The 144,179-nt window shown below is 43.8% G+C and overlaps 2 protein-coding genes and 1 long non-coding RNA gene across 4 annotated transcripts; all 3 read left to right on the top strand.

Annotated features, from left to right (window-relative positions):
* Nucleotides 1-25,916: 25,916 nt before the first annotated feature.
* slco3a1a (solute carrier organic anion transporter family member 3A1a) lies at nt 25,917-87,367 on the top strand. The gene is made up of 10 exons (XM_064312224.1): nt 25,917-26,617; nt 37,735-38,194; nt 75,595-75,693; nt 77,160-77,438; nt 78,988-79,152; nt 79,506-79,704; nt 79,952-80,087; nt 81,391-81,560; nt 83,058-83,122; nt 83,720-87,367. The coding sequence occupies exons 1-10, from the start codon at nt 26,462-26,464 to the stop codon at nt 84,094-84,096; spliced, it is 2,106 nt and encodes a 701-aa protein (XP_064168294.1). The 5' UTR covers nt 25,917-26,461; the 3' UTR covers nt 84,097-87,367.
* Nucleotides 87,368-101,384: 14,017 nt separating this feature from the next.
* Nucleotides 101,385-125,737, top strand: st8sia2 (ST8 alpha-N-acetyl-neuraminide alpha-2,8-sialyltransferase 2). Of its 2 annotated transcripts, none has more exons than XM_064312945.1 (7): nt 101,385-101,566; nt 108,498-108,554; nt 108,756-108,830; nt 110,134-110,271; nt 111,222-111,479; nt 113,259-113,552; nt 124,803-125,737. In XM_064312945.1, the coding sequence occupies exons 1-7, from the start codon at nt 101,544-101,546 to the stop codon at nt 125,086-125,088; spliced, it is 1,131 nt and encodes a 376-aa protein (XP_064169015.1). In that variant the 5' UTR covers nt 101,385-101,543; the 3' UTR covers nt 125,089-125,737. The 2 variants fall into 2 exon arrangements, with proteins under 2 accessions (XP_064169015.1, XP_064169014.1); XM_064312944.1 differs by lacking the exon at nt 101,385-101,566 and adding an exon at nt 101,573-101,995.
* Nucleotides 125,738-128,888: 3,151 nt separating this feature from the next.
* On the top strand, nt 128,889-132,462 carry LOC135241629 (uncharacterized). Its single transcript, XR_010326058.1, has 2 exons — nt 128,889-130,154; nt 132,243-132,462. It is a non-coding gene; the product is annotated as an uncharacterized LOC135241629 (long non-coding RNA).
* The last annotated feature ends 11,717 nt before the right edge of the window (nt 132,463-144,179 follow it).

Below are 144,179 nucleotides of genomic sequence, written 5' to 3'. Positions count from 1 at the left end.
AACCCGCAGCGATGCCATCCCAGAAATTTCGCGGCGGGCGGCCTTTAAGACGCGGCAGCGTCACACCAGCACGTGGGCCTTGGGGGGGAGGAGAGGGGGAGGGGAGAGGGGGGGGGAGACGCAGTGTGACTTCATCCGTGCCCCGTAATTACATTTACTGCAAATTAGGCCTTTCTGCTGCCTGGCAGAAAACAAGCTCTCTCTTGGCCCCCTACGTCGCATCAATTCCCCGGTTAGACGGCCGCGCTCCGTAACGAAGCCGACTCCATCGCAGGACCCACGGCGCGGCCCTCTCAGAAAGCATGAAGCATCTCTGCCTTCCCAGCACCTCCGCAAATCACTATGCTAATTGGTAACAAAGAAACCCGTTTCATAAAAAGCCTTTAAAGGCAGCTAATATTACGCCACGGTAATTTGTTGTAGGATGTGTCAGAAGTCACGGTTTCCTGTTTCAAAGGGTATTAAACTGAGTCGATGCTAACGGGAAATGATGGTCGGCATTTACGCGATGAAAATGGGAAATGATGTACTTGATGTAAATGGGAGATGATTCATAGTAGATCAGGTGCCCCCAAACTTATTTTAAGGGCTTCTAAAATGAACACCCTGTTTTTATGGACCCCCCCCCCCCCACCCACCATGAACTGGTTACCTTTTGACATGTTAATTAAAGTACATTAAGACTTAGGCATGCTTCACTGTACTGCTACAGTATGTTAAATGGAGGCTTCAGTATAATTATGTTGGATCTATGTAAACAATGTTGCTATCTAGTACAATATTAGTATAATGTAAATATGTAATAATATAATAATAATATGTAATAATATGTGATAATGCATTTATAGAATATGGACCCATAACCCATAAATATTTTTTTCCCCTAACAACAATCCCACCCCCCTTTCCTTTGGGGGACACCTTTGTTGTGACACAATGTATATTTAATTACAAGAGCATATGTACAGTACACGGGCATCCATCTATGTACAAACCCCCGTCCAAACTCCCTCCCCAAACCCCCTCCTGTCCCAATTTCCTCAAGTTTCCTTATCCAGCATACCCGTCCTCACCCTCCGTGTCTCGACCCTCCCTCTCACATCCCCATTCCAGACCCCCCCTTCCCCGAAGCCTACTTTACTTATCCAGGATACCCACCCTCGCCCTCCCTCTCTCCAATGGATTTAGTTTCGATTGGGAATTGTTGGCTGAAGTCCCCCTTTCCATGTCTCAGGAGTTTGGGGAACTCTGCAATAGGCATCACAGAAAGGCCATCTATCTCTAGTAGAAAACAACAAACAAACGTTATACTTCTGTGATGCTTGTTTATCTGTGGCCTGTATTCTAAAAGAATTAAACATGTTAAAAAAAAGAGCGGATTCTGCAGTATCAGGCAGTGCGGTGGTGCAGTGGTAGCACTGTTGCCTCATAGCAAGAAGGTCCTTGGTTCAAATCAAATTTGAATGTAGAGTTTTCATGTTCTCTCCGTGTCCGTGTGGGTTTCCTCCAGGTACTCCGGTTTCCAAAGACAAACAGGTTAGGCTAATTGGAGAGCCCCTAGGTATGCGCATGTGAGTGAACGGTGTGTGTGCCCTGCTATGTATTCCTGCCTCTCGCCCAATGCATGCTTGGATAGGCTCCAGCACCTCCCAGGACCCTGACCAGGAATAAGCAGGTATAGATAATGGATGGATGGAAGGATGATGCATTATTAAATTATGTCCGCAGAGGGATTTCACGTACCGCGTTGGCATTTTGCTAATGTGGGCGCGTTCATTGATGCTTCTACTGACACCACGCTTTGGTGTTGAACCACCGTCATTACGGCTGAGAGGTACGTTCTCCTTTTGATGCCGTGTTGGAAGAGACGGGCGCCGTCTCCTTCGATATGCACGCTGGTGTGTATTGCGTTAGCGCGGCATTAGCATATTATGTAAACGCTGTGCTGCCGTTTGAGGGCGTGTTCGCAGTAATTGGAACAGAACGTTCCGCTGATAGCCTGATCCTTTCCATTTAGTCTATAATTGTGAGAACCATCGTTGCTCATCTTTTCCCCGTTATTAACATTGGCTGCACCCAGTAAAGGGGAAGACCACCATCGTGCTGCACAGCTTGCATGCTAATTGGGTCTCTTCAAGTGCAACTGTCTCCAATTACCTACACAGTGAAATGTCCGGCGTTAATTCAACTCTAACAGAGTACATTTGCACATACAAATTCACTCTGTTAGAGTTGATTTAACATTGAATATTTTACTGTGAAGGAGTCTTTTTTTCTCTCAGAGAAATTGCTTTTTGTACTCCGTCTGAATTTATATTACAATGAAATAATTCATTTAAAGTGAATCAAAATTGAAAACAATGCAAAAAAAAAGTGCAGTCAGTGTTAAAAGCCAAGTTGCCTTAATTGATGACAAAAGTTAAAAATGTTTTAGAGTCCGATAAATCTGCTCCTTGAGAGCTGAAAACCTGAATGGCCGTCCTCTTTATTGAATAAAAATAAGTAAAACTGCTGTTCACCTGCAAAAGCTTTGATGAACTGACAAACCCGCAGGTTTGGTAATTGATGTTTTTGGGAAGAGAGTGTGTTGGACCGCGCTGACTGAAATACTGCAGGACCTGTAACTGAAGCAGCATATTTAAAGGAAGTGCCAGCTCAGGATTGGAGAGAAGCGGCTCGTCTTTGCCATGTTATTCTAAAGCTGTCATTATCATTACACGGGTGCTGCTTCGTGAAGAGTTAGGGCCTCCGTCTCCGTGTCACATGGCTCCCCCTCCCCGTCCGGCTCACTCGACCCCGCCTCCGTCCTGCACGCACTGCACGGCTCGCACACCCTGCCCCGCTGAGCGCGGTGTTGAGCTCTGCCGTCCCGCTGCCTGCCTCCTCCTCCCCCCCCTTCCCCCCCGCAAACCATGTTTATCCCTTCACCTGTCCAGCCTCCTCTTCCAGTTCCGCCTTATGTTTGTATGCATACGTGTGTATTTCTGTGTGCATGCCGCGTGTGTGTGTCTGCTGTGTGTTTGGTTACGTGTGCTTTTCAGCATATGTACACGTGTATGCTTATGAGTGTGTGTGTGTGTGAGAGAGAGAGATACAGAGACAGAGACATCAGAAGCTTGCATAAATTCTCATGCATTTTTCATGCATTTGTGTGTTTATATGCACACACAGTACATGCGCATAAACAGTAAACAGTATGCGTGTTTGTACACAGAGGTCAGCTTCAGGTCTCTGTCTGCAGATAGTAATTTAAAGGCAGTCTTATGCACGGTGTTATCTTACATTGGTTCGTGTCATCTGAGTGATGCCTTTCTATATTCAGTGTCTAATAGATCTGAGCTGTCAGAAGAATTGAGCACACAGCAAATCCACCTGGGCAATCAAAGCACTTTAGTATGTCCTTCCTGTGACTCCTTTCTGTGACTCCAATCCAGCTGAATCGTCCATAAGAAATAAAATCAGGAAAGCACTTGACAGTAAGAGGAACGTGATTGGACATAGCAAGCAAGCAAAGCACAGTTTTAAAACCCGTAAGATAATTAAACCTGTAAGAGGGGCAAATGTGTGTCCTTTGTGTACAAATGTATTTTGAAGAAACGGTTGAATATTTGTGCTGTTTTCTTGTCTCCAGTGGAGAGTTTGTGATCATGAATCCCAGGGTCTTCACAGCTGCCATGTCCGCTGGGCTAGGCCGCTTAGCTCGAATTCCCTCGCTAAACCATGCAGCTGCATAAATGGATAATGTGTAATAAGGTAAGCAATACAAATTATCCTAAACGCGGGTTGTCTGCCAAGCAAATGAATGTGCGGTAATTATGGCTTTTCCTCAAATGGCGAGGCTCGGCGCGAGCTGGACGAGCGCGTCGAAACGTCTTTCCGCCGCTCTGTTTTTTCTCCTCGAGCGTCGGCATTCTGCGGCACCGTCTTTTGTGACCGACGAGTGGCCCCGGCTGGCTCATTACGCAGCTGCGGGGGACAGGAAGGTGCCACGCCCGCTTTGAGATGATCGGGAAGGGGCCTCTTGGGCTTTCCTTCAGATTATAGGGTAGGGAGGAAGCGCAGGGGCACTCTGCTGTGTGCTGTGTGTTAACAGACAGTGGTTCGCGAGCAGGTGGAACCCAGATCCACTGGCGCCTACGTCATCTGGATGGACAGCTGTTGATGTCGATGACTGGATTGATCCATTGGTGTATTATGCAGTTCTAGTGCATTGGAGTTCATGACCGAGGTGGTGTCTGTGAAGGAGTCCCGGGGCTTTACACGTGCAGCTGGAAGTTACCCGTGATGCTTCCTGAAGTGGGCGGAGTCTAATAGTTCATACTTCCATGACTTGAAGCCAGTGTTCCTCTGTGCAAGATTTCAAAACCGACACTTTTGGAATTAAGTCGATGTGCCAACTTTTAACATTTATAGAATTTGTACCCTGATCCGGAGCATGAAATCCATTTTACAGGACATTTTTATTGTATTCCATTCAGTTACAATAATTGCCAAATTTGAACATACTGTACTACATGAATGGAAATGGTGAATTGCTATTTTTTATTTTTATTACTGGCAGATATGATTTATCTCATTGTCTCTACTGTTGAGACAGGCTTCAAGCCCAAAATGGCTGGTGATGTCACTGGCTCTCTGATCTGAGCAAATCGTGGATTCTTGCTGTTGAGAAATAAGGCTTTTTGATTGGATTGGTTCTTCAATCTAAACACAGGCTCTGTGATTCATCATCAAATAATGAAGTTAGAGATAATCAAGAAATGTATCACTTCAGTGGTATGAAAATATTTACAAGTTACATGGAAATATAAGGAAACCCTTGCTATTATTTTATGTGAACAGACGTAATGTCCCTGTTAGAATAGATTCATAGCACAGCAACACAGTAATGGTGAGTGGCAACATCATTTGTATTTTATATCAATTTGTTTGCCTTTTGACCCCCCCCCCCACACAAATTAAAACGAGATGCCCATTCCTAAAAGGAAATTGTTCTCACAAAGTTGAAATTCAGCTGTGAAAAAACTCCAGGCACCAAAAGGTGTGCATTTGTAGCACTATGTGAGTATACCCGTTATTATACAATGTCAGGTGGGCTCCTTAACCAGAAATTGCCATTGAGGCTGTTCTGGGCTTTGAATGTTGTTCTCAAAGCCGTTGCTAGGAAGCGTTCGTGACGTACTGGGTTTTTATGCACTTGCTCCAGCCTTCGAGAGCGGCTCGCATGCTTGGGAAAATGCAGGGGATTAATAATTCATACTGTAAATACGGTTAAGTGCTTTTTATTGGTCCCTAAATGTTCATCCACAAACAATACAGGCAATGAGCCCCTCGCTCCTCCCCTCCCCTCCCCTCCCCTCCCCTCCCTGTACTGTTCCTCACTCTGTTTTTATATTTTATGTGGTTATTTTGTGGAGGTAGGAGCAGCTACCCTTCCTTCCACATCCTTTGAGTGGTGCTAGGCCCTGGAGCCCCTCTCTGTATTATTATGATTTTACCCCCTTTCCCCCCCAGTCAAACTTATCCCACAGTACTGGGGCAGTGTCTGCAGGCTCCATGCATACTCCATTAGGACTGTGGCTCCCAAACTGAAGGTCACACCAGACGTTGAGGAGGATCAAGAAACAGCAGATGAAAAGCGTACGTGTAATGCTTTCCATTGATATTAAACAGTGCACCTGTTACTTTGAGTGCTTTAGTTACAGTGTACATGCAGTTAATTAGATTTGTTGTTTGAACATTTGTCAAGGTACATATGGTACATATTTGGGGGGGGGGAGGCTACGGCTGCGTCGCGAGCGGTCTGCGCATGTACTCCACTGGCATCTGCAGCAGGAGGATGTGAACCCCTCTCATCCCGAGTGCATTAGTAAAACCCAGCTATTAACATCAAAGGATAATTCGGCTAATGCTGAATTCCACAGCCCCTAGATCTGAGACCTCTCCTGTTCACACCGGGCAGCTTTTCAACTTGAGCTTCCAATAATGGCTGCAATTATGGGCAGTTATTTGGTGTGTTTCGTTAATTTAAGCTCCATGTGTTTTCCTGTAATATTGATGAATGCTAAGAGCAGTGTTTCTAGTTTTCATGCACTTTACCATTTAATCGCATTCCTTTGTGTCGTGGTCGAGACTGATCGCCCTTGTGCGGTTCACAGTGTTATATTCTATCTTCAGTATTAGTGTCCTCTGTTTAAGTGATTGTAACTAGCCTTGTTATTTGCACTTGGTGTTTACCATTAATGTACCATTCTCATTGGGTTCTTGTTTGTGGAATATAGACAATACTGTCTACAACCACTTATCTGCTCCATTTTCATAAACACACAGGATATTGGTATTGCTGGAATGCGTTGCATGGTTACTGAAGTACAGAAAATAAATAAGTGCAGTTTGTTTTTTTAACAGATCCTGTAGTGTGAAAGTGGTGAAACGGTTTCAGACACTGTATCTTCATCTTCCTGGAAGCGTTTGTTTTTCTTTATTTTGGTTACAGCAAGTTGGTATAAAATGGGGATAAAAAAGAAATAGCTTTATTAACATTTTTTATGAAAAATTGAAAATTCATGAAAACAATTATTGAAAGTATATGAATGCTGAAACAGAATTAGATTTTAGCAGCTGTGTGAAGCGGTGTCACATAATTAAAGAGTGAGCTTGTGAACCAGAAGGTTCTAAAACCACTTATTTTCTGATGGTTCAATGTGTACTATAGAATAAGTCACCCTGAACAAGAGTATCTAATAAATATTAACAAAACAATTGTGAATAATAATCACCTGAAGGGGAAAACGCCATTGTCTTGCATTTTGCACAGACGTGTGTGCTCACAAACAGAAATTATGCAGAGCTCAGCATGAAAATGAAAGCTGTTTTTTTTTTCTTCCCGGAGATAGTCTTTAAACTGCACATCAGTGAAAATGAGGATCTGTCAGGCAGTAAATATCAGACGCTCCTCGCTCTCCATGGTGCTTCCTCGTTTGTTTGAATAATTTCATTCAAATGGGTTTTCAGTCGACCTGACATAGATGGCAGTCATCTCCTCCTCTCTCTCTCTCTCTCTCTTTCATGTGTTCAATCTCTCTCGCTCTCTGTACTGGAACCATGAGCTCACTATTAAAGCACTAGTGTGGATTTGCAGAGAGATATTTTTCGTTTTCTGAGAAAGCACGAGAGCACAAGCTATACAAAATATCATTTCTCTTGTGATTAGCTCTCTTTTGTTCAGCTTGAGGCTTCTAAAAGCTAGATAGCAGGAATACCCTGGATGACAGGGAACTTCATCCAAACTGATTTATTTCACAGGCCCGTACTGATTTAGTTCACAGGTCCAATGTGAAAGCCAAAAGGTTCACATCCAAATTGAAAACTTGCTAGCAAGGCCAGCTGGTTATACCAGCTGTGCAACAGAAACTCTTTTTAAATCGCCGGCAGTACACAATAGCAAGCTGGCGGCGGTACATAATGCCATACAGGAACAGCAATGTGTAGGGGAGTGCAGAGATGGGAGTTCGCACATGAACCCCTATATAATGTGCCGTTGCCCCTGGAGAAGCCGTGGGAGCGTTATTATCGCCCTTGATTGGTGTGGTTTATAGCTCAGCGGGCTAATCATATCTCTTGTTGTGTGGAGTGACCAGCTGGGGCCGTGGTTTGAAACCGGTGGCAGGGCTACGCAGTTACAAATGCGACAGACCCAAACGTGTTAAGGTGGACAAAGGCTTGTCTCTTCGGAGGTCCTCGTCACCTCTAAGCTGAGGCAGCTCTCTTCGTGCGTCCTTACTGAGCCGAAGAAGGCAGGGAATCTTAGCCATGTTGCTGTATTTTCCTGCCAGAATCTTCGCCCCTCTGGAGTAAACAAGTTGTGCGACGGGTAACCTCTTCCCTGCGGCCTCTGTGAGCCGCTGATCATCCAGCTGGAGTAATCAGAGCCGCTTAGAAAGTACTGAGCCTTTCCAACACGTCTGAGTTATATATTCCCCCATGTACATGAGAACACATGCCCCGCTCTTATTTAAAAATGGAAACCGGGGAAAAAGTGTTTGGCTGGACACACTTTTAAATGCCATTCTAAAAGCCATTTACTGCACCTTCTAAAAGCCATTTACTGCAGAGGTATGTGTATTATCAAATGCCTATTGATTTTTTTCCCCCCCAGAGAACATCAAAAATTAATTTCAAGCTCCAGTCAGATAAGCATATACTGTAGAGAGGTAACTGTAAGCTAAACAGTTTTAATTTTGGAAGGCTTTAAAAATGATCGATGCGTTTACACAGGCTCGTTTTAATACAGGAGAGTCTGGGCTTCGCATTGCATCTTTCGGTTTCTGCCTTGCTACAGGGATGAAAAATATGCTGAAACTTTAATAGGTGTAATACATGGACATCCTACGCATGGATATAACAAACGTATTAATGAGGATTACCAGGAGATGAGGGACTTTACTTCCTGGTTCTGACTAAAGCCATATTTGACAACTTGGTGGCTTGGACAAGCTAAAAAGTGATAAAATATTCCTAACAGATTTTCATTTCATACATTTATGTGCATACATATATTTACATTTCAATTGGAATTCACCAGAAAAAAGATGGAGCCTGATGTTGCACAAAAAAAAAAAAAAATGAAAAAAAAAAAAAATCCAACTCTGTGCCCCAGAAATTCTGCTGCCTCCAGTGCGCTGTCTTTGTTAATATAAGTACCCTTGCCCCACGACTGCCTCTTGGACCGTGCACAGAGCGTGAAATCTCTCATCAGCACGGTGATTCAGAAGTGGACAGATAGACCTTGGGTCTTTCCAGCTCTCTAATGCTTGCACATTTCATTTATTAGGCTTTTGCCTCCTGGTTGCCAGTTCCAACAGTGCCAGTGTTTGATTAAAAAGATTTGGCCCACTGAAATTAAAAACTTGGGGCGAATGTCCAAGATTCCTCTTGCAGGAGTTCACGTGATAAAAGCCTAATGCTCTCTCTGCTTTATGTTTTTCTTCTCAAAGCCATACTCTTATGATTTTCTTTTCAGTGAAAAGAATATTTTGCTTCATCCAACAATCCATTACAAATGTAACACATTTAGCATTTTAGAAACCTGTCAGTTTAGGTAATTTATTTCAACTGATCCTAATTTTTACTTAGATCTCGATAGCTACACGTGGTAAAGGAAATTCACAAATGCATCCAACTGAATGCAAAGGTCTATACGACGCAATGCCAGTGTGGGGTATTCTCTGAATGGCCCAAACATTATAATCCAAACATTACAGTGCATGTTAATGAGCTTAATGAGACTGTATGGTTATCTCAGGCAAACAAATGACGCAGTTTATTATTAAATCAAATTGTAGTGCAGTTTGTCCTCAAGCAATCTGCCGTGCGTTACATTAATAAAACTTGTGGCAGAAACTTGTACTGTGATAAAGAAATCAAGACAAATCACAATGCACTTAGATTGAATCTTTCAAAACAAAATTATTTTCTGTTCCCCACACTGAATGGGTAGCAGAAAGAGAAGCACAACCTGAATCCACTGCCCTGCTGCCTTCACTTTTTAAAAGTGCTTTATTAGATTTTCAGGCACATTACATGTTACAAAATTTCACAAAGACATTAAAGACAACATAATGTTACAAGATCCACATCACCATTAAGATATTTACAAATTCATAAGAGTCCATGGGGTTTTTATGTTACACACAGAGTCCATAGTTCATTGTCTTAAATCCACGTTCTCAGAGGTCGATGGTCTCCCGTCCTGCTCGTTCTCAGAGGTTGACGGTCTCCTGTCCTGCTCCTTCTCAGAGGTCAATGGTCTCCCGTCCTGCTCCTTCTCAGAGGTCAGAGGTCGACGGTCTCTGTCCTGCTCCTTCTCAGAGGTCAGAGGTTGACGGTCTCTGTCCTACTTGTTCTCAGAGGTCAGAGGTCGACGATCTCCCATCCTGATCGTTCTCAGAGGTCGATGGTCTCCCGTCCTGCTCGTTCTCAGAGGTCGATGGTCTCCTGTCCTGCTCCTTCTCAGAGGTCGATGGTCTCCTGTCCTGCTCCTTCTCAGAGGTCGATGGTCTCCTGTCCTGCTCCTTCTCAGAGGTCGACGGTCTCCTGTCCTGCTCCTTCTCAGAGGTCGATGGTCTCCTGTCCTGCTCCTTCTCAGAGGTCGATGGTCTCCTGTCCTGCTCGTTCTCAGAGGTCAGAGGTCAACGGTCTCCTGTCCTGCTTGTTCTCAGAGGTCAGAGGTCAACGGTCTCCTGTCCTGCTTGTTCTCAGAGGTCAGAGGTCGACGATCTCCCATCCTGCTCGTTCTCAGAGGTCGATGGTCTCCCGTCCTGCTCGTTCTCGGAGGTCAGAGGTCGATGGTCTCCCGTCCTGCTCGTTCTCAGAGGTCAGAGGTCAATGGTCTCCTGTCCTGCTCGTTCTCAGAGGTCGATGGTCCCCCGCGAGGCTCTTTAACTCAACCGTGCATCACTGGCGGCCCTTTCAGCATGTCCGGCCGATCACACACAGGTATTATTTAGAAGCTCTCACTGTGACGGTGCTGTCAGGGCCCCTGGCCCCCCGGGCCCCAGGCTCAGCCTGGGCCTCTGTGCCTGATTATCGGACTGCATGACCTCCACCTGCTCCGGGGCCCACAGACCACAGGCTACTGACCTCGGCTCTGCTCCTCTGTCATAGCAGGAACCTTGTCTTTAAACCAGGCTGGCCACTGGAAGACGCACCCCCCCCCCACACCAAACCCGGGTACCCGAGATTTCATCCCATTGGGGAGTTTTTCTCGCCATCATTTGAGGGTGTTTCTTCCCACTGGTGAGTTTTTCTGTATTTGTTTATTTTTTTACCTCATTTCCATGCTATTTGGGGGTTCAGACCTGGTTTTTGCTCTTTTTCTGATACTCTGTAAAGCGTCTTTGTGACAGTTTTCTGTAAAAAGTGCTATATAAATAAACCTGAGATTGATTGTCTGCATGCTAGCTTTGGCTGCACAAGCTAGTGCTATTGCTTTCATGTGCAGCACAGTGGACAAGTGGTTAGCTGCTATGAGCTTGTAAAGGTTGCAGGGTCAAATCCCATATGGAACAGTTCTGCGATGCCCCTCTTGAGACCAAATTGCTTTCTGTATATTTACGGTGATGACATTTGAATTGGGGTATGCCTTAATCAGTTCTGAATAGAAAAAAACAAATGATCACAAATAATGTGTTTATGTAAATGAGCTTACTGCAAAGATGCTATAGGCATCAAAATGACAGGTTAAATATGACATATTTTCCCTCTGAACTAAACTGAATAAATTAAAAGGCTTCCGTGAAATTTGCATGCTGAAGGTGTGGCATCAGTGTGTTCACTGTGGAAAATAGGAGCAAACTGGCATCCAGCTAATATTTCTGCCCCGTTTTTTTTAAATATTGCATCAATCTCATGGTATTGTAGCAACAAATGCCTCTACTGTCGTGTTCGAAGTCAAGTGAGACTCGCGTTAAAAATAAAAACAGCTGGAGTTGATAGAAGAGTAACAGCAGGCCCTTCTGAACCCTGCAGCTAAATTTAGAAAGGAACTGGACTTCAGTCCCGCATCCCACAGCTTTTGTCTCCCCCCCCCCCCCCCACAGGAAATATATCAAGAGCGTTTCTCTCCGCTTGTGCGGAGCAGCACGGAACAAATGGTCTCCCGCCAGTGCTGTCTGCAGGGCTGGAGAGCGTTCTCTAACTGCCGAGTGAAGCTGATATGGGTGGTTTAAAATAGAACGCACAGGCTCCGTGCGCTCCGCTCTGTACATGGACCAGACACGGGGCGCTATTTTTAGACCAGCCACAATCGCTGTACAAAAAAAGAGAGCCTCCTGACATTTCAAAAATAACGCCGCCAAGCCTGTAACTCCACTCGACCATCCCGGAAAATCATATTCCACTCTAATTTCCCATAGGAATAGCTTTGTCACAAAAAAAAGGAAAAGAGAAAGAAATCACTGCATATCCTGTACTGTAGTGAACGCCGGGAATTTCATAATTTCGACGCGAGGGCGGTATCGATCTGAATTCTAATAGAAGTCTACCGGCTGTCATTGTCCTGTAGTGTGGTTTATTTTCGGTGGGTGTGTTTCAGACCGTCTCCCTGTCTGGACGCTGAACGAAAGCTCGCTGCTGACAGTAGCCTGGCTCTGCGAGTGCGCGAGGGAATGAATGATTGTATGTGCCTTTAATAGCAGAGCATAAATTATACTTTAGCATACGTTATAACATTAATGTCTGGCGAAGACGCTAGCTTACGCATGGATGACCACACACCTGGGCCTGATAACACTATGATAGCAAGTAACATGATTTCTGAAAACACCGAGGAGCACGTACTACCCGCAGACGCACGTGGTATTAACAAATGGCTCGAGGTGTGCACAGGGGATGTGCAGAAACACGATTTTGCTGGAGGCAGGAAACGAACACTTTTATATAATATTAAAAGCATTCTACGTGCTCTTGCATTTATGAAGGGGGGAGGGGGGCTTAAAGCACGGTTACTGCTCTGGTTTCATGCATGCAGCCCGCAGGGACCTGGTCCCCAGAGAGCCTGAGCATATTGGCAGATTCTGCCCTTGGGTGAAATAATCCCTATCAAGCTTCATGGTGATGATGGCACTGGCGCCAGAAGCATGATTCTGCCTACAGGAAACTGCTTCTGTGGGTTCAGTCCTGTCCTTCTGAGAGCGCAGCACAGCACTGCAGTCACACTAAGGCCGAACCTACAGCAGAGTTGATCTGCTTGTTCAATGCCAAGTGCAAGGACTTTGATAAATGCTTACATCATTTTTAATTAACCCTATAAAGGACTATTGTCTCATTTCTGCTTTTGACAACAGAATAAAGACCACCGGGATCTTAACCTTTATTGTATCTAATAAATTAAGCTCATTCTGTATCCCTGGTTAATTTTCAAATAGGCTACTGATTGAACTACATATTTAAATGCACTTCCGTCTAATTAGACACACATCTTAAAGCTGGGGTATCCAAAGTCTTAAGTTTAATGGACCACACCAGAAACTCAGCGATGACTTGCTGGAAAAAATATTAAAGTTCCCAAAAGGTTAGTATATTGTGTAAGTTCCAATGCTTACGTGAACAATAAGACACCACACACCTAAAAGTAAAAGAAGTTAGCCTACTTAGACTAGGTATATTTACTTTATATATCGTACATCACTTCATTTATGTTTTAATTGTGACTAATAGGGCTTACTTATCATTTGACAGCCCTTTCACATTCACATGGCTACAATAAAGGTTAAGTCACGTGGCTTTTTAAAGTACGGCCTGGTATTAGTTTAATGACCACCCCTTTTGTAGGCCAAACCAATGGCTTTTTTAGTAGGCCAAGTTTGGCCCACATGCCATACTTTTGCTGTCCCTGGCTAAAATGGTGCTTGCTATGTTACCATTTGATTTTACTGACAGCTGATGTAACATTTTCTTTCACTTTTTAAATAAAAAAAAAAAAAATATCCACTCAGTACGGTCGATTTGAAACCGTTTGAAATCCCATTTCCTGCTCATTCATTGCGATGTTCAGTTAAACTGAAGTGCAGAGAAAGCGTCGGTTGGCGAAGGAATTTCGGCAGATCAGCCGTGTCATCTTTTTTAAATCCTCCCTTCAGCTGCTCTGCTGGTCCCCGTTGAGTTAGGGACTCACATGCTCTGCGATTATTTGATAAAATGTCTCGCTGTTACAGCATGATTAATTCATCGCGCACGTGGCCATGGCACAATCCTCAAGCACGTGATCATTAGTGGAGACGTCTGCTTAATTTACTTCACTAAATGAATAATAATGCCCTTTCTTTTTCGGAGGGGTCCGTGGTCGCCCACTTGAATAAATGCTGTGCAGAATCCCTGGAAGATTAAAAACAGCCAGACTATAATGTTGGCTACGGGTATTTTGTTCATTTTTTTCATCTTATCAGCAGAGGCGATTTTGCACAGCCTACACACATTTTTAAAAAACTATTACTAATTTATAGAGCTGGATGATTACAATTCAGATTAATAATAATTGTGCTCATAAGTGCACTGAGAATCCCCCATTTGGGAATGTTTTATCACTCTTTTGTGCCAGTTTTATGCATTTAACCTCTGCATGACCTTTTTATTTTTTACTTTAAAGCTTCCAAATAACTGTCAGAAATGTCCGTGTTTGATAATATTCTCCATCTCAGCATTCTCCTCCCATTCTATGGAGTCAATAATTTGATGATTGCTTCTCTAGCCTGAGGTTATGTTGTGGATTTAATTTAGTATGTTTATTATCGGGTGATAGTAATCTCAGCAATCTCAGAACCTATTTTGGGACTCAGTCCGGGATCCAATCTGCACTTGTCCTGAACATTGACTTACAGTTAAAAAAAAACAAAAAAACAACAACAACTTTGCGAGTCAACATTAAAAATTGAGGTTGACTGAATCCCAAGACGTAACATTTCTGGAACCGCAAGCTCCGTGTGACAGGTAACAGTGCATTCCGTTCCTGTTCAGCATTATGACTTTGAGACTAAAGAGTCCGTGTCGGCGAATGCAAAGCCTTGCCCTGCACCCGGGCTACCTCCTGGAATGAGCACCGTGGCGAGCGAGGACCTTGGCCCCGTGCGGAGACGGATTAGCGCGCTTTCCGCTAGCTGGTGTGAAAGCTCTCATTAGAGTAAACCCTGAGTGCAGGCACTGACACTGCAGCCGGATCAAGATAACTTATTCATGAGCTCCTTCAGAAAACAGGGGGGGGAAAAAAAGCTGACTGCTCCTGCATTCACGAGGGCGAGCGATAGAATCCGCTGCCCGACGTGCTTGAGTCTGGAGTATTTGCAGCTGTCAGATTGTTTGGGGTGGTGAGTGGAAAAGAGCCATTGGCACTCAGAGGGACCCCATTAACCAAAGTCCTTCCCCTGCCCGCCTCAGTCTTCACCACAGTGGGAACAAGGAAGCTTCTATGAATGACAGGGCATCTGTTCCCATAGACAGGCTATGAGACATCCAACCTGGATGCACTGGGTCTCTCTCTCTCTCTCTCTCTCTCTCTGAAAGTTACCAAAAAAGTTACCATTTATGTGGCATTAAGTCTTCTGTATAAATGTAGGTACTGCATCCAAATTGAAACTCGAGGATGGATTTTTTCTTTTTTTTATGAATAATTACCTAGAAAAATTAATTAATTTTTTGTTTCCCATTTTGTGCCTTAATTCAGAATGCCCTGGCATAATTTTTGGCCTGCCCTATCTCTGCAACAATTGCCTCACCTAGATGCACTACTGGGAAGATCATAACCTGGAAGTGTCTGAGCATGCTGTGAGCAGGCAATAAATTAAGCCATCTGTGAGTGGAGAAAATCTAAATCAGTGTTGCCATTTTCACTGGAATAGATTGTGTTAGGCGTTTTATTTTACACCCCTCCCCCCCTCAAGAGGTTGCTGCCATAGTAATGAGGAACCAGCTTTTGATAGACACCTGGGCTCCAGCTCCTTCCTCTGGGATAACGTGGCAACCATCCCCTAGTTATTCATTGAAATCCAGGTTAGATTCAAGCAACATTTACAAAATATTCAAAACCTTTGTCTACATGTTTAGAACATTGGATGTTTGTGTTTATTATTGTGCCCGCCTATTGGGTTTGCTATCAGATGCCTACAGTATGTATCCTGTGTATTCTACAGAGGGGATGTGTTTTAATATCCTTCCAGTCATTGAGGAAAATCTGCCATTCCACTAGAGCTGGCCCTTATGCAACTGTGCACCCCATGTGCTGGTATTAAATCCCGACCATGCCAACCGAAATTAGCTTTGCCCAGGGAAGGGGGGTTTCAGTCTGTCAGATTTTCTTTGTCTTAATAGCGACTCCTCCGCTCAGTTAGACACCTGCTGTGCAAGATGCGCTGTCTCCCGGTTCAGCTGCAGTGCGGTTTAATTTGTGGGCTTCAAAGAGAAATGAAGCAGTCCCTGTCTACTGAGCATTTGATAAGATGTGCGGCCGTGACAGCGTGTGTCACGGCGATGGGACAGACTTGCAATTGTGATGGGGGGGTGTTGCTCGTTGGGTAATGAAAGGAAGAAGTGGGCGATAAAGCCGCTAAGAAAAGATTAACGTGCAAAAAATTGTCATAAAAGAGTTATCTGCAGATGCGCGTATTAACATATCTGTCCCACACCCCCCCCCCGTTTCAGCGCACAGGTCACTGAGAGTAATGCATCATACTCCTCTCATACATCATCGCTGCAGTCAGCAAGTCAGGCTCTGTGAGTTAGATCATTTAAATATTTATCACCTTCTGCATTTTGTTTTTTTCCCCCCATAACATTTACTTTGTAAAACTATAACTAACCTGGAGTTGCGAAATGCGATTTTGAGCATTGCTCCGTAATAGCCAGGGGAGGGGCGATGGAATACTGTGGCCCGAATTTGAGGTCAGTGGCATCTCTTTTGGCACGTGGGAAAGATGGATGCCCTAAATGGCCCTGTCGCAGCCTGCGATGGCTCCACCGGGGCCGGCTGAAAGCATCGTTCTCTGCCTTTTTCCGCGACGGCTTCACCCTGAACCCAAATGCCCTCTGTCCTCAGCATCACTGGAGAGTCTCCAACCCGGGGCCCCTTTAGCTATGTTTGGATGCTTGAGAGGAGGTCTGCTCTTTTTGGCACATAAAGACAGGCTTGCTGTGTGAGGCCAAAATAATTAGGCCTGGATTTAATAAACATTTTGTACTTAAATATAACTCACTTATGTGCAACTTTCAGCGTGTAAAGGGGCTGTGAAGAATAGTTCTGGATTGTTTGTCCCTAACATCGATTAATAAGTATTTCTTTTCACAGTTTCACACTGCTGTTTGGTGAGTGACTTTTTTGTCAATACCAAACTCACCAGACTGTGGCTAAAGAAAAAGACTATCCCTTGCATTTATTTGTAAATCAGTGATAAGAACAAATGTTAATAGTACCGAGGCTGTGGTCTTTGAGCAGGTAAAAACGGCTTTGTCTGCCTCTTATATGGGTGAGAGGTGGTGGGTTTGAATCCCTGGTGAGGCACTACCAGCTGTATCCTTGAGCAAGGTACTTAACGTAATTGCTTAAGTATCCAACTGCATAAATAGATTTTATGTAAAAACGTTAGCTGTGTAAGTTGCTCTTTACAAGAGTGTCTGCTAATTGTCACTGATTTAAGTATGAAGACCCCTGTAGGTCTAACTCCAGGGTTATTATAAAAAAAATGGTGTAAATCATACCAATGAAGAAATTTAACATACACTCCAAAAAAGGAATATTTAAAATTTCCTCATCCTGCTATTCCTCTGTGGTGCCAGTGTGTTGTGTCAGTGATTCCTCTGGGTCTACACCAGCTGTTTCAGGACAGAACAACTGCTGTTATGTACGGCACTCTCGTCTTCTTGTTACTAGGCCTAGGCGTGTGGCCAAAAGCAACGTATTTGGATGCCTGTAATGCATTTAGCGACCAAATAGACGCTTCGTAATCCTCTCCTGGTCTGTCACTAAAAAGTCCAGCAGCACCATCCACCTACCCTCCCACCCAACCTGCACCCCCCACCCCACCAAAAGCTTGAGCTTCTTACCACAGCCGTTGCCATGGAGACAGTTTTGCAAGTAAGCAGACAGTTACATAGAGGGATTTTTGAGCATCAGCTGAGCTCCCTCTCTCTCTCTCTCTCTTTCTGTATGTAATCGAGCTAGTTCTGTCTTTGTGGGGGGTAGGGGAATTAGTAACATCCTCTCTGACTGTCCTTTCTCCTGTTAAGGTTATTAACTGATGTAATTTCTGTCTGTATACTCCTCACTTCCTTAATATGGGCCTCTTCCTGCCTCATTGTCACTGTGCAACCTTCTGGCTGTGCGTGTGTGTCTCTCTTAATATTGTTTTTTTTCAGCAAACAAAGAGTGTCCTGGTTGCCATCCACTCATCCAGAGAATGTACCTTCTTAATGTTATCCTGATATCGACATGGCAACATGATGCCAGATTTTATAAATATTGTACATAAAAGTATTCAAGTAAAGTACTTTTAAAGAAAATACAAAAAAAAACCAGACCTTAACATGTTGCACTCTAATACATGCCATTTATAAAATTATTTGATCTATTGTCTTTAAGATATTCCATTAATTATATTATTTGTGAGTTTTGTCACTTGCCAGTGGGGGGGCGGGCAGCATTAGAGCAGGCAAATAAAAACTTATTGAAATGGAAATTGATGTAGTGAAATTTACATATATTGGAAGGAAAGTGGAATGAAAAACAAATTAACAAACAAACAGAAAACTGGATCTGAGGCTATGACTGAGACCCCAGGAGATTGAAAGCAATTTGTCATCGCTCTGACAGCGGTTTGTCACGTCCCCGGTGAGTCAAGCATAAAGAATGCATGGGCCATACGAAGCCTCATCAAACAGCTGATGTGGGGATCGTAAAACGCCCGTAATATTTTAAATCCTGCTGATGCTTCTGATTCCCGCTCTCGGATGGCGGAGAGAGCGATCGTTTTTACCGCGTTAAAAAGCCGTAGCCCGAAGGTGTTTGTCTGCTTAATTACGTCGCGATACGTTCGTTCGTTCGTTCGAAAAACCGCGTCGCGTAAAGGCCGCGATTTCATTGCGAAACGCTGCGCTCTCATCCGCGGTTTGGGCGGCGAACACATTAGCTCCTGCACGGCCTGCGTAATGGCTGTACTTTACACCCTGTAATGCCATCGCTTTGATATGAAAAACACTTCAAACAACGGAATTCTGAGCAACCAATCAGCCTAATTTTACAATACGGCGTGTTCAGAATTTAAAAAAAAATTTTTTTTCAATAATAGGAATATTGTCTCCTGAAAAAAGGAATAATCGGAGCATATGGGCGGACATGTTTTGCTGCAGTTTCCTTTTCTTTGTTCTGTTATCTTTAAGGGTTGTTGTTTTCATGCTTTTTTTCTTTATGAAGGGGTTCGGTTATTTGACACGGGGCAGGGCCCCTTATTTCTATGTCATGCTGCCCATAAGATAAAGTCAGACAAATTGCTTATTTGGCGATTTTGATTCTGATTATCTTTCTGGCAGACTTCCATGGCATGCAAACTTTTTTTCATGAGAGTAAGAGAAAAGAGCAATAATGTGTGGTGTGCCCCCCCCCCCCCCCAATTGTACTCAGGTCTTCAGATTTCTCCCACAGTTCCCCTGCACATCGTGGTATCGTTAAAAAGCTGCATTTAAATTGCTCATTTACTTCACAGACATGCTTATCCAAAAGGGACTTTCGAGGTTGGTAGGGCACAATGCATTAAATACAGTATCTAGGACACGAGCGTAGCTGACAAATTTACAACAAAAGCCATTGAGGTGAAAAATGAAACCGTTTAGTTGGAAACATGATGGGCTGTTGGGTAGCTCATCCAGTAAAGGCCCTGTTGTAGAGCAGGTATGGGCCTCAATTTGATATTTTTCTGTCATTCTGATTAAAGAAGAGAATGCATATAGCTTTACATAATGATGACCTTTCCAGTGTAATCGTGATGTATTTTTGGTCAGAATATGATGCACAGTAGTGGTCAAGGATCTGTGCTTTTGACCGGATGATTGGTTTGGTTCCCAGTTGGGGAAATGTCACTACTCTTGATTAGGCAGTTAGCGGGACTTCAGCTGAATGAACACAAATTAATGGAAGGTAGGTAAAATGAATGGAAGAACACTGCCAAGCAGATAAATAACAAGAAAGTCATATGTGTGAATTTTATCGGGTTGCAGTATGTGTGTGTGTTTGGGTGCACGTGCGCGCATGCGTGTGTGTGCATTTACCTTTCTCTTGTCTGTTTCTCCTATTGTTTCCTATTGGGTCCAGGCAGAAGAGCCAGCCTGCTCTTGGCAGGCAGCCTTCCTTCAAATCCTGGAAATAACATCCATTCCGCTCAAATCCTTCTCCATTCATGCAGTCCCCGAACCAGCCAAGTCCGCCCACACCCCCGCTCCGAGCCTGACTCACTCTCTGGCGAGGTGAGTGGAACAGGAGACGCTCACCTGTCGCACGCATTACACGCAGAAGCACACTTACACTCACATGCACACAGACAGACACACACACAGTCGCACAAATATAGATATGCGCATATGCAAAGTAGCAGTGTCACAGCCTATGTAAATCAGTGTTTCTGATGGAGCATGTTTTCAATCACAGCAGTGTTCTAACATCCCCGCCCCCCATTCCCTAATCTATTCCCTGCACTTTAGTATGTGAATGTATAGCATATTCACATGGCATTCAGTTCCTCAACAGATTGCCTCACGCATTAACTTTACTGTTTTAAACTGTCCATTCTTATGGTATTTTTGCAGATTGTATCACATCAGTAAATAAAAAGTGGCTGGCGCTTCATGCAAAAATGCAAATAGGTCCAAATTTAAAAAATGGAACGCAGCCCAGCTACTCAGTGTAGCCCAGGCTAGTTTGCAGAATACTGATGCTCTTCAGTATCGGTTTGGAGTGGCTCACTCCTGGCTTTGACCCATTTTCATTTTGCATGCATTTGTCCTGCCAGTGTGCGGAAACTTTCCATATTTGTGTGTTTTATAAGTGAAGGGCTCTTGCAGAATTATTTACCATGGCAACGGTAGGGTATTACAACAGCACTGCGTCGCTGATAACGCTTTCAGCGCGAGGAGTGGCAACGCGGCGATAGCGATCGCAGCCGCGCTCCTGGAGGACTTATTACCTTTCTCGGTGTGAGATGGTGTTTGCCAATTTCACACTTTACCCACTCGCTGTCCAATCCCCCTTCTGGAATCGCTCGCGCGGCCGGCGAATCGGGCACCACGTGAAATCGGCTGTAGTAATCCAAGTTATGGACGTAAAACGCGAAGGAAAAATAAACAGACGATGCAAATGATTGGCGAGAGACCTTGTGAAGGGACAGCCAAATGGATTTCCACACCATTGCCTTAATGGACAGTCTATATTTCCTCTAATGTTTAGATAGGATATTTTTATTATTGGTATTATTTTTAACATGAAGAGGCAAAGGCCTCGATGATGAAACCACCTGCATTGAGGAGCATTTGTCTCGTTTTAGTTGCTGCTTTGTGGGCATTTAGTTGCTCCTAGGGTATCAGAATGTCACTAATTATGAGCAATTTATGTTCACTGCATTTGATTTTATGTCTTCTGGTAAGTGTTCCATTGCGCTTCAGGTTTGTTTAAACCACTCCCACAGCTATTCCAGGAATGAGAAGCTGTTACATGTCTCAGCTTGCTCCTTTACCTCTATTTCTGAAAGAAGTCGCAGACTGTTTCCAAGAGCAGCCACCTTGTTGGGTGTCTTATGTCTTGCACATTAGTATTGCCCTTGAGATGTGAGAGTTCTGTTCGACCTCTGCTACATATCAATCAGTCTTGCCTGTCAGAATATGTTCGTAAATGAGCATTGCAGTTTGGGTGATGTCATGGTCATGTATTCATTTTTTCTTCTGCCCACATTGGAATGAACAGTTCTGAAAGACTTCTCCCACACGGCACCCAGTAATGTGCAGGGGCATGTTTAGCCCCCTTTCCCCTTCGGCCTGTTTAAAATTATTATTATTAGGCCCTCGCGGGGTATGCAAGCTTAAACACTGCCATTATATTTGTGGAATCTATATTCTGCAAAAGGCATATACCACAAGATTCCCTCTTTGAACATCTCTCTGTTTACACAGATCACATTACAGCAGGTCTCAGTGCTGATTCAGAGAACTGTCGTTACTAATATGCTATGTGATATTGATATGATATTGTGATTTTCACAACATGAATATATTGTATATTGATGAATTAGGTTCTAATTTTTTTTTTAAAGGGATTAGTTTTCTTAAAAAGTGAGTTGTATTTTCATTAATCTGCAGCTTTATTTGAACTTGTAAATGTAGACTACTCTTCATTCTCTGTGCCCAGGATGGAACTATATTGATGATGTATGGACCTGCCCATCATGGGAAAACACTGAGGTTTACTTGCTAGCTTTAAGAGTAATGTAATGTACAGAAAATGGAAGGATTCGCCTCTTAAGTGTAGCCTATAGACTTGATTAAATCGATAGTACTGAAATAAACTGCCTTTGTCTTTTGGCCAGGAGAAAACTTTGGGATGACTTGCCAATGCATTACTTAGATAAGTGACAAGCTTGTTAATCAAACAAAATGTTGTTACGTGTCCCTTGGTGATCATGTCCTCGCTGTGCGCACGCATGTGTAGCCAAAGTAGCATGGAATGTTTTGTCATTAAACATACCTCTGAGCTGCATTTGATCACGGTGTAAGGAGAAGAGTTTCACCAGAATATGCCTTTCTCTGATGCTAGATAAGAGAGAAAAAGCAAGTTTCATAAATACATCTAAACTATGATATAAAGAAGGCCTTGAATTCCTTTAGGTGGAGGAGGGAATATTATCCATGGGATTTAAACTGGGGGCCCTTCCTCATTCCAGCCCAGTACAACTGCAGTCCCCTCACTTTTTTGGGGGGGACCGCTCACTAGCACGCGCATCCTCAAAAATACGCACAATTAGCCAACAGCATCTTTTCACCAGATACAGTAAGTTGCAGTTAAGGATGCATTTTGACTGCATCCAGGCTGTTGACTCTTATGTTGCCTAGAGGGGCACAATTTTTGCCTGTTTGTGCTCCTTTGTTGTGATTTGTTGGTGATGATGATGATGATGATGGGGGAGGGGGGAGAGAGAGACTTCATACATCACAGAGGAATTTTGTCTTTTGCGAAATAAAATGAGCGGGGCTGCAGTGTGATAAGCTGCCCTGACTGAAGAGTCAGCCACACCCTGTGGCAGGTGTGGTCGCATTCCTCTTCTGTGCACTTTCTCATTTTTTTTCTTGTTCTGCTGGCGGGGCACAAAGAGCGGCGTGGAGTTCCCGCTGAAGCGCTGCGCAGCGAGCCAAGGCGAGTTGCGCGTTTCCAGGGGTGACGTATGCGGTTTGACAGGGTTGCTTTGGCCCTGAGGTTTGTCACATACGTGTCTTAAAGATGACGAGGTGACAAAAACAAACTGCATGCATACGTGGCAGGATGTGGCAGTGCAAGCAGGGATATCTGTGTTTCTATTGTTATTTTTAATGTCTTTCTTATGCTTTGGAATGCCCAGTCCCATGCATATAGGCCACCTGCATCATTCACATACTTCCTCAGCTTGGGAGAGCACATATAAGTTTCTAGTGTACTTTTTTCCCTCCCACTAGTTCTTTTCACTCTGCTGTCCACTGGCTGATCGGTACAGTTGACCTGTCGTTGGTTTCATGCACAGCTGGGGTAAGGCAGAGGCTTCAGACAGTTGATTGACCACAGGTGTCTCTCCTGAGTGATTAGATGAGGGCGGCCCTAACAACCGTCGCCCTCCCTCACCTGGGCAACACCGTGGCCAATTACAAGCTGCCCTGCTGGGAATTTGATGCCAGACCATGGGGTTCATCACTACCCTGGAACAGACTGCTTCAGCAAGTCAGTGCACTAGACAGCCAATCATTTAAAAAAAAAACGATTTATCCAGAGATTGAATAGCACAAGGCTCTGACTGTTTCCATGACACCGCTACCCACTTTATCAAATACAGATCAATATTATTTATGTAATTTTAACAAATAAGAAAATGATGTGACCCACCAGTATTTTGAACACAAAATGATTACCGCTCACAGAGAACTTTGATGACAGATCTATGTAAAGCCCTGTAGACCTTAAATATGTCTGTAAAATGACCGCTTAATTCACTGGCAAATGCTTGTGAAACGGCGAGGCTACAGGTGTAGTCATTCCATGGCTGGGCGTAATTCACTGAGCTTACACGTTCGCCAAATGTGTGACACACTTAGATGGGATGGCTTTTATCAGAACGTCTGCAATTATAGTCTTCTCAGATGGACATCCTTCCGAACAGTTTTAAAAAAAATGTATATCTCTGTTGCGTAAATACTGGTGAAAAGTACAAAGTCTTAAATCTGGCTGATTTACTTTCTTTTTCCAGGCTTGGAAATTCCAGAGAAGGGAGAAACTTGCCCGGTCACATTAGGGATGGTGTAGATCACAATGGAATGCAACCTTTCTTGAAACCACAGGGAAAATGGCTCACTGATGTGGAAGGTGTCTGGGAGGTCTCACAAGTTACATTGAACTATAGGACTCAGGAATTGCATGCTGAAAATCGGATGCAATTCATCTCTTAATTTATGTGAGACAGAAGCAGGGTGGTGCAGGGAATTTTGACTTTGTGCAGTTTTTCCCCACACATGACAGCTAGATCTGTGTCATTTTAAACTGCTTGGCTGTTGTTTGACACACTTAGACAGTATAGCTTTGTATCTGAATGTCTAGTCTGCATTAGTCTTCTCAGATGGACATCCTTCCGAAGTTTCTTCTAGTACCATACCCTATCCAGTACCATATTAAAGTTGCTGCTTTATAGGCCTAGTGTAACAGAATGTTGTGAATTATAATCAACTTATGTTCAATGCATTTATATTTTATTTCTACTGGCACCTCTTCCTCTTCTGTTTTAGTTTGAACGCAAGTTGTTAAGACGATGTTATGCAAATTAACTGCTTTTGCTGTGCAAATCTCTTGCAAGTCAGGCTATGAGTTATGCAATGCTGGGAAAAAAATTTCAATATCAGCAGTTACCTCCACCCAACCACACCCACTTCACCTATATGTGTTTGTCTGCACATGTGAATTTGTGTGTGTTTTATAAGCATTGCCTGAATGTAGCCAAACTATATATATGACCCCCAAATGCTGTAGAAATCTTACAAGGAATGTAAAATGGGAAGCTGAGAGTATACATTACACCCTTTGCCCTTATATGATAACGGTTGCTGTGCAGGTCTTGCTGAGAGCAGTGACTCAGTTCCCCACAATGAACATTCAAACGGTGTAAAGACAAAACGAAAACGAAAGCTTGACCTGAACAGGTCAGCAACACAATCAAATCATAATACTGAAAACGCACTTCATTAGCCAAAACAGAAATGAAAAGATCGATGAATTCACAGAAGCCACATGCATTTTAAATGCACCGCAGTGAAAATGTGTAGTTTGTCGTACTGGGCACCCCACTTGTAAATGACCCATGAAATTTCTTGATGGTGACTTCTACATGTACAGAATTGTTCACACCAACCAGTCCTGTAATTCGACCATTAATTACGCTGACTTAACCACATTGATTCAGATATTTTTAGTAATCAGTGTATTTCATTTACTCAGAATTGCAATTTGCTTTTGAATACTTTGTGTCTTATGGTCAGATTAATGTTCTGTTTGAGTAATCATGTGGCCTCCCTTTAACTGTTTAAATTAATTCTCAGTGTAATTCTTCTTAATCAATCAATCAATCAAGTAATCAATCAATCAACTGGTCTATTGATTCGACAATCAATTATATAAAATAATTCTAAAATATAGCCCCCTTTACAGCCAACACCCAGCAGGACTGCGTTGTGAAAGCTGTGTGCAAGTGAACCGCTTATCGGGGACATTTGGCACATTACACGGGGAAAAAGCAACAGTGAAACAGCAACAGTGTCCAGACAGGCGGTCTCGGATACCACTCCGCTACCGTGAGAGTCATTATTTAGGCACGGCTACTGTTGGAGAACACAAGGCCAATTGCCTGATGAGCACTGTACAGCATAAAGGATTTTCATAATTCCAACGCATTTAAAATGGCTAAGACGTTAAGAATTGTCTCCTCGAATGGTCAATGATTTGACAGTTACGTTTCACTAGCTATTTGAATGTTGAATATGTACTCAATGTTCGTCTCGTAGGTTTACATATTTTTAGATCCAAGGGGGGTGGAGAGAGAGAGAGAGAGAGAGAGAGTCATGTCTGTTGGCTTTACTGTATTGGTGCAGGCTCTACAGCGCCGCTGCAGATTCCACGTAGTAGTGAGGAAGCGGTGACGAGAGGCGGTTCATGCACACGCATCCGTCATACAGACCCTATGAACACGGACGCAGCGGCGAGCTGCGTGTAGATCTTAATCTCCAAGGATACTCGAAAAATAGTAAGGGTCGGGAACAATGTCATTAGTAAGAAAATTAGCTGGCGCCATACGTTCTCGTGTATCCAAGAGAAGCCCGCTGGGGGAGTTCATATGTTTCTGCGCGTCTTCCTCTTCATCGTCGAAGTGGCAATGTGTAGGACCCGTCGAAGGGCAGCGCGTTGGAGGCTCTCTGTAGATTTACAGTCGTTGTGAGTAGATATAGCTATACGTACTGTGGACGTAGCAGAGTGAGAAAACGGTGCGAGACACAGAGCCAGACAGTGGCATAGACACGCTTCGTAGAGCACCGGAGCTGGGGTCTTTTATGTTTACCCCCGAGCTGTTTTTCCTCTCTGTTCTCTCTATGTTCTGTCTGTCTTTCGTTTAACGCCGAAATACCAAGTGACCGGCGCTAAGCACGTTATACAAGCATGCAGGTGAAAAAGCAGAGATGTTCGGATGGGCGCACCGAAGACGGCCAGCGGGATGACAACCAGAAAAAGTCTTCATGCTTCTCAAATATTAAGATATTCTTAGTATCGGAATGTGCCCTGATGTTGGCTCAGGGGACTGTTGGAGCCTACCTGGTGAGTGAGAATTTTCTTTGTCTGTATGTTGTGCGCAAAATGCGTCTTTCCACTTTGGAGACGCATTTTGTTCTACATTTTTGTCATGCAGCAGTACGTTACCGCGCGTTGTGGCAAGACGAAACGCAAACTTGTTAAGTGTGCATTTTGTCAGCATAGGTCTAAAAGATTGTGTAGACGCAATACAGGCTGCAGCTTACTGTGAGAGCTGACGAAATGTATTGTGTCATGAAACATAAACATATCGCATATTCTACCCGAGAGAACATTTACAAAATAATTGTAACACTGGCGTTTAATGTGTTGGTACAATCAGTGCTTTTCATTAGATGAGGGTAAGCGTCATGCCAAAACGACATGCCTTACATACTGGGGAGGCTATCAGTTTAACCTTGTCAGCTTCAAGAAGGCTGCGCAAATGTGCCCTCTGTCAGTAAAACAAGTGCGTATAAACGAAACGTGACTGGTTAGTACATGAATAAAGCTAAGCTAAGTTATCAATAGCAGCAACATTCAAATATACAGTGTAAAGCAAAACGCCAGTCTCTGCGAGTGCGGAGGATGCGGAGAACAAACAGGTGACTTTCTGGTCTATGCGGCAACTGTATTTAAAAGCCCTCACCAGGCTACATGTTTGTATAAACAAATAAAATAAAACCGGTAGCCTATTTAAAACAAATAATTATATATAAAAGGACATCTATTTGTTTAATTATGTAAGCTTTTTATTGACAATCATTAAGTTACTTAAATAAAGACTTATATTTAAAAAAACATCAAAAAATTATTGCGACTTAATATTAAAGTTGGCCAGCCTGCTCATGACGCCGTTTCAGGCAACCCAATACAGAAATACACACGTGCGCATGTTTAGTAACTGGGAGGCCCAGTCCTGGTAACTTCTGATGGGTTTATTTTCCGGTAGCATTTGTGACTGTTATTATCTACCCACACTACAGTATGTGTGCCGGCATGACGTACATCTTTTGACATATGGGTGACCTATGAATGACTATTGGGTTTCAGGCTTCACGTGACCTATGCCATCGGGTCTCTGAAGGCACCAGCTCATTTGGAAGACTGTAGACTCTAGCAGAGAGCATCCAAATGCGATATATGTTTAGCATAACCATCAGATTACCGTCCTGGCTATCCTCATGTATGCTACTGGTGATTCTTCAGCACTGATTTACTGGGCCGCGTACTTATATTGTCGATTGTCCAGCATATCCGCGGCCAAAATAATTAAAACGATTCCACGTTTGCTTTTACGAGTTGGAATTGATCAGCTATGAACGAAGAGTTTCGTTTATTTGACTAGTGAAATGATGAATCTCCGTGTGCTCCGTCTCTTCCTTACAAAGTCTGTCAGGCCCCTTTCTGTGCTCCCAGTGTCTAGGAAATCCGTGATCTGAGCCTAACTCCCAACAGCCATATTTGGTATGGAAAGCAGAGTCTCTTCTGTGCGTTTTACCACAGGACTCATGAACCTTGGGAGTATCCCTTTAACGGCACAGCGGGTCTGTGTTCATCTATTCCATGACGGTTAGCCACGAATGGCGTGTCTTGCTGGCCATTTAGCATGTTTGAAATATTATCCATTGAGGTGTCGTCACTGATGGGACTCCATCCCTTTTTTGATGATGGAAGACTCTAAGGTTACTGTTCCTAAATATATTCTGACTAAATGTAAATAATCCGGCGAATAACAATAATTATCCTTACAACATTGTATGTCATCAGGGAGGAGGGAAGACACTCATGTGGAAAGAGTGGGTTTAGAATAGTGTAGGAACTTCCTCCCTCTATTTGTATCTAAAGAATAAAGGTGAGCAGAAGCTCAGGTAAGTCTCGTCTGAATTGTCAGGTCCAAGAGAAGTACACCTTGCAGGTCTGATGTCTCCAGAACTCAGCGCCTATGATGAAGACATCCCAAATTTTTTGCAGGCATTAAATACTCCTTTTTTTAATCACTTGGGATTGCATTAGATGACCATGGGAAAGGGTTGGGATATGTGAAGTGGAACATTCCCTCCGGGCCCTACCAGTTCACTGCACAGACAGATGGTTCTTATATTATCCGTGATCTATTGGTTTAATTTTTGTTTCCATGACAGGGTGGAAAGGAGGGCAGAGTGTTTTCTCACAGATGGGCTCTGTGTTTGTTTGAGCGGCCTTTCTGAAGAGAGGGCAAGGCCAGAGCAGATGAGGGCCGGCCGTAGTCGGTCAGACGACGGGTTGAGAAATTCTCCCCTGGCACATGGGCTCAGTCGAGGGGTTGAAGTCATTTGGAGCCTATGAGTGCTGACAGGAGGGCTTTGGAGGCCTTTTACTTGCGCCGTTAGAATGCCGGCATTTCGACGTCTGGCGACTTCGCCGTGAATGGCTCTGGTTTGCTTTATTTTCACATGAGTTCTGCCGTCTCCATTCTTAGCGTGAGCGAATGAGCAGCGTTCGCATGCTGTTGGGTGCACGAGAAATAGCTCTTAGTCATCAGCAACCGCCAATATCTGAGCCAGCCACAGAACAGAAGGGTGTAGCTTGTGGACCATTCGAGTGTACGTGTGAAGTAAACATCACAGCAGCAACTGCACTGGCAGAACTTTTGCCATTCGTCATTTAGAAATGAAGGAAAAGAGCCTGGTCTAAAAATCAGATGATTATGTCTCTCATGTAGATGCTCAAATGTGGTCAGGCCCTTTTTCTAAATGATACAGTCAAACTAGCTTCTATTACAGCTTCAATTCTGAAAAGAATACCAGAGAGCCGCTTTGCCTTCCCTGCCACCAGTGTCACTGTGGATGTGTGTGTGGTGTGGGTGGGCCAAGTTGGACCCAAACTTGTTTATTTTCCTGGAAATGTGGAAATTAGAGGGAAAAGGCTATTTATAGTCTTCCTCAGTGGTGATTTTATCTTTTGCCACAAGGGTGCAGGGAGGATTCTGGAAATCTGTGGTTTCAACCGGTCTCATCTCATGTGCTTTAACTTGCATTTTAATAGAATTGTAATTAGTCCCTGTGAATCACTGATTCTGTTATTACTAAATGACATTTTAACCAGGTTGGTCACATGAGAAATCAATTCTTAATTTATGTGGTAGTAATATTTTCTAGCATGCTTTATAATAAGTTAATTAAATAATATTATTAATAATCTGAAACTTATTATTCCAACATATGCTATATGACCAAAAGTGTCTGGACACCCCTTGGTCTGGTGCTGTTTTTCTTGGTTTGGCCCCTTAGTTCCACTGAAGGCAAATCTTAATGCTACTGCATATAATCACATTCTAGACGAGTCTGGGCTTCCCCAACAGTTTGGGGAAGGCCCCTTTCTGTTTCAGCATGACAGTGCCCCTGGGCACTCAGTGAGCTCCATGTAGAAATGGTTATGTTGAGAACATTGTGGAAGAACGGGCCTGCACAGAGCCCTGACGTCAACCCCATCTAAGACTTTTGGGATCAATTGGAAAGCCAAATGCGAGCCAGGCCTAGTCACCCTATCAGTGCCTGACCTCACCAATGCTCTTCTGGCTGAATGGGAGCAAATCCCTACGACATCTAGTATAAAGCCTTCCCAGAAGAGTGGAGGTTGTTATAGCAGCAAAGGATGGACCAACTCCATATTTATGCCCATAATTTTAGATGAGATGTTGGATGTCTGGTGTCCACATACCTCTGGCCATGTAGTGGTATGACTGATATCACAGTTGGTCTAACTGATATCTGTGGTCATGTTTTAAATACAATATTATTAAACATAATAATGGTAGAAATATTGCTACCATATGTATGTATAGCCAGCTATTTGCTGTGTCCATATGCCTTTATAATCATGTACAGCAGGGTTAGGACTGCATTGTTTAACACAGACACCTTTATTGCTTCTAGCTTTTGACATATTTCTCAGTCAACAGAGCGGCCCAGTTCAACTAATTCCTCTCCCTCCTGTTCTTCTCCCCTCAATTAAAGTTTACAAGGTTGGAACATTTAACTTTTTGGACCGCAGCTCTGGTTTCTTGGGAATAGCACCAGGACCTTTGAGTTAACACCCCCCCCCGCCCCCCCCACTCTTTGGGAAAGCACCATGCGGTCTTTAATGACCGTAGAAAGTCAGGACCTTGTTTTGTATTTTATCTAAAGGACAGCATGTTTTTTGGCACTATTGCCCCTGTCCTTGTGCTGGGGCAAATAGTTTGTATGAGGTCTGTAGGGAAGAGTGCCCCCTACTGGCCGTCCAGCATTATTTCCAGCAGTAATGTTGTTGTCACAGGTTTGCTCAATGGAAGAAATCACTCTGTATGGAAGTATTCTGTGTGCAATAGGGTTTAAAAAAATAAAAACAAAAAAAAGAATTGTGAATGTTTTAGTTGTTGCAGCAGTATTGCCAGAGGACATCATGGTTTTTTTTTATGCTTGTCCTCTTCCTTTCTCCAAATGTTTTGGAAATGCTGCGCAGATCTATGGATATAGATCTGCTTCAACCACTCCAGTTTGTCAGACCCTTCAGCCATTGTAGCTGATATTGTGTCAAGCAACACTGTAAGACTGTCATCAATATCCCTCTGTTGTAACCAGATTCAGTTTGCAGCAAGTGATCAGTGTTAACCTAGGTGGCCTGCAGGTGGGTTATAGCCAGTTGAGTGATAAAAATTTTCATTGTTAAAAGGCACAGATTTCCAAACGGTAGACTGGGACCCAAGATGCACATAGAAATTTAACAATTTTAACGTTTCCATCCACAGACATTTGAACATAGTGAACTGAACACTGCATGGGCCTTGATGTTATCATGAAATGCATTTGCATTCCTATGACCTCATGATAGATACATTTGCATTAGAGGTGCGCCACAGAAAGTGTTCACTCATTAAATGTGTCTCAGACTTGGATTGTTGAACTCTTAGTCCGGACTGCAGAAGGCCAGCTGTCTTGTTTTGGCAGACTTTAGCTTGTTCCTGTGTTGGTTGAGGTGTGGTTTGCAAATTTCTGCTGGCATCGCTTTCCCTAACCAAATTGCACTGTCTGCCCCATCTGCATGCCTTGGGGCCAGCTTTGGGTATCAGGCTTTGCAGCACGGTCACACAGTAGCTGGTCTTTCTCCACTCACCTGAAATCAGGCACCTGCTGCCTGCTGTGGCCCTACCCTAACTCCCAGTGGTCCGGACCTGCAGCCCAGGGGGCAGCGGAAATGAAACCACAGCCCAGAAGGACATATGCTTGAATCCCGTGAAGGTGAAAGTGTGGGTCTGGGAACTGTGGCCGTGCCGATTTAGCGTGGCACTTGACCTCAATCGTATTGAGCGTTCAGCGGTGTTCGCCTACTGGGTAAATATTTAAATGTAAGGCGCCGATAAGGTTCCTCGATAAACAAATAAATAATGTAAATGCGAACTGCTGAGCTGCTTTGTCAGTGGGTGCACATGTGCCGCTGTGCGCATTAACCTGTGTGCTTATTTTTTATTCTTTATTTAACCTTTATTTAACCAGGAAAGAGCCCATTGAGATCGAAATCTCTTTTGCAAAGGGGACCTGACATAAAACACAAATCTCTGCTTAAATCTCCCAAGCTTACAGATTGGCTAATAATTGCTTACAGTGCTTCTCCCAAGCTCTACCAAGGACTCTGGAGACACCTTAACTTCTTTTCATATTTATCCATAGATTAAAAAAAAAAAAAAAAGAATAAAAAAAAACCGAATTTAAATAGAGGTAATAAGGTCATTCAAGCCATCCAATTGTTATACACTCAACATATTAAAGGCACTTTGAATGGTAATTATTTTCTCAGGTTTGAGTTTGAGGGCGATAGGCTTTTGTGTGAAGGATCAGTTGAAGGGTCGTTTGATCCGACTGGCAGCAGTATCTCACAAGGGCCTTTTGTAAGACGCTATCAGAAATTCCCCCTTGTCTGCTTCGTTTTTGCTGACGTGGCCCAGCGTCCTTCAGAAAATTAAATTTGCAGAGACGAATCGTTGCAGTTACGCCACGTGTAAGAGATAGATCTGCGGGGAGTTGTGGGCGGGCGTGGTCGGGGATAGACGGTGGGGTACGTCAGACACCTCCTCCCCCGCTTCCTGTTGTGCTCTTCTCGGGCGGCGCGTTCCACGCCGCAGCTCATTGGCCGGCACGTCTCCACGCTCCTTTTGTCACGTACGCTTCCTGCGGAGAGACGCTCACCTTACAGCCCAATATCTCTGTCTGAAAGCATATTTTTAACTCAAAATATATACCGGGAGCTTGCAAGGCTGCGTGTGAGTCATGTGCTCCGGAGTACCTGCTCTTGGTCTATTTCGGCTCCGCTGTTTAAAGGCGTTAGCTTCGCCGTCCCCCGTGTGCAGTCACAGAAGTAGGCTAGTGTTCCAGGCCTGCCCGTGAAGGCCTCCCTCCTCTTTCGGGATTGGCGTGGGAGATCTGTGGGCCTCTCGCCCGCCGACTGGGGCCGACCCGCATCGCCCCTGCGTGGGCCGTCGGAGTCTAGACCGAGCCTGCGGGGAGGAGGAGAGACGGAGACCGCGGTTGAAGCTGCGGTTCTCCCTCTTAAAGGAGGGCTCCGAGGCGCCCGTTCCTCACAGGTGACGGTGCCCGGTGAGGCGAGGCGGACCGCGAGCGTGGATGAATGCTTCCAGACGGGCCCAGCCGGGGAGCGGCCCCGTAAAAGAGCACGCGGCTGAACCGGATTGTTTACCGTCAGATTTATTAGAACATCAGAATGATGGAAATTTTAACAGCGGGGGGAAAGGGCCACTCAGTCGCCCTAATGGGCTTCCGGTTTTTCCCATAATTTGTCGGCTTTGAAACGGAGCCAAGCCATCCATTCGAGGTGGCGTGAGATGCATCTACTTGGAGGGCTTTGCTGTGGACGTTATGGCTTAATGTGGCCGTGGTTTCCTCGGTCTGAATGCGTTAAGCGGTTTGGCGCATCAGGGGAGGCTGGCTTGGTCGCGGTGGGCCCGCGGTGGGCCCGTGCCGGCTGCGCGTGGGCGGCGCCTTCGCACGGACAGGAAGAGCGAGCTGGAATGGCACCCCAGCACGGAGCATCTCCGCCAGGCTGTCAACAGGTTGCAGTTCCTGGCATGGGGTCTGAGCACAGAGGCAGATGGCCCTGTTTCTACAGCCTGCTTTCATTTCCCTTTTCAACGGCCTCTGTGGGCAACCGCATCTCTCCCTCTCTCTCTCTCACACACACACACACACACACACTCACTCAGTACACACAGACACACACTGACACACACACATACACACACGCAGACCCAGACTCACACACACACATGAACATGTATATGTGCAGATGTACACATAAACGCACGTACACACGGACCCACATGACTTTCAGGAAAACCACACGTGCAGGTGCACATGCACACATACACACACACCCAGACACACACACACACTCCCACACACACACGCAGACACACACACACACACACACATGCACACACACATACACACATCATGCATACACACACACACACTCCCACACACACACGCAGACACATATACACACACACACATGCACACATCATGCATACACATGCGTGCGAATGTGAAAGGGGGCGGCCGCCTGGCGTGTGGCAACGGGTTGAGGGCCCCGAGGGGTCATTTTGCCTGCAGACCCCTTTCTCTGGTTATCACGGATATCCAGCATGCTCAGCCGCTTCCTGCAGTCACCAGCTGGCACGGCTCAGCTTGTAACGATATCAGCCTGCTCCCAATGGCAGGAAAAAAAGTTCAGAACACGATCATTTCTAGCCACCACAGTCTGGAGAGTAATTCAATTGGAACTCTTTTCAATGATTCTAGGACTGTTTGTAAAAAACAGAGCCTGTGTGTAGACAAATACTAATGTCATAGAGCGCAGATTTAACTGCTCTGAAAGACTGCTTCGGTAACACCTGAGTAATGAACAAGACTATCAACTGAGACTCATTTTTCTGTGGCGGCAGGGAGGGCTGAATTACTAGGAATTGCCAGAGACTGTACCAGTGCACAAGTAGATTTTTCAGTGACAATTTTTCAGATTAAAGGTTAAGCTTATTTGTTTTGAAATGTGTTCATGTTTTTTTTCAAAATTTCCTAAATCTGTATTCATGAAATCACTTAATTAGGAATATACAAACTATTTATGATAAATGTACTGAAAAGTAATTATCACATATTACGGTATTATTAAACACATTTAGATAAATATAGCTATCAGCTTACTATTTCAGCAAATATTATTGAAATGTTCTATTATATAGTTTTATTTGTGTTATGTCTCTCCACAGACCTGTTGTTCTTTTTTGCACTGCCCCCCCCCCCACCCCAATCCTATTTCTGTATGTACAGTTTGCCTTTTCATGTCTCTTCATCTCTTCAGAGTGTGACCTTTAGGCAGAGTCAGGGGGTCAGGGGGCGGAGCTCTTCCGGTTCTGGCGTTTCCCCTTTAACATGCTACTATCCCTCGGTAGAAGGCCCAATCCAGACCGCTCTGGGAATCGGGCAGAAACATGCCTGCGCATTATCGTGCGCTCCTCCGGAGTAGCTGGGCGAGTATCGTCCGCGGAGAACGAAAACGGCCAGGCGGGCGACGGCTCCTCAGCTGGTTCCTAGACGTTGAAAACCGAAGATATTTTTATCTTTGGCTGAGTCCCTGTGAACCTTTCCTGACCGTCTCGTAAAAATAACAGAGGTACAAGGAAAATGGTGGGAGGCCCGTCGGTGGAGTTTTGGTGGGGAAATGTGACACTCGCCAGACAGCACAACGCCTTCAGAAGAGAAGGAACAGAGCTCAAGAAGGTGCTGCTGGGTCACTAGAACAGCTTTGAAATCCTACGTCTTGCCAAACAAGTATTTCGTGACTATTTTACCCCCACGTACTTTGGAATGGGTACGTGCATGTTTTTGTACGTGTCTTTTTTGTGTGTGTGTACACACGTTGCGTTTATGTATGTGTGTATGTATAAAATAGTATTATGTACGCACATTACTATTTAAAAAAAATTTGAAGCAGTATTGCAGTTTTCTGCTAGTGCAGTAGGATGCTGTGCTGTTGTGTTGAGCTTGCGTTTCACCCGCGTCTCTGGGCCAGAGAATCAGGATGGAGCGGGGAGGGGGGGGGGGGAGCTGGACTGGTATCAGAACCCCCTCCACCACAAAGACGATCGCTGACACAGCAGAACCACCCCGCAGCCCAGCCCAGCCCGGCCCGGCCCGGCCCGCAGCGGGTCTCATTATCAGACTCACAGGCTACGCCATTCTCTCTTAACAGTGGACCCTGTCCTCGCCTTGGGTGCGAGATAAAGCCGTGTGATAAACCGTGATGGCCGTACGTGGCCACACGCTTCTTCCCGTGCGCTTGTACGGGATGATGCCATACGTAGATCCCTTTAGGTGGCTGGGAGGCGTCCAACCTGAACTAGAGCCAGCGCGTTTTAAACTATGACTGCAACGTTCCTGTGGCGCAGGATTCCGTAGCATTCAGAAGTGCATTTGGCAACATCGGGGACAGCTGAGGACAGAAAGAGAAGCTAAATGTTTTAGGCCGAGCTGGATTTTGTGGACTTTTCCCTTTGACATTGCGGGGTGCTTTTATCACTTTGACCTTAAATGCTGCGCCATTAACTCAGAGCGGGAGAAGTAGCTTCCAAGAAAGCTATGTAAGTGAGAGTTAGCGGAGCGTGGCTAAACTAAATGACCTTGGCAGAGAAGCTGATCTCTGACAGAGGCGGAGGATCTCTGTGTCAGTGTACATCAGGTGGAAAAAGAGGACTGCAGCGAGCAGGGCCTCTACACTCTAGCTGGCTAAATCATTCCTCCATCTTGCATCTCTCTGTGAGTTTAAGTATTGGCCCAACTTAAGTCCTTTGTAACACGAATCTATGAATTCTGTTATGAACCCCGAAACGTAATTCCTGCTTCTGTGACCTGTCAACTTCCATTTTAAATGCAGGCCCTTTTTAAATTCAGTCTTATCCTAAATCTTTTTTTCAGTTCAAATTCAGGCCCTTCTTAAACTCCTCACACTCTCAATTCTCATTCTCAGTTCTCTTGTGATTCAGCCCAATCTCAGTGCTTTCTGTGAGTTTAAATTCCGGACCTAGTTAAACCATCTCTAATGTCCCAGATGTCTTGGTGAGCTTGGTCCCAGAAACGCATCATCGTTATTAGGTCATGATTTGAATTTTCAGGGTTCCCTCACTTTTTTCCCACATTCTGCAGGGACACGTCGATTAAGTTTGTTTCCTCCGCTGGGAACGTCTCCTTGATTTAGTCCGTACTTGAGCCAGCTCAAGTTTTTCTCTGCGTAGTTCCTAGGCTGACCTCCTTTCCTCTAAGTCTTTCAGTTTATCAACATATGCAGAGTTCCTGTAGGATTTTACACAAATCTCCCCTGGAATTAGTTTGTTTTGCTGTTCTACTTGCTCATAGAATGTGCATCAATAAAGATGTTTATTATTTTATTAAAGCCATTTAGCAGATGCTCTTATTCGTAGCGTCTTACACAGATTACATTCTTTTACATACATTCTCTACATGCAATGCATTTATACAGCTGGATAATTACTGAAGTAATTTAGGTTTAGTATCTTGTACAAGGATACAACCGCAGTGTGAAACCTGACAATCGAAAGCACAACCTTGAAGTTGTGATATCAGTAATTAAACTTCTTCTTATATTATTATTATTATTATTATATTGATATTAGGTAACTATTAAAATCTAAGACATTATAAATAAAATATTAACAAATCATATGTGCAAATGTATTTATTGTTTTCTGAACATGTATATATCATGTAAATGATGTCATACTTTGAAAATGTAATAGAAAGTTTGAAATATAATATTGACCGCTCTTCCGCCGTCCCTGTTTGACCACTCTTCCTCCGCCCCTGTTTGACCGCTCTACCACCGTCCCTGTTTGACCGCTCTACCACCGTCCCTGTTTGACCGCTCTTCCTCCGTCCCTGTTTGACCGCTCTTCCTCTGTCCCTGTTTGACCGCTCTTCCACCATCCCTGTTTGACCGCTCTTCCTCCGTCCCTGTTTGACCGCTCTTCCTCTGTCCCTGTTTGACCGCTCTTCCACCGTCCCTGTTTGACCGCTCTTCCTCCGTCCCTGTTCCAGGTGAGCGTCCTGACCACGCTGGAGCGGCGCTTCAACCTGCAGAGCGCGGACGTGGGCGTGATCGCCAGCAGCTTCGAGATCGGGAACCTGGCCCTCATCCTGTTCGTCAGCTACTTCGGGGCCAAGGCCCACCGGCCGCGCCTGATTGGCTGCGGCGGCATCGTCATGGCGCTGGGCGCGCTGCTCTCCGCCCTGCCGGAGTTCCTGGCCCACCAGTACGAGTTCGAGGCCGGGGAGACGTGGCGGGCAGAGGAGGGGCGCGACGTGTGCTCCAACAGCTCCCGGACTGACGGGCGGGACCCGGGCTTCCTGTGCGGGAACCGGGCCAACACCAACATGATGTACCTGCTGCTGATCGGGGCCCAGGTGCTGCTGGGGATCGGGGCCACGCCCGTCCAGCCCCTGGGGGTATCCTACATCGACGATCATGTGCGGAGGAAAGACTCTTCTCTTTACATAGGTGAGTGGATCAAAGGTACTGATTCCAGTTGGGCCTCTTCTACCCCATCTCAATCCTGCACCTATTTCCACCAACGGATATGGTGAACAAGCTTGGTTCCAGCTCTACAGTGGGAAAGGGGTATAATGAGCCAGCCTGGTTCCAGCTCTACAGTGGGAAAGGGGTATAATAAGCAGGTTGGGTTTAATCCCTACAGATACCAGCTGCATTGATCAGCCAGCCTTTTCAGCTTTGACTGTGCCCTCCCCGCAAGTAAGTCATATTGCTTGCTATGTGTTTGCATAAGATATTGAGTGTACGGTGACCCCTCGCTGCAGCGGTACGCAGCGAAAGGGAAATTTGTATTCATAAGAGGAAATGGATGATTGCCTGGTGAGCACTATTGACTGGTCCGAATGTTACACGGTAGTTGATAATTGCGCGCATTAAGCAGCTCGATAGCCCGAGTGCTTATTAATGCAGCGTGAAGTATCGACTCCGGCCGGCCGGCTTTCTTAAGGCCACGCCAGGCGAGGTCTTCACCTTCGCTTCACTTTCACACGTTCGCTTTTGTTTAACGAGACGCAGGAGATCGGGCAGGAGTGGCTGTTTGAAACAATGTGTGGGAACCGTGATTTTGCTTGTGCTTCAAATCAAATTAAAAATGTTTTTTTTCTTTGACGCAGCGCTAGCTGCTGCTGACCTTTTTATTTGTTTCCTGTTCGTGCCCGTCTCTTCAGAATGTACACGGTGTTCTCTAGCTTAAGACAGGACTACGGTGCAGCGCGAAGACGAGAAATGTTTGACATTTATTTTGCTTTTTAAAGGTCGGCCCTATGTTAGGAAGCGTAGGTTAACGTCAGGTGGAGTAGCTGAAAAACGTAAAGATATTGGTAGAGAAACCGACGCCCCGGCATTAAGCCCCTGTGTGGGGTGGTGTTCCGGCCGATGTTTACGCAGACCGTGGTTCACCCGCGGCATAAGCACCGGCCACATCGGGACGCGTTGTCCCGGTAACCTCACGCCCGTCAAATTTCGGAAGGCCACGGCAACACCGTGGAACACAGAGGACACCTTTTTATCATTCGTGAGTGCAGACGCAGCCATGGCTTTGATTCAAACGCAGTTATTGCAATGCATGATTTGCTTTCCTTATGCAATTTCTCAGAGTGCTGTTACAACCAATTGGACAAGAGGACGAGGGGGCGGGAGGGTGATTTCTGCTCTGGAGGTGGAGCCTAGCAGTGGTGCAAATCAGCGGGCTCCATTTTCCTTCTCCGTTTTTACACGCACAGCAGGACTCAGTGGGAAGAAATGCAATCACAGGCCCAGCCCATCGCTAAGCTGCAGCCCTAGTGCTCTCTTTAGCGGGCTGTAAGCGGTGAATAAGCTGTGAGGCTAAGCGTTTAGCTGAGCGTTTGATCCTTTTCACACGTGTGTGTACGTGTGTCTTTCTTCTGGCTACGCCTTTTGAGTGACCTGTCTTTTTCTAACACCCGTCCCAACAATGTTGTCACAATGTAACAAGCCTGCTGTGTTGCTCCATCACATTTTTTGCAATGTTTGTGTAATGCCGCCATAACCAAATGCGACAACCCGCACTAAATTGGCTACATTTTGTTATAGCAGTATTATATATGTTATTACATATCAAGATGGATTTAAATGCACTGTATTTTGTCATTGTTGCATATATAACAGTGTGTACAACATTGTACTCAGTGTTACACTGTTACGACTGCATCGTACGTAGTGTTACATGTTGTTATGGCAACATTGTTCACAGTGTTACGTGTTGTTATGACAGCATTGTGCGCACAGTGTTGCATGTTGTTATGGCAACATTGTACTCAGTGTTACACGTTGTTATGGCAACATTATCCACGGTCTAATATGATATTATGGCAGAATTGTACAGAGTGGTACATGTTGCTATGGTTGCACTATGCAAATACTGTTACATGTCATCATTGCTGTCTTTTACACCGCCTCTCTGTCATCGCCTGTGACCTTTTCCGCTCCGCAGGGTTTCGCAGCTCGGTGACATTTCTGTTGTGTCACTGGCGGGTTTCTGGCTCAGCCAGAGTGTCCCTGCACATGAACACCGTTATTCTGCCGTTCAGGGACCAGGCCACGGTCGCTGTCACACGGCTATTGTGTGAATTTCCGCAGGTGAACTTCATATTGTGTGCTGTGTGCATGTGTGTGTCCCTGTGTGTCATAGAGAGAGAGAGAGAGAGACAAAGAGAGGAAGGGAGACAGAGAGTAAGAGAGTTGTTATGGGAAGGAGATGGAAGGGAGGGCAATAGGGTGAATGAGAGAGATGGTGAAAGCAGGAGAGAGGGAGGTATCAGGCGCCAGTGTGTGACTGGGGATTGAAAGCATCGGCAAACAGCAGCTCTGTTGACAGCTGAATTTGGGACAAAGAAGACAGCGATCGAGTGTGAGCAGCTGGCCATCGCTGCCAGGACCGAGCCCTGCCTAACACGTAACACAGCAATACCCAGTCCTGCTCCTACCAAACACATAACACAGCAATACACAGTCCTGCTCCTACCAAACACAAAACACAGCATTACACAGTCCTGCTCCTACCAAACACATAACACAGCATTACACAGTCCTGTTCCTGCCAAACACAAAACACAGCATTACACAGCCCTGCTCCTACCAAACACAAAACACAGCATTACACAGTCCTGCTCCTACCAAACATGTAACACAGCATTACACAGTCCTGCTCCTACCAAACATGTAACACAGCATTACACAGTCCTGCTCCTACCAAACACAAAACACAGCATTACACAGTCCTGCTCCTACCAAACACAAAACACAGCATTACACAGCCCTGCTCCTACCAAACACAAAACACAGCATTACACAGCCCTGTTCCTGCCAAACACAAAACACAGCATTACACAGTCCTGCTCCTACTAACAAAACACAGCATTACACGCTGCTCCTACCAAACACAAACAAGCATTACACAGCCCTGCTCCTACCAAACACAAACACAGCATTACCGCCTGCTCCTACCAAACACAAAACACAGCATTACACAGCCTGCTCCTACCAAACACAAAACACAGCATTACACAGTCCTGCTCCTACCAAACCAAACACAGCATACACAGCCTGCTCCTACCAAACACAAAACACAGCATTACACAGCCCTGCTCCTACCAAACACAAAACACAGCATTACACAGTCCTGCTCCTACCAAACATGAAACACAGCATTACACAGTCCTGCTCCTACCAAACACAAAACACAGCATTACACAGTCCTGCTCCTACCAAACACAAAACACAGCATTACACAGTCCTGCTCCTACCAAACACAAAACACAGCATTACACAGCCCTGCTCCTACCAAACACAAAACACAGCATTACACAGCCCTGCTCCTACCAAACACAAAACACAGCATTACACAGCCCTGCTCCTACCAAACACAAAACACAGCATTACACAGCCCTGCTCCTACCAAACACAAAACACAGCATTACACAGTCCTGCTCCTACCAAACACAAAACACAGCATTACACAGCCCTGCTCCTACCAAACAACACAGCATTACACGCCTGCACTACAACCGAAGTCCCTGCTCCTACCAAACACAAAACACAGCATTACACAGCCTGCTCCTACCAAACACAAAACACAGCATTACACAGCCTGCTCCTCCCAAACCAAACACAGCATTACACAGCCCTGCTCCTACCAACACAAAACACAGCATTACACAGCCTGCTCCTACCAAACACAAAACACAGCATTACACAGTCCTGACTCCTACCAAACACAAAACACAGCATTACACAGCCCTGCTCCTACCAAACAAACACAAAAACGCGAATTACACAGTCCTGCTCCTACCAAACACAAAACACAGCATTACACAGCCTGCTCCTAACCAAAACCCTGTACAAAACAACAGCATTACACAGCCTGCTCCTACCAAACACAAAACACGCATTACACAGTCCTGCTCCTACCAAACACAAAACACAGCATTACACAGTCCTGCTCCTACCAAACACAAAACACAGCATTACACAGCCTGCTCCTACCAAACACAAAACACAGCATTACACAGCTCCGCTCCTACCAAACACAAAACACAGCATTACACAGCCCTGCTCCTACCAAACACAAAACACAGCATTACACAGCCCTGCTCCTACCAAACACAAAACACAGCATTACACAGCCCTGCTCCTTATAAACACAAAACACAGCATTACACAGCCCTGCTCCTACCAAACACAAAACACAGCATTACACAGCCCTGCTCCTACCAAACACAAAACACAGCATTACACAGCCCTGCTCCTACCAAACACAAAACACAGCATTACACAGCCCTGCTCCTACCAAACACAAAACACAGCATTACACAGCCCTGCTCCTACCAAACACAAAACACAGCATTACACAGTCCTGTTCCTGCCAAACACATAACACAGCATTACATGGTCTGCAACACGGCATTACACAGCCTGGATCATGCTTTGCTTCACAGAACCTGCTGTGCTGTTACATGAGATACAGACAATGGAAAAATATCCAATATAAACGAGTGAAGTCCACCTAATTCAGCAGAATATATGTGTGTGCACGTACGTGTGCACGCATGAGAGAGTAAAAGAAGCATTTAGAGAGGCATGAACAGAGAGAGAGAGAGAGAGAGAGAGAGATGCAGTGTAAATTAGTGGTGTAATGCTCTGACCCTTCAGTTTAGAACTGTCTCATTGTTCATTTTGGCAAAATAATGTGAAGTTGACCAATAAAAATCTTTAATTCATTGTTTAAAACAAACACAGTCATCTTCTATGGGGATAATTGCCCTTTTTATTCTTTGTTCTAGCAATGGCAAAATTAGCAGCTTTTCAAGGTGGCGGCGGTGTCGTTGGGATTGATTACAGCCCTGGCTGGCCTTTACAGAAATAAAACTAGTGATCTTAATGATGTAATGATGGCATTCACGCGTGTCATTATAATCAACAATACTTGTGCTAATGACAGTTACATTAATTAGTCATTCACTGTGACGGCCTGTCCTTTCCAACCGGATGTAGTGGCTGCCAGGGCCACTTGTGTGTCTGCAGAGCTTGTGTTGGGTGACTGGACGTCTGCTCTCTCCTTTGCTCCTGCCTTGTGATGGCAGAGCTTTTATTTGCCTGGATTCAGCTGGCAACCTTTATCAAAGGCGCTGGGTTAGCGGCCGCACGTGTAATGAATGCCGCTTTGAAGAGGCTGCGCGCTGGGTGGCAGGGCCTTCTGTCCTCTAATCTAATCTGCACCCAGGAGCATTTGATTGCTATTTTCTGTGCCGGGCCCTGTGCGCAGGTCGACTTTGATGGCTTACCGGCAGCCAGGGGAGGCGAGGCCTGTTCTGTCTGCGTTGCTGTTGGTAACTGATCAGCTGATTGTTATTATTGGCTAAGCAGATGCCTGTATCCATGGTGACTCAGGTGACCTATTTGAACAGCTGGACGTGCAAAGCCTGTTCTAAAGAGCAAAAACAGCTTTATCTCATCCAGATTCAAACCTGTAGTGTGTCTGCGTGACATCTCCGTGTACCTGACGTCTGACTGAAATATGCTGTAAAATGCATGAGTGAATTGCACAATATTTGTTCTGCACATGTACACGGAACGGGGTGAAATATTGAACAAGGTTCAAAAATTGGATAGTATACATGAAAAAAACCCTAATGTGCAACCTGCAAACATTATACAAAATTCAAGCTAAATCTTAAATAGTTTTTGAGTTAATTGCGTTTTCACACTTTACGGTAACATGCTGTTTGTACAGCTTGCATGTTACATTTTTCTGTGCAGTGTCTAATTTTTCGGAAACCAAACCTTTTCCACACTGTCGATGTGCTCCCAGTTTTCAGGACCCAGTCCCCGTTGGGCTGGGCAGGAGGAGCCTGAGAGGTTTCACCGCCGGTGTCGCTTGGCTCTGACTCCGTCATGCATTTCCACAAACGTCTCTGCACGTGTTTTTTAATGAAACTGGTTCAAGTTTCATTAATAGCAATTCACCTTGAGTTTGTCACACAGTCTTCATCATACTGTTGCGATGTGCAATTTTTAGTATTAAATAAAAGTTGCGTTTAAGTAGTAAATTACCATTTGCAACGGTGTTGCCTACCCTTGCGTGAATTCATACCTGTATACCTTAAAATAAAATACACTGCCCCGTGTGTGTGTCTGTGTACGTATGTGTATATGCTCTGTACGCTCCCTCGATATGACCTGACCTTTATGTGCCTCCGCAGCCTAAAGGCCACAGAGTGCTGGGCATTATCGGCTCCATGTGTGAGGCGTGTCAGGCGCGTCAGACAGTCTCAGGCTCCCAGAAAAAGCCTGGGAATAGCAGCCCGGGCCCCCAGAGGCCCGGTCTAATCTGCCTAATCAGGGGGCCAAAGGCCGCTACTGTACGTCATCGCCCCATTTGTGAGGTTTAAGTTTATTTTGTTATTTTCCTCAGAACCCATTGTGCGCACCGTGCGAATGTACGCGGGAAAGGAAGTCTGCCCCGCCCCGCGAACGATCAAACGACACGGCCGGCGCCCCTCCCAAACTCCCCGGTACCCCTGTTGTTATGTGACGGGCCCTTGGCGCCATTCCACAACCCAAAGCCCCGTCGGCTTCGCCGGCGACCGTCCCGGGGCTCTTAAAAAGGGCGGGATGCGGGGCCGGCGTCCGCGACGATGGCGCGGCCCGGCGGGCCCGGCGGGGAAGGCGACGGCGGCGTCAGCGGCGGTGGGGATTTGGCGCGGCGCTCGCCCGGGCGAGGGGGCGGGTGCGCGCATCGCGGCCCGGGCGGAGAACAATGGCGTATTGAGCGAGGCATGTGTTCAGCTGATGCCCCAAATCCCCACGCCGTCCCGCTGCCGGGTCAGGCGCCGCGGGCCGCCCTGAATGGCTGAGATTGTTTACGGTCCGCACAGATTTTCTTTTCAGACTCTTATTGTGAAATGTATGCAAACCGCCGACTCCAGTTGCTGTGCACACTGTAAGCGCACGCAAAGAACGCTTTTCTCTCCCATTAAATCGTGCACATCTCCTCACCCTGCTTTATTAGACGCTGAAGCTCTGGTCTATGCATGGCAGACAGGCTTAACACATCTGTGTGTGACATTGCAATTAATGTCTTAGTACATTTATTTTCATATTAGCATTATTATTGATACCGTGGGTTTATATTGTGTGTTTAGATGCTTGACATCCCTCCCTTTGGTTGGCCATTAGCTCATTGGGCTTATCCGTGATTGTGTGGGGTGGCCAGCGGGGGGGGTCATGGTCCAAACCCCTTAGCAGACCTACCCCTGTGACATCATCACCGTTGATGTACACCAATTAACGTCCCACATTTCACTGGCACTGCACACACTGTCACCCCCAGCCTTAGGGTCTGTGGTCACTGCTCTGTCGATATCCTGTTTCAGTTGTGCATCTGAGGTTTCTGTGGTTAGCTAGGCATAGCATAGATAGATAGCAATGTTTTGTTTGTCATATCACAAGGTTTATTTATTTTACATTGTGATTGCAGCCTCAGGAGACTGGCTCCTGTTCACATTAGAAGTTTAACCTGGTTTAACCTGGTTTAAACTGGAAAATGGGCAGTTTACTGTGTCAATGGGTAACCTTGGCTCAATTTGCAGAATTATCAGAGTTAGCGGAGTCCCGTTTCTTATAAAAAGGATCATGTACTGTACACCTAAATAGACTTAAATGGCCTCCTTCTCGTTTGATAAATCTTTAAGGTTTTGTATCCTCTTGTTTTTTTTGACACAGTGTTCATGTTGTGTGTAAAATCGTGAACCGAAGGCAGGTCCAATGAAAAGCTTGCTATTTTTGTACAGTTACAGTATTTCTGGCTCGCCTTTGTTTCCAGGCCTCGTGTTTAATTCTCGGAAACGGACCGAGCGCGCCGCGTTTAATGTAATTGTCCATTGTTTTGGGCCCGCACCGTTCAGGAATCCAAGGCTGTTTGTAGCTGGAGCGCGTAGCTCTCTGGAGCGAACAGGCCCTTCCCTTCCTCTTCGGGCGGTTGACTGGGTTGTGGATCCCGTGGCTGTGGAATGGAGGGCATGTTATTGTACTCGGCCGTGGCGGGCAGCGTCCTGCCGCAGCGCCCGTCGCTTCGCGTGGGCTGTTTACTGAGAAAATAGAATTACGAGCGTTTCCCCCGTAAAGTCGAGCACGACGGTGCTCTCTCTTTGTCTATCGCAGACCGGGATCTCATAAACAGAGGATTAAATCTGGTCTCATTTTCGAACGTGTTATCTGAGCGTACCGCTGTACTAGCTAATGAGAGAGGGAGAGAAAGACAGAGAGCGGCAGTGGGGGGAAAAGATGGGTAGCATGCAGAGAGAATGCGAGAAGCGGGGGGGGATAAGGACACAGAAAGACAAGGAGGGAGAGAGAGGGAGGAGAGAGAGAGAGAGAGAGAGGGGGAGGGAGAGAGAGAGAAGCAGAGTAAACCTATGCTCCCATGGGAAATGAGGAAACATGTCATATATTAACATGTTCCATTATACAAAGCCCGGGAGCGGCGTGCGGGAGTGGTGTGCGGGACTGTCGTGGCTCTGTTCTCTCCGCGGGACGCGTGGGGTTAATACCACCGAACAGCGTGTCAGGTCCGCAAACATTCACCCAGGGCAGCGGTTAATGGAACCGCCCAAATAAATCCATGCCATTCCACTTCCTCGGTTACAACCCCACGCCCTCACACACCCCTCCGATCTTCCAAAAGGCGGGCGGGACAAGCGCGGAAGAACTGAGGAAACTGGAGCGGGGATCGAGCGTGCGGATCAACTTCGGTTCTAAATGTAATCTGCGAGGCTGCAGTCTGGGGCTGCTCAGACGGTTTCGCCTGCAGAAGACGCGCACTGCAGATCTAAGGGAGGAGCAGCACACGCAGCACTGCTCCCGCTGAGAGACTGATGCATTTTAGATGCTAACGGCTATGGGGGGAAAGGAATGACTGAGCAGAGTGTCGATTGGTCCGTTTTTTGCCCGTTCCGCCCGATGTGCGGTTCGAGCGCCACCCTGTTCCCGCCCTGTCGGCCGCGCGCAACGTGCCGTTAATGATGACGACGACGATGATGGCGGCGGCGCCGAGGATGATGATGTCGGCGGCGACGAAGGCGGCTCGGAGCCTCGGCGTAATTACCGCGTGACGCAGGAAGCGGCCCTCCTGCCGACAGTGACGGATGATGTCGTTACCTCCCCGCGGAGCGAGCGGGGAGAACGGGAAGCGCGGCTCAGTCTGGCGCTGTAGCCGCCAGAAAGCAGTACGCGGTAAAGCGGGGCTGTGTGTGCGCTGCTGTAGGTGTGCTGTAGCGACCCTGCTCTTCCTGCGAACCGCACGGCCCTGTGCAACAACAAAACGGAGTCATCACTGACTGACAGGAAGAGAGGGGCCTCACAAGCCCTTCATCTCTGCTTCCTCTCTGGAGCCACATGCAGTGTTAGAGAAACCCATCTCAGGCTATTCGTGCTTCAGGGTCTCTTTCAGTCACACCGTATGCTGTGCACAAACAAATGATCTAAAATTGGTATTTAAAATGTAAATAATACCCTATATCTATTGGATTTTACAGAAAAAAATGAATAAGCAGTTTATATGGGCCAGCCAAAATGTTTCATTGTATGTATGTATGTATGTACCATTTATTGTAAAGCGTCTTTTGAGTCCATGAAAAGCACTATATAAAATAAATGTATTATTATTATTATTATTATTATTATTATTATTAATAAACCAGGCTAAAACCAAGTCAGCTTACCTGGCTGGATTCATAAATTGACTTATTAAGGCTTGATTAGTTTGTAACTGAACACTGTTTTAAAATGGTATGTTTTTTTATCACAGGAAACCGCTAGGTTAGTTTATTTCTTTAAAAGCGCCACAAACATATTCTATTGTGTGCGTGATGCAGTAGTGTGTAAAGCGGTTGGCATTTGTCGGGCCAATGCTAACAAAACAGAGTTTCGTTCCCCGCACTCGGTTCCCAGTGACCTTTGACCCCTGACCTCTCGGCATCCACTACTAATTCAGGAGAGTCACACCTGCCTGAGCTCTCCAGTGCTGGACTGTACAGGCCTCTTGATGCATAAATGCACTGCGCATAGTCAAGTAATGCAGCGAGGGAGGGGGTGGGGGGGTGAGAAGGGGCTTGGGGGTCATGCAGTGACGCATTAGCCTCAGAGGTAGCCAGCGTGTCAGAGGGGATTCAGAAACTGGGATGTGTGCCACGAGAGGCCGCGGACTCGATCAGATTAGCTAGGCCACATTTCTCCGCAGTTTTTAGTTATTTAGCAGCAGCAATGGCAGCTTTGTCCCGGTTTAATAATGTATTTTCCCCCTTAAGAAGCAGCCTGGTGCCGCGTAAGGCTGAGTCGAGGAAACGTGTTGCACAATGGTGCACATTAGCATCACAATCGGCGAGCGCTGTTTATCTTTTCGGTGGACATTTCCTTTAAAATCGGATTAAGTTTCAAGGCCCCGGCGCCCAGGAGCTTCCGTCCGGATGGAGCCGTAAAACCCCGCGCCGATGTGAACGCGGATGCAAATGTGACCGCGCGATCGCAGCGCCCGCTGAAATTCCAGACGCGCTTAACCGCCACCGGGAAAGATAAGAGAATTACCAAATGGAATTCAAAAGAATTCCCTCCCCCTCAGATCTTACCGGAAAATCGAGCAAGCCTTTGAAAACGCGGGGCTCCGTGTGAAGCATCGGGGTAATGGCCCGACCCCGGCTTCAGCAGCGGCGGGAAGCGCCCTGAGCTCTTTAGAGGAACAAAGGACTGGAAAAAAACAGAGGGGAGGTATGAGAGATAGCAGACGGAGGAGCTGCTGGTTCCTCTTTTCTCTCTGCGGGTCGGGGTCAGGTGAGCGATGCGCATGTCTCTCTCGCAGCGTAAACGCTGCCTCGCTGCTGCACCGCAAACCCAAACGCACGCGTCAACACTGATTCCACTCACCTTCACACCTCTGCCTTGCGCTGAACGTCCTTGTTTGCACCCTTGATCATTTCATGTGCTTTGAACCGTGTGTTTGTGCATTTGTGCAACAAAAGTGGACATGTAACAGGCAGACGAAAATAAGTGTGGTTAAAATGGGACCTCCTGCGCTCTGTGGAGTAAAATAGAATATGAGCCTACCATTCGTTATATCCTGTGTGGTTAGAAGGGGCTGACTATTTTTAATTGAATGAATAATGCGCCTCAGCCTGGTGTTTCTGAGGACGGGTGAATGCTGGCTGTTCAGCAGGAGAGGCCTGGGGCAGTCTTTCTCTGAGGCGAGTCCCTGGTCCTGCTGGAATACTGCAGCTCGAACCCGTTACCTTGCCCTTCAGTCCTTCATCACCTGAAGCAGCACCAGCGCCATTTCCGTCAGCAGCCAGCTGCTATACTGACAGCTGCTGCTATCGGCTGCATTCTTAGATGTGATTGGTTGGAGAAGAGGGGACATTTAGCCAATGAGCACTTCAGGTGGCTAATATGTTAAAGCCAAGTGCTCGTATCCCCGAACAACACTTTCTGTTAATTTTGTCGACTGCCACTGACATTTAAGGATGTAAAAAAAAAATCCTCCTTAAACACATCAAATCAAAGTGTAAAAACAGCGCGGTGGTTGAAAATTGAACGGCATTCCAGTGTGAAAGCTCGTCCCTTTCCCTCACAGTATAGATTTTAAGATTTTTAAGTGCAGAAAGCCTCCCCCAACCTCCCCTCCCTCCACACCGAGGAGGGAGCACAAATCATGGACTCCTGCACCGTAAGCAGTGATGTCACTCCAGCATCGGCCATTCCGGTGACAAACAGCAGAACTGGCTCGCTGGGTCCAAAACGATCATCAGTCTTCTCAGAATCTCACGGCATTAAGGCAAAGCTCTTTCTACAGGGGGGAGAATACGGTCAGATTAAGGAAGCCGCTAATGCAGTGTACGTTCATTCCTTTCCTGCTCTGCAGGTGTAAGCACACAGAGCTTTGTATAAAGACACCAGAGGGGCCTCTGTAGCATGTCATGCTATGCTAATGTCCAGGTTCAGTGCATATTCCAGGGCCGGGTACTGGATCCTGGCACTGCCATGCCAGGGCTGGGTGCCCTGTAATTGGCCCCGGTGGGACCCGGAGAGTGCAGGTTTGGGTCGGCGCTGACGCCCGTTGTCTCCTCCCACACCCGGACGCATCCTGTCCGCAGGGCACCTGGGGGGGTGAAGTGCACCCCGGAGTGACTCAGCTGGGGGAGGGGGGGGCTGCAGCGTTTTAGGAAGCATGCACTGCGGAGGAGGGCTCTCGCTCGTCCGCGCTCCGCTAAATCAGGGGAGCCGCTCGCGGCTAGGGCTACGAGCAGGCCTCACAAAAACGCTTTACTGTCCAAAAGCAGGAAAAAGTAACATCTTGAATAAATAATGAGTTTTCAAAGGGCAGACTAATGAGGTTGAGAGCGGTGTCGCTTTGGGGTTTGGCATCGTGCTTCGTTAGCGGAAGGTTACGGGTTCAAATCCCTCGGGGGGTCACTGCCGAGTTCTTCTGCACCGGGCTGAATTGCTGCAGCCGACACCCGGCTGATTACATGCCCTGGATAAAGGTGTCCGTTAAACACGTAGTATTTGTAATATGTTTATCAGGGGTTGTGGAAGTCATAATTATTTGCTCGTAATTAATTATCCCTAGTATTATAAATTAGCTCTCAAATTTTCTACCTGAATGGGGTTTTAAGATGGCTTAATTATGTGAGTCTAGACTGCAGACAAGCCCTACTTGTGCAGTGCTATCAGTGGACATTTGTTGAACTGCTTAAGATGGTATTTGGTAATGAATACCCTCTTTTTGTTAAGGATGAGTATTGAGTGTCCTGAATTGCTTTTGCCCTGGGCACTCTAATGGCGTGCTACTGTATGCTATTATACCATCGTTCTATGCACTGTGGTCTACCAGGCCTTTTATTTCTTCGAGGGTATCGCAGTGTAAAATACCAGCGTAATTTTTTTAAAAGTCTTCTATTCCAGCAAGACCATTCCCCCCACCCCCCTCCCTCTTCGCAGTTCAGGCTTTGTGGAGCCTGGTTTTCACACCAGAACAGAGGCCTGTTTTCCTTGGCGGGGATCCACAGGGCGCGTTACCAGGGTTACGCCGAAAGCAAATCTCAGATGTTGCCCCCGACCCGCCACGCTGTGGGGGCTCCGCCCCGCCCTCGCCCCTCTCCTCCCGCCCCCCGGAACGGACTAGAAGGCCGAGCCGTGGCGAGGCGAGGCGAGGCGGGGTGGGGTGGGGTGGTGCTGGGCTCAGGCCGACAGGGGAACGATGCCCGTTAAACGCTCCAGCGCTCGGCCGTGACGCCGGTGTCTCCTGGCCCGAGACTCGAGGACGGGCCGTGGATAAATGACACGCGAGAGCAGGGGAGGGGAGCGGTGACAGGCGTGTCACAGGAGCCGAGGCCTCTGAGGGAGAAACCTTGGCTCCGGATGAGAGAGCGGGACCTGAAGGCGCTCGTTTCTCTCTGTCCCCGTAGCTGTGTGAAACAAAGTTTTCTTTCTTCCTTTCTTTTTTTTTTTTTTACACCGACATCAGGATACTGTCCAAACATTTTAACATAGCTCAAAACCAGTGACCTGAATTACTGAAGTAGTTCATCAACTATTTTAGTAGTACCATTTTATGGAAAAAATGGAACAAGCAAATAAACAGATTTAGGCTGCACTCATTACTGTAGGCTATGCTGATAATCTACTGCAAGAAAAAAAAATGTAGCAAATTAGCTTGTGATTTAAAATGTTGTTATTCATCTTTGAAATATGCTCGCAGTTTACAGCTTGAAAGGCGTTCTCAGGCATGAGCAATTTCTTTCCGAGCACTCATTTCCTGTTTCCTAAGTTTAACACTAACACAGACGGGCGTGGATCGCAAAGAGAAAACACACATGTGGCCCCTGGGGTGGAGGGGGTGGAGGGTGACAGGGCTTGCCACAATGAATGTCAGGCATTTCCATGTACTTTCATCTCCCTACAACATGTTGGATGGTGGCATGCTGTATGTCATTGCTCAGCCCACTGACTTCACATATGACTGATATATGCATGCTCTGGTTATATTCATAACATTACAACTATCCTGAATATATGTAGTTATGTGAAGTTGGTGCAGTTTTAATGGGACAGCCAGCTACGCATTGAACAGAATTCTACTATGCAGCATGCAGTTGTAGAGAGCTGAATATCTTATTTAAAAGAACTTCTCATAGCCATGTTATATGCATATATTAAGGGTGAGTCAGATAGTCAAATTTTCAGACTGTTCAGTGCAGATATAGGATATGACTGGTGTCCGACCACTGCAGACTAATATTTGTAGTTGGAGAGACACATTGCTTATTTTAGCCGAAAGGAAGTGATCTAAAAGCTACTGTCATTATAGGCTGGAAACCAAGGACCCTCCCCTTAGTCCTCTCTGTGGATACCATTGCTCGCATTTCAAACTTGTCTGCCAGGTCTCGCCAGAAGCCAGTGTCTTGCTGTATAGCTAGCCAGCTAATTAATTAGGAATAACGATCAGTTAAGCAAAATCCAAAAGGCACGAGCTGAAGCGAATATGGTAGGCTACTTACGTGCTGGTGTGATGGAGCAGCGCATTGTCCGTCTGCTTTGTGTTTAACTCCCTCCCTCCGGTGCTGCTAAGCGCTTACAGAACAGTGAATTCATTGTTTCCTCTTCTTCACTCTGCATTTATAACAATGTTCGCGCGCCATTTTGTGACAAAACAACACCAAAACAAAACAACAGTCAGCCACACAGAGAGGCCTGTGCTCCAATTTTATTTTTTTATTTTTTCCCCGGACTACGACTGCTGGGGCTCGGCGTCGGGATACGGCTCTGAGGCCGGCCGTGACGCGGTCGGCTCAGGCCTACATATTGCGACTGAGTGCGTCAAGTCGCATCCGTCAGTTGACTGTATGTTAATCTGCCTTCAGCCTGATAAGTGGGTCAGGTTGCGCAGTTCTTGGGCCCGGGTTGGGTCTTGGGCCATGGTGCTGTGTTCATATGAAAGAGGGTTCGCACTCATTTAACAATCTCTCTGCAGAGAGGGAGCAGCTCGACAGGTCACATAAAATAATCCCATTCTAATCCAACCGTCATCTTATTTTAGCTGAAAAACTGCATTTAACCTAGCCTCTTCGCCCTTATGACCTCATCACCGAGCGCCACTGAAACCTGGGTGACAGTGCCTGTCTCTCCAGAGCCGGCCCTTTCTCCACCGCAATCTCTGGGCCAGACATTTCCAGGTAGGCTCATCCGCGATCACGTGGAACTGGTGGACATAAACAAGGGGTATGTCTTTTGCTGGTCCTGGCCAAACCAGTGATGTCCAAATCGATGTCGGGTGTAAGACAGATCTTTTCAAGTGCAGTCAGAGACAAGTTGGATTACCATTTAGTTGATTGCACCCTACCCAGAAATCTCTCTGTGTTCCGCATGCAATCAAGGCGATGTGGTTCTTCATTAGAGAGAGAGGGAGCTTTAAGCCGCTCAGTCTTTGGTCTGTTGTGTCTGTGTTGGTGTGAAATGTTACGTCGCTTTCTTGGCGGTCCCTGAATATGCAGGCCTGGGTTAGTTATCTGAATGTGTGTGTGTGTGTGTGTGTGCGTGTGTGTGCGTGTGTGTGTGTGTGTGTGTGTGTGTGTGTTTGCCTGTGGTGTCAGCGCAAGTGCTTAATGCAATCTCCACTTCAGATGCACTCTTAATGAACTGCCTGCGTGATCAATCAGCATTGTTCTGCTATTAGAGTAATAGGATTTTCAAACTCAAGCAGATGCAGTTGGGTGTGGTATAAGTTATTAGGGTTAAGCCTCCGCACACACACACACACAAACACACGTACACTCGCGCACACACATTCCTAACCATCAGGAAAAAATATCTGGGCGCTTCGAGCTGCCCACTCTACTCAGAGAGAGACCCCCTGGAACCACGAGCCATCAAACACCGGTTTGGCGGCAATCTCCGAATTCAGAAGAAACGAAACCGTGAAATAAGCCGTAGCAAATGAGAATTTATTCCCTGTCACAGCGTTCTGTCTGAGCTCAGGCGGGAAAGGATCTCAGAAAATACACAGACCTTAGCAAAGCACGCGTCCCCTGTGCACCTCCCAGGGCCTCGCCGTCCGGACAGGCTGTCAGGAAAAGAGCTGCCCCACCTGGTGTCACGCCTCTGTGGAAACCCTGGCCTGGAAACTGAGGGCACTTCCTGCTGTTCCTCTCTAAATATAACCCTTTAATGGACACGTGCTTCTCCCCCTGTTCACAGCTGAGATCCACAGCTCTACCATTTACACCGCTGCCAGGCTGCGAGAAAATGCATAATCTGATAGAGAGGAACCCGAGACAGCAGCACTGCTGCTAAACTTGTATTTAATATTCTATCAATATTATATTATTAATGTTATTTGATTGCAAAATGAATACATCATAATTATACATTATCATTGTCATGTATTTAGTTTTACTCTGGTAGTGGAAAGGTGTTTTTATATATCTGTCTTGTATGGTACTGTATAAATACCTTCATGGTAGGTAAAGGTAGATTGAGTTCTCAAGTCTGTGTACACACCCCTGTTTGGTGCTGGGCCCACAACTGTGATTGGGCATTCTGTGTTGAGAGCTTCCATTTTCAGCTGTTTGGCTGCACCTGCGCTAGGGAAAAGAATGGTGCAAAATTGTATAATTGAAAGCGAGCAACAAAGCCATCAATAAAGCGTCTCACAATTATTAGCGAAACGATCGAGCGTCCCGTGGGATCTAATGTTCCGAGTGAACAGCCTCTCTGTTTCCGTCTGACTCCCAGATGCACTGTCTGCTCTGTAGCGTGGGAGGTGCGACTGCGCTCGCAGGCACCATGATGTCATACTGTACGTGTTTCCGTGAAGTCTCAGGAATGCGGTGCAAAAAAAAAAAAATGTGGGAATGAAAAGGACTCACAGCGTTAATGATATAGCTCATTTTCTGTTGTCTCCTCTTCTCTTACTGTACCTCCTGACCGGTAGTTTTGTGAGCTCTGTCATGCAGTGTCACTTGATAATTAATTATTTCAAAAATCAAAATGGTACGAAGCTTCGTTGTGATTGTGAATTACGATTGAATGAGCAAACTAAATGCTTTGTCGCCGTAGACGAACTGGCCAATCTTTAGCACTTGAAACAGGTCGACTAATCAAATAGTTTTGTTTTGGTCTTGAAGTGCCCACCCATTCAGCAGCCTGCGAGGGCGTTTGTTGGTTCATATTTTCTCAAAGAATGCAGCCAGAATTGGGGATCAGACTGGCTGCCAAGCCTGCCTTTGCATGAATAAGACTGACTTTCGGCGGTGAATGTGAGCTATTTCCCCCACCCCCCGTCCTCCGGATATAACGCAATTAAGGCTTAATTGCAGTAGGGCTTTGTCCGAGCAAATCTGTGTTATTTTTGTCTTTTAAAAAAAAAATAAAGCTTGGTTTTGCTTGAATGGGTCCAGGAAGGCTGTGGAGCTCTGGCCGCCATTGGCGTCTCTTCCCTGGTAATCAGACGAGGCCACCTGCAGTTGCGTGTGCAGCAGCTGCAGTCACACTGTCCTCTGCACTCATACCCCCCCCCCCCCCCTCGCAACTTCCTCTTTTCCCTCTGGGTGCGGCTGCTACACACCGTCAAGTTTGGGGTGGGGGGATGAAAGACTCCCCACACTGTAGTATACACCCACCCCCCCCCATCCCAACTGAAAATAGGCCTCAGGCTCCCAGGGCCTGGGAAGAACCAGGAGGGAACCTGCCTCCTCATCTAGCATTCTTGTTGGCTGCCAGGGTTCTCTTCCCTCCCCCTCTGGTCTTTCCAGGTGGGATGGGCGTCCTCATTGAGCTGTTTACTGGCCAGGTAGTGCACCTCTACACACCTGAGGCTGAAATATCTGATGAATATTCATGAGGGTTGTTGCCAGGGACACAAGAATCAGTAGATATAAATATCACCGGAATCTCCTTTGAACAGATCACAGCACCTTAGCCGGGAACAGAATGAGTGCAGTCTCCTGTTAAACAGTTTCTGCTGTGAGAGTTCTCTGGTATTTGCAGAGGGGGTATGCTTCCTGATTATTTGTTCGAATGCTCTCCCCTCCCTCTCTGACCCCGGGAGCAGGAGGCCTCAGAGAATGCCTCACGCTCTACCTCAGCACTCACCACGTCTCCAAACATTTCCTCCGCCTGTTTATGCTCGAGCACAATGGAGGAAAGACTATCATTATCTTTTAAAGGGGTGTGAACCAACACTGGAGAAATAATTGCTAATTGCTAGTCATGTAAAAGAGGAATATTTTTCTGTTTTATGTGGACCTGCTTTGGTGCCCTTCGCCTCTCTGAAGTAAAGATAGCAAATCAGTATAGATACTTAATATGACACGTTTCATGGTGTGCGACTCCTTTTTACTGCCATGCTTCAAAGAGCTAGGTCTTTCTAAATGAAGTGTGTGTAATTGAATGGAAAGTGTGTAATGAAACACCAGGACTCTGATGAAATAATTAGATGACTGTTTACCCCATCCCACCCCACACATACTGTACATGCACACATTTAATATCAGAGATTGACAGTAATTAAACAACACAGCCTCCTCTCAAAAGAGTAATCTGGGAGACTTCAGCCAAAGACACGTACTGTACACACACTCTCCTCCATGCTCACGCTCTCTCTTACACACACGCTCTCAGTCTCACGCACAAGCTCTCTTGCACTCTCTCGCACAGAAGATAAATTTAAACAGGTATCACCACATGATACCTACGTAATAGGCTCACGGCTCAGAGGTAATAGCAGCTGAAATTTTCTAGAAGAAATGATTGCCAAAGCTCTTGAACAAAGCAGAAAACAGCCCATTCTAAGCTTGTTGATGAGATCATACTGGAGCCACTTTTCATTAACTTCATCAATCATAATTTATTAAAATTGTATTAGTAAAAACCCCAACTCAGCCCAGTAATAATGTAAGCAAAGTCTCTGAATCCTGGTTGCAGGGCTTCTAAGGCGTAGAGGGAGGGGACAGAGGGGTGTGTCTGGTGCAGTGGCCTGTGGGTGTCCTGCTGTCTGCCGATGAGGGGTCTGCAGGTGACACCAAGAGGCGGCAGCCTGTCCGTCTGTCCGCCTGCATTTAGCCCTTATCGATCCCTGTGACTCCTGAAGGGAACAGGTCTTGCTAGGCTCTGTGATATTGTAGCTCCCTTCCACAGATTGTCTATTGTGTTACCATGGTAACAATGGGTTTATCCACATTACAGAAACTCGTCCTGTGTCCATGGCTATCAGGCAAATTTTGTTTAGCCTACATTTAATCCTAATTATGTCACAGTTAAGGCCTCTTGTTCCAGACTAAAGCTGTGTTGGTAGTCTTAATGTTTACTCATAATTATTCAAACCAATTATGTTTTATAAAGCTGAGAGACTCAATTACTGTTTTTTTTCAATTGGTTTATATTGTTGTGTATTGGAAAAAATTGTGATTTTTAAAGATCCTGCATTTTCGAAATCATATATTTTTAAGGCTTGCAATATAAATAAAGAACAAAAGAAATTTCTCTGATAAGCACTTGTGGATCTGTTGAGAGTTTGAATGAGGTTTTCTTATTCTGAAAGCAAAGATGTTCTTGCACTGCTCGCTGCTGAATGATTTGTTATTTGTCTTCGAGGAGCTTCTTTCTGGCGTCATCAACAAGGCAATTTACATAAAATGTTCTTTCACCAGTCAGTTCTGATGGAGAACTGGCTCGCTGTATGAATACGTTAATATGCCTGCTTCATGCATTACCGGTGCTGTCTGTACCATAGTGACAGTATGGGCATAATGGCCTGTTTTGTAAGTGGCTGCATGGGCCTGTAAAAATGTAAGAGTAATTAGAAGTACAACATATCTGTGCAGGGAGGAGCACATTATTATTGGATGGAATAACTGGTTAAGTTAGCTGCCTGACACTATGCTGTGTCGATACAAGGCGAGCCAAAAGATTGCATGGAATGACAAGATGGCTACACACCTGGGTTTTTGACCCCGGAAACGTGGTAGGAGGCTTGATGACGAATCGACTGAGTTGCCAGGTATCAAAAGCTTGCTAGCCTAGATAGCTGACTACGACAATGACAAACAACAGCTTCCGATCCCGCTGCGGAGGTGGAGGTGGATGTTCCTTTCACCAGGATTGATTAGTATTGGCTCGCATATGCAAAGCTGAATCACTTTCGTCTTAGAGCTGATTCAGTTGGTTTGTGAATGCAGTCTTTTGAGTCTTTGAAAATACAGGGCTGTTTTTTTTTTCTTCTTCTTCTTCATTCCCCCCCCCCCCTTCCATTTTCTCACGTTGCAGGGACAGGATAGCCAAGCACACACTTATTTTCACACCACAGCCCACATGCTAAGCTTGGACAAACATGAGTCAGAGAAAGATACTTTGCGTGCAGCTTTAGCAAACAGACCGCAGACGCCCGATCGAACAGCGAAGGGTTGCTAGAGAGTGACGAGGTGTGGATCCCGGCCGAGTGAACTTTCCCTAACCCGGGCGTGACGCTAACGCCAGTTACGCGCTCTCCTGCGGGGCTACCGGCCACAGCCTGCTTTGGCGTGGCTGGCGGGATTCGATCCTAGACCCATCTGCACACCAGAGCTGTAACTGAATTACTTTTTGGCACAGCCTCTGCTGGCCCAGGTGTAAATGAGCTAATTCCTGAAGGAAGAGTGAGTCAAAGCACAGGACCTTCTTCTTCCTGTACTCTCACAGTATGTCCTGATCACATGATCCGATGGAGGTCAGGATGGGGTCAAGCTGCCTGGGTTACACTCGCATCATACACTTTACCCCCCGCAGAGCTCAGCCTCCATATCGTGTGATGCTGTGAAACCCGCCCGAATGACGGGTAAGATGTTGGGGTTTCACCGAGCTTCCGGTGCGGCTGGGGAAAATGCTTGGCTGGCAGCAGGGCCAGGCCGGGCTGGGCCGGGCCGGGGAGCAGTGGTCAATAATGGAAACGGTTCCAACTTTGATGGAGAAGCTCTTTAGCTAAAAGCCTGTTGCGCGGAGGCAAATTTAATTAAATAAATCTCTGTCGTCTGCTGTTTCATTTGTCTTCTGTTGTGCTCTGTTTATCTTATCTCTTTCTTTCGATCTGCTCCAAGCCCTGACGTGGATGCAGTCTGTTGATTTGCTGAAAGGATACATGGGAATCGGTGATCTGTATGTGTCCGCAGGAGTGCAAGTCATGGGTCTGCAGTGCCTCAACACTGGTGGTTTGGCTGTTGGGTCAGTTTTAGAAGTGACAGCTGAGTCCTGAATAAGTGAACAATTATGGGGCCATAATACATAATATAATGTATAATCTGTAGTGTTTATTTTATGCTGAACTGTGAAGTACTGTATAACAGGCTTTTTTTGTTTACTGAACGTTGCTGTTTTTTTTAATGGGAGAAGTGAGACATCTGGGTAACGTAGTTCTAAGACCCTTAGCAATAAACAAAGAGGAAAATTAGTAAAATTCCACCATTTGTTTGTATGGAGAAATAGACAAGGTGAAGAGGTGTTGTGTTGCATTTGCAAAAAACCTTTTTATTTGAGACCAAGTAAAGCTACAGAGCCAGAGAGGAGAGAGAAGCAGCTGGAGGTAATTAAAAGGGCATAATGCAGACTAGAGCATACCAGTGCCATAGTCGGCCTCAGTTAATGTTTGCTAGGTTATATATACTTTTCCTGGCTGTCAAGCTAGACATTCTGTAAGATATTGTGAACAGAAAAAAATGTTTGCTATGTAAGCAGTAAGCTAACAAGTTGGCTAATTTCATGCTGGATCACTGAGATGAATGACAAATTTGGACCAGTGGAACTAGACCATATATATGAAAATGCAGAATTAGCACACAGTCTGCAGACGTCTGAGGACATAGACTGTGATGAAACTAAGACTTGGTGGCAGTGCATGTACATAAGGGGGAATGCATGGACACTGAAGGTGAATTTTACACTAACAAATTCACACAGAGCTGTACATGCTGTACATGGAACAGCCTGCCTGGGCATAATAGTAGATGCCTAGACCCTTGGGGCCTTAAGGACCAGGCTTGACGCAAGCCTTCCTGGACAGTAGCTGAAATAACAAGCTAACTTAGATGGGCCGAATTGCCTGCTGTCCTAATTAAACTACTGTGCTGTCATGCTTCTTCTCTGACTGACAGATAGCAGATAGTCAGGTGGCGTGACCTCAAAGTTCTCCTGAAAGATGGTAGCCTGCTGTGGGGGTTACTGATTGAGTGATGAGATGTTTGAACAGCGCTCAGCTCAGCTACATGCAGACTGGGTGTTCTTACTGGTACCATACCTGTACTTGTTGTGTGAACGTCTACTACTGAAGGTTAAGGAACATGGAGCTTTAATGAGAGTTTGATTATTTTCTCTCTCTCCCTGGGCATAAACTACCATGTTGAGCTTCTGACCAGTCATTGCTGACTAGGTCAGAGTTAATACCAGTTTTTGGGGTATGTTGCTATCCTGAAAACCTGTAGACACTCACCTGAGTAAAGGTGAAAAGCTTTTTGAGTCATGCTCAGTTGCTGCAGTGGATTGTGGGTTGTGCCATCATCGCTCTCTCACAGTGGGTGAGCTGTCACTTCAGCCGCTACGGTCGAGGTGTTCTTGACATCCCGTTTGCATGTTTGACACTTGCAGGCAGCAGTGGTTCGCCTTCAGTGCTGTCTGCAGACATGTCTAAAAGGGGCTATGAAGTAGTCTCATGCACCTCCACACCTGACTCACTCTCACTCTCAAGAATTCCGACCCTGACTTAGCCTGTCACTCCCAATACACGTGAATATCTTTTTTGTTCGATAGTCTCCTTCCTGAATTTGAGTGGTACTGCCGAATTTCTCTTCCCTGGTGTAACAGAACGCATCCACTGCGCCCCCGGTCAAAATTCACTCACCGTATCCTTGTTTAAAAAACACTGTGTTTCCCACCTTCCTCTCCTGCCACAAAAACATCTCTAAATCTCCCAGACTGCACTTCACCAGCCCTGAGATTCAGGCAGCTGTGTGAGCTGCCATGGCCCTGTGAATGCGTCGGGCGAGGGCTCGAGCGCATCGCCCTCTCCAACGGTGCCCTCGGCCTCCGGCGGCGAGGACGCTTACAGGACGCGACCCCCTGTGTGCGTGTGCGGGTGCCACTGCTGGGGCTGCTGGCTCCGCCCACCCTTCCCGCAGCTAAGCAACACTTCACATGAAATGCGTCTCTCAGCAGCGAGTGAAACATGGGGTGAATTCAGCAGAACTGCATGGCTTCCTGTGCCAGTGCTATGCTAACAGTCCTAACAGCATTCAGATCGATACATTAGCACATCGCTGCTGTGGAGGCTTTATGAAACAGAGCTAATTAACAAGTGATCGCTAGTAGTGTGATGAAATAGCCTTGCACTTGCCCATTTTATTTGTGTCTTAGAAATAACAAAAAGAAAAGCTATACATACTTTTTTTTTTTTTTTCTTGCACTTTCCTGATCTTTTTTTGCAGTCTCTTTTGAAATGCTCCTTAGGGTAAGGATCCTTACCACGTGCAACAAACAAAAACAGATTTGTATATCTCTTTGGGGATTTGTTTTTGTGAAAGGGCTGAAATAAATTTAATATAATGGTCAGTTTTTAAGCCAGCATGGCATCTCAAATGACCAGCTGTGTTGGATCTTTTTTTAATTATTGGATCAAAATATTCTGGAACTCAATGTAGCCCCTCCCCATATGATACAGTATGACCACAATGGCAAGTTTGGGCCTGGAAAGGCTGTTGTTTACACAGTGGGAAGTGTGTGTTACTCTGCCACGCCTTGCAGATTGTTGAATAAACAAAAGTAGTCCATGATAAAAGAAAATGTCATGCCTGATGCCATGTTAGCAGAGAGCGGATGTTCGCTGATCCTGGCCTGTGATATTAGCATTGTGTGTTGGCAGAGAGCTCTATTATATCTGGTGTGACTAGCTACACAGCAAGCCGCAAAGATTACGTTGACAGAGCACATGCCATTTATAGGGGGGGGTTTCACCCTGGCAGGGGTACCAATACTAATCATACTAACCCTATGTATGCTGTAGTCTACTATGACGAACGGTGAGTGTGGGCTGTTGCATTATATATGAGTGCTCTCGCTCCTATTTAGATCCACAGGTATATAGAAGGTGCCAGGCACCACCATGCTATGGCCTTGTGTTGTGTCCTCTGAAGATAAATATGTCCAAGGACGTAAAAGCCAGCGAGTGTCTCCAGCTCGCAGCTGTGGGCTTAGCTGCTGAGTGAGAGGCAGTATTAATTGGGCTCCGTGCTACTTTGAGGTCGGCTTCTCCAGGGAACAGGCAGGCGGATCCGCGCTCTCTTCCATCCACTACGCTACGGAGGGCTTCCGCCGTCGTTCGGAATGTCGCTCTGGAGCGCTCTCTGGCAGCTTGAGCTGCTCACCCGGGCTATATCGGTCTCCCGCCTCCTGTGGCTTCTAATTTGAGCAGCTCGCGACGCAGTCGACGGTGCACGTGTCTGCGGTCTTCACCACGGCTTACTTCAGCCGTACGCGTCCTACGTCTTTGTGTATCTACTGCACCGGTTGTATATTTAGCCGTTGCGGGATGAGTTATTAAGAAACCGGCGCCCTGCGGTTTATCGATTTACGCGACCGGTGGACGTCTTACTTTGCAGCACACCGAAACGGAACAGGAGCCTCGGTTGGAATTAAATGAGTGCTGGATAATTTTTCATAGCTGTTTCAGAAGCCTCCCCGTATGCAAGCGGCACCGTCTCAGATTTCTCGTGGCAAATTTCTGGAGTCCCCCTGGTCGGCGCGCCGGCTGTTAAATGCGTACCGGGAGGATTCTCTGCGCTCCTTTGCGTAAGCGGGAATCGGCACAAGGTCGGGGCGCGGCGATTTGTTGATTTAAAAGCACTCTGTGGGGGTTAGGGTGTGTGTGTAGTGGGGGGAGGGGCTGTGGAATCGATTCCGTGATGCGCTGATCCGCCTGCTCATCAGCCGTTGGCGTACTTAACGCTCAGCCCATGCCGGTCACTGGGTCACTCCGGTTGTACCCTGCCCTAATATAGCCTACTAACCCTGCTGTGCTGGATTAGTAGGCTATATTAGGGCTGGACGTGCCAGTGTTCATCATGGCTCAGACCGTCTCATCATTAAAGCAGTTTTAAAACCCGCCCCCTCTTTGACCAACATCAACAACTGAACATTTGAAAATTCCATAACGTGAAAACAGTAACAGGTTTTTTCTAAGTGATAGCTGCCCAGTGTTTGACTATCCTTTCAGGATCATATGTAAAACAAGGCTCAAGTTCAAAAGGATAATATTAGCTAAGCATGTATTACATAACAGCTTGTAGCCATGTGCTTTTGTTTGCTACTCTATTACATTTCAGGAGCCAGAGTCTTGTTTCTTCACTCGAAAGCAGGATTTAGAAAGAGAACAGCCGTTATATGTATGAAAATTTGCGGAGATCCTTTCTGCACAGCTGGAAAACTGTTCATTAATAATCTAAATTAAATGGAAAACTTCAGGATGCTTCCTGGTGACTTCCATTTCATTTGGCAAATATTGTACAGCTGACAGGACCTGATTCAATTGCCATTTTTCAACAAATAAATGCTTGTTACTGTATTTGCCAAAATGTTTGCGCAGAAACAAAATTAGCATTTTTTACATTTTGATCAGACTTAGGACAAATGTTGATCGAATTTTGGCTGTATGCCATTATCCCATTTTCAGGCAACTGGAGTCAAGACTGAATTGTTTGAATTGTTTTTTTTAATGTTTCTGAATTATTAAATTGTCCCTGTATTGACTCAAAAAAAAAGTTAATTGTTTTTTATTGCTTTTGTATGGCCAAAACATTTTTTGCTTCCATTAGCTCTTGAACAGGAAGTTGCAATCGTATCTTTGTTTGCATAGGGTGTGTGTTTTATGTTTAAAATCCAGACTGCTTTGTTCTTTCTGCTCTGCGACTATTTGCAGTTGGGAATAACAGACGTTTGATAACACTGTTACGCTACTGTTGACAAGACCTCGTCCTCAGTACCAATAGCCTACTTTTTGTCAACAAGCCCACTCACTTTCTCTCAAATTCCATTTCCTCCTCGTCAGACTCAAGACAGCGTGGAGGTTACAGCAGATCACTGCTCCATGTACTTAAAAGGAGAACAGGGTCGTTCCATGCCGGGAAGCCATTTTGAGGACTGTCGTTAGTAGATTAGAAAGGAACGCACGGTAATGGCCGAAACTGCTCGTTGTCGGCGACGTTAGCGGTTCTGCTTCCCTGCTAGCACGCTGGCGCGTCGCTGACCCGCTCCTGCGCGGGTGCGCCGGCCCTGCGCGGCTGCGACTCCAGTGCGCTGCGACGCTGTCAGGCCCATTTCAGAAACCGTCACTTCAGATGTGACGCGCCGGGACTGCGGGAGCGGGGCCACGCCCGCTGTGATTTTCCCTCCCGGTTAGCGCCTCAAGCCCCTGACACACTCGTGCAGGTCTCTCAGGATTTAAAGTCGAGACTCTGCTTCACAGGGCTGAGATCAATCTGACCCCACAGTGCGCATTTTGCTAAACTGCTATTGGCTGGGCAGGTGCTGAAGTGGGCTGGTGCAAGAAAAATGAAGAATATTGAAAAAAACCCCATTCAGTGTAGTTGTGTGTTATCTCAGAGGACAGGAGTGCATCACTGTTTGGTCTGTGCCAGAGTGAGAAGTGCACTGGTCATTGAAATATAGAAGAATTTTCCTTGACAAACATGATGTCATATGTCTGTGGCTAAGAAAATAATTTTTTTTACATTTTACATTACATTTTTTTTTTTCTGAAATTGAGTTCTGTGGAGCATAGAGAAAGCCAGAGTACCCTCTCTATCTCTCGCTGTATAAACATTATAGACCTCACTGTGTGTGTGTGTGTGTGCGTGTGTATATATATAAATGTTCATTATTCATATCCAGGTTTTTGAGGTAGTGCAGTGTTCTATGCATTACATAAAGGGCTGTCGTGCTGCTTTTGCTGAAAATGAGAGTCATCTATTTAAAGCATTCAGAAACACACTGCAAGGTCACTCAAGGTCTCTCGTGAGCTGTGCTGCACTTCATTCCCTGTCTCACCATCAGCTGGCGTGGCCTACTTTTGCATTTGTATTGTTAGAGAAAACCTTCTGAGGGAGATGAGAGAGAGGTCTATTAACTCAAAGCCCCTGTAACAGAGACCAAAATCAGTTGTTTTTTCTCAGGGCATATTAGCTAAGGGAAAGGGCAGGCCAGTGGCCAAAGCAGTCTTATATTATCACCACACTTAACATCCTAGTATTTACCTTACACTGCAGAGACTACAAATCTTTTTGCTTGTGTAAAAAAGCAGCACACCGACAGAAATGCAGAGCTCATTACAGAAGGACGGTAATGGTTGACTTGCACGAAACTAAATGAACAGTAATATACTGTAAAAGAAAGTCGTAGTCTCTCTCTGGCAAATATAATCATTTCAATCTGTAAGGATGTCACTGGAATCTCGGCTACAGCCAAGGAAGAAGATAAATGCTTTACTCATGCAGCCAATCTGGGACCTACATGTGAGATGGAGTCTGTGTGATAGGGAGAGTCAGCATTCCACACAGTTAAGTTCGCTTTCCACAGAGCCTCGGGTAGGAACAGCTGAGGCCAGGTTCAGGGCCCTTAGACCACAGCTCACAATTAAAGGGCCCGTGTACTTCCTGAAGTTGCAGAATATTGTGAAGTATCCTTCAGTGCCCACAGAAACAGTCTGGGCCGGTCTAAAACCTACATTAAAAGTGGAATAATATTTTGAAAACTGCAGGAAATGAACCGTCCCTTTAAGCACAGCGTTCAGAGTTAGCCTAATTATAATTTTGCATGAGCGCAGCAGCTAAAAGTGGCACTCAGTGACAGGGGCGGGAGTTGTGATACATTTTGCTTCTCGGATTTATGTGAATAATGAACAAAATGGTAATAATGTTAACAGTTTGGCCACTCAGTTAGCAGCACAAACAGCTGTGACGTGCGACTGAATCGAAGGGAGATATGATACTGTTGAGACAGCTTGTCTCCTTTTGTCTGTAATGGGGCTTCTGTGGGCCTCTGGGTTAATTTGTGTAGGTCTAATTAATGTAATTTAGGGGATGTGCAGCTACTAGCCAGAGGGCCCTGTTCTGCCGGTCCCTAAACCAATTAGGAGCTGCAGACAAAGACAACAAAGCACAGATGTATTACTGAGCTGCAGCTGATATTCTCGACAGAGCAGCTCCATTCACTGGATACACGAGTGAGGTTTTGTAAGCCAATCTGCCAATCACCAACTGCCGTGAAACGGTCAGTCATCCCTGAGAGATAGAGGTGTCCGTGGATGTGGGGGTTGGCGATATTGAACTATGGTCAGCCCACCCCCTTTGTCTCTTCAGGGGAGCAAGAAGGCAGGCACAAAGGCAAAAGAACATATATATATATATTAAGTTTTTGGTAAAAATAGATTGTGTATTTCGTAATGAACAAACAAGTGAGCCAAAGAAAAAGTCTTTTGAAGGAGCAGAACCAATAGCTTTGACTCTCCAAAATGAACAGAAGTTACCATCACTACTTCCAAGCTTTTGGCCATGTTGTTACCTAGTATTTGAGTTTGTACACACACACAGTCTCGTAGACTGTTGCCCTAGCGCAAATGGGCCATTTTTCCTGCCTACAGTTAAAACACAGTAGTGTACAAGGCCCAGATCACCACAAGGCACAAAGATTGAAGATGAAATAACATTACTGTGTATAGTGTGTATCTTTCCTATTGATTTTTTTTTTGCCCTTTTACACAATACTCACCTGGCAAAAAAAATGCCTGATGCTTTTGTCCTTGCACAGTCCAAGAAGCAAACTGTGACCAGGGGTAAATCGTTCTCCACATGTCACAGACATTTTTATAATGCCCCCCCACCACCACCACCGCTTTGGAATGGCCGATCGTTATTACAGGCCCCTCCCATCACTACAGTGCCCTCCTCTGGTTGGAGAGGGCCAGCACTGCCAGGCAAGTCCCCCAGGATGCATTCACTCAACAGGCGCTGCTTCTTCTCATTCCGCAGACCTACTATTGGAGGTCTGCACTGCTGATGCGAGAAGATTTAATTTGCCGTTGGCCAATGGGGTGCTGGAACCCTTCTCACCGGACAACGCCCTGACCAATCATGTGATTCGACGTGGCCTGTGGTCCAGTTCTTTGGCTGGACCACAGGCCACGTCGACACTGAATCAGAGACAAGGTTTGGACTCTATGCTCAAGAGTCCCTGCAAATTGAACCTTGCCGTAGAAACTACTGTTTCACCCAATGCATTATACAATTTGTGTACAACGTCCTACCCAGAATTTGAATTCCAACCAGATTAACTTTGTCAAAGTGCATTAAGACTGTGTGGTTTTGAAATGTATTTATTTGGACACTTTTGATGGTAATGTCTGAGAAGGTACAGAGCGGTTTAGCAGAAAAGCGGCATTGCAGTGCACACCTTCCCGGTACGGCGATTGCACGATCTGTGTTCTTCCTTTTTGAGGTTTTCCTGTGGTAACAAAGATTTAGCCTGTTGTCACTAGGAGACAGTAAACAGTGCCGTCTCTAAGGCAACGCCCAAAACGTACTGAACAAATTTGGCCTGCATTTAGCTGCCTCGCGAACGACGGAAAGATTGTGTGTTTTCTTTGGAATCTCACTCAGACCGCATAAACGGGATTGCTGGTATTGATGTGCCAACCGCCAACGGTTCTTTCTCAGGGCTTACTATTTCAGGGACGTTTTCTCAAGCGCAGTATGTGTCATCGCTTTGAAAAACTGAGGGGGTTTACCCAGTGGTGTTTGTGTTCAGGCAGACATTATGGTTATTCATTATGTCCAAGCAGTCCCGATTGTTGACCAATGACGCACTCCCGTGGCCATTTGGACTGTTCTGGACATCGTCTTGGATGCGGGCACCAGGCTGTTCTCGCTCTAGGAACAAAATAATTTATAGGTCCCTCCGACAGGTCCTAGTTCTCTCTGCGGAAGCCAACCTGACGATACGAGGACAAGCACGTTTAAGTGAGTTTAGTTAGTGCACAACACACGGAAATGCAGAATACTCAGCACCCAGACAGCAGGGAAGGCCTTGTTAGCATTGTAAATGGCTTTAAAACTTTAAGCGTACGCTGTTTTTTTTATTTATTTAAAGACCGAGTGCCCTGCTGTGGCAAGACAAATGGAGAACACTCCCGCGCCTGTGCTGTAGCTCCCTGCTCAAACAGACAGCCACTGTGGGCCTGACATCAAACAGCCCCATCCACCCGTGATCCGCCGTCAGCCTCCAGATTACCCGAGGAGATAAAGGCAGCGTTGTTTTTCTCAGCATGCGAAAGAGACGAGGAATGCCCATATGTGGGTGGAGGGATTAGATGAATTACCAGGCTAAAATAACCTTTAATTCAGATTTTCACTGTAACGATTTCACCTTGTTTTACTTTGTAAAGCCTCCCTAATGTGCTGTAGAAATATTGGATAGATGACTGGCTTTGTGTCCCCAGTGCTTGGCAGCAAGTCTCAGCGTCCATGTGAGGAGTTGTCATTTGGTGAACAGGCCTGAGCAGCTATAGGCAGACGAACATCATGTGACACAAGTGTGGGCAGCCACACCCTCACCCCATCCAGTGCCAGGTTGATGCTAATGCTTCACTAATAATGCTGTGTTTCTGGAACACGCTGGAGTAAAAGTTCTGAAAGCATTTTTTTTTTCTTGTGTGCCCCCTTGAAATTCAGCCCTGGAAGAGGTTCCAGCACGGTCTGCACAGAGAGTGAGATATAATTTTCATATGTTTGATTCAATACTGGGGGACTCATAGGTGTCACTGTACTTGGTTCTTTCGGACGACTTCAGTTCACGTGCTATCCCCACCGTGTGTGTTCCTTGAACCTGCTTTTTGGAAGACTCAGTCCGAACAGCACCCCCTTGGGTTGCGAGGGCCCGCGTGTTTGGGCTGTAACCATGGCCGTCACCATGGTAAATCCCTGTCGTCTGGATAAAAACCCATCGCTGACTGCTGGCCCTCTCGCTGCAAAAGTGTAAACATCTGTTGTTTGCTGTTGCGAGCTCACAAAAGTACCACTGCAATTTAACACAGCCTGACTGTCCCATTGGCTTAGAGGGAGAGACTCAGGAGCACCCTGCATCTTGGAGAGACACTAACAGAAAAATCAAGTGGATGCAGGCAGCAGGAGGTTGAAGTAATGAAGAGTAGATATTTCAGAACAGAACATCAGTGTCAGATCAAAACCAATCAAAATGGTGTTTATTTAGGGTATTTTACAGATTTATCACAGTACGCTTCACAGCATATCAATCAGTCAGTCAAAATGTATTTCTATAGCACACATCATACGCAGAGGCAACCCAGTGTGCTTTACATAAATAAAAGCAAAAGGAACAAAGAAAGTACAAAGTACATAAAATAGAATAAAAACAAAATATAAATAAATAAATAAATAAATTTATTTAAACCCGCACTGGTTTGGTCAGCTGACATATTAAGAATTAGGTTAACTCTGAGAGAGTTTTAAGCAGTCCAAAAGGTACAAAGGAAAACTACTACTAATGGTAATTCAAAATGCAGTAGTATTTCAGTTTTGGTATATTTTTGATTGGCCCAGACATTTTTTTTTTTTTTGTGCGATGAAGGATATTTTAGATATTTGCAGAACTTTCTGAGGATCTGTGTTCTTTGCAGTAGCTGCTTTAGGGACATTCACTAGTTTGTGCTTTAAAGCAGGAAATTACACTTCAACTTCAGAGCAGCTTTCGCAGCGACATTGTGACTCCAGAGGATGTATGTGTGTATCATACCTGATTTTGTAAATGAAAATTATTATATTGATTCTTATTTTTGGCTGGAATTTCCTGTTGCACCTACAGCCTGACTGCTGTGTTCAATGAAAGAAGTACCAGCAATGATATATGTAAAAACAGACATTAATGCATATAATTGTGAATGAACACTATAAAATTCATGTCTTCATGTGTATAGCCTCTGGAAAAACATAACATTACTGCACAAGGTGCTTTATGCCTACTTGAAGTGTATTTTCTCACTCTCAAAAAGTCTAAATTACTAATTCTGTCAGAAAAATATATTATTTCTTTTACAAAGGGAGACTTTTTAAACACAGACTGTGTCGAAAGTAATACAAAGTGTTGTACTCAGCTAGGCATTCAGGTGCATTAACAAATGACACATTATGTGTTGTTTTTAACACATCTGTTTTGAGAGTGCTTGCTTTAAGCTGCAAACTGGCGAAAGTTGCTTTAACATGGGACATTTAGTGCATGAGAGTTTGAAAGAGGGATGCTGTTAACATTTCTTTTTCGGAATGAAAGGGTGCTCTCAGGCGACAGCATAAAAGGCTAAAAAGGGTTTTAAAAAAAAAGGAAAGAAAATGAGTGTAGAACAGAAGTAGGTGTGTAATAAAATTTCCACTGGGCTCCATAAAGTCCCTGGCTTAGTCTTTTCCTGCCACACCCCCGGCTTGTTGCTACGGACTTGCGACGCCGTCTCTGCTTATGTAGATTGTTTCGTCTCATCACTGTGGGTCTGTTATGATGTCTGAATGCCTGCCCGCTTGTTTGTTTGTTTGTTCCAGGAGAATTGGAGCATTGTTCCAGAAAATAACAGGATGGTTTGCACGTGTAGCGTAGGTGACAGCTTTGTCAGTAGTTGCTATTTCAGTTAGCATCCACAATTTCACATTTCATGGCAGACGGTGACTACCCCTTACCTTTCCTGTTTGAAACTGAAGGATGCCGAAATAAATGGCGTACTGCATAATGTGAATTTAGGAGTGTGCAGGAGTCAATAATGCCATTCAGAGAATCACGAAGGTGAATGGGTTGTTTCCTCTTCTCATATTTCCTTTAAAATGGCATATCTGCTTACAGTGTTTATGCCACTGACGTTTTTTAGATCGCTCTGCCAATTTTCACATCAGAATTAGATGTCCATGTTTTTAGATACTAGCCAGTTTTACTCTGCGGTTATGCTTTACTTCTCATTTTCCCATATTCAATTATCCTTCTTTCTCACACAACTCCTCTTTCAACTGCTGGTTCTCTTTCAGTGACACTTCCTCTTATTTCAATTTTGTCTTGTACCCTGCACCTGTGTGCACTTTCTTTAGCTTACATTAATTTCTCACCATACTCTCGTTCACTCTTTCTCTGTTACGTTCTCCCGCTCTAACAGTCAGTCTCTTTCATACACACAGATTCAGGGATGTCAGCAGGGTTACTGTAAATAGCATTAGGGGGGGGAGTTAGGGTTAGGGTTGGGGGGGGGGGGGTTACCCAGTGTTGCCAGAGCATTTTTAGTGGTTGTTTTGTGAAGCAACAGATTCTACAGTCTTTCCACACTATCTGTCTGCAACTGAGTTCTGATGCAACTCTAAGCATAGTTTGGGCTTCCTCTGACAGTACTGGTGTGTAGTTTTGGGATTCGTCCAACTGTACTTGTGTGCAGTTTTGGGATTCGTCTGACCGTGTTTGCTTTTAAGGTTTTGGGGTTACTCTGACCATGTTGGAGTGCGTTGTTTTTCCCCTCTGGCTGCTGGCTTGTTCTGCACTGCACGCCAGGGTGCGTAACCCAGCTACCCAGTTGCGCGTCCCGCGTATTAGGGCTGACGTAATCAGGCCCATCTTTCCAGAGCCGCCATTAGCGCTGCTTCCTACCACACATCTCCACAGCTCTGCAAACAGGTCAGTCACGTGACTGAAGCGCTCCCATTGACGATCACCGCGGACACCGGCTCTGTATGGGACTGGATCAATAATCAGTGAGGGCGAAGCTATGTCGTGTCATCTGGGCAACACAGTGCATAGACAGTACTGTCCATTCAGATTTATGATGAAGGAAATGCAGAGTCTCTGTGACGCGTGCTTGATGTTCTAATGAAATTTACGGCAAGGTACTTCCAGCCATCTCACGTTGACCTTCAGGCCACTGGCTTTCTGCATCTAGAGAGGAAGTGGTATCACTTGAGTTTCCTCTTTATGTTGTGTGTGAAATAGTAATCCCTTCACAGTGACAGGTGGAATGCGCTTTTAATCCAGTGATTTTCTCAATAATTGACTGCCCCTTTTTGTATTTTTAATGAGGGATGAGTGCTTTTTGCTGCTTGCTGAGAAAGCTGAGAATTTTTACTGGGCCGACTGCTCCCCTGTGTGGATGAAATGTGCCACTGCTCGCATTTTAATGCTGAGCACTGAGTGACCAAGCCGCTGAAAATACATATTCCGTATTTATTTGTGTTGTTTTTTAAACAACTTGCTTGAGGCTGGCTCATCTGGCATTACACAAGAGACTCAACAGTAGATTACTTATAATTTCCAGACCACCCGATAAAATCACCTTTTTCTTTTGTTAATCACATCCGTAGCATCACCCTTTTTAAAACAAGCCTGCAAATGACCCACAATACCCCAAATAAAATGGCTACTATTCTTGAACCCTTTTACTACAGGCATAAACCTGGTCTCTCCTGAAAAGATAACCATTAGGAGTTTGAATTACTGAAACAAAATAACAGAAGCTCAAACACACAGTTTTTCTCTCCAAAGTTTTTTTTTCTTTTTTTGAGTGGATACAGATGCTTTTGGTTATACTTGGTGGGCTTGGAAACACAATGTAGCCACAGCTACAACACTGGACAATCCTGATTAAAATTTGATGACCACCAAAAATGAGCATTCTGCATGGTTTTCTAAGTGATATCTGATCAGGTTTCCAAAAAAGACATTTGGAGACTTTAGAAGGACACTTGGTAACCAAATGATACTATGAGTCTTTAAAGGTGTAAAATACTATATACTGTATATATGTACCATATCTTTGTGAAGGAAGTGTGCTGAAATTAGCTTGCTTTCCCTTTGCCTGTTTAGATGCATTTAGATGCTCACTGATATAAAATGGGGTATAAAACATCCTTCATTGAACATGCCCTCTGCTGTGGAGTCAAAGCTTTTTTCACTGCCCTCCTCAGAAATATTCACTCACGCAGTCTTCTGTTTAGACTTAGTCATTGCAAAATACATTTTTGTTGTATAACAACCTTTTTATGCATAGTCTTTCCATGAACTTTTTTGCAATTACTTTCTCAGTGTGCGTACTGAAAGAGTTATAGTTTATTTATGCAGGAGAAACAATTTGTGCCCTTTTACGCAAGCCTAACAACCTATACCCCATTATACACATAATGTAATTGGCTAAAAGGATTATCAGTCATCACTATAATAGCTTGCCACTGGCTGGCTGTGTGCAGGGCAGGCATGATACTGTCCATGACTAATGGTGGGTCCCATTGGCTATACTGAGGGACTGCTTTGCCAATGCTGGTCAGAGAACCTTCTAGTGGGGCTTATATTGTTCCAGAGAGTCTCTACAAACCAGTGATAATAACATTCCACAGTATTGTCAGCGTGTATGCAACAGCGAAACTGATTACAATGATAATTCCTCAGGAGAACTGCTGAGTAAACAATGGACATTCTATTGATGTTTCTCAGAGTTAGCCCATTTTTGGGACTTAAAAACTACCATGTATTTTGTTCAGTGGACCCTTGCCATGATAAGGATAATGACTTTACTGCGATTCGTGCCAGATTTCCAAAATGCGTAGAAGGTGAGGGACCCCCCAAACTTAGTTTGGCTCCCCAAGTAAATAAGGAACAGTTGCTGCTAGAACATTGGCATGATAAAATTGTTAATAGAGATGAGATCCTGAGGTGTAACACTTTCAAATGGTATATTGTATAACCAGACTGATTGAAAATTTCACCATTAAAAATGTAATCATGAAAATAAACCCACTCCGTGTGACTTAAGGGGTTGAAGAAGAATTTATATTGAGTGCTATGTAGATGTTGTGCTGCATGTGTGTTTTTCTATTTCATAAAACTGTTGCATATCATCTACAGTCATTTAGGTGGGTCATCAAACATAAATATGGTTATGTATGTAACATACATTTTCTAGCCATTAGTGTAGGGAGATATAAATGCTCTTGCTTATCACCAGTAGAGGGCAGCAGAGGCTCACATCTGACAGAATCCTGCCTGTCGCATTCAGTATCACACACTTCCCTTGCAGCAGCTTCAGGTCTGGTTGATAATTAAACCCCATGATAGTACTTATAAAACTGATAAATGTCATTATACATTTTGGGCTGCTTCATAATCCAGGATAGGGAGTATGCATTCCCCAGAGAGTGATGGTGAGGAACAAACTAACTCCCACAATTCCTTGCAGCACGTGTGAACTCCTTAGTGACTGCATATTGGGTTTTCGCTGAAAGGAATTTAACTGCTCCACTCTTCCCACAATTATCTGAGGCCAGTGAAAGAATTAACAGCTTTGTCTTCTCTTGTTTTGTTTTTTTCCTAATTTAAAGTGTTTGCATTCTTATGGAAGTAATCGCTTAGTGACCACAGAGATAGTTCTGAGGGAACTGTGTTGCTATCATTCGGCGAAAAGAGAGCCTAATGTGGAATTCTAAACCAGGTATTTCGTCCTGTTTCACCTTTTTAAATCTGACTTTTAACTCCAACATACCTTTGTGATTCAATCTATCCCTACAGACAAGCATGTGATCTATCCCACAGTCCTCCATTTCTTTACTGTTTCCCGCAGCTTCTTAAATCTACAGGACTGCTTCCCTGCTCCTGGTTTAGCCAGGTTCCCTCAGTGATTTTGAAGAAAAAGAAACTTGCCTTTTCAAAGCAGTTTATAAGAGGTCCTATGCTGTTATTACCTTACTGTTAAAATTATTACTGTTGAGTCACTTTTGATGTAGCAGGTTGGTTCTTTCTTTGTTTGTTGGTTCTTTGTTTGTGCTTTGACGTGAGAGCTAATTATAAATTAAACACATCAATATTATTGTTACAATTAATGCCATTGTTCTATGAATGTTCTGTAAAATGTTATTATTATTATTATTATTATTATTATTATTATTATTAGACTTTTAAAAATATTTTTCTTTTGTATATTCTTCAAGGCTATGGATATTAATAAACTGCTTGAAAGTGTGTTGTGTTGCACAGAAGTCCGGTTCTTCCATGTCGAATGTACTGACAAGTGCCATATACAGGAAGCCCTGTACAGGAGATCTGTTTCGTTCTCGTAGAGTGTGTGCAGACACCGTTTCATTTGTAATGTGTTTCACTGCTGGCTGACTCGTGTCTCTATTATAGGAAACGGGAATGATCTAAAGGTGTGAACATCCTCTCCTCCTGACAGAGTATTCTTTGCTTTTCTGCGGCAGGTATCCTGTTCTCCACCCTGGTGTTTGGTCCTGCCTGTGGCTTCATCCTGGGCTCTCTCTGCACTAAAATCTATGTGGATGCAGCCTTCATCGACACCAGTGAGTTCTCCGTGGATCAGTGGTTGACGTTAATCTGCATAGCCCTCGTTAATCGGCATACGCTCTTAGAACACTGTGGTCACACACTATGGGAGAAGAAAAGAATGTTATTGTGAACGACAGCACTTGATGAAAATGCAAGTGTAAACTTTTATAACACTGTGGTAAGACGCCAGTGTAAACTTTTACAATGATGTCAGTGGTCGCGCCAGTCCATGGAATTCTGCGTCTTTCGAACACAGGACATTTAAACATTTGCATTTTACACATTCACTTGTGTTCTGATAAAAAATAGCTGTTATTAAATATTAACCATAAATATGCCAACTTCCAATAAATATATGTTACGATACGATCAGTGAACAACACAAATGTCAAACACTGAAAGATGATTCGCTAAAAGAAACAGTAGTAATTATTTTGCTGTAGTTCAAGTCTGGGTCATCACCTGTTGTAATCTTTAAAAAAAAGACCTCAGAATGTGTTTACAAAATGTGTTAACGGTAAAATACCAGAGTAACTAATGGCCAATATGGCACTTTTTAAACATCCGCCTGCCCAGAGCAACTAGATGTTTACTAAAGCAATGCAGACAGGTCACAGTCTTGCTCAAGAGCACAATAGCTGTGTCTCAGCAAAGATTTGAACCCAGAACCTCTTCAGGTGTTGACGTTGCATCTCTTCTCATTGGATTGCTAGCAGATCTCTTATCCAGAGTGATTCACAGTGTACTGTAAGAGAGTTTGTGGGCGTCTACTTGAATAGTAGGGCCAGCAGTGTCAGACCAGGCAAAAAAATTTCCTAGAACAGGGAGTTTTATCTGCAACATCACTAAAGCAAGAAAAAAATACATATAACAATGTGCATAAAAATCAAAGTAGACCAATGGTATGTTGCTGCTATGCCTTATATATTTTATCCATGCCATTATATTGACTGTAGTCTATTGATCTTTCCGAAAGGTCATTTCGATGGATGGAGAACTGGTGCTACCTTAATCAGACAGTATTCACACGTCTGCGCAGCGTTTCGCTATTATACAGTGTTATTTTAATGGTTTTATGGCTGTGTTTGAGGTAACTGATAGTTGGTTGTATATGAATTTTAAATGTATCACTATATTAATTGTAAGTATTTGATTCTGTGTTTATTTTTGGATAAAATGCACTGCATGGAAATGGGAATTGCACTAAACAAGTACAAATTATTATTATTATTATTATTATTATAAAAGCTACACAAGCAAACAAAACCATAAAAATGCCATGATAACTGGAATTAATGATATAATATAAGAATTCTAAGGTGCTGAGATGGGAGGGGAGCGAAGATGCAGTTTGAATAGCTGGGTATAGGTTCCATGGATTCCATTGATTCTGTTGCGCTGACCTTCACATGAACTTCATCCCATCCCTGAGAGGCCATCTTTGCTCACCTGTCTGTGTGTTGCGTGTCGCTGTGGACAGGTAAGCTGGACCTGACCCCGGACGACCCGCGCTGGATCGGCGCCTGGTGGGGGGGCTTCCTCCTGTGTGGGGCCCTGCTCTTCTTCTCCGCCCTCTTCATGTTCGGCTTCCCGCAGTCCCTGACCAACCTGGACGAAGAGGACGCCGGGCCCGAGAGCGAGCAGGCCATGCTGCCCCCCGACCCCCTGGACCAGGACTACGAGGGCGCCAAGCCCAGCAACGGGGTCCTGCCCCACCTCGAGCCCGAAAACGGCCTGTCCTGCTGCCAGCAGCTTCGAGGTGAGGGGGGCGTACCACCAGAACCTTATTGGGTCGCAACCAAGACCTCTCCCTCACAGACACAGCGCCCAGAATTAACTGGGGCCACTGCTAAAACCGGAACTTCGTATGGTCACTACCAGAATATAGATACATGGGTCTGATGAAGGACATATCACACAGATATGCGTTTGTTGATATTAAGATAATTACTACACACAGAAGTCAGTTTGTATGGTACAGGGAAACAGTTTGAGTGATGCAAGTGCTTTGATCGTTGGGAGTAACACTCTGCTCGTGTTCCGTCATTAAAACTGATCAGCCTGATCAGCCTCCATCTGCCATCTGTTCGATTGAGAGCACAAACAGGAAGTGCACATCATGACCCTGCTACGCCTCCTTAGCTTCACCCCTCAGTCATCGCCCCCACCCCCCAACAGCGCGCAGAACTGCCCTGTAACTGAATTAAAATGCAAAGCGGAGCAGCAGCGGGGGCCAGCGCCAGATGCTCGTTTCACTTTCTGCATCCCGCGCTCTCATTAATTTTCCCGGAATCACAAAAATAGCTGGGTGGCGTGGGGAGCGAGGGCGTCGGGATGTGTGTCTTATTAGAGTCATTATTGCCTCCTCACCCCTGGAATAATTATAGCTGTCAATCAAACGATACGGCTCATTATCAGATAACAGATAACACCTTTTTTTTATTCAGGCAGAGGTTGGGAGCGGGGAGATGTCAGTTACACGTCAAAGGAAAAGCGTATTTTAGACGAGTACGTGGAGCACGGAGGAAGCGAGAACACAAAAGATGGTTTAACGTTGCTTTCTTGGACAAAGCAGCGATGCGCACGCAGCTCACGCTGACGAATCTGTATAAAAACGCGAGTGAAAATTGTGACGACCATCTGGATCCTGTAAGATCTCCAATTTTCAAATGTTTGACTTGGGAGACACTCGTGAATGCGTGGATTATTCTCTCTAGCAGCTCCAAGAAGTCTGTCTAATATTGTGCAGCCATAAAAAGGAATCGGGACGCGGTGTATGGTGTTAGCTTTCGCTGCCGCCTGTGTTTAATCTCATCGCGAGATCGGCTAAACTGCAGGCTGAAAGAGAGCAAACAGAGCACCGAATCCCTTATCACGCAAACTTCCCTCGTTTAACTAGAAGCCACATCCAATTACAGTCTGATGAAAAAGCTCACTCCCCGGGTGTGCTGTAGGATGCTAGATATTGATGAATCCTGAGCATTGCGAAAACTGTGTGGCTGGCTTCGTTAGATCGTATTTAGAAACCTTTCTTTTTAGCAAGCTGCCTGCTGCATTTAATGTTGAGATTAGTCACGCAAATGTCCCATGGGTTTATAGGGATGCAATAAACTGTTCCTGTAATGCAAAACTACCTCGCCTGTATCTCTGAATGCCGTGGCCAATACTGCCAACATATGTGCATGTAACAGTAAATACCACAACATATTTATAAAAAAGTTTGTAATTAACAGCTAGCAATTGAAAGTAATTTAAGTAATCTCCCTTCTTCCTCTTTCCCTACCTGTGTTCCTCCCGTGCATCCCCAGTGATCCCCAAAGTGACCAAACACCTTCTCTCAAACCCGGTGTTCACCTGTATAACCCTGGCGGCCTGTATGGAGATCGCTGTGGTTGCCGGCTTTGCTGCGTTCCTGGGGAAGTACTTGGAGCAGCAGTTCAACCTCACCACCTCCTCAGCCAATCAGCTACTGGGTGAGTAACACTTTTGACATGTAATGGGGGAGGGGCCAGCTCTACAGCCATTTAGCTTCCTTCTGGGTAGGTCATCCATACATCTTGTGACAGGAGATTAATGGTGACTGATAAAATCTGCGTCTCTCTTTGTTTTTTAATCACTCAGATTGTGCACATATTCACTGAGCTTGAGATCATCTGGATGGCTCCTGCTATCCACTATGCTCATTAACTGTCCGTCCATGTACTATAAAGATCATTGAGCCTTTACCAGTCCATCCGTGGTTTGCAAAGTGTGTTACAAAATGCTGCTGAAATAATGAGAATAACTAAGAAGAAAATGGCTGCTGTTGGGGGCTTGTTATTTTCAGGCATGACGGCCATCCCGTGCGCATGTCTGGGGATATTCCTGGGGGGCCTGCTGGTGAAGAAGCTCAACCTTTCGGCCCTGGGGGCCGTGCGCATGGCCATGCTGGTCAACCTGGTTTCCACAGCCTGCTACGTCTCCTTCCTGTTTCTGGGCTGTGACACGGGGCCTGTTGCCGGGGTGACCGTCGCCTACAACAACGAGTAAGAACCCACCCCCACATTGCGGTTCTCGTGGTGCTGCTGGTGTTCTTTCATTAGCCTCTCTCTCCTGGCCCACCGAATGAGCCAGTCCATTATCTATGACCCTCCCCTGAACTATTAGGCTATTCTGTCATCATATTAAGTGTTAGGTTATAATTAAATACATACCAACTTTTTATGTTTAATCCCATGTATTCATTGCAGCTTGTTATTGTCAGGCGTAAATGTTGAACCCATGTCTCTCTAGGACCCTGAGGGTGGGGCAGAAGCCGGTGGCCGCCTGCATGAGCCACTGTAACTGCCTCACCGCTTCTGTCAGTCCCGTTTGTGGCTCGGATGGAGTCACCTACCTGTCTGCCTGCTTCGCCGGCTGCACTCGAGCGGTGAGTCCCGGGGTCTCCACCTCCATGCCACACCCTTTTCAGAAAATTTTTTTTTAAATTATTTTCTTTATTATTAGTAATAATAATAATAATAAAATTAAATAAATCGATTTATATAGCACATTTCTTACAAAAACTTGCAGCTCAAGGTTCTTAAAGGTTCTTTAAATATAACGTAAGCATGAAATGAGAACATGCAGCTGTGTAATTGAATTATGCAGAGTTAAAGTGAACCGCGTGACTCAGCCTGGATTGGGCCGTTTGCTACAGTAGTCAGTAAAAAATGGATGCCGTGCGATGGAATCGATATGGCCTGCTCTGAAAGCTTCCCTCAGCAGAGATAAGCGCGGGCCTACCGAGTCGCAGTCAGACTGCACGGGTGAGGTGAATCGTGGGTAATGTGGCCCCGTTGTCGCCTGCTCTCTCAGGAACGACCTTTCACTGTTCAGATTTCACGGCTTTTTATTAGCAGCGTGCGCGGGGCTGCCATTAGGGGTGAATAATGTTTTTAATACAGTCGCTGTGTATGAGACATTTCCCAGATGTCACATCACAGCTCTCCCCGAGACGTACGGCCATATTGTTAAAGAGACAGAGTCTCTGTGCTGGCTTTGGAGCACGGCCTCCTTCCCAGCAGACTACTGATGATGGAGCATCGCCTTCATGGTCATGCTGCTCTAACGCTAATGTACAATATATACAGTGCGCAGATGAGAATGTCCTTCATGACCTGTACTATTTATTCCTCAGGGACTTTTATATGTGTTTTATCCACCCTTATAAACAAATTAACTAACACTTCAATGACCGCGTTGCTAAACACAGACCTGGATTCAATCAACATTTGTTCCTTCATAATTACACACAAATAAACATACCAATCTATGTTTGTGAGTAAAGCATTTGCATTTTACAACTAAAAGTTAAAGATAAATGATAAATGCATTCAGGCTTTCATTTTTTAAGTAGACTGGTTGAATTGATAATAGGTTATATATCTTACATTATTGTTAAGTGGATAGTGAAGTTCCCCCAGCCAGGATTGGAACTTGTCCCCTAGCTATGAAGCCAGTTCTGTAACTGCCCCAGTAGAGTCACCTACTCTAATTGATTTAAAGTGCCCCCTGCTTGTTCCAATCCCCCACTGATTCAGAGCTGCCTGAAAGTGTCATTTTGTTTGATTACCTTCAAAATATGTTTAAAAATCCACCAAAGTGAAGCGCATTTCAAAATGGTAATATTTAGAAATAATAGGAAACAGAAGGATTGTGGGTAGATGGGGTGAATGTCCGTGTCTCCTCAGAATCTGACGGGGTGCGCCTGCATCCCCGGGGACGGGGACGCCAAGGCTATCCCGGGGAAGTGCCCGAGCCCGGGCTGCCAGAGGGCCTTCCTCATCTTCCTCTGCGTCATCTGCGCCTGCAGCATGATCGGAGCCATGGCCCAGACGCCGTCCGTCATCATCCTCATCAGGTATCCCACAATGCCCATCAGGCCGTCTCCCATTATCCGGGAAGGGAAACCTTGTTATGTATGACAGCAGCGCCTCTAAGGCTGCTCACTCTTCTGGGAATCTGACATCTGTGCTTTTCAAACAGCTTGCTCCTCTGACAATCTAAACAGCAGCGTCTAGAAACCTGCTCACCTGTCAGGTATCTAAAGTTATAACATTGCTTATTGTTCGCCTATCTAATGGTACAAACATGCTCACTTTTCAGATATCTACAGTAATGTTATAAACCTTTGCGCTTTTATGATTCCTAACATTAGAAACCTGCTCACTGTTCAGATATCCAACACTGAAAACCTGTTCACTTTTCGGATGTCTAATGCTAGGATCCTGCTCACTTTTCAGATATTTGAACACTAGAAACCTGTTCACGTTTTAGATATCTGAATACTAGAATCTAGGGTTACACAAACTTAAATATTCTGGGGTGGAAACCATATAAAACATAAACCATTGACCTTATCATAGGCAGACATAATTATAAAACCTACAAATAAACATAAAAAATCTACAGTCAAGTTTTGACTTTACTTTTTACATGGGATTCTTTCACTGAACAACCAAAAAACAGGAATGCTGAATAATGAATTGCCTCTGATGGTAATTCTGTTTGCAGAGGTTTACATTTCTACTGGATTCCCATTAAGTGAAATGCTGGCAATCTGTGCATGTGATGCAAGAGTGCACTGCACATGAGATGCAAAGTGCAGGGTTGTGATTCAATGAATTTCCATTTAATGGGGTTATTTAACCAGAACATGCCACACTATCTAGTATTACCTTTTTGAGTGTATTTCCCCCCAGAAATTATTCACTATTATCAGCTTACATTTTATATTGAAATTGGGCAAAATGTCAAAAATTCCAGAGCTTAGCTTTTTCCAGGACGTTTCCAGGAATTTACCCGAAATTTCCCAACCCTTTGCAACCCTACTAGAGACCTGCTGACTTTCAGTTACCTAACACTAGAAACCTGCGCAGTTCCCCGTGAAAATGTGAGGCTAAAAAAAAAAAAAAAAGCCATTTTGGCACTGCTGATCTTTCACTTGGAGCGATTCACCCAGACATGGAAAGGGACCTCCGGTTCCAGCCTGCGGGGAGGCTGATGAGCTTTCGGGGGGGCGGGGGAGGGGGGGTTGGGAATGGAATGGGGAAACAGACGCTGCTCTGCGGAAGGCTGCGGAATGCAGTTATGCATCATCCCCGCCGCAAACACCGCCGCCGGCTCTCCTCGCGGTGAAATCTCATTCCGTCTGCTTCCTCTTTTCTGCCCGCGGTAATAACCTCTGCGCCGGAGACGGGCCGGCCCCTCAGCCGCGAGCAGCCAAATGACTTTGTGTGTGGAGAGAGTCCCGCCGTCAGGAGGAAAGTGAAAGGGGGGGAAAAAACCGCAGTTTCAGCCTTCAAATCAGTCTTTTTTTTTCTTTTCCCTCTCTTTTTCTCGCTGGGCTGATTCGCAGGACCGTGACTCCGGAGCTGAAGTCCTACGCGCTCGGAGTTCTGTTCCTGCTGCTGCGACTTCTCGGTGAGAGATCGCCGCCGGCCGCGAGTCGCTGCGAGATTATTCGCGGCTGCCCTTCCTCCCTTGACTAGGTTTGATGGGTCTTATGAGCGGAAACTGTAAAGGAGTTAATCCGTCAAGCTGCACACCGCACAGTGAGGAGGCACCCTATGTATGTGGAGATATAAGGATTACAGTCTCCATGTCGTTATATGGTGCCAGGCTATATAGAACATATATAGTGCCAAATGTTTTCTGAGCTAATCGCTGTCAATTGATTCCTCTGCTGAAAACTTGACCAGGTTCACTTGGGGGACGCAAAAACCTCTGTGTTTTAAAGAGGCTTTTAATGGATTGCCTTTAGTTCTGTTGTTTAGCTTTTAACCGTTGGGCTTTTAAATCACGACTTTTATTTTAGCTTTCAGCTTTGGTTTTAGGCGTCTTGTTTTTTTGTTTTGCTTTAAAAGGTTTTTCCGGCTTTTAGTGAGGTTTGTGTTTGTTTGATTACTTTAGTGCAAGGTTTATTCTGAACAGCTCTTTAAATCTGAAAAGTAATGCATTATCATCATTACTCTGTGTCCTCTTTGAGTCCTGCCTGCTTGATCATTATCTCCGCCGTAGGTTTCATCCCCCCTCCCTTGATCTTTGGCGCGGGGATCGACTCGACCTGCCTGTTCTGGAGCACGGTGTGCGGGGACAGGGGGGCCTGCATGCTCTACGACAACGTGGCCTACCGCCACCTGTACGTCAGCATCGCCATCGTCCTGAAGGCCGTGGCCTTCCTGCTGTACGCCACCACCTGGCAGTGCCTGCGCAAGAACTACAAGAAGTACATCAAGAACCACGAGGGATACCTGACCCCCACCGAACTCTTCGCCTCCAACCTCACGCTGGACAACGTGGGCAAGGAGCTCGGCCAGAACCCGGCTAACAGGACAAAATTTATATACAGCCTGGAGGATCACGAGTGGTGCGAGAACATGGAGTCTGTTTTATAGTGGAAACACTGACGGGACTACCTGCTGTATGCACACACGCGCGCACATACCCACACGCATACACGCGCACACACACACACGCGTACGCACGTGCTCACACACGCACGCACACGCAGACACACACACACGCACACGCACACACATGCTCATGCTCGCACGCGCTCGCACACACACACAAACGCGCACGCACACACACACACACATGCTCATGCACGCACGCGCGCGCACACACGCACGCGAACACACACACTAACGCACACATACGCACGCCCATGCACACACATATACATATATAGCGAGTGTGAGTAAATTATAAAAAATTCTCTTGAAGGATCTTCGTGTTTCTTTGTTCTTTTTTTAAAGGATGTAACTTTTTTTGATGTCCTGTTCAGGCCCTAGAAGACTGTTAATGTGTCTTGATCCAAATCCAAGGAGATTTTATTAGGGTCCATTTAGTTTTTTTCTTTTTGTTATTTTAAACATCGAATACTGTATCTGCGAGGATGGTGAGCAGGGTCAGTGGTTTTTTTGCTGTGTCTGACAGCAGCTATTGGTTATCTTTGTCCCACCCCAGTGGGATTGGTTCCGTTGAATCACATAAGGTTGATTCAGCTGTTGATCTGTTCCCTCTTATTTAAACAGTTGCTTTGTTATTTAAACAGTTTGTCTGATACCATTAAAGCTGCCAAGAAATGTCAAAATAGATTTTTTAAAAATTATTATTTATGCTGTTTCATTTTTTCTTTGTGTGTTTGCATACGGATGGCTTTTTATGTACAGTACTAGAATATGGATTCTGACCGAATATCAGCCTATTTCTGAAAAGAGTTATATCAGCAGATATTGCACAGGAAGTGTCTTGGGAAGTTGGTTCTTTCTACTGTTTTTGAATGTACTGTCAGTATCATATTTTTCAGTCATTTCAAATGTAATAATGTCATAACCATTTCTATATTTTCAGCATATGTTTAAAGTGTTCATACAGTGCAGTCCATAAGTATTTGGACAGTGACACAATCTTTGTTGTTTTGGCACTATGCTCCAGCACGTTGGATTTGAAAAGAAACAATGGATATGATGTTAAAGTGCGGACTCTCAAGATATTTACATCCATATTGGATGATCTGTGTAGGAATTTCAGCTGTTTACACACACAGTTCCTCTATTTTCAGGGACAAAATATAATTGTACAAATCAACATGTTTCAGTACTTGCTTGAAATCCTTTGTATTCAGTGACTACCTGAAGTCTGTGACCCATAGACATCACCAGACCAGCTGATGCTCTGGTAATCCCAGGTGATGCCCTGTCAGGACTGTACTGCAGCCATCTTCAGATCTTGTTTGATTTTGGGGCTTTTTTTTTTACTTCAGTCTTGTCTTCAGCAGTGAAACGCATGTTCATTTGGATACGGGTCGGGTGATTGACTTGGCCTGTCAAGAACCATCACAGTCACATCATCAGTAATGACAAGTGAGCCAGTTCCAGTACCAGCCTTACATGCCCAAGCCATAACACTACCTCCACCATGTTTCACAGTTGAGGGTTTGGATCATGAGCAGGTCATTTCTTTCTCCATACTTTCCCCTTTCTGTCACTTGGATACATGTTAATACTCATCTAATTTGCCCGTAAGATCGTCCCAGAACTCTACAGTTTTTAATGTACTTATTAGCGAACCGTGACCTGGCTGTTCTGTACTTGAGGCTTACCAGTGGTTTGCATTTTGCGGTGAACCCTCTGTGATTAGGCTGGTGTAGTTTTACGGTAGTCTTCGATACATCTATGCCTACATCCTGGAAAGTGTTCTTGATTTATTTGACAGTTGAAAAGGGAAAAGTTTTTCTTCACAATGAAAGTATTCTTTGGTCATCCACTACAGTGGTCTTCCATGGTCTAGTAGGTTGTCTGGTATTGCTGAGCTCACCAGAGCATTCTTGCTTCTTAACAATGTACAAAACAGTTTATTTTGATACACCCAATATTTTGACTATATCTCTAATGAACTTGTTCAGATTGTTCAGGCTCACGATGGCCTGCATTACTGGCATTAACACATCTTTGGTCCTCAGGTTGAGAGACACCAGCAGCAGAATACAGATGCGAATGCCACTCCTAGAATGATTTTTAGACTTTTTGTGAGCTCTCGTGTGCATGACGTAATGATGTGACGAAGCACCGCTGGCTGTCCAAAGCGAAGCAGCTGAGCACCCAATTGTTCAATTCATTTAGGTGCCCTAAAATTTATAGAAGGGGCTGTAATTTTTACATGGTTCACCCGATATGGATGGCAGTACCCTTGAACTTGAGCGTCTGCCCTTTATCCGCATATTCACCATTTCAAATCCAATGTGCTTCTGAGTACAGAGTCAAAACAACAAAAAACGTGTCACTGCCCCAATGCTTAAGGACTGACTATACTGTATATTTTATTTCTTCATCACATGGACATGGCTTTGAGTATTTTATACACTTTAAAGACCTTTCTTTTTCTTTCTTTAAGGGTGCAGTAAAGCTTTGAGAAATATTGCGGTTCTTTTTTGTTAATTTTGTTCACATGCTTTATTAATCCCTTACATGTCTTAATTTTGTTTTTTGTTTTATTCATGGGAATAGGATATTTATATACCTTGCAATTTATTTCTACTTTGGCACCAGAGAGTGAAAAACAGACATTGCTCAGAGCTGTTCCAGTTTACGTCAATGAAGTGGCCGATAGGGAAGAAATATGTCAGAAAATTATTTTTTTCAGTAATTCCTCAAGCAAAATAATGCAGAATGAAATGTATATATATTTTTTTATTCATCAGCTTAAGAAAAATGTTTTAAGAAAACGTTCTACTCTTGGATAATAATGTATGGCAGTAATACTAAATAAACTATATAATGCATAAATTGTAACGGACATCACGTAGAATACAGAACCATAAAATCCGCTATCTTTCATAGGAAAAAACGAGGGGCACTTTTCAATGGCTGAGAAGATTAAAGTGTTGCTCTTAAACAATGAATAAAGACAGATTATCACTTAAAAGCCTGCAGAATCTGCATGTCAGGAACCTAAAAAGAAGCAAAGAGTGTTGTTTTACAGAGGTTATTATTTTACACAAGGTTCATTCATGAATATCAGAGTTAGGCTCGGTAATGCGCTGTGTCGGATTGAGAGAGGTGTGTCTTCAGTAAACTCTGTGTCCTTGTTCTCATACTTTTTGTATCGCAAAAGACAGACATTTATACTACTCTGCAAATAAATTATTTTTCAGAAAATCCATCACAGACTCGAAAAGCTCTTTTTTTTTTTTTAGCCCTTACCACTTGAAGGCAGCTTTTCCATCTAATACAATGAGACAATTATTGAAGGTTTTTTTTATCATCTATTTGCATGGAGTGGCTTTAAAAGATGGATACCTTAGAAACCAGCATGTGAACCAAACAGAATCCACATCAAATGAAGTAAATCTTTGATGTTTTTGTGTTTGGAATGGCATCTAGATATTAAATGCGGTAGATTTGTTCCAAGAATATTCTCACATGCCAGACAGGTCAAGGTTTGATGTCTTAGACTTGTGTGTGAAGAACTGTCCATTTACATTCTAGTCTCTAAGATCTGGCAGCTTTCTGTAGCAACAGTTTATTGAGGTACATAGGGTGAGAGACTGGCCTAAGTATAGATATTATAAGACTGTCACTCACTCTCGCTGGCTGTGTTTGCATATGTTAGAGTCATAATGGGTTTTTCTTTAGCCACTACTCGTTTCCAGGGAGCAAAGGCTCTTGGGAGACCTTGAGAAACTTGAAAGTGCTCAATTTTCAGTGCGGAGAATTTTGAAGATGGAGAGTTGTGAAAGCGATTTTCAAGTGCTTGAATATGCTTGCTTTCTTATTGCTTATTTCATTTTACAGAACTCCTTTTTTCACAGCTGAACACCTTCCTTGTAATTGCATTCCTTGCATTTCTAACTGTTGTGGATCCAGAGGTGCAGGTGTTTGAGAAAGTGGACAATCATCTGTAAGTAAATAATTATGTTGAGTATAAGATTTTTCAAAAAATATCAGTCTTTTTACTAAAGAATATTGTAAGAACATTCATTTAGTAAAAAGGGTCTTTACATTTAAATACTTTGTCCAAGAAGTTGATGGTCAACTGAATGAATTACTACTACTGTGCCTGCAAATCTGAAATGATGATATCACATTCTACACAACTACAATGCGTTCACTACAATTTACAACTATACTTTCACCAGTATGTTTCACTGAATTGAAACAAGCCATATTCCAAAACAGTGCTATTTTTACTACATTTGTACAAGTAACTTGTTTGCAACGTAACACACAGCCATGGTCATTAGGCAGAGAACATCAAGCTTCTGGTGAAGGCAGGTGCATTTACAGCGGTTGGAGTGATAATGGTCGAAAGTTTACAGTGGAAAAAATAAATACAAATAAGAAAAAGTTTAAGAAAAAAAAAAACATTGGAAAAACAATTAACCATCAGTTTGAAGCTACACAGGATTAGATGCTCTTTTGTACCAAAATATTTTATCGCCATGAAAATTACACTGTATCCTAACCAACCTTACTGGAAAAGCTTTATTTATAGAATGTTCAAACCCCAGATACAGGGAGATGTGTGAGGAGGTCGTGCACTTGTGCTTCCAACCTAACAGCCTGTTAACAGTGCATCCTAAACAGTGCAGGATGCGTCGCTTAAAGCTTCATTACATTCGAACAGACCCCCACTGTTCAGCTTTTACCCATAATAACCAATGAAATAGTCAGAGACCAAACTAATTTGAATGCATATGATAATTATTTCTCCCATAATCTGTCAGCCAAGTCTTTTGTGATGTAATAAAGATACAGCCAAATGTATCTTTATTACATTTCCTCAACACAAAATGGCAAATATAACATCATGCATAAAGTTTGACACCAGACAGTGGATTTTCTCTGTCAGTAAAGGAAATGGATCCAGTGGATGCAGCACCAGACCCGCCGCTACGAGGGGGCGGCCCCACACATTCAGAATGCTGAGTTTAGATGAAAGAGTAGATGGAAAGATGAATTAAAACAGGGCCAAGTTACTTGATAAGTATACCTACAGTAAGAGTCCTCTTCGATTGTCACAAAGGCTACCATATTTTTGTAGAACATAAAATAAAAACCATACAAGCTTCAACTGTTAGTTTTCTATGCAGCCCGAATCAATACATCCTGCATCAAATTTGATCGAAATAATAATAATGATAATAATAATAATAATGGCTTTGTAAACTGCATACACAATTGTATAGAAAAGTAGATATGGTGAGAGGTGTCCCTTCAGTACAGTACAGAGTCTCAAGAGTCTGTTGTTAATGCCATTTTGTAAACATGGCAGCCTGCATCATATGTTTTGTAAACAGAAATGGATGATTGGTGTGACAAAATGATAATATTTGAAGGAAATTGTATTCCTAACCACAAAAGAGAACAATGCACAACAGCATTTTAAGAGAGAGAGAGAGGGAGATTCACCAACTCTGGGCAATTTCTTTGGGCGTTTAGGATGACAATCCCTTATCCTGCATGTTTGATTTGCACTGCTTTAAAAGCCACAGACGAATATCACAATACATTTCATATTATTTAAGGTTTCACTTTTCTCAAAATGACAAAATATTTTGTCCATTCGTTTGCAGGAGTCTTCTCAGACGATTGTGATCTGGAAAGCCGGAGTGGAGTCGCTATCGGTGGAATACAAGCAGCCAGCCAACACGGGGGGCCGTCAAACCATCATTTTGGCTGAGGAACAGATCTTCACCTGCCGGGGAGTCAGCCTCAAAGCATCTGAAATCTGGGCTTTTACAGAGTAGAACGACTCCTTATCGGAACGTGCCGCCGACGGAGACCTTGGGGAACCGCAAGACGGCGAACGGCTGCCAAAATGGCAAATTAAATGCGCCAAGAACAAGGGTTTCCACCTCTTACCTCAAGGTAATTATGTTTTATTGGTGGTCTAAAAGACGGATCTGTAGCTGGCAGGACACACGCGTGCGAACACTAGGCCCTGATCACGCAAATCGCGCATCTACTTTTTCCCCCCAGTATAAAATGAGTCAATAAATTGTTTTCAAATAAAGTGCGTGCTTAATTGTAATCAATTCGCCTGCTAAGTGCTTTTATTCCTGCCGAGCTACAGATTGTCCCTAGTGGACACATATTACTGTAGAAAATGTGATTTAAAGCAGCTTTTAATTCAGGGGAGCTTTATGAGAAACAATAATAATGGAGGTAATGCTTTCAATAATTACGAAATAAAAAGTGATTGAAAACAACTGAATCATTATTTAGCCATTTCCTGCATTGCAGAGATTTGCATTTCCTTCTTCTGTATTTACAACAGAGACAAGATTGTAAAGAACAAGTGTTTTTCCTTCTAAATCAGACCAACTTGGCAAAAAGGGGGAAAGGTCTTGTCTCAGAACACAAAAGCAAGCAACCATTGCCGACTGCTTGGAGTTTCAAACACCCCAATTAGTGTTATATACAGTACCTGCAGTCTGGCAGCCATTGTTTTGTATGTAAGAAAAATTCTAAAAATACAATTCCACAGTTAGCTGCAAAATAAATGTGTGCGACTGTCTGTGATGTCAGTACTTACTTGCACGGTTCTGTGTGTTTTTGCACTTTGCAAATACAGTAATTGGTTTTGAGTAACTGTAAAGAGGCGCTAGCAGAGTGGAATAAACAGACCAGCACAGAAGCCTCTTCATACCGTATGTACTGAAACCCTGCTGTGTTCCACATAGCACCTCATTTCAGTAACGAGTTACAGTCTCTGGTCTCAGCCCTCAGGTTGGTATGGGGGAGTGGCCAAGCAGGAGTTTTAATGTCAGTCATGTGCTTGTCCCACTGAAGTAATTCCTGGTAGTCTATATACAATTGAGTGTATATATAATGGGCTTTGAATTCACAAATACAATGACTTATGAGAATCACTGACTGTGTGAGTATAAATGAGGATTTTAGTTATTCAAAACAGACAGGTATCTTCCCACACAATCGCTGTGGGTCCCCTGCTGATTCTGCTCACAGGAGAGTAAGAAATGGAACTCAGCAGTACATGGATTGGTATTAAAAATAAATGCAGTGCTATCCTTTCATTTCAAACGGGCAGACAAAGACGGATGCAATTACCACTAATCAACTCCAGCTAAGCATTGCGTCGGCATTTCCTTTGATTAAACTTATTTTATATTCCTTGCATATCTTTTCCTACCCCTTCTTCACATTCGTTTTATTCACCAAAAAAATATAAATGGGCGTCGCAGTGCAAAATATACTACAAAATATAAAGGAAACAAATAAGATTTTAGGGTGAACACAACCCTAGGTCACCTTTATCTTTATCATTCTTTATTATAAGTAATGTAGAAAAACATAACTTGGGGGGAAAGTTGTTAGGTAATATGTTTTGCTAAAGGTCTGTTGCACCTATGAAAACGATTGGGACATTCCAGATACGTTAAATTACTTGGCTCCTTCACTGTGGTCTTTCCATGTCTAACCATAAAAATGTAGAACAAGTTCATCTTGCGAGTATCCCAGAATGCTTTACAGAGGTCAGTCTCTTACGGACCTGAGAATTCCCCTGGAAGTGATTCATCACTGCGCACAGATGACACCATTCTTCGTCTAGAGCGATGGGACTTGTCCTCGGTGTAGCATAGGTAAAGTACAATCCCACAAATGTTCAATTTATTTTCCTTCCCTTTTTTATTGCGCTCGCCGTGCCGTCGCACTGTGCAGCACGTAGGTTTTCTTCACGTCACGTTGAAATAAGAAATAAATCACTGTGTGACAGTCGGGCTGAGCTGAGAACTCATCCCATCTGTAAGTAGATTAGGCTCCCGCTGGAAGTGGATTTGATTCCTATCTCTATGGCGGCAAAGGAAACGAGCAATAGCCCCCAAAAAACAGCGCGCAGAAATCGCATACTTCAGCTAATCCAACCCTTGAAACGCGTCTGCTTTTCTTCAGTCCTGGAGAATCTTTGGCAGTTTGCCGAATATAGAGAAAGTGTCTCATTTCCGCCGTATTTTTGTTTGTTTTGTTGCCTTTTTTAAAGCAATGTCTGTGTCCCAGGTGTTCCTGTTTGAAAACAATATCAACTGAGCAATCTGGCTGGGTTTGTTTTTCTTTTTTCTTTTTAAATGTGGAGTCTTTACCAGATAGAGGTTGGTGTGGCGAATTTCAAAATTAATTTAGTCGATCTTCAGCCCACCCCGCGCAACGTTTATAGTGAAACTTCAGACCTTCTAGGGCTTCTGCGTTCCTTAAGTCCAAGTAAAATAATATAGATTTTTTGTGTGTATTTTTTGTTCAGTATGTTATTTTCTGTGTGTATGCTTTAAACTGTTTGTTTTTATTCGGAAAATATCATTTTACGGAAACAAGAAGAGATACATGTTTACTGCAAAAATGCACGTAAAAGCTATTTCATTCCTTGTAGGGATGAATGCATCGTTCATTTACTACCACGCAAAGCAATTCATTTACATGGCTGTCAGGGGTGGCTTGTGCTTGGAGAATGAAAAAAAGCTATTTTGTGCAGCAGATTGTTACAAGAAACAAATTATTTCCCTCCCACTGCAATTTTAAATGTGATTGAAATGGTAACAAATTATTTATATAAGCGGCATGATGCAGATCTGAGAGTAATAAACCGGGAACGAGAGCAATAATGTACTAAAGGTCAACAATAGCACTTGCTCTGACTTGATTGGTTCGCAATATGCACGCTCTGAGACAGGACTTATAAAGGCTCGGCGGTTTTCTGAAATTAAACGCATTGTTAATACAGACACGTCGTTTTTCTCGTTTATTAAAGAGATGCTGTGAAGGGAGTGTATGAGGCTGGGACTTCATGAATCCCAATAGGGGTGGAGCTGTCACACTCCAATCACGTTTTTTTTTTTTTTTTTTTTTTTTTTGCAGTAACGAATAAATAGGCCTAATTGTTATTGGGTCAAACAAGCTCACCTCCCTTGTGAATCCTTGCTGAGCCGTCACTACTGCATAGTCTTTGCTCCTCCTTGGTCGTCCTCCGCTACCACAAACTGTGAGTGATGTGTCATGAGGCTTGAACATCACAAGGACGTGGCCTGATTGTGCCTGTGGCTCTCTGTAGGACGGAGGCCCTCTGCTCATTAAAGGGCTCTCACATACCTGCAGACTCTAGCCTCTGCAGCTCTGTTAGGTGCTTCAACACAATGGAGCAAAGAACTTGCCCGGCAACAGTGGAGCAGGATGTGGGGGACAGCTTGAGCACATATGTCTAGATGCTGCCTGTTTGTGTGTGTGTCTGTGTGTGTGTGTGGGCATGCATATGTGTGTGTGTGTGTGTGTACGTGTGTGTATATGTGTGGGCATGCATGTGTGTGTATGTGTGCATGTGCTCTTGTGTACGTGTGTGTGTATGTGCATGTACTCTTGCACTCTTGCGTACGTGTGTGTGTGGTCTCCTTCTCTCTCCCATTAAAATGCAGAGAGCTGAGAGTAATTGATTCCAGGCTGGAACATAAAAGTTAAATGGGGCGTCCACAGAGCGGCTGGTGTGTGCAGGAGCAGCCCTCCTGTTCCTGCTCCACCTACAGCTCATTATTCCCATTATGCTTTCAGTGGAGGAGATGAAATCATGGGGCATTTTCTGACATCATCATTCATACTATTTATTCTTTAGCACAGGGTGGCACGTGGTGCAGTGGGTAGCACTGTCGCCTCACAGCAAGAAAGTCCTGGATTCGAATTCCGGCCTGGGCCTTTCTGTGTGGAGTTTGCGTGTTCCCCCCGTAGCCATGGTGGGTTTCCTCCCGCAGTCCAAAGACATGCAGGTAGGCTAATCGGAGACTCTAAATTGCCCATAGGTATGAGTGTGTGAGTGAATAGTGAGCGAATGTTGTGTGTGCCCTGTCATAGATTGGTGACCAGTCCAGGGTGTGTTCATGCCTCTCACCCAATGCATGCTGGGATATGCTCCGACATCCCCGCAACCCTGACCAAGATAAGCGGGTATGGATAATGGATGGATGGATAGATTTCTTTTACATGCTTCCTAAGCCTTTACAGCTTAGCTGGGAGCATATGGTAAAGAACCAGATTGCACAAAACACTTCAGCTAAATGGCTCAATGCAGCCACAGCTCATTGTGTTTTGATCCACAAGTATTGATGCAGCAGCTTTGATGCTGTGTGAAATGCCCTGCAGTTAGATAATTGTTATTACTGCATTCATTGGTCTGTGTAAAGAACAAACAAAAATATCACTCGGTGTGCATTAGCACCATTTACTGCCGCTCGATTGCAAGCTCTGTACGGTTTGTCAAAGGGATGGGGTATTTATTTGTGTACGAGCACATGCCTCGGATTATTCTCCTCAAATCATCCGCAGTCTAAAAAAAGCTCCGTGAACCAGACCAAAGCACAGAGAAAAGGCAGCGGAGATTACAACTACACGCCAACAAATCTCAAAAATACCATCTCCCTATGAAAAGCTTTTCGTAAGGAGCATCTAAGATCTCACCGGTTTCTTCTATCAAAATAGTGGAGTGTAATAGACTGGGGCACTAGGTTCTACCAGCTGTCACCATCAGCACAGAATCTGCTGTCACGTGCGACTGTGCACATGGAGGGCACCCGTACTAGATTGCGTGCCTCCCCCCCCCTTCCCCCGCCCACTTGGTGATCCATCATGCACTAGGGGGCTATTGTTTCACGCTGCGTATGATTAATTTAGGATTCATAACAGAAAATGAATTTTTCCTGAGGCAAACGCTTTCCAGTTTTGCTGAGGCACAAATACTTTTTTTATTTTATTTTTTTTAAATACACTAAACTAGCTGCTTTAGCTGCTACAGTGCTACCCTCTTGGGAGGCCCAGGGAGCGTGGAGCCTGTTCCGAGTTCTTACCTGCGGCGCGTCTGCTCTCTGCTTCTTTAACGGAGCTCCTGGCGCTCTCTGTCCGTGCGCCGCGTGAGTGAGAAACGCACGCCGAGCATCAAACTACAGGCACGCTCTCCTCTCTCATTTAGCACGAAGACAAATATTTTCTCTTGTTGAGACCGAATCCATAACAGTTCGTTATTCAAATATGATTTTGAATGGTGACCACGTACATGGATACAGTATTAAGTGGCTCGTTTTTTTTGTTGTTGTAAGAAATGCGATAATACAGTAGTGATTGTATAACACATTTCTTGACTTGTATAGAGACGATACACGATTATTTCAACCGCCATTCACAGCTTCTTGACCTGTGCGAAGTGAATGCCACGATGCTGCGAAAGTATTAGCTGTCAGCTAAAGTCTCCCTGGGATTCAAAAACAAGAACCCATCAGACCCGTTCGCTATCACTGCTCGTATCTCCTCAGGCCACCCTGAATCTCTCTGCAGTGCGTCTCCGAGCTAGCTGTTGTTTTAGGGCTTTCGCTTAAAAGTTTATACCTGAACTTCTTATATTTATGCCTGCCGAGCATTCCTGGGGCATTGTAAAAACCCTGGCAAGCTCCATTTAGAGACACTTGAAAAGGGCCACATCTGCTTGTGCGTCCACTGCCATTATATATCACAGGCGAATAATTCACACGAGGGACAATTTTGGAACCCATTACGCGCCGTGTGGTAAACGCACCGCATGCTAAACATCTCTCTCTCTCTCTCCCCCCGCCCCCTCAGAACAGTAGCCATTACCTTAGATCCCACTGCAAAATTAACAGATGTCAACATGGTATTTGCCTCCGGTCATTTCTGCATGAACGGACACTATCTTCAATGCGCCGAACTCCTCGCTAGAAACATAGCAATGCGCCAATAAAAGACAGAAGCTAACAAGACAAGGGTTGCACGTTTCAATCGAACAGCTTTTCATTTTTTGTTGCTCTAATCTCCCTTGTTTTTTTTATTTAAAAGAAACATTACTTTTCAAATATTAAGAGTTGTTCCCAATGGAGATTTGCTCAGTGACATTTCAAGAGCGTGTTTTGATGCTCGCTACTAATTTTGCTCCAACAGCTTTAATTGGGTTTGTGTTTGCGGTGGTGAGCGCTGGCATTAGAGAAAATCTTGTGCCAGTGTACTTATCCTTATTTGGAGTCTTTGAAAAATGAGGACAGGCTAAGATGATGCGCTGCTGCACACAGTTCTGAGCTGACATACTGCGGGGGCACATACTGTCCTTGAGAGCTGCGCTGAGTTTCCCAAGAGCGCAGTATTGATGTCTGGTCTACGATTGGTCGCTCTTCAAAAACAATCACTGAGTCGAAATGGCTTTCTTTGGTGTTCATTTGCTTGGTGCCATAGAGCCTTGTTATTGCCTGAATACCTCAATCTATTGCAGGTGATCCAAAGTTTTTCAACCAATTTGGAACGCCTACTGCAGGCCTGTCTTATTGTCACAATATCCTCCCATTATTTCCAGAGGAAGAACGTGTATGTGTCTACTCGGCGAAGGCGTACTTCCAGCCGACTGCTTAGTTTTACTCCGCAGTGCATCAGAAGGGATTTTGCAGCTATTGCGCCAGAGGGTAGCTGATGTGTCTGGGGCTGGTCTGCAGCAGGCACCAGATCAACCGGACGTGTGGCCATCCTGCTGACGGACGGTCTCCCTCCCTGGGCGAGGCCGTGGCTGACCGCGCATCGCACCGCACGATGATTCCATGGTCGCAATCTCCGTCCCTTCTGTGCCGCGGGGCGCGGCAATGCGCTGAAAGCAAGTTCCTTGGCCGGATACGCCACACAGTCTGCCCGCTTTGAAAATATTATTTTAAAAAAGGCCATTTAATGATTGATTTCATGCTCATCTGAGCTAAATTGTGAGGAACGCGTTCAACAGAAAAAAAGTGCCATTTAATAGGATGTAGAGGTAAGATAGATGATGAGCTACTGAATTGAATAAGCTGAATAGTCACTGAACTGAATGCAGAACTCTGCACTTGATATGCAGAGGCTTCCAGGGAGCAGTGGCCGTGTCATTGGCATTCAAAGACCGTCCAATCACTGGAGAACAGAAGCCCATCAGAGCCTGTGTGAATATTTCATGGTTTGGGCTCAGAAGTCCATCTGCTGGTGAGCACCTTTTTCATGGCCCACTGGGTTGTCAATCACAGATCCCTCAATAAGGCAGCGGACCTGAATTCCAATAGCCTGCCCTTCACACCGCCCTCTGCAGGTGGAGTGGTGCGCTGTAAAATTAACCTCCAGAAATTTCAAGGTTGAGCTCTGGGCCAACTGAAAGAAATGTGTCAAGTCAAGTTTCGAGACACCTCAAGAGCAGCTCACGCCACTTTAATATGTTGTGTCCTTGGAGAAACCTTTTCTGAATCTGAAAGCACCATGTATTTATTGTTCAGTTTCCATTTGTTTGATCGTTCATTTGATGGCAAGAACAGAGAGAATGAAAAGACCTCGAAAGTCATGGATGAGTTTGAAAAGGTGCAAAGCTCATTTTAACCTAATGCATTCAGCACCACTCCAAATTAGACCGTGCATACGTGTTATAAGTAATGGGTGTGCAATCTACTGTATTAATCAATGGAAAACACAAAGCAAGCAGCGCCTAGATCCAATGATGTTTCACAAAAAAATCTTTCTCCACACAAAATTATTTAGTAGTTTAACTACATCCCCCAAGACCTCAACCAGCGGGCAAAAAGGAAAGGTGTGTGTTTATGGATCTCTGTCGAGGATAAGAGGACTTGAAGACCTGGGTAAGGCAACACCCGGCTTTTGATATGAACCTGTTTTGTATGCTTTGCCCAGACCGATGGTTTTCTTTCCGACAGCAGAACTGCAGCTGCACGTGTTTTTGTGTCTCCGGCTTCAAGGCCCTTCCACCTCTGTAATCTGTCGAAAGTCGCAGAGGGATTTAAGCATCCTCCCTGTTCGTGCCCACGTTTAAAAGCAGGCAGCCATTTTGTGTGTGTGTTTGTATGTGTATTCTCTTTTTAGTAAGGAACCTAATCCACATCCTTAATCCCTGTCGACACGCCGCGTCTTGTGTGAGACTGGCATCTGCATGCAGAAGGAAGCGCACAGCTCTTGTGGGTGACCGTGGCGGTTGGTGGGGGGGCTGGGCTTTTGGAAGATTGCTTTAATTTGAGTTCAGATTAAAGAAATGTGCCCATGTTTTTTTTAATGCTGCATCTTCTGTGGGGATTGGATTAATTTTTGGTTCAATGATGAAAACCGCAACTTGTGTTAAGTCTGCTTCTTCATGATTCTGTTGATTTTTATCCATCTTATCTTTCTCTGGATTGACCAGACTGCTTACTGCTTCTATTTTTTTTTTCAATTTTATATCTATGGTCCCTGGAAACTGCACTGGTTCTGCTGCACTGACTTTTTTTTTTTTTACAATGTCACCTTAAAATGAACAGCACCCTTATTGCACACAAGCTGCTAATGTGAAATTGACACACAGGACTTCTTCACAATGGCCTTCAGTTGGGGCTCTGGTACCTGTTATAGACATTTACAGGGGAAGTTCTGACGCTGAACAGTGAAGTTTCATCCTTGTACAGGTGGCTACACAGATGCTTGAACATTTCTCTGGAGGATAAGGTTTTGCTGTTGATTATTTTGTAACCAAATATGTGTTACCTGATTTCAAAGACGCCTTGTAACGACTCCAGCTCAGTCATCCATCAACTTGACAGACCACAAATCCGATTTTCAATTCTGCCGATGTGAACACACCTGGAGCGTCGAACTTATTCACCCTTGAAGAATTGTTCATTTTACACATGACAAAAGAACGGATATGCAAAAGGGAGGAATTTTATTCATTCAGACAACCAAAAGGAAGGTCACTTTTGACGTACGTTCATCATGCGTGGCAGCCAGAAATTGAATTCAGCTTTCTGTAAAGCACTTTTGATTCTCTATAAAAGACTCAACATGGAGGGGGTTCATTTAATGACAGACAGACAGGGGTGTGCTCAGCTCAATTTCCCACCCACTCTTGTTATTGTTAAAGTGGACTGAATATTTCTGTGTGTGCTTTCGCATAATCCAGTTCTCAGGCTCAGTCATTCCTGCAAATGTGTGAGCATGTACCCTTTCTCAACGATGAACAGTCTGTCAGTGTCCCACTCCTTTGTGATAAAGTACTTCAAAAAATTTACATAGGGATGAGTCCGCCGTGAGGATTTCAATTCCGCTCGGCTCTAAGAGATGTTTCTTCCGATGGGACTGGAAGGAAACTAGGCAAATTAAGTTTAGGGGCATACTTCGCATTATTAGCACCGAGCTGCAACAGTAGCATATACGCTCTGCCTTTTGATGATGCGCTTTCCTGCACACACACACTGGTTTTAAGACCGACACTTCAGAGTAACTGCCGATAATGGAGTTGTGTTACAGGATTTGCCGTTAATTGGATTGTGGAATCCTTTCGGAAACGCGACGTTCCCTGTGAAAAACCTGCAGCTGATTGGATTATCTTGGGTTCCTTTAATTTTTTTAAGCATCCAAGCTGCCAGAATAGCAGATTTGAATATAATATACATATACAACATTGGATAGAATTATTTAGTTATCTTCTTTATCGTGCATCGCTTTTTAAATTGATACACACATCAGAGAGCATTGAGGGTGGTTTAATTCTTTTCTGTCAGTATTGTACCTCAAAAAACTGTAATTGCAGTAAATGACTGATAAGTTGTTTGACACAACCAACGCAAATAGAAAACTGTAACTGGCCAAACAAAAGCAGTTTTGTTTGATCCAAACCTGGTTCATGAACATTTGGTTTATACAACCAAACTCATCCCCTGGGTTTTGCTGTTTTCACTTAAAGTCATCCTAGGTGCCTTTGAAAGCATTGTACACAGCCAGCAATTCAGAATGCTATGGTATGCTTCTCGGTACTAGAGCATATCAAAGACGGCCATCGTTGATTTACCCATACGCAGTGCAATTTCATTCAAGGCAGCTTGCATCTTTATGTGTCAGTGAGCGGAAATGACTGACAGCATGTTGATGTAGAGGAGTGACACAGTTTCTCTGTAAATTTTTATGATCCAGGGACTTCCTCCTCTAATTTCCCTCTCTGGCCATAAATCATGCATCTGTGGACAGGCACACTCCACATTCCCTAGCACAGTAAGACTGTAAATAAGATGGCTGTGATATGTGAGAGAGAGGGTGGGGGGGGTGGGGGGGGGGGGTGGGCGTCAGAGAGGAAGGGCAGGGACAGACAAAGATAGAGAGGTCCTACCAGGGGAGTCACCGACAGGTCTTCAAGAGCTTGAAAGGCTAGCTCACTCTGTAAAATTCTCATTTGCTTTGTGTTGGGGTTAAGATCTGATCCATACACATTTGGGGGATAGGTAATTTCAGTCAGCTTTTTAAAATTTTTTATTTAATGGGTACTGGCATATGGCAGGCTATTGACACTTCACACCTAAGTCTCCCCATGGGTGGCTGTTGGATGTGTTTTAGTGGGGATATTTTGGAAGATTTTCACCTGTAATTCTGCCTCTAGTCTCAGGGGCCATGCAATGTGTTCAAAACTAATTTCAGTAATTGCCTGTGTATGTATGCACACCAAGTATAAGTATTCTGTTGGTGTATTACCTTATACTCTGATCACTGTACTATATATATCAGACCCACTTATTTTGAGCTATTTTGCACCATATTATTAGTCCTATCACAGGATGGCCCAATTCAGACACATTCTATCTAGAAAAAGACTACAAACCTCCTGCCCGCGCGCTGCATGAGACAGCTACTAATTATCTCTCGTGATAGGTGCCCAACTGTTCCCCCGCGGCACTTGGCCCACACGCGTACATGACGCGATGGGGTTAACTTCTCCAAAAGTGCCTGTATCAAGCATCAACACTTGAACTTGATATCAGGGAGCACAATGAAAGCGCACGCCTCAAGAGGAGTGGTGTGAAATGAAGAAATGAAGCCCCCCACTGTTACCCAAATGTTGCGTTTCCATGGAAATACTACTGGGTCTATCTACAATGTAGCCTATGCGTATCGTCATTTTAAGGTGCAAGAAACCAAGCTGGATAAAATCAACACAACTTTGGCCTAATACAGAACGGACTAAATACATAAAAACGTAATGACAGCCGGAAAGTGGTAGCGGACAAGGTAAATTTAGTAGCCTAAGCCATTGGATCAGCATATCAACGTTAATTGTGGTTTTCAGTTCTCTTTCTCCACACACGTACGGAGGTGGAAAGTCCAGGGGTCAGAAAGTAATAGTTCTATCATGTGTTTCTTCCACCCACGAACTCAGCCAGCTGATTTCATTAAATATAGTTGTACCTCCCGGCGGAAGAATTGTGCTAATTAGCAAATTAAGGTGATTGGAACAAAATAACGGGGAGGACTTTTACTTTCTGAACCTGGATTTTCCTCGCGCACACACACACACACGCGCTACTATGTCGCGTTTCATTTGCGCCTGGTGAGCGTGCTGTGCCTTTAAGATTTAAGTAGCTGCGATTCCTTATAGCTATCTTAAAATTCCAGTGTGTTGTAGTTGCACTGAAAGTTTGAGTGGACCATGAGTGTAAATTAAACGCCGTATTCCAGGGGGGACATCGAGGTGGAGGCGAGGCAGAGTTGGCTAGCTACAGCAGACAGTAGAAACAGAAGAGGACGTCAGCCTCAGAATCGTTTCCCTGGAACTCACTGCGTTTTCATCGAAATTGACATGCTACATTCGCTTTATATATCAGTATCAGCTAACCAAATGATTTTATGTAGTATGTATTAAAAAAGAACACACTCAAGTCATGTCGTTTGAATTTCGATCATTGATGTTCGGGATTGTGATATTGCTAGTAATATTCTTAATAATTAGTGATATTTCTGAAGTGGAAGAAGAAATTGGGTATGTATAAACGGATTTTATTCAGAATGCTATTTCTAATGAATATTAAGCTGACCAGTTAGCTAACGACTATGCGCTGATAGTTGATAGCAATATTTTTCAGCAACACAATCCTAATTATGCAGAGACGGGCGAATGTTGTAAGTTAACCTATAATGTAGGCTACAGCGACCATAACGATAACCGTTGCATTTTGTCGGGTCAGAAGTTTACTTAAAAGAATGGCAGATTTAACTAAAATAAAAATAGCGTGTTCCCTTAAACCTTTGTTAACGATGTTGATTCATTGAGTAAAGTAGTCCTCTTGAGGGTATTTGTTTTCTAGCCTGTCAGCTATACGGTACAGAATTCTACACTCTTTCCTGCAACCGAATTATTAAAGTGTGTCTCGTTTTGGAGAATCAGTGCGCCAAATAATACATTTTTATTTTTTGGATATTTTTGTACTCTTATGCGATTGACAACAGCAGTTGTAGAAATGACACGCCTCCATTATAATGCAAGAACAACCGTATAGATCTCATATGGCTCCATACGCCCGCTGTAGGAAGACAGCTCGACTGCCTGAAGAGTTTGGTTCAATACTATAGCCGACGAAACCAAACCTCAGTGTGAATCTTAATCGCAATTTAATTTAATCTTGCAGAGATCATGTACCCCATTTTCATAGGAAATATTCATTTGATACAAGGCGGTAATCGCCTATTTATGGTAACCTTTAAACTCGATTGGTGTTTGAATAGTTCATCTGAGTTAAAAAAAAAAAAAAAAAAAAGCCGTAGTTTTTCATGACCTTTATTTATGTCCGAGTAGGCCTATGACCCCCCCCCCCCTCCCCCGAATGGTGTTGTAGACTGCTGTGTTAGCTATTGGAACATGAGTATGTGCTACTATAATGATATTCCATATGAAGGAAGCCATACAGTTCTAAGTCGGTTTACTGTTAAATTGTAATTCAGTAAACAGTGGATGGGTTTAATGAAAAAAAGAGGTCTATTCCACTGAGTGGGTAAATAGGTTACAGCAAAGAAGAGTGGAAGGAGAAAAGATTTTTTGTTCACCCATTTCATGTGAACCAAGGAAGCATGAGTGAAGTACTGCAGATTGAAAGCAGATTACGGATAGTTTTCATAAAGGGATTTGGGATATATTTAAATAATTATGGGAATATTAGACTGCTTCAACCAAATGCTTTTTTTACCTCAAAAGAAAATCATTCCAAGAACATGATTATCAGTTTAACTCACAACAACAACAGAGACATGAAATCGATACCGCAGTTAGACACAGCACATAGGCTTTCGGCTGCTTATTGTCAAATGGCAAGCATTCGGAGACCGCGTCTCACTCGCGTCTTGACTGCTCGCCAGATTTCTTCATGGCTGAGTGGTCTTTTTTTAGGAGGCTGTGCGACTGTGCTGGACAGGGGGGTTGGGTGTACTACAGGCAAGGTGGCAGAGGTTGTGTTTGACTTGTCACTGGGAGAGAAACAGCCGAGAGACAAAATTACACGTTTCACTTTCTTTGAAGAGCTGAGATATGTGGTAGAACTTTTCTTTTTCAGAACTATACTCACGAGACTTTGGTGCGATAAACCTGCACTGTAGATTCAAATTCAATTCAAAGACTTTCTGGAGGAACTCCTGTGATACTGGAGCAGTGTGTGACTCAGATGAAAAAGATGCATCAAGACAATTTTTACAACTAATTTAGTTTGGTAAGAAGTATTGTTGATGAAACTTCATGTTTCATAAACTTCCTGTTTAAGGAAATGTCGGTTTAGATTTGCACCAATGACTGTAAGTGATGCAGCAATTGAGGGGACGGTGGACTTTTCTTATTTAGTTATTTGCCTACAACTTTATTTAATTTAAAAGGCTTGCACTGCTCATGGATGACAGTTGAATAAAAGAGGCTGAACTCCCTAATCCTCAGTGTAAGAGTTCTGCGGCATTATCAGTTTAAATATACATTCTCTACCTCTGCTATGTGAAGCTCACTAACTAATTCTATGCAAATAACCTTTGTCATTACATTACAGGTATTGAACACTTTCATCCAGAGTGAATTGCACAGCTTTTGCACGTGTACATATAATTTACTCATACAGCTAGATACAGTACATAGCTAGATACAGTACATAGCTAGATACAGTACATAGAAGTAATTTTGATTCCGTACATTTCTCCAGGGTTCAACAGCAATGTTCTACCTGGGAATCAAACCTGCAACCTTTAGGTTGTGAGGCCAGTTGCTTAACAGCTATTCTACACTACCAACTTGGTTTAAGTTCCAGTGGTAAATAAACTCTAGAAGAGCTTATGCGAGTCAATTCTGTACTGATAATCCTCTTTTGCTGCCACTTTTGCGGGTGGATCTTTAATTTTATTCATGTATCATTAACAGATGCATGCACTTTGTAAATTAATTTCTTATATCATATCATCAAGGTGTTCAGGAAAGGAATGTAACAAATTGGTTAGCATAGTTTGTCTGAGATAGTTATATCCCTGAATGTGGTACCCAAACCTAATTAATTCAGCTAGCTGCCATGCTGTATAAATAGATTACATCAATCAGACTTTATTTGTATAGCACTTTTCATTTTCATTCATAAGTTAAATGTAACACAAAGTGCTTAACACAATACAACCCCCCCCCCACATGTCAGAAAGTAAACAATTATAATTATTGTAATAATTCTAAGACTTGTAAGCGAGTGTCTTCTAGGAAAAGTACATTGTGTCTGTCTGTCTTGTGTGATCTTTCTTTACCATGAAGTGTTTGTTCACCTTATTTTTTGTCACAAATTTCTGGCACACAAGTGAGAAGAGAGGTTTGACTGTGGTTGTTTGATTTGCTCAGTTCTTTGTTTGTAAGGTTGATATTCATCAACAAATGAAGGCTATTGGAGGGTGTAGTTCTTCATTACTGCTGAGTAAACTTCTGTTGTTGCCAAGGACTTTACATATTAAACAGTGGAAACAGGGAGTTGGTTTTGGTAAAGGGTTTATTCTGGTAACGGTTTTACAGTGACTTTTATTTGGTCTACTGCCAATTATTCAACTGGGCGTGTTCATACATCCTTTATATTTGAGTGTAACGAATGATTTTCATATAGTGTTCATTAAAAAAGAACACACTCCAGTCATGTCTTTTACATTTCGATCATTGGTGTTCGGGAGTGTGATATTGCTCGTAACATTTTTAATAATTGCTATTTTTGAAGTGGAAGAAGACATTGGGTATGTATAAACTGATTTTTCTCACAATGCTATTTATAATGAATATTATCTGACCTGTTAGCTAACTGCATTGCGTTCATTGTTTTGCAATTTCTTTCAGTAGGACAATCCTAATTGATGAGCGAATGTTGTAAATTAGCCTATAATGTAGGCTACTGCGAACATAAGTGCGATGAACCATTGCATTCTGCCGGGCCAGAAGTTTACTTAGAAGGATGGCAGCTTTAACTAAAATAAAAATAGCGTGGTCCCTTAAACCTTTGCTACGATGTCGATTCACTGAGTAAAGTAGTCCTCTGTTCTGCACCATTATCAGGTTAAATATACATTCTCTACCTCTGCTGTGTGAAGCTCACTAACTGCTTTTACGCAGTAACTTTTGTCATCACATTACAGCCATTTAACACTGTTCATCCAGAGTGAATTGCACAGCTTTTGCATTTTTACATATCATTTATTTGTACAGATAGATACAGTACGTGGAAATAATTTACATTATGTACAATACTCAAAGCTTGTCCTTGTCCTGCCTAGGAATCAAACCTGCAACCTTTAGGTTATGAGGCCAGTTCCTTGACAACTATTCTACACTGCAAACCTGGTTTAAGTTCCAGTGGTAAATAAACTCTAGAAGAGCTTATGCAAGTCCAACAGGACCATGAGTGCTCTATCAGAGTTGGTTTTACCCTGAACATTTTGCTGTGCATTCTGTATTAATAATTCTCTTCTTCAGCCACTTTTGTGGGTGGATCTTTAATTGTATTTATGTATTAATAACAGTTGCATGCACTTTGTAAATTAATTTCTTATATTTTGTATCATCGAGGTGTTCGGGAGAGGGTAGCATAGGAGTTTATGTCTGAGACAATTATATCCCTGAGTGTGGTACCTAAACCTAATTACTTCAGCTAGCTGCCATGCTGTATAAATAGATTACATTTCAGAAAGTACACAATTATAATTCTCGTTATAATACTAAGACTTGTAAGTGAGTGTCTTCTAATTAAAGTACATCATGTCTGTCTGTTTGTGATCTTTCTTTACGGGAAATGTTTGTTCACCTTATTTTTTTATTACAAATACTTGGCACACAAGTGAGCAGAGGTTTGACTGTGGTTGTTTGATTTCTTCAATTCTTTGTTTGTAAGGTTCACATTCATCAACGGATTAAGGACATTGAAGGGTGTAGTTCTTCATTACTGCTGAGTAAACTTCTATTGTTGCCAAGGCCTATGTATATTAACAGTGGAAACAGAAAGTTTGTTTTTGTTAAGGGTTTAAACTGGTGAAGGTTTTTAAAGTGACTATTCAGTTTAAAATTGTATTTGGCCTACTGCCAATTATCCCACAGTGTGTGTATCCATGAAAACTGTTGTTCATACATCGTTTATATTTATCTGTAAGATCCTTGTGGATTTGTGTTTCTATTGACGGTTAACTGTTGAACATTGTTTTCATTGTCTGACGTTTTACAGTTACAGTTTACAGATTATTGGATAAAAAGCCAAACCATGAAATGAGAAACATAATGTGTTGTTCCTTCACAATATGCGTGAAAACATTCACATTCTATTCTTTTTTCCCCAAAAAGGGCTGCTTAATCACTTTCAGGAATACTGTAAAAGCAGTTAATTTTCTCTCATACCATGCATTTTTTAAATCACCATTTAATTTGGTTGTCTTCTTGTCCTATGCACTTAATCATGATAAGTAACCATGAAAATTATTTCTAAGCATTTATGAGCAAAACTGGCTTGCATGCAGGGGCAAACTCTATAGAATACCACAATAATAGTTGATGAAGAAAACAGGCCAATTAGTGCTGGGGCATTTCCTTTGTAACGTCTAGGCTGAATTATTGTAATGCATTGAATGTCTGATGGTTTACCAGACTCAACATTGTGATAACTGTAGTTTGTCCAAAATACAGTAGCCAGAGTGCCCACCCATACACTACCACTACTGTCCTTTCACTACCAGTCTGTTTCACAGAAAAATACTGGGTTGAATTTAAGATCTTATGGACCAATACTAGAAAATTTTTTCTTAGGATATTTGTTTGGACTTTTTGCTGTCACTTGCACTCTGTATTCAGCAAGTGATAATTTGTTGATGACCCCCAATTGTGGTCTAATGAAAGGATGAGGAAGAAGAGCTTTTAGGTTTTTTTTTTGTTTTTTTTTTTGCACATCTGTGGAATTCACTTCCATGCTTTTCAGAGGTGCACTGCAAGCTAGCTTTTTATTCAGGTCTTCATACCAATTTGTTGCCCTGGTCCCTTTCCTATTAATCTGGCTCTTTAGGTGATTTGAATTCTGAATAGAATTGATGAATCATGTTGTTGTGTGCTTTGGGATGCACCTTTCGCACACACACCGCCATTTAAATGCATTTATAAGAGCTTGTTGCTGTTGATATTCCTGTCTTGTGGAAGAGAACCCCCATTTGTTAGGATGATTTTTTTTCTCATAAGTGCAGTCGTCAGGTTTCGTGTAGCTCAGAGGCAGGTTTGTTGCCTTGATTGGAGATTGTTTCTCTTGCCTTTGTGGTCAAAAGCCTTTTTTTCAGGTGGGGAATTCTGCATTGCTTCCATGATCATTTTTCCGTGCACCATTTGATCACAATTGGGCCTGTTTTCAATGAAAGTGTTTCTCTAGCACTGGAGCATCCAAACATGTTTGCAGGTTTTCGGTTTAGCCCAGCACTACGAGACCTGCTTCAACTAATGAACAAATTGTTGTCTTTAAGGAGAATTTGGGTGTCTTAGTGCTGGGTGAAAAAACAAAAACCTGCACCCACATCAGCCCTTTTCAGATAAAGTAGCTCTGCAGGAGCTTAACATTAGCCACACACATCTCATCTGACTGCTCTGGGACTTCTAGGTTTGACTGTTTGCCAAAAAAAAAAAAGTGTCTGGCAAAGAGCCACCCTGAGTGATTCTGTAAAATACAATAGGCTGATTATCTGACGTCCAAGGCATTTAGAATGGGAATCGGATGAAGTGCATTTACTGTACGGGTAAGAACATAACTACAACATTGCATTGTGGCTAACGAGCCTTAGTTCAGGGCAGTTTTCCTGTCCTGGCTCTTTTTCAAACGTTCACTTGATTTTCCTCGCTACCAAAGCACACCATTTGAACATTTCCAGTTTTAGACGCACTCTGGTCTGTTATGATGTAAGACGTGGCTCTGTGACGCACGCTGAAACAGTTGTGCTGCTCACCGCACGTTTCTCCTTTTCCTTTCCTGGTTTAGGAAACATGGAGGCTCGAGGAAGTTCTACCCGCAAAGCTTCCTGCCGAAATCAGAAAGGTGAGTTGGGCGTTCCGCGCGGCGTCTTCAGTGAGACGCGTGTTCTCAGGCAGAGACAAGCTTATTGGCCAAAGACAGCCTGCTGTCTGCAGGGCTGCCGTGCTCCAGTTCTAATGTTTATAGTTTATCTATTCAAGGCCACTATGTAACCCCTGATCTTCTCCCTTTCTCCAAATCTGGAATGCCCGATTGTTTTTCCAGGCCGGTCCCATCGCTGCGACCTCCTCCCTCAAACCGGCACAGCGCAGATGAGATTGACACCAACATTATCATCAGGTGCGGCTTAAAAATGTATTTATTTGTGTATGTGTTTTTTATTTTTTAACAAGTCAGTTTTTTAAATACCATTTCAAGCTCCATCGATTTCCTTTTCTCCTAATTGGTAATGTCTGAGGCCTGTCTTGTCCTCATCCGTCCTCCGTCGTTTCAGGAGAAAACAGACGCGCCCTCTCGCCGAAGCGCCTGGCGCCAGCCGCATTTTATTTTCGTTCGACAGTCCACCGGCTGAGCTTGGCAGTCATCGGGTCAGAGGAGCACGCCTTGCCTGCAGTGGCAGGAGCAGCCTGCAGACGCCCGTTCCGACCAAATTATTGACAAGGTGGCCGTTGAGAAACCTGTCAAATAAAACCGTGGATGTGCCACACCCGACCGACCGCAACCCGCAGGGGTTGCCAGATCGTGAGGCGCGCCTGCGCGCAGGATGAACCGCCCAGCAGCTAGCCCTTCTTAAAGCACGCTGGTGTGCTCTCAGGGCGGGAGCAGCGACCTGTAGTCTGTTCAGTCGGGACTGATTAGCTGAGTGGTGGCTTAAGTGTTTGGCTTGGGCAGAAGGCCTGTGGGCTCAGCAAGCCCATGGTGGAGCTGCCCTGGTGTAATGCCATTGATCCTCTCTCTCTCTCCCTCCCCATTTCATATTCAGAAATTCAGAAAGAATTATGCTGCTCTGCTCGCTGGAATAAAATCTCCGGGTTCTTACTGAGCTCTTTTTCCATTTTGACCTGAGGCGGGGGGGAGAGAAAAAAAAAATAATAATTCATGAAAGCTCATTAATTTGCTGGTTTCCATAGAAACGTGAGAACCTCCACGGGGTTAAAAACGGCGTATGGATTACCAAATGATGCTGATCTAATGAAATAATTAATCAGTCACTTCAATTAAGAACGTTATTTTTTTCCTCTGGAAATCCCCGGCGTGCGAAATGCGAGGCGCCGCTCGCAATCTGAAACTTAATTGGTTCCTTTCCGGCGGTTCGCAGCGAAGGGCCCCTTTTCTCATCACGCTGTTCCCAACAATGGGGTTGCGCGCCGGCCGCAGACCGCCGCCGCGTTTGTGTGGCGCGTCTGATGATGCTGTTGTAGGGGAACGACGGCAACACACATCTCCTCTCGCGCTTTCCGGAAACCCACGTCTCACTCGCGCGGGCGTGAAATTTAGCGTGAAATGCCAAAGGGCGGAATGCCCCGAAGGATCTGATCTCCATCGCCATCTCTGTGTGTCCTTTTTAACCCTGACCGCTTTGGTGTCCCTGCGCTGTCTGTTTGGTTTTTAACGGTGTGCTGTTTTTGTGTTCTGGGTTCAGAGGTGACGAGGCAGAGGCGGAGGCGGACCGCACTCCGTTGACCAAACCGGGGCCCATCATCACCCCTTCCCCCGAGACCAGTTTGGCGACCCCCTCCTCTGAATGGAGCTTCAACAGGACCCTCTCGAACTCCATCAGGTATTCCCGAACCTAGCCCCGACAAGTAGAGACCTACCCTGGATTTACACACAAGGGGGTTTCCTGCTGTCTGTTCAGGGGCAGTGCACAGTGAACACATCTCCGTGGTCCCGCTCCCCCCTCCTGCTCTGCCCTCCCACTCAGCCACAGGGAACCGTATTTGACTGCTCAGAAAAAATAAAGCAGGCGGGGCGTTCCCTGGAAGCCTCTTTTTAAAATGGATGAATAAGCGTGGATGCTGCCCGCGGTTCGGGACGCAGTCCGCTCGCGTGCCGCTGATAAACGAGGCACCAGGAGATCCATCCCCGGCATGGACGGGGGTGTGTCTCTTCTCTTTTGCCCTGATTGGTTGGAGTGCTGCCCATTCGGGGCCGTTGTCGCAGCGGTTAAAATATTTTCAATCCTCGGGCCACACTGCGGCTGGCGACGAGTTGAGAAACGCACCTCGCCAGCGCTTTCCTCCTCTTGAAAAGGAATGACTTCCCACTGGAATAGAGAACAGTTGCCATGTTAGGTGTGACTCTGGGGTAAGGGGGGATTTGATTGAGGTTCCTATATTTGAAAAGGGATCAATACAGTGAACCGCAGAAGCAATTTCAGGTTCGGGTCCATCAGCAAAACAAGCGGAAATGATTTAAAAGGCACATTTTGTACTGAAGCCAGGAAGTATTAATTCAGAAGCAGAGATTCATGGCGCTTTCAAGACCAGGCTCTTTCTATCTGGAAAATAATTTGCATTCTTTTCAGAGGCACATTCCCCCTACTGCCAACTTTTTTTTTTTTTTTTCTTTCTTTCCAAGACCAGATTTGACACAGTGCTGTGTGCTGTCTTAAGACGGCTGGCGAAATAGCAAGCCTAGGGTGGCCTAAATGACCTGTCCTCACATCGTAATTTTCTTGTGCTCTCCTTTTTACTGTCGCTATTATTTTTTGTGCCCCCCCCCCCCCAGGAAGAACATCCTGAAGTTCTTGGACGCCGAGAGGGACATATCCATGCTGAGGGGCTCGCTGAGGCCGGGGGAGGTCATCCACTACATCTTCGACCGGCAGTCCACGGTCAACGTGTCGGAGAGCCTGTACCGGCTGCTGCCGACCGTGTCGCCCATGAAGGACCGGCACTACCAGCGCTGCGCCATCGTGGGCAACTCCGGCATCCTGCTCAACAGCAGCTGCGGCCGCCAGATCGACTCCCACGATTTCGTCATCAGGTGTGCAACCTGGCAGCCCCGAAGAACAGATACAAAGTGTACCCCGAAGTGTAGTTTTTTTTTGATACGTGTAATCTTATATGCTAGATTTTAACTGCAATTTACTTATTTTTTCCCTATGTTGGTACATCCAACATAGGGAAACATAACATAACAGTCTTGTAGTTAACTGTCCTTCACCGGTTCGGTTGAGCAAGGACGAACGCCTGCTCTCTAACACACCGCCGGTTGCTGCTTTTTTTCCGCTCCATGGTTGCCCCGCTGTGTCACTCTGTGCTTCAGCCATGCGGCTGGCCCAGGCAGACCCCGGGGGGGCGGGGGGGTTTGAGACTCACCCTGGGCGGTGGTACAGCCAATTGTGCCCCGCCCCGCCCACAGGTGGCGCCGGCACGGTTAGGATTCAACACCAGACCGCGCCGCACGTCCACACAACGCAGCGCTACTACAGAATCCAGTTAATATCTGTTCATTTAGTACGACATCTTAAGCGCGTGCCACGGTGTGACTCGACGGCAATTAAGCGACAGGCGGAAAAAACGGGCGGGGATAAAAGAGGCGCCACTTTCTCAGACAGGTCTTTGAACGCTCCCAGGCGTTTACAGTGAGCACCGAGCACTTTCGGCAATTAAGTTCCTGCTGGGTAAATTTGAAATTTGAATGGTTCTGTTGAATCTCCCTGGAGTTTAATGAGCTGTGCGCCAGAGCTATGCTAGCTGAACTTTCAGCGCGGCGAACCAGACTAAAAATGGACTTCTAAGGACCATGGGTTTTTATCCTTTACCATACAAATTCAACCATCAGTGACCACCTGCACACGTTACTCTTGACCACACTCATTTGACCAGTTGCCATGTACACTCATGTCATCCTTGACGACAAACATTTGACCAACAATGAGTGCTTACACAATGCTATCCTCAGGCAAGCTCATGTTCCAGCGCATCTCAGACCAGGCGGCTAATGTTCCTGCCGCTAACGGCAGCCCCTCCGCTGGCCCTGGCAAGACCTGCTTTCCCTCCCGACGGCCACGCGGGTCATACGGGCTTTATGGTTTTATGTCAGGTCAGCATTTTCAAACCTGTTCTTCCAGGGTTTAATTTGACTTTAATATAAACAGCAATATACAGGTGACAGGTGTTTTTTGTTCACACATTCCTCCCAATTTGTTGCTGCTTCTGTCATGTATTTATTTATTTTTTGGGGGGTGGGGGGTTTTAGGGTTGGCAGCCATTGATGGCTGAGCATATGTGGTGCAATGTATATGGTCCGATTTAGCTGAGTGAATTCACACCAGGCTAGATTCCCTGTGTGTGTGTGTGTGTGTGTGTGTATATGTGTGTAGCTTGCAGGGGTGCTATGTGTAGCATTCTCTCCCTCTACCTCACTCACTCCATCTGTCTCCTTTTTGCCCTTCCTCTCCCTTCCCTCCCTCCCTCTTTCTCCTTTTTGCCATTTTTCTCCCTCCCTCCCTCTGTCCATCCCTCCCCTTACTTTCCCTGCCTCTCTCACTCTCTCTCTCTCTCTCCCTACCTCCCTTCCTCCCCTCGCTCTCTCTCTCCCCTGCCCTCCTCTCTCTCTCTCTCTTTCCCTCCCTCCCTTCCTCCCCTCTCTCTGCCTCTCTCTTTCTCCCTCCCCCTCTCTCTCACTTTCTCTCTCCCTCCCTCCCCTCTCTTTCTCTGCCTCTCTCTTTCCCTCTCTCTCTTTCTTTCTCTCTCCCCTACCCTCCTCTCTCTCTCTTTCCCTCCCTCCCTTCCTCCCCCCTCTCTCTCTCTCCCCCAGGTGTAACCTGGCCCCGGTGGAGGAGTATGCGGCGGACGTGGGCCGGCGCACCAGCCTGGTGACCATGAACCCGTCGGTGGTGGAGCGGGCGTTCCGGGACCTGTCGAGCGAGGCGTGGCGCGAGCGCTTCGTGCGGCGGCTGCGGGCCCTGGAGGGGAGCGTGCTCTGGATCCCCGCCTTCATGGCCAAGGGCGGCGAGGACCGCGTGGAGTGGGCCACCCGCCTCATCCTCCGCCACGCGCTCAACGTGCGCACGGCCTTCCCCTCGCTGCGGCTGCTGCACGCCGTGCGCGGGTGAGAGCGCCGGGGGTCCCCGCACTCCCCAGAACAACCCAGAGAGGGTCCTCAACCCCGGAAAGGGTCCTCAAATTTAGAGAGGAAGCTCAAACTTGCATGCTTTCTCAAACACTTGATTTTCTTTTTTTATTAGAGGTTGAGAGGTTTTGTTTCCAAAAAGAGAGGGTGGGGCTACTGCTGCTGATTCTGGGACAGTGGTTATTTTCCGGTATGTCGAGGCTATTTTTGCCTTTGCTGCGTTGCTTGTCTGCTGTGCTTGTGGCACAGTTACTCCGAGTCTGTTTTAAAGAACAGGGCTCGTCACCAGGGCCAGCTGTTTGCAAGGTCAGAATTTAGGCTGAGCACTGCTGTTATTGAATGATAATGGATTGCGCTCCATATCGACCCTATTGTGGATCTGAAAACAGCCAAGTGAGGTTAGGTGTGGACAACTCATTTCGACCACCACCAGTGTGTAGCATCCACCTGGGTGGTGCTCAATGGCCATTTTGTGCCAGGAAGCTCTCCGCTCAAATCCAAGTGGGAGTGATTTGTTTAGCCGCATAAATTGGAAGATGATTAGATGGACAGATATGGAATTTTGGCAGACTCTTAACCTGAATCACTTTAGGAACTGTACCCCAGTGTAATCTGATGTGTAATACTGCAGTAATGTTGACTATTAAGACACAGCGTGATGTAATTTCAAAACATCAGTAAAACATGAAACGCTGTTTAGAGTAGACGAGTGTTCTGCTGTCTGTTTTTTTGTTTTGGCTTGTACTTGTATTCAGCACCTCATTAAACGTGGGTGTATTTTCTTGTACTTGCTAAGATTGTGAATGATGAAATATGTAATTATTTAGCCAGAGGTTCATACAGCAATAACTCTGTAGCCAGTCCTTAAATCTCCACTGATTTCCCGGTACATCCCTGTGCGTGTGTGCTGGGGTATATGTGTGCATGTCTGTGTGTGGGTGTGTGCGTGAATGTGTGTGTGCTTGTCTATGCAGTGAGCGTGTGTGTGTTTTGTGTGTATGAGTGTGTTTGTGCTTGCTTGTGTGAGTGTGTGTGCTTGTCTGTGTGTGAGTATGAGTGCATGTGTGTGCTTGTCTGTGTGTGTGTAAGTGTGTGTGTTTATGGGTGCGTGTGTTTGTGGGTGTGTGTGTGTGAGTGCGTGTGTGCTTTGTGTGTGTGTGTGAGTGCGTGTGTTTGCGGGTGTGCGTGTGTGTATGAGTGTGTGTGTGAGTGCGTGTGTGTATGAGTGTGTGTGTGAGTACGTGTGTGTATGAGTGCGTGTGTTTGCGGGTGTGCGTGTGTGAGTGCGTGTGTATGAGTGCGTGTGTTTGCGGGTGTGCGTGTGTGAGTGCGTGTGTGTATGAGTGCGTGTGTTTGCGGGTGAGTGCGTGTGTGTATGAGTGTGTGTGTGAGTACGTGTGTGTATGAGCGTGTGTGTTTGCGGGTGTGTGCGCATGAGTGTGTGTGTGTGTGTGTGTGTGAATGTGTGTGTGAGTGCGTGTGTGTGCTTGTCTGTGTGTGTGTGTGAGTGCGTGTGTGTGTGTGTGTGTGTGTGTGAGTGCGTGTGTGTATGAGTATGTGTGTTTGCGGGTGTGTGCGCATGAGTGTGTGTGTGTGAATGTGTGTGTGAGTGCGTGTGTGTGCTTGTCTGTGTGTGTGTGTGAGTGCGTGTGTGCTTTGTGTGTGTGTGTGTGAGTGCGTGTGTGTATGAGTGCGTGTGTGAGTGCGTGTGTGTATGAGTGCGTTTGTTTGCGGGTGAGTGCGTGTGTGTATGAGTGTGTGTATGAGTGTGTGTGTTTGCGGGTGTGTGCGCATGAGTGTGTGTGTGTGTGTGTGAATGTGTGTGTGTTTGCGGGTGTGCGTGTGTGAGTGTGTGTGTGTGTGTGTGTGTGAGCGTGTGTGTGTGTGTGAATGTGTGTGCTTGTGCGTGTGTGTATGCGTACGTGTGTGTGTGTGAGTGCGTGTGTGTTTGCGGGTGTGCGTGTGTGAGTGCGTGTGTGTATGAGTGTGTGTGTTTGCGGGTGTGTGTGTGTGTGAGTGTGTGTGTGTTTGCGGGTGTGCGTGTGTGTATGAGTGTGTGTGTTTGCGGGTGTGTGTGTGTGAGTGTGTGTGTGTTTGCGGGTGTGCGTGTGTGAGTGTGTGTGAGCGTGTGTGTGTGAGAGTGCGTGTGTGTTTGCGGGTGTGCGTGTGTGAGTGTGTGTGTGTGTGTGTGTGAGCGTGTGTGTGCGAGCGCAGTAGCTGCTGGCAGTATTAAGCTGATTGGGGCTCCTGCTGCTCTCAGTCAGAAGTGTCAGTGTGTGCTGGTGGAGAAAGGCTCCAGCTGCTGGCTAGAGCTGCTCACACAGCCTCATTCCTCACTGTAGCCAGCTGTGTGTGTCCGCCAGGGAATAGCACACTTCTCCATTTATTTTACTCTAATCTTATTTCTCCACTCAAAATTAGAAACTAATTCATGTAGCTTAGGGTTAGGGTTATGAAAACGATAAGTCTGAGGGTCGAGGCAAGTTTACGGCTGTGTTCAGCAGGTTAAAGAAAGGTTGGGAAATTGGTTCTTTTTTGATTTTGGACGAGCCAAAAATTTTGTATATACTAGTATAGGTACCTATGACCATAACAAGATATGGAATATATACATATTTTTTCAGGGAAACCTTTTTTTTTTAAGGCCTCAAATATATTTTTTAGCATTTGTACTATGGAATTCACAGTCTTGACTTAGTTTTTCCACAATTTTAAATGAGTAATCACATGTTTTCAAAAGTTCCTATGGCTTCAATTACGTTTTAGGGCTCAACTTAGGGTTAGGGTTATGAAAACGATAAGTCTGAGGGTCGAGGCAAGTTTACGGCTGTGTTCAGCAGGTTAAAGAAAGGTTGGGACAGTGGTTCTTTTTTGATTTTGGACGAGCCAAAAATTTTGTATATACTAGTATAGGTACCTATGACCATAACAAGATATGGAATATATACATATTTTTTCAGGGAAAACATTTTTTTTTGAGGCCTCAAATATATTTTTTAGCATTTGTACTATGGAATTCACAGTCTTGACTTAGTTTTTCCACAATTTTAAATGAGTAATCACATGTTTTCAAAAGTTCCTATGGCTTCAATTACGTTTTAGGGCTCAACTTAGGGTTAGGGTTATGAAAACGATAAGTCTGAGGGTCGAGGCAAGTTTACGGCTGTGTTCAGCAGGTTAAAGAAAGGTTGGGAAATTGGTTCTTTTTTGATTTTGGACGAGCCAAAAATTTTGTATATACTAGTATAGGTACCTATGACCATAACAAGATATGGAATATATACATATTTTTTCAGGGAAAACATTTTTTTTTGAGGCCTCAAATATATTTTTTAGCATTTGTACTATGGAATTCACAGTCTTGACTTAGTTTTTCCACAATTTTAAATGAGTAATCACATGTTTTCAAAAGTTCCTATGGCTTCAATTACGTTTTAGGGCTCAACTTAGGGTTAGGGTTATGAAAACGATAAGTCTGAGGGTCGAGGCAAGTTTACGGCTGTGTTCAGCAGGTTAAAGAAAGGTTGGGAAATTGGTTCTTTTTTGATTTTGGACGAGCCAAAAATTTTGTATATACTAGTATAGGTACCTATGACCATAACAAGATATGGAATATATACATATTTTTTCAGGGAAACCTTTTTTTTTTAAGGCCTCAAATATATTTTTTAGCATTTGTACTATGGAATTCACAGTCTTGACTTAGTTTTTCCACAATTTTAAATGAGTAATCACATGTTTTCAAAGTTCCTATGGCTTCAATTACGTTTTAGGGCTCAATTAGGGTTAGGGTTATGAAAACGACAAGTCTGAGGGTCGAGGCAAGTTATGGCTGTGTTCAGCAGGTTAAAGAAAGGTTGGGAAATTGGTTCTTTTTGATTTTGGACGAGCCAAAATTTGTATAAACTAGTATAGGTACCTATGACCATAACAAGATATGGAATATATACATATTTTTTCAGGGAAACCTTTTTTTTTTAAGGCCTCAAATATATTTTTTAGCATTTGTACTATGGAATTCACAGTCTTGACTTAGTTTTTCCACAATTTTAAATGAGTAATCACATGTTTTCAAAAGTTCCTATGGCTTCAATTACGTTTTAGGGCTCAACTTAGGGTTAGGGTTATGAAAACGATAAGTCTGAGGGTCGAGGCAAGTTTACGGCTGTGTTCAGCAGGTTAAAGAAAGGTTGGGAATTGGTTCTTTTTGATTTTGGACGAGCAAAAATTTTGTATATACAAATATAGGTACCTATGACCATAACAAGATATGGAATATATACATATTTTTTCAGGAAAATTTTTTTTTTTTGACCTCAAATATATTTTTTAGCATTTGTACTATGGAATTCACAGTCTTGACTTAGTTTTTCCCACAATTTTAAATGAGTAATCACATTTTCAAAGTTCCTATGGCTTCAATTACGTTTTAGGGCTCAACTTAGGGTTAGGGTTATGAAAGCGATAAGTCTGAGGGTCGAGGCAAGTTACGACTGTGTTCAGCAGGTTAAAGAAAGGTTGGGAAGTGGTTCTTTTTGATTTTGGAGCCACCAAATTTTGTATATACTAGTATAGGTACCTATGACCATAACAAGATATGGAATATATACATATTTTTTCAGGGAAACTTTTTTGGCCTCAAATATTTTTTTAGCATTTGTACTATGGAATTCACAGCCCTGACTTAGTTTTTCCACAATTTTAAATGAGTAATAACATGTTTCAAAAATCCTATGGCTTCAATTATGTTTTAGGGCTCAACGGGGTTAGGGTTATGAAAGCGATAAGTCTGAGGGTCGAGGCAAGTTTCGGCTGTGTTCAGCAGGTTAAGAAAGGTTGGGACAGTGGTTCTTTTTGATTTTGGACAGGCAAAATTTTATATACTAGTATAGGTACCTATGCCATAACAAGATATGGAATATATACATATTTTTCAGGAAAACCTTTTTTTAGGCCTCAAATATTTTTTAGCATTTGTACTATGGAATTCACAGTCTTGACTTAGTTTTTCCACAATTTTAAATGAGTAATCACATGTTTTCAAAAGTTCCTATGGCTTCAATTACGTTTAGGGCTCAACTTAGGGTTAGGGTTATAAGCAAAATAAGTCTAAATCGAAAAGGTTACGGCTGTGTTCAGCAGGTTAAGAAAGGTTGGGAAATTGGTTCTTTTTGATTTTGGGAGCCAAAAATTTTGTATATACTAGTATGGGGTACCTATGACCATAACAAGAAAAGGAATATATACATATTTTTCGGGGGAAAACCTTTTTTTTTAGGCCTCAAATATATTTTTAGCATTTGTACTAGGGAAAATTCACAGTCTTGACTTAGTTTTCCAAATTTTTTAAATGGTAATCACATTTTTCAAAAGTTCCTATGGCTTCAATTCGTTTTGGGGCTCAACTTAGGGTTAGGGTTATGAAAGCGATAAGTCTGAGGTGGAGGCAAGTTTCGGCTGTGTTCAGCAGGTTAAAAAAGGTTGGAAATTGGTTCTTTTTTGATTTTGGAGAGCAAAAATTTTGTATATACTAGTATAGGTACCTATGACATAACAAGATATGGAATATAACATATTTTTCAGGAAAACTTTTTTTTAAGGGGCCTCAAATATTTTTTTAGCATTTGTACTATGGAATTCACAGTCTTGACTTAGTTTTTCCACAATTTTAAAAGAGTAATCACATTTTTTTCAAAAGTTCCTATGGCTTCAATTACGTTTTGGGCTCAACTTGGGTTAGGGTTATGAAACGAAAAGTCTGAGGGTTGAGGGCAAGTTACGGCTGTGTTCAGCAGGTTAAGAAAGGTTGGGAAATTGGTTCTTTTTGATTTTGGGACCAGGCAAAAATTTTGTATATACTAGTATAGGTACCTATGACCATAACAAGATATGGAATATATACATATTTTTCAGGGAAACCTTTTTTTTTGAGGCCTCAAATATATTTTTAGCATTTGTACTATGGAATTCCAGTCTTGACTTAGTTTTCCACAATTTTAAATGAGTAATCACATGTTGTCAAAGTTCCTATGGCTTCAATTACGTTTTAGGGCTCAACTTAGGGTTAGGGTTATAAAGCGATAAGTCTGAGGGTCGAGGGCAAGTTTACGGCTGTGTTCAGCAGGTTAAAAAGGTTGGGACAGTGGTTCTTTTTGATTTTGGAGAGCAAAATTTTTATATACTAGTATAGGTACCTATGACCATAACAAGATAAGGATATATACATATTTTTCAGGGAAACCTTTTTTTAAGGCCTCAAATATATTTTTAGCTTTGTACTATGGAATTCACAGTCTTGACTTAGTTTTCCACAATTTTAAATGAATCACATTTAAAAGTTCTATGCTAATTTTTTGGGCTCAACTTAGGGTTAGGGGAAACGATAAGTCTGGGTCGAGGGTTCGGCTGTGTTCGCAGGTTAAAAGGTGGGAAATTGGTTTTTTGTTTGGACGCCAAAAATTTTGATATAAGTATAGGTACCTATGACCATAACAAGATATGGAAATATACATATTTTTCAGAAAACTTTTTTTAAGGCCTCAAATATATTTTTTAGCATTTGTACTATGGAATTCACAGTCTTGACTTAGTTTTTCCACAATTTTAAATGAGTAATCACATGTTTTCAAAAGTTCCTATGGCTTCAATTACGTTTTAGGGCTCAACTTAGGGTTAGGGTTATGAAAACGATAAGTCTGAGGGTCGAGGCAAGTTTACGGCTGTGTTCAGCAGGTTAAAGAAAGGTTGGGACATTGGTTCTTTTTTGATTTTGGACGAGCCAAAAATTTTGTATATACTAGTATAGGTACCTATGACCATAACAAGATATGGAATATATACATATTTTTTCAGGGAAAACTTTTTTTTTTTAAGGCCTCAAATATATTTTTTAGCATTTGTACTATGGAATTCACAGTCTTGACTTAGTTTTTCCACAATTTTAAATGAGTAATCACATGTTTTCAAAAGTTCCTATGGCTTCAATTACGTTTTAGGGCTCAACTTAGGGTTAGGGTTATGAAAACAATAAGTCTGAGGGTCGAGGCAAGTTCACGGCTGTGTTCAGCAGGTTAAAGAAAGGTTGGGAAATTGGTTCTTTTTTGATTTTGGACGAGCCAAAATTTTGTATATACTAGTATAGGTACCTATGACCATAAAAGATATGGAAATATACATATTTTTCAGGGAACCCTTTTTTTTTTAAGGCCTCAAATATATTTTTTAGCATTTGTACTATGGAATTCACAGTCTTGACTTAGTTTTTCCACAATTTTAAATGAGTAATCACATGTTTTCAAAAGTTCCTATGGCTTCAATTACGTTTTAGGGCTCAACTTAGGGTTAGGGTTATGAAAACGATAAGTCTGAGGGTCGAGGCAAGTTCACGGCTGTGTTCAGCAGGTTAAAGAAAGGTTGGGAAATTGGTTCTTTTTTGATTTTGGACGAGCCAAAAATTTTGTATATACTAGTATAGGTACCTATGACCATAAAAAGATATGGAATATATACATATTTTTTCAGGGAAACCTTTTTTTTTTAAGGCCTCAAATATATTTTTTAGCATTTGTACTAAGGAATTCACAGTCTTGACTTAGTTTTTCCACAATTTTAAATGAGTAATCACATGTTTTCAAAAGTTCCTATGGCTTCAATTACGTTTTAGGGCTCAACTTAGGGTTAGGGTTATGAAAACGATAAGTCTGAGGGTCGAGGCAAGTTTACAGCTGTGTTCAGCAGGTTAAAGAAAGGTTGGGAAATTGGTTCTTTTTTGATTTTGGACCAGCCAAAAATTTTGTATATACTAGTATAGGTACCTATGACCATAACAAGATATGGAATATATACATATTTTTTCACGGAAACCTTTTTTTTTTAAGGCCTCAAATATATTTTTTAGCATTTGTACTATGAAATTCACAGTCTTGACTTAGTTTTTCCACAATTTTAAATGAGTAATCACATGTTTTCAAAAGTTCCTATGGCTTCAATTACGTTTTAGGGCTCAACTTAGGGTTAGGGTTATGAAAACGATAAGTCTGAGGGTCGAGGCAAGTTTACGGCTGTGTTCAGCAGGTTAAAGAAAGGTTGGGAAATTGGTTCTTTTTTGATTTTGGACGAGCCAAAAATTTTGTATATACTAGTATAGGTACCTATGACCATAACAAGATATGGAATATATACATATTTTTTCAGGGAAACCTTTTTTTTTAAGGCCTCAAATATATTTTTTAGCATTTGTACTATGGAATTCACAGTCTTGACTTAGTTTTTCCACAATTTTAAATGAGTAATCACATGTTTTCAAAAGTTCCTATGGCTTCAATTACGTTTTAGGGCTCAACTTAGGGTTAGGGTCACCCGCCTCATCCTCCGCCACGCGCTCAACGTGCGCACGGCCTTCCCCTCGCTGCGGCTGCTGCACGCCGTGCGCGGGTGAGAGCGCCGGGGGCCCCCTCACTCCCCAAAACAACCCAGAGAGGGTCCTCAACCCCGGAAAGGGTCCTCAAATTTAGAGAGGAAGCTCAAACTTGCATGCTTTCTCAAACACTTGATTTTCTTTTTTTATTAGAGGTTGAGAGGTTTTGTTTCCAAAAAGAGAGGGTGGGGCTACTGCTGCTGATTCTGGGACAGTGGTTATTTTCCGGTATGTCGAGGCTATTTTTGCCTTTGCTGCGTTGCTTGTCTGCTGTGCTTGTGGCACAGTTACTCCGAGTCTGTTTTAAAGAACAGGGCTCGTCACCAGGGCCAGCTGTTTGCAAGGTCAGAATTTAGGCTGAGCACTGCTGTTATTGAATGATAATGGATTGCGCTCCATATCAACCCCCATTTCGACCACCACCAGTGTGTAGCATCCACCTGGGTGGTGCTCAATGGCCATTTTGTGCTAGGAAGCTCCCCGCTCAAATCCAAGTGGGAGTGATTTGTTTAGCCGCATAAATTGGAAGATGATTAGATGGACAGATATGGAATTTTGGCAGACTCTTAACCTGAATCACTTTAGGAACTGTACCCCAGTGTAATCTGATGTGTAATACTGCAGTAATGTTGACTATTAAGACACAGCGTGATGTAATTTCAAAACATCAGTAAAACATGAAACGCTGTTTAGAGTAGACGAGTGTTCTGCTGTCTGTTTTTTTGTTTTGGCTTGTACTTGTATTCAGCACCTCATTAAACGTGGGTGTATTTTCTTGTACTTGCTAAGATTGTGAATGATGAATTGTAATTATTTGCCAGAGTTCATACAGCAAACTCTTAGCAGTCCTTAAATCTCCACTGATTTCCGGTACATCCCTGGCGTTGTGCTGGTATATGTTGATGTTGTGTGTGGTGTGTGCGTAAATTGTGTGTGCTTGTCTATGCAGTGAGCGTGTGTGTGTTTGTGTGTATGAGTGTGTTGTGCTTGCTTGTGTGCGTGTGGTGCTTGTCTTGTGTGAGTGTGGCTTGTCTGTGTGTGAGTGCTAAACTAGGTGTACAGGCACTGTTCAGGTAGTGTTGATGGCCGTTACGATACTGTTAGATGCTTGTTGCGTTTGTGTTGTGTATGTATGGTCCGTGAACTTGCGTTGTTCCTGTCTGGCCGTCTTCTTCTAGGGGTTTGTCTCTTGTTCTGGTTATGGTTTACTTTGTTGTGTGCTCTGGTAGGTGCTGTGCTGTTGTTGTGTATGAGTGCATGTGTGTGCTTGTCTGTGTGTGTGTAAGTGTGTGTGTGTATGGGTGCGTGTGTTTGTGGGTGTGTGTGTGTGAGTGCGTGTGTGCTTTGTGTGTGTGTGTGAGTGCGTGTGTGCGTGTGTGTATGAGTGTGTGTGTGAGTGCGTGTGTGTATGAGTGTGTGTGAGTACGTGTGTGTATGAGTGCGTGTGTTTGCGGGTGTGCGTGTGTGAGTGCGTGTGTGTATGAGTGCGTGTGTTTGCGGGTGAGTGCGTGTGTGTATGAGTGTGTGTGTGAGTACGTGTGTGTATGAGTGTGTGTGTTTGCGGGTGTGTGCGCATGAGTGTGTGTGTGAATGTGTGTGTGAGTGCGTGTGTGTGCTTGTCTGTGTGTGTGTGAGTGCGTGTGTGCTTTGTGTGTGTGTGTGAGTGTATGAGTGTGTGTGTTTACGGGTGTGTGCGCATGAGTGTGTGTGTGTGTGTGTGAGTGCGTGTGTGTGCTTGTTGTGTGTGTGTGTGAGTGCGTGTGTGCTTTGTGTGTGTGTGTGTGTGAGTGCGTGTGTGTATGAGTGCGTGTGTGAGTGCGTGTGTGTATGAGTGTGTGTTGTTGTGGTATGATGTGTGGTTCGGGTGTGTGCGTGGTGTGTGGGTGATGTAGTGTGTGTTGGTGTGGTGAGTATGTGTGTGTATGTGTTGAGTGTGTGTGTTTGTTGCGGTGTGTGCGTGTGTAGAGTGTGTGTGGTGTGTGTGTAGGTGTTGTGAGGCGTGTGTATGGTGTGCGTAGGGCAGTGTGTCGTGCTGCTGCAGTATTAAGCTGATTGGGGCTCCTGCTGCTCTCAGTCAGAAGTGTCAGTGTGTGCTGGTGGAGAAAGGCTCCAGCTGCTGGCTAGAGCTGCTCACACAGCCTCATTCCTCACTGTAGCCAGCTGTGTGTGTCCGCCAGGGAATAGCACACTTCTCCATTTATTTTACTCTAATCTTATTTCTCCACTCAAAATTAGAAACTAATTCATGTAAAATAAGAAAGAAAGGTGTACATTTCGCATTTAGAAGATGAAACATATTGAGCAAAGGTTCTGTGAAACGGCTTTCTCTGTGAGGCAGTGATGCTCCTGTATTCAGATGCTGTCTGACCTCCTGTGAGTTTGCAATCCCAGCTCCTCGCAAGCAGTACTGGATCGTCCTATGACTGTCGAGAGTTCCTCTTCATGTTTGTGCAGTCCCTGGTTATTGGTTGTATCCAGTCCAGGTTAAATGAGCTAATGTGGTCACAGTTAATCTGAGCAGTTATTTTATGTGTATACCAAGTTTTTGAGTATGCGGTCATGTTTAGTTAAGTATATAGGGGTTAGTCTTAGCAGTGTGTTTGTAGTCTGGATTAGAAGAGCACGTTCGGGCATTGTTTGTTGAGTTGTGTAGGTTTGCAGAGAATGTGCGGTCTTTAGTTATGTGAACGCGGTCAGAGTTCATACAAGCCGCGCGGTCACGGTCAGCGTGCTGTTCTGTGGCGACTGTGAGTCTGTGGCGTCCCGTCACGTTAACCGTTTTTGCTGTACGTCTTTGTGCTTCTTCCCGGCAGCTACTGGCTGACGAACAAGGTGCTAATTAAGAGGCCGACGACGGGCCTTCTGATGTACACCATGGCAACGCGTTTCTGCGACGAGATCCACCTGTACGGGTTCTGGCCCTTCCCCCAGGACCCGCAGGGGAACCCCATGAAGTACCACTACTACGACACCCTGACCTATGAATACGACTCCCACAGCAGCCCCCACACCATGCCCCTGGAGTTCAGCACGCTGAGGGACCTGCACAGCCAGGGGGCGCTGCGGCTCCACATCGGGCGCTGCGGCGCCGACACGTAACCACGGCGACCGGGAGGGATTCTGGGAAGGGGGCAGCCCGAAGGGGAAACGCACGCTACTCGCGGAGGCAGCTGAAGCACTGTGTCCTGAAAGTCCGGTGCCTGTGCGCTCGGAGTGGGCGGGGCTATGGGGTTTTTAGCCCCGCCTATGTTTTTTTTTTTTTTAATGCCGTTTCGTTTGGAAAACTTGAAAAAAAGCAATGTTTAAAAACTGCCTGTCGTGCTGTGCTACTTCCTAAGAGTCGCAAAGATTACATATTGTGGAGTTGTTGGAGCTCCACAAGTTATGGCATTTCGTAATTTATAGTAAGGGGTAAGGCATAAGGGGTATTTATGAACCAGTGTAGCTCTAGCTCTACAGTGGGGAAAAGGGTATAATGAGCCGGCCTGGTTCCAGCTCTACAGTGGGAAAGGGGTATAATGAACCGGCCTGGTTCCAGCTCTACGGTGGGAAAGGGGTATAATGAACCAGCCTGGTTCCAGCTCTACAGTTGGAAAGGGGTATAATGAACCAGCCTGGTTCCAGCTCTACAGTGGGAAAGGGGTATAATGAGCCAGCCTGGTTCAGCTTTACAGTGGGAAAGGGGTATAATGAACCAGCCTGGTTCCAGCTCTACAGTGGGAAAGGGGTATAATGAACCAGCCTGGTTCCAGCTCTACAGTGGGAAAGGGGTGTAATGAACCAGCCTGGTTCCAGCTCTACAGTGGGAAAGGGGTATAATGAACCAGCCTGGTTCCAGCTCTACAGTGGGAAAGGGGTATAATGAACCAGCCTGGTTCCAGCTCTGCGGAAGGTTATGACCAGCCTGGTTCCAGTTAGTGGAAAGGGGTATAATGAACCAGCCTGGTTCCAGCTCTACAGTGGGAAAGGGGTATAATGAACCAGCCTGGTTCCAGCTCTGCCGTGGGAAAGGGGTATAATGAACCAGCCTGGTTCCAGCTCTACAGTGGGAAAGGGGTATAATGAGCCAGCCTGGTTCAGCTCTTCAGTGGGAAAGGGGTATAATGAGCCAGCCTGGTTCCAGCTGTACAGTGGGAAAGGGGTATAATGAACCAGCCTGGTTCCAGCTCTACAGTGGGAAAGGGGTATAATGAGCCAGCCTGGTTCAGCTCTACGGTGGGAAAAGCATTCTTTAAATGTGTAATTTTTCTTGATTTGGCTCTGTACTCCACAATTTTTGATGTGCAATCAAACAATTCATATGTGGTTAAAGTGCCAATTCTATACTTTGCTTTGGCTGAAGGTTATTTTAATACATTTTGGTTTCACCATGTGTAAATAACTGCACATTTTATACATTTATACATTTATACATAGCCCACCCATTTCAGGGCATCATAACGTTTGGTACAGAGATGGCTTCACAGGTGTTTCTGATTAATCAGGTGTGTTCAATTACTTCTTTAGTGCAAGGGAACTTTCAGTATCTAGTCTTGATTCTGGGCCTTTGATTGCCTTTGTTATTGGTGTTTTTCAGCATAAGGACCAGAGGTGTGCCAATGAAAGTCAAGGAAGCCATTATGAGGCTGAGAAATATTTTTTTTTAACACAGTCAGAGACATAGGCCAAACTTATCAAGGCTTATCAAGATCAAATGTTTGGAACATCGTTAAGAAGAAAGAGCACTGGTGAACTCGCTAATCTCAGTAATGAGCTCGGTGATACACTTTAATAAAAGAGGAGAATTTGCACTTTAACCACATATGAGTGGTTTGATTACAAATCTAAAATTGTGGAGTACAGACCCAAATGAAGAAAAAAATGGCTTCGTTCCAGACATTATGGAGCTTGCCGTATGTGCATTAAATCACTGAAATAACATTGAGGATATGGTACATTCCATAAACATCTGGTTCGGCTATGGAGAGATTGTATTGTAGGACCCATTCTTGTATTATTCTTCTATTCATAAATCATACTATGAATTTCACCACTGGGATTTTAACTTAAGTAACAGGAATGTGGGTAAGCGGACCCTCTATCATTTATTGATATTATTTATCCTTTCAAGACCTGCGATTCACTACTTTGTCCACAAGGTGGCACAACTGATTTTGTTCTCTGTTCTTGGACCTGTGTAAAAACATCACCTCATTTTATTTAATTAAAGAAACGTTTCAGCAGTGATCATGTGAGCCTTCTGAATTTTAAAGTGTTGATTTAGAACTTGCAAGGTTTTATCCAGGAGACTACACCTAAATAGTGGCTCCATGGTTTTGAGAATGTCTTTCAGGAGTGTAACTGCAGGGTGATTGGTCTGCCATTTTACTTCTTCAGGGCAGGTTGCATGAAGTCATTGTTTTTGTATTTTTGCATTCTCTCATCCCACAGTCTGTTTTGTTTGCAGAGCGCATATATTATGATTAATACATTTAGCTAAAATTTTAACTATAATTTATTTGCACAAGTGTGCATATATTTACTTCTGTCCTATAAATTATTCCAAATAAATCTTCCAAACAGTTTGTTATTTCTTATGTGAACCATGGTTTTTTTTCTGTGTTACTAAGGTGTTCCTGGACTACGTCACTGAAGGCTTTCTTGACACTTTTCCAGCTCAGAAACAATGACCCGTTTGTCGTGTGGGCGAGAACAAATAACCTTTCAAGAGGTGGCATTAAAAAAGGCAACGTCTGAGTGAAATCTCTTGAAATCTTTACTCTCTAGTTTTGCAAGCCTGTGTATTAATAAAGCTGTGTTTGTGCTTCAGAGGGGAGCCCATATCACAGTTTACATTGGAGTGATGTTTGTGCATGTAGTGAGCTCCATAATGCATAACGTGGGATAAAGACATATTATTTTGATTTGGCTCTGTACTCCACAATTTTAGATTTCTAATCAAACAATTCACATGTGGTTAAATTACACATTCGCAGCTTTTAAGGGTATTTTTTTTGTACATTTTGCTTTCGCCGTGTAGAAATTACATCCGTTTTTGTACATTGTCCCCCTCATTTCAGGGCACAATAATGTTTGGGACAAATAGCTTCACGGGTGTTTTGGATTAGTTAGGTGTGTTCAGTTGCTTCCTTAGTGGAGGTATGAGAGAGCAAGAGCATACGTCATCCAAGCCCTGAGGCAAGCAATGCATCCCCAAACCATCACACTGCCGCCAGCACGTTTGACTGTTGGTGTGATGTTCTTACTGCGAAATACTGTGTTTGCTTTACACCCAACACAACGGGACCCATGCCCTCCAAAAAGTTCTGCTTTTCACTCAGCTGTCCATAGAACATCATCCAAAAAGGCCTGGGGATTTTTATTTGCAAATGTGAGACTAGCATTGACGTTTCTCTTGGTTAGCAGTGGTTTCTGCTTTGCTGCTTTCCCATGAATCTTAATTTTGCCCTGTCTCTTTCTTATTGTGGAGTCATGAACATTGACCTTAGCTGAGGCTAGAGAGGCCTGCAGTTCTTAGGATATTCTTCTGGGATCTCGTGATTTCCTGGATGAGTTGTCGCTGTGCCCTTGGCGATATTATGGCAGGCCGGCCACACCTGGCACAATAAGAATATTGACACTTTGTACCGAAGGCTCCCCATGGGCAGCTGTTGCACATGTTTTCGTGGGAATATTTTGGAAGATTTTCACCTGCAGGACATTTGGAATTCTGCCCGTAATCCCAGGCCCATGCATTAGTTCAAACCTAATTTCAGTAATTGCCTGTATATGTATGCACACCACGTGTAAGCACTCTGTTAGTTTATTACCTTATATACTCTGATGATATATATATATATATATATATATATACACACATACACACACACACAGTATGTGCACCTGCGAAAAAGCCCTTGCTACATGCTGTTAACAAGAAGAAAAGACTCCAGTGGTCCAAGCAGCAGCAACACTGGACTACGACAGATCGGGAAAAAACAGATACACATCCTTTTGGACCTGCAGATCGTAGTTGCCATTTCACTGTAGTCAGGGACACTGATTTCTCTCAAGTTGCATTGAGTTCTTTCTGCAGTTGTGAACTTTTACAACACTTTCTTTTGCTCGACGACACAAGATATTTGTCTTCTGCCCCTTGATCCTCCTGGTCTTCCCCTGTTAACATTACTGCCCATCAGCTGGACCCTTCTGAGTGTGTGCTGAACATGGAACCTGGAAGTCTTAAGCTTCTTTGCAATTTCTTACTGGGAATAAACTTGTCACAATATGTCTTCTTGGCCCTGCACATCGGAGACTAACTCCTCCTTTGCCATATTTCTTGAAAATGTTGTGCCTATTTTACTTGCACTACAGGCTAAAGGTATTAGGCTACCTGTGATTTTAAGAAACTTATGGTAGATAAGATCTCACTCAATTTAATTACCCCTCCATCTCCCTCCCACTCCTCCACCTCCCATTTTGCTAAATGATTGGATTGACTTCCAATAATTTCCTTAATTGTAATTAAAGCAAAAGGAGGCTGTTTCAAGGAAAGTCATGTCTAATATTATTTTAAGTAAAACTCATCTTGTTTTGTGGTTGGTAGAAATTGAAAAAAATAATTTATATACTTTTAATATACTTTGCACATATAAACAGAATTATTCGCTACCGAACGTTTCCTACCTTAAAAAACAAACAAACAAAAAACAAAACAAAAAAAAACACAGGTGGCCTAATGCTTTTGGCATCGGTTGAACATGCACATGGTATGCTCAACCAAAGGCAATGCATTGCATTGATAAATCATGGAATAATGTTGTACTCTTGATCCACTAGGCTCAGTTGAACCGTGTGCTCTTCTGCTATATCCTTTAGGTAGTTTAATGTTTTGTAAATAGGAATTAGCCAATTCATGTGTGGCGCGGTCCGCTAAGGACAGTATTTGTCAAATGAAATAAATCGAACAGTCTTGAAGTGTTAGTGGTGGTGAGTTTGCCACCCCCTACTGGGTGAGCTCTCTCTCTGGAGTGACATGGGTGCGCGGCGCTTACCTTGATGAGCTGATTGCCTCATTGCTTCCTCCTACCACTGGGCCTATATAAACTGTGCTCTGGATAACAAACGGCAACTCTCTGTGAACAACAACAGACTCGGTTGTGGCTTCGTGCGCTACGCCGAGCCTGGTGGGTTTCATTTATTTTTTTGTTTTAATTTGTTAATTCAAACTGAGACTAAACTTATTTAGGCACTTGTTTCCGTTTTATTTGTTTAATTTTTAAGACCGAAAGCTAGGATAATTAGTGGCTATGCGGAAGTCTTGTTTCTTAGTTTCGAAGGATCAGATCTCTTCAAATAAAGCATTTGTTTTAGACTTTTAAGGTTTGTTGTCGTTTGCATTTAAAGGCCTACTTTATTTTAGGTAACTTAGCTTCCCTTTGTGTTTACGCGTAAGTCTAAGAGTAGTACTAAACCTCCGCTTTGTTCTTGTTTATGCTCCGTGGTCGTTCTTTTTAAATTAGCGGCTAACAGTTTGGTAAATATGGCTAATTCCCGGTGCCAAAGTCGCGCGGGGGTTGTCATGAGGCACACGCAGAGGCTTTGTTCCAGTGCGTGTGCGAGGGATATCTAAATGCTAGTCCAGAATGATTTAATCTCCGTACTGACACCCATCTTTATCCAAGTTAAATAATCTTTCTCTTCTTACTATTAAATTAAGTGTTGATTGTCCGGTGTACAAATTAGGTCTGCAGTTTTTTGTTAAGCCGTTCTGAACTGAAATTGAGGGAGTGTGTATGTGCGCGAGTTCTCTAGCCTTTTTTTGGGGTGGGGTGGGGTGGTGGTGGTGGTGAGGAAGTGTGCATCCTTAGCAAGAGGTAAAATTACATTAATACAAATGAGTCAAAATATTTGAAAAACTCCACTGTCTACACCAGGCTTTAATAAACGGCATCTTGTGTGGTTATGTCCATGTGATCTCTTTGGCGGTAGGGGGAAGATGTTGTTTTGAGAGAAGCCTCTTTACCATTACATGTGGCTGCTCAGCTTCAAGTTTGGTTAAAAATAGACTGACTTAATACAGACGTCAGGAAGCCGTCCGGAGTAATGAATGTGTTTATATGTAAAAGTGCGGCTGCGTGCTTTAAAAATAGCAGAAAAAAAGGGACCGTGACCAACAGTACTAAACCAAATTACGCTCAAAAACAGGCCCTCGGGTCACCAGTCGGAGACATTAGACGCAGTTTCCTACATTCCCTGCTGTCACTGCGTGTTAATGATTAAGACCTCGTCTGTTCCGCGGAAAGATTGCTCTGTCTACTCTCTTTACTAAATGGATTTTGCATTTTGAGATGTGATCTGCTTTCTGGTCCAGTCCAGGTCTTTAATGTGCATTCCTTTGTCACATCCTGTCTGGTGTGAATGGTCCCTTCTGTCTGTGAAGAGTGTGTTTTACTGTTGTTCGCAATTTTTTGTACGGGTTCCTTTTGGAAGTTGTGCCCCATTTCAAACAGCTAGTTCTCCAGTTAAGACATTTGACATTTGAACTGAAAATGGCAACATTTTTCGTTTTTGTTTTTAAATAACCATCTCTAACTGAATCAGTGCTGTCTTTGCTGTACATACAATACAAAGACTAATTTGTGGCCAAATAAAAAAAATATGTAAGTTTTTTTTTTTTTTTTTTTTTGAACACACCCACACTGGTTTAAAAATAATTCACGTTCACAATTAAGTTGATGCATTTTAACCGAAATAGAGATACCAGGATGTACAAGAAACAAGATTGGTTATAGAACACAATAAAACATTCTTAAATTTGGCTTTTTATACTTATACATCCTGGAAGCATTTTAATTGGATTAATGTAGGAAGTCCAGGTCAAAGTAATTATTTGGAAATATAGTTAAACAGTTTTCATTGCACTGTTGTTCAGAGGGGTAGAATGAATTTACACACTTCAGCCCAAGCATGGCTACATGGTTTCTGCAAAACTGTACTAAGCCTACACGAGAACTGAAAATGTACAAACCACATTTATCATGGGCTTGGGCTGTTGTAGTGTTGCAAGAGAGAAAAGAGGGATACAGGAGTGGTGGGTGTTGGAAAAATCGTCAGATTTTCAGATGGTCCCTCTTCAAATAAAAGTTCTATTTAAAGTAAAATCAAATCACACCCAGACACTGGTGAACTAAATGAAAACAACAGGCTGTGGAACACGTTAACAGGCAGATGTTTTAATGGGAAGCCGTACAACTGATATTTCTGTGTTCCAGGAAAGGAGAAATCCAGCGTTGGTGAGACTGCGCAAGTAGCCCGGAGAGGACAAGGCAAAGCAACGCTGAAATCCTATCTGGCGTCTGTTCAACAGGGATCAAGAAAGGTAGTGAAATGGAGCGTTTTTCTGATTAAAGGTACGTCAGGCAGCGTAGATCAACTGCCATTCTCTGATATAGCAAGTCTGTCACCATTACAAATGCCTTTTCACACACAAAAGTTTCAAAAAGAAAAATAACAAAAAAGAATTAACATTGATTCAAATTATAATATACAAAAAACACAAAATACATCATTTCTGCTAAATGTTCCAGTTTGTTAGTGATAGTAGCAAGCACAGAATGGAGACGGCAAATTAGATCTAGTCTCCCATGATTTGCCATAATTAATGTATTCATCCTGTATGTGTCTTAATCGTGGTCGTATCTCAAGAATCTACTTGACAGGCATCATCACACTCACAGAACGTTGTATTAAATCTAAGCAAGGCTGTATAGGACAGTTCACGTCAATGACATCATAACATTTACATACAAAAAACGATTTGCCGTCGAATACAAAATCCATTACAAAACATCCCAGAGTTAGTCATTTTAATACATTGCATGTCTGTGACATGATGGAGCTCATTCATAACACCTGCACTGTGATATACAGACACAGTCAGGAAAGACAACTTGTACTTCTTTAACACATCAAATCCTTCATTGATCCTCCCCCCCCCCCCATCACAGCCGGACGTCATTGGCAGGATATTCATTTCATTAGGTTGAAATTTAGGTTGCAGTTTGAGCGCAGTGGCTACGTGCCATATCTCTCCCACGATGGAAAAAAATGTGGAAAACCCGTCACGTAAATGACCTTGAGGCGGAGAGAGCGAGGGTCAGCTGACGTGTGAGCTTGGCGGCCTTGCTTAGGATTAACTGCCCAACCAACCAAAGCCAGAATTAGCATGCGGGCACCTGGGGCACAGGGGAAACAAGCTATTCCAGAGCGTACGTTCACCGCCTTCCTCTGGAACACTGCTCTCAGCAGGACGACTCGTGACAGAGACGTTTCAAGGTCTTATCTGGCACTGCGCAGGCGTTTCTGATCACACAGTGTTATCTTAAATTCATGACAAATTGAAGTGAGTCAATACTGCTTGCGACATTTTCACCTGGAGTACTGCTGCTGAATTGGAGCGGTTCCCGCAATAAAAAAAAAGTACCTTTATTAATATACCAAAAACAAATAGTAATAAAAATTTGAATACCTGTTTTTGGCCGTTAGGAATTTGGTTGATTGTGGGGCAAAGGTGGATGTTATTGGTGATAGTCAAATTTTGGCTCACGGGAGGACAAGTAGGAAAGCTGAAATTCCATAAATAAATTCCACAAAATAAACTAAATGTGGGGAATGGTGATCCACGAAAGCAAAAGGGGAGATGCTTTGATGAGGCAGTTGTCCTATTTCATAACTCATACTTTCTACCAATAGAACTGCACAAAACAAAATACAGCCAATCCACAAAATCCCTATTCCATTCTACTGAAGATGGAATTTGTAACAAAGAGTTTTTACCCCACAGTAGTGCAGTGGCAACAGGTAAGAAGAGATCCTGTCCTCTAGAGTGCAGTTCTTTTACACAGGGAAAATACAACATACTCGTCACACAATCTAAAATACCCTGAATGTATGCAAAATTATTCAAAGCAGTTCATTTCTCCAACGGCAGCTGGTCTGTTCTTTAGTGACGGGCAAATCGCTCATGCAAAACACTCAGTGCTTCACTTTGGTGTTCCCATTTTAAGCTTTGAGTTTGGGATTTTCATAGCAAGAATGCATTATGCTGTTAATATGCACATGGGCCTCACTGACAAAGAGCAGCACACTATGTTCTCTATAGAAACGCACGAAACTCTGCTCTGCTACATGTACAAAAAAAAGCACAGTAATACTCACTTAGCCTACGTGCCTTTGAAAGATATGCCTTGAGGAATTTAATTTTGGTCAATAGATGTTGGTTAGATGTGGGGGGAGGGGGGGAGTGGGTTCACCTCGCCAAGCATGAGCTAACCGCATACAAAACCGAATGGCACAATAGCATTTATCATTAAAACATAAAAGACTTGATGACCTTCAATGGGTAAATACTTAATTTTCAATTATTTATCTGCTGTAGTATCCACAGAGCCATGGTTTTTTAAGAGTACAAGCAGAGCAGGTACCCACATGTCCCTAGCCAAGCAGGACAGCAGACAGCCATTAACACACAATGCTATTCTACCAATCCTGACTACACTCCTTCCAGAAAGCACCACACCAATACACCTATGGCCAGATATGGCACAGCCTTTTACTCACACAGGTCTACCCCAATGTAGGAGTCGAATAAATTAAACCCTTGTCCGCTTCGGGTTAAAATAGCAGCAAAATGAGCAACATGCGCACACGCTCACATGTGCACCTACACGTGTTTACACGCTATAAGCTAGCTTAACACAGTGTCACAGACTGAAACAGTCCACACGCACCACTAGTGGTTAGTGAATGGATAACAAGCTCACTACGAAAATTTTAGAGAATGATACATCCTTCAGTCCCTATATATGAGCACGTACAATATACAGTAATATGCAGTCCACAATATAATTTCCAATACATATCTATAAAATAAACCATAGCTTTGTGTAGAATGTGTATTTTATATTGTAGTAATTGATGTTCCCAAAAGAGCTTGGACAACATGATAAAGTACAGCTGGGTGACTATTATTGCTATAAAGATACCCACAAACCTTCAAATACCCATTTAGAACGTCCTTGGTAAGTATAATTCATTCAGATGCTTCCCTCCATTTGCAATATTATAATGTCCCCGTTTCTTTCTTTGGAATGAAGATAGAAAGAGTTTTTTACACCAGTCATTTACACTTTTATACTACAGCAAAAAAAAAAAGCTGCCAAAAAGTGGAGGGGAGTACATTGCTTTAAACTAATTGACAGGGACCCCGGGACACACACTGATCCTTCTGTCTTCCTTATCTTTTGAGGATCCTGGCACATGATTTCACCCTATAAACTCTCACAGTGTACTACTTGTTGAGCGCACAGAGAATGCCCCATGGGCAGTTTGGGGCGGGCACCATAACTGTTGACGGTCAACTGCCGGCTCATGGGACTGCAAGAAAGAAAAGTAATTCCAGAAATGTTTATGAATTCCAAATATGGTAAATTCCTCAAATAATAAAAAAAAAAAGATGTCTGGGAAATAGTAAAATGGTACTTGTTGTCTGAGTCCCCAGAAGCCATTGTTAAAGACAGACTTAAGCGTTTGACGAGAATAAGGAGAGCGCATGCGATGCTGAATGGCACCCAATCGTAAAACAAATGGCCAGCATGCTGCTCTTCTGTACATTCCATTGAACACAGGATGCAGTAACTGTGGATATGCGGCCGCGTGGCTTCAGTGGACAAATGAGGGGGTTACAACGCACTGCTCGCATTCGCCACGCGCAGCACAACATGGAGTATGATGCTCCTTCTCCATACAGGACAAACCCTGCTCACAGAACCCACACAGTTATTCTTCTGTCACTCCCACAGTAGGCAGAACAGTAGAAACCTTCCAGCCATTAATTGGGGAAAAAAATTAAATGATTTTTTTTTTTTTTTTTTTTAGCAGAGTAAATCAAAGAGTTTATAGTCTACTTGGGTCATTTGTTTTAAGTTTACATTGCAATGCAGTTCTTCATATTGCCAGCTGGGTCTCTCCTCGTTAAGTCTGTCGAGCAAAACACCAAAAAAAAAAAAACTGGACAAAGCTCAGAAGACGCTTAGGAGAGGATAGTCCCTGGTCTGTGTATTTGGTGGACAGGTTGGTATTACACTTGCAGACTGCAGTCTGGCTCTTTACCTGAAAAATACAAATGAAACATGTCAATAATTATGTAGCCCGCAACATAAAGACTGAATTTCTTTCCTGTAGTAGATGTAGCCCTGGACATACAGAAGGTTATACCGTTTGAGGTTTCACATATGTAATATTCCCACAGGGTGTTTTTTCACATCTGGCCAAGCTGTGCTGTAAGTTACCCAATTATACAAGTTCTATGTTTGGTTGTGTAAGAAAGGAACGGGACATGCTGAGATGGCCTTTATTGAATAGAAAAGGAATGAAAGTTAGGTAAACAGGAAGTGACATGAGGCTAAGAGGAAGTGAGGCCCGGGTCGGAGAACAATTGGAGGGGCGGAGGGGAGTAGTCTCCAGCTTACTCACTCTCAACACCCTTTCCACATATTTACATTTTCAAATGGAAGCGGTGCCTGTGACAGTTCACTGCCATTTCCTTAAAATAAACACTGAGGGCAAGTACTCTCTGTGGAACCTGTCCCTGAGCTTTAAGTTGAAGCGGTCTGAACAAAGAAAGTCCAAAATTTGAAACATTTAAAATGGTCTAGTGCTGGGCAAATCAATGGGCTGTCCAAGACTAAAAAATATTTACAAATTGCACACAAGCAAACACTTGCACTGAGTCTTATCTATTAAACACAACTAATACAAGTGCCTCAGAAGCAATAATAATACTAAAAGCATGATTTCTTTTCTTTGAGAATAAGCATCATAACATGTTTTATGTTAGCAGTATACCGTTAAAAAATGGATTCACTGTGTGGAAATGATTACATGCATTCCACAGAACTGAGGAGTGTAGCAGTCTCAAAAGTTGGTGATTGAGTCTTTGTTTAGCACACATTTATCGTAGAAAACTATTACTTTTGTCTTGGACACGTACGCAAGTGAATAATTTACTTGCTTTCAGGATCGGGAACTGCCATTTCAGTGTCCCAGAATTAAAGGTTATTGTGGAATGTGAAGTGAGAAAGTAGGGAGGGGCGGTTGATTTAACTGCTACGCACTTCATCTTCAGCTTGGCAAATCTAACCAAGCCTTAGAGGGTTTTTCAATAAGCAGCACTATTAATATGATAGTCACAGAGATGGATGAAAATATTAATATATTATGAGGAAAAAATGGTTTTAGATAATTCATAATCAAAAAGGAGAAAACAATCATATCACAGTTAGACTGAACACAACCCCCAACCCCCCATTATTTTCTTAACAAATACCACACCAATAAACATATACTTTTGTGAATGATTGAGGTGATAAACTTCAGTAATTATTCAAACTATGTATGATGAGAAACTTCCGTAAAAGCTTCCTAAAAAATCCTAAATTATTTATGCTTATGTTTTATCAAAGATATTTTAAACTGAAAATCCCACTTTATTCTGTCTTTAATATTTATTCACATGCCTTAGACAAAAGCACAAATTGAATGTAGTTTTGGAGGGAGATTTTTTTGGGTGTGCTTTAAGTGCAGGGAAGGGACCACCCACTGGCTGCTGTTCTGTTTGTGGTGCTGGGCGGGACTATCTGTCCTGCAAAACTTAATGATGTTTACCATGGTTTACTTCTGCTGAATTGAGTGAGAGTACATATGGCATTAAATAAGTCAGCTTTTCCAAAAGATCCGTTTCTCAGATCGCTGCATTTATAGTGTGTGTGTCTGTATATGGCTGTGATGGCAAACATACGAAGGCCAAAAAATTTTTAAATTGCTGTCCAAATACGAACACATTTTAGCTTTTCCAAGATACCGTTCATCAGAACATTCCAAGTTTTTTTTTGTTACTGTCTTATGTCAATTTGGACTTTGACACTTTTAAACACTCAAGTATAAAAATATAAATACCTCATTTACTGACATGCATTTCCAATGAACAACAACTAAAAAACTGGGTGTATATATGAGGGAAAAAAACGAACGTATAAATATAAATTTCACAAAGAGGCAGTTATTTACCATGTATAATGATCTATTGTGCAATTGTTTGTGGAAATGTGATCAGTATGTGAAGATATTTAAAAATACGAAAGGAAAAAATTGAAATATACCGCATGAGTGAATTTAAAAGGCAGCCTGCATCCTGTTTTATGTCCACAATGCGTATTAGGCCTACCACCTGAAAAATAAAGTAGGCAACCTCAGAACTTTTTTTTTTGTTTTGTTTTTTTTTTTTTTGCAGCAACGTGGAATGTCCAGGCAGTCCTTACCTGTACTTGATATCAAAAAGCGTCGAGTCGTCTTCCTCGTCATTCTCTTCGTTTAAAGGTGTCATTTCAACTCTCTCACCCGGCGTCGTCATGATGTCATACTTTCGCGTTTTTCTTAACTTTTTCCCAGTTCTACACCGAAAGCAGTGCGAAGGGAAAAACAGTCACCACAAGACAGTTTTAATATTTTAGAAACAAGTTAGCCACAAAACTTCGATCACTGATCACAGAAACATATTTTTGTTAGTAAATCCGTATGTCATTACATGCGCTAGGCCTATAGTAATTCCATTATAATATTTTGTTATGTATATTGCATGTTTTAAGTACTATTTAAATTAACTTCCGAGTGCTCACAGAGGCCTAATTAGCCTAATCTCTGTTGTATCATATATTTGCTTTCTAATATTAATTTATACCCCGAAATAAACCCGGTGACGTAAAATATTTTTTTATAGAACTGTAGCATCGTCCTTGCCAGCACGCTCATTACCGATCCGATAATTAAATCAACAGTGACGCACAAGCTACACTTCAGCTGAGAAAATGATTTTACATTAGCAGAAAAGTATACATCCTTTTCTACATTTTTTTCGCAAGCCACGCCAAAGAATGTAAGTGTGTAGGCTACGTCAGTTCAACACATGCACACCATTTTCATTCGTTAGGCCTATTAACCCTTTGCACACAATGCTTACCTGTACACCTTGATGACCAAACACGTGATGAGAAAAACCGTGAACACGAAAATGAAAATTACAATGTTCTTTAAAGTGGGAAGATCTCTCGCTAATGAAGAGATGCGTGAACCCACGCTAGACGTATGCGATGTGCTGTTATTTAAGTGGTCCTCTTCATTGACGACTGAGGTCGAATTCAACTGCGTATGGGGTGAAGGGATAATCTGCGGTTCACCGAGTGTATTCCAGGCAACCGCAAAAACAAAAATAAAGACCGAATATAATCGTAACATTGTCCTGCTTCTGCTTTATCGATGATCTTACAATAAAAACACACGGGTAGATATCCGGCTACCTACAACCACCTCGCTTTGGCTGATTATCAGCAGTGCTATAAACAAAATGCTCCGTAGACAGCTTTGACGTCGCCGTTACATCAAACGATAATATGCTGTTGCTCTCCGCGTTGTAGAAGTCGTGTTATTGTAGAATGAATCCAGTGGCTCTTTCCCGTCCCAAAGAAATGAACCAAAAAGATGCGAGATGATTAACAAAGCGCACCGTTTGTTCTTCGTTTTTCAAGAATAATTTTTGTTGACGTACTGCTGAACTCTTCCCCCTGGCTGTTCGCGGCGCACCTTCTAGTCTTCGAAACGCGGCTGCTACTGTATTGCCATCCTTCCTTTCCTTCTCCGCCTGTTTTATATGGAATGCGTGTTAAGAGGAAATGTGGGGTTTGGAGCAAAACCCGGAAGCGCTCGGCACAGACGTTGAGTGAACCCACTCACTCAATGGAGACAGCACAGACGTCACGACACGAGTTTATGACATCTAGACTGGCTGTTTTACTGTTTCATTTAATGGATACATCATGGAAGATCGGTTAACGGTATTTAAATGTCATCCAAAGAATAAGGTTGCGATCTTATTGCAAAACTCATATGCACGTCTTGTTCTGCATGTGAAAATATGAATGTTGAGCGCATGTCCTTGCAGATAAAAGAACATTTCGGAGGCAATAGTGTGTGTGTGTGTGTACACAGACGGGTGACAAATTAAAGGAAAAATCTGAATAAATGAGTGGAGAAATATATACTGCAAAACACAGTTAAGGAATGTCGAGTTTTCAAATTTTCTGTACATGTCTGGTTTGTGGTCCCTTCCATACAATGTATGATCAATTAATCAATTGATGGGAGGAATTGACTAATAGTTTCCAATGAATTTGCGTTTATGTGACTTAGTCAGGAACCCAGGGGTGAGTGAGCGGTGCTGAAGACGGAGGAAGCAGCTTCTTTGATGGTAAACACAGGATGACAGAAGGGCAAAAAATCCTGCATAGTATGCCTTTAAACGTAGAATGTGCTATCTGACATGTATAGCCCCAGCCTCAAGCTCCTTTGATGGCACCTTTGTTGGGGTGAGGTAGTTACTGCAACTACTTTATGCAGATACACAGAAAGACATCACTGTGTTTTACAACACAAACTGGGTTAAAATTGAGAGTAATTGGGGGGAAGTATAAGGTGGTATATTCAGAGGCAGCCTCCAGCAGATTCAACTTTACACATGTATCTGTTTTTGCTAAACAGTGTTGCACAGGGTCTTCTGTTTTCATAGGCCAGTAACCAAAAGCCCATTCCATTAAATAAGGCAGTTTTACTCAGTGTTTGTCAGAAATAAACAAGACTTAGTACACAACAGGATCCTGTCTGTGCTTCCTCCTTGGTTACACAGAAAAATTCGCCTAAAAAATGACACAATAGACAACCCCCTGTTTAGAGAGTGAATGCCCCCTCCCCCAAACCAATTTGTTCTGCTTGAAAGCAGCGGCTGTAAATGTCATTGTGTGTCATACTCCTTTGACAAACATTCAATGGCCTGGTCTGGTTTCCAACACTGTGACTGCAATGCTCAGGTGAACAGAGACTACAGCACATGAACAGCACATTTATTTCAAACACTCGAATACTCATTATCATAAGTGTTTTAATGAAGTAAAATAGAACAATCAATAGAAGAATCAAGGGTCTGGAAGAGAGATGGATAGATAGAGAGCTTTGTGACAGGTCCACCCATATATTTTCTATAGATTCTATGATGTATTGACGAGCTGTGCTATGTTTACATGCAATGACATGTGGCTGGACTGGTCTACACAAAAGCTATCTGTTCATGGGAATGTTAATCTAACACTTCATACTGCTTATGGTAGCGGAATCAAGATCTTCTATAAGGTCCAGGAAAGGGGAATACAAATTAAATCCTCTACCTGTTCTCTAGATCCCATTCCAACAAAGTTTTTTTTTAAAGATCTCTTTGATTGTTTATCTGATAACGTGTTGAAAATAGTAAATTGCTCTCTAGTGACTGATGTATGTAAAATTGACTAATGAATGTAAAATGATTTACTCAAGTCTCAAACACTCAAGCACATCAACCATGCCTGCTGCCACGATAGTTTTGGTCAAGTTATCATAAGGACAATCCAGGTTATATGCATAGGTGACAACTTGTCTCCACCGGTCGGCATAGTACTCAATTATAGAATACCAGTTGGGAGTGGGTGATAAAATAACTATTCCAAACAAGAAAACTTGATTAAACATACAATAGACTTTCCTGGATAGGCCAGACCCTGATCAAATCACATTATTGTGAATATACATGTCTATTTCCCACCTCAGAAAGCGATGTATGAAAACAGGTATTTAAACACATTCAGTCCTGTGAACAGAGTTCAGATTGACTCTGCTAAATCCAGTTCAAAACGCAGCTGCAAGATTACTGACCAGCACAAAAATGAGAGCTCACATCCCCCCTGTCCTTGCTACCCTGCATTGGCTACCTGTGGCTTTTAGAGTTGATTTTAAAGTTCTTTGACTTGTTTTTAATGCACCTCTAACAGCTTCACACCTAAATATATCAGTGCTTGCTTATCAAAGTATGTCCCCAATCAAGTCCTATCATCAAGCACTCTTACGCTTAACTGTCGCTGAATTAATTATGTATGTGGTTTCCCATGATGATAAAAACTCTGCTGTTGCCAACATGGTGGCAATGAGAACAGTCTGACCGCTAGACACACCAATCATTTGAAACAAATGATTTAAAAAATGTTCAAAAATATCAAATAACTGACCGTGATCTTGAATTTTGACAAATGGTGCCAGGGTTTTGATGCACTACTAATTGCATGTCTAAGCAGAATGTCAATATGATCTATTTACTCTCAACAAATGAAAGCTTTCTGCTATTTGTTTTATTTGTCTGCGTCTATACATTCATATCATAAATACAACCAAATTTAAAGTTTTTTACTCATAAACTGGGTGCAAAGGATACATCAATTAAGAAGCCACTAAACTTCAAATTTCAATGGAGGTATTGCTCCAAAACGAATGTAAACAGAATGACTTGGGTCGCAGTGAAAGGGTAGGGATCATCAGCGTTGATGAGATGGGTCTCTGTGGTATTTACTTTATCGCTCGTCACTTTAATTCTGCCATTACCCCCTTCATTCAGTGAGTATTTAAACAACTGATTTATTTTTATGACATGAACTGATGGAAAGCTTCAGCCAGGCATATGGATGCTCACAGTGAAATAGGCCTCACCACTTATTGATGTTTTTTTTTTTTTGAGTGCATGAATTTAAAAAGCTTTGGAGGTCCCCAACCTTGGTTTTAGAGGGTCACAGACACAACACAGCAGATAAATTATGTTCCAAGTAACAACATAAACAAACCTACCATATGGATCACGAAGATCAGGGTTACGGGCTCTATACAATGTATCATTTCTGCTTTTGTGGCTAATATTTACTAAACAAATAGAATAGTGTATAAAAATTATTCTTATACTGTAGCAGCATTTTATTTTTCTGAAATATTGTGGCTAAGATTGTGATTTCCGCCTATTCATTCAAGTAACATTTGATAACATGTTGGCTATTGTGTATACACACATATCAGTGAATTCACCAAAGGAAGGATACATTTCATTCAGTACCATTAGACATGTTGATCTTTTGAGACATAGATTAAACAGAAGTGGTTTGTATATTAACCAGTTGATACTTACGGGCTGGCAAAATCATTGTGGAATGGGTACACTTCTGAGATGCGCTCCACCATGTGGATAAACTGGACATAGCAGGGAAAGTAAACTGTTGGTTTGCTGCCATCTTGTGACGATCACGCATATTTGTTGCAAGTACCGTGACACAAAACAGAAGTAAACTAAGCATATTTTGTTCTGATTGTTTTCAGAATTATTATTTTTTGTGCTTAACCAAATTTAATTTATGGTCAGCATATAACTGCAGCCCATCTTATTTATAAGACTACAACATTTCATTTTTATGACTTCTCATGGATTCATGCACTTTTTGATCACAGTGTGCTTGTTTTGTTCATCATAAAAATACACAAATGTATGAGAATGAGGAGAATTAACTGAAGATGTTATTTTTGCTGGCCATAAAACTGGATATATTAATGAAACAGGTTATTAAAGCTGCACTTAACCTTGCTGAAATGAAAGTGAGGTCTGGAAATGACCTCAATTGCAATATATGCAGTATCTATTTTAAATTTTCTGAGATGTGAAAACACATTGTTTGATTGGAAGCTCATTTTAAACAACAGGCTGCACCATTACTGCTATTGGGGTAAATGGTGCTATTTGATTCCTGATGCAAAAGTGGGTGGGTTCTTTACTTCCAACGCAAGCCTTATTTACCGGTTTGGTCTGATCAGTGGTCTGCTTTGTGGCAGGCCTGTTGCTTATGAAAACCTCTCATTAGCGGCATGCTTGCAAGAAAACTGTGCTGATTTCTTACTGCCTGGTTTTAACAATGAGCTCCCACCACGGTGCTGGCACGGTGGATTTGTGTGGTCCTGCAGGAACAGGATACGAGGCACATCATTTTCATACTCATCAAACCATTCAGTGACCCCTCTTGCCCTGTAGATGGGGGGCATTGTCGTCTTGGAAGAGACCACTCTCCTCAGGATAAAAATGCTTTATTGTAGGGTAAAGGTGGTCACTTAGAATAACTTTGCATTGATTTGCAGTGACCTTTCCCTCTGAGGGGACAAGTGGGCTCAAACCATGCCAGGAAAATGCCCCCACAGCAAAATAGAGCCAC

This window comes from Anguilla rostrata, chromosome 16, assembly GCF_018555375.3.
Source record: "Anguilla rostrata isolate EN2019 chromosome 16, ASM1855537v3, whole genome shotgun sequence".
In the NCBI taxonomy this organism is placed as follows: Eukaryota; Metazoa; Chordata; class Actinopteri; order Anguilliformes; family Anguillidae; genus Anguilla; species Anguilla rostrata.
Note: the sequence above shows the minus strand (reverse complement) of the source record. Positions and strands in the feature narration are given on the sequence as shown.

Coding starts and splice junctions, on each gene's coding strand:
- slco3a1a (XM_064312224.1), top strand. CDS start 26,462: ATGCAGGTGAAAAAGCAGAGATGTTCGGATGGGCGCACCGAAGACGGC. Junction 26,618..37,734: donor GGACTGTTGGAGCCTACCTG/GTGAGTGAGAAT, acceptor TCCCTGTTCCAG/GTGAGCGTCCTGACCACGCT. Junction 77,439..78,987: donor CTGCTGCCAGCAGCTTCGAG/GTGAGGGGGGCG, acceptor GTGCATCCCCAG/TGATCCCCAAAGTGACCAAA.
- st8sia2 (XM_064312944.1), top strand. CDS start 101,898: ATGTCGTTTGAATTTCGATCATTGATGTTCGGGATTGTGATATTGCTA. Junction 101,996..108,497: donor GAAGTGGAAGAAGAAATTGG/GTATGTATAAAC, acceptor TTCCTGGTTTAG/GAAACATGGAGGCTCGAGGA. Junction 110,272..111,221: donor ACCCTCTCGAACTCCATCAG/GTATTCCCGAAC, acceptor CCCCCCCCCCAG/GAAGAACATCCTGAAGTTCT.